Source organism: Primulina tabacum, chromosome 14 (assembly GCF_025594145.1).
Source record: "Primulina tabacum isolate GXHZ01 chromosome 14, ASM2559414v2, whole genome shotgun sequence".
NCBI lineage: Eukaryota > Viridiplantae > Streptophyta > Magnoliopsida > Lamiales > Gesneriaceae > Primulina > Primulina tabacum.
In genome coordinates, this window is record NC_134563.1 from 32,813,156 (window position 1) to 32,935,760 (window position 122,605).

General features: G+C 35.5%; 16 protein-coding genes and 1 pseudogene across 46 annotated transcripts; 11 read left to right on the forward strand and 6 right to left on the reverse strand.

Moving 5' to 3' along the window:
• The first annotated feature begins 7,490 nt into the window (after nt 1-7,490).
• On the forward strand, nt 7,491-11,779 carry LOC142524239 (protoporphyrinogen oxidase 1, chloroplastic). The gene is made up of 9 exons (XM_075628120.1): nt 7,491-7,985; nt 8,089-8,274; nt 8,359-8,443; nt 8,747-8,894; nt 8,977-9,057; nt 9,436-9,607; nt 10,044-10,203; nt 10,357-10,460; nt 10,763-11,779. Exons 1-9 carry the CDS (start codon nt 7,599-7,601, stop codon nt 11,060-11,062), a joined length of 1,623 nt encoding a protein of 540 aa, XP_075484235.1. The 5' UTR covers nt 7,491-7,598; the 3' UTR covers nt 11,063-11,779.
• On the reverse strand, nt 11,283-12,158 carry LOC142524240 (uncharacterized). The gene is made up of 2 exons (XM_075628121.1): nt 11,925-12,158; nt 11,283-11,582 (listed from the first exon to the last, which is right to left on the reverse strand). Exons 1-2 carry the CDS (start codon nt 12,088-12,090, stop codon nt 11,389-11,391), a joined length of 360 nt encoding a protein of 119 aa, XP_075484236.1. The 5' UTR covers nt 12,091-12,158; the 3' UTR covers nt 11,283-11,388.
• Nucleotides 12,159-18,036: 5,878 nt separating this feature from the next.
• On the forward strand, nt 18,037-24,594 carry LOC142524831 (uncharacterized). Of its 2 annotated transcripts, none has more exons than XM_075628947.1 (10): nt 18,037-18,798; nt 19,572-19,657; nt 19,749-20,218; nt 20,379-20,873; nt 20,971-21,649; nt 21,763-21,993; nt 22,078-22,202; nt 22,649-23,022; nt 23,324-23,770; nt 23,850-24,594. In XM_075628947.1, the coding sequence occupies exons 1-10, from the start codon at nt 18,037-18,039 to the stop codon at nt 24,336-24,338; spliced, it is 4,158 nt and encodes a 1,385-aa protein (XP_075485062.1). In that variant the 3' UTR covers nt 24,339-24,594. The 2 variants fall into 2 exon arrangements, with proteins under 2 accessions (XP_075485062.1, XP_075485064.1); XM_075628949.1 differs by having other exon boundaries at nt 19,749-20,194.
• A 707-nt stretch (nt 24,595-25,301) lies between these two features.
• Nucleotides 25,302-37,168, reverse strand: LOC142524389 (cinnamoyl-CoA reductase 1-like). The gene is made up of 4 exons (XM_075628349.1): nt 36,809-37,168; nt 27,197-27,354; nt 26,901-27,110; nt 25,302-25,905 (listed from the first exon to the last, which is right to left on the reverse strand). The coding sequence occupies exons 1-4, from the start codon at nt 36,951-36,953 to the stop codon at nt 25,450-25,452; spliced, it is 969 nt and encodes a 322-aa protein (XP_075484464.1). The 5' UTR covers nt 36,954-37,168; the 3' UTR covers nt 25,302-25,449.
• A 3,752-nt stretch (nt 37,169-40,920) lies between these two features.
• LOC142524427 (histone acetyltransferase MCC1-like) lies at nt 40,921-44,652 on the reverse strand. 6 transcript variants are annotated; one of them, XM_075628424.1, is made up of 6 exons: nt 44,343-44,647; nt 43,109-43,177; nt 42,472-42,682; nt 42,245-42,389; nt 41,385-41,821; nt 40,921-41,294 (listed from the first exon to the last, which is right to left on the reverse strand). In XM_075628424.1, the coding sequence occupies exons 3-6, from the start codon at nt 42,576-42,578 to the stop codon at nt 41,096-41,098; spliced, it is 888 nt and encodes a 295-aa protein (XP_075484539.1). In that variant the 5' UTR covers nt 42,579-42,682; nt 43,109-43,177; nt 44,343-44,647; the 3' UTR covers nt 40,921-41,095. The 6 variants fall into 6 exon arrangements, with proteins under 6 accessions (XP_075484539.1, XP_075484540.1, XP_075484536.1 ...); XM_075628425.1 differs by lacking the exon at nt 43,109-43,177 and having other exon boundaries at nt 41,385-41,609; nt 41,718-41,821; nt 44,343-44,643; XM_075628421.1 differs by lacking the exon at nt 43,109-43,177 and having other exon boundaries at nt 44,343-44,646.
• A 1,275-nt stretch (nt 44,653-45,927) lies between these two features.
• Nucleotides 45,928-47,052, forward strand: LOC142523960 (uncharacterized). Its single transcript, XM_075627691.1, has 3 exons — nt 45,928-46,029; nt 46,109-46,279; nt 46,360-47,052. The coding sequence occupies exons 1-3, from the start codon at nt 45,928-45,930 to the stop codon at nt 47,050-47,052; spliced, it is 966 nt and encodes a 321-aa protein (XP_075483806.1).
• A 2,795-nt stretch (nt 47,053-49,847) lies between these two features.
• Nucleotides 49,848-51,142, reverse strand: LOC142523961 (uncharacterized). Its single transcript, XM_075627692.1, has 2 exons — nt 50,667-51,142; nt 49,848-50,505 (listed from the first exon to the last, which is right to left on the reverse strand). Exons 1-2 carry the CDS (start codon nt 51,140-51,142, stop codon nt 49,848-49,850), a joined length of 1,134 nt encoding a protein of 377 aa, XP_075483807.1.
• A 4,325-nt stretch (nt 51,143-55,467) lies between these two features.
• LOC142524186 (uncharacterized) lies at nt 55,468-62,964 on the forward strand. Of its 5 annotated transcripts, none has more exons than XM_075628009.1 (18): nt 55,468-55,873; nt 56,318-56,376; nt 56,464-56,595; nt 56,851-56,991; nt 57,303-57,359; nt 58,350-58,444; nt 58,673-58,805; nt 58,906-59,064; nt 59,395-59,585; nt 59,696-59,762; nt 60,322-60,455; nt 60,541-60,607; nt 60,718-60,780; nt 60,867-61,111; nt 61,191-61,320; nt 61,632-61,724; nt 61,869-62,069; nt 62,250-62,964. In XM_075628009.1, exons 1-18 carry the CDS (start codon nt 55,552-55,554, stop codon nt 62,520-62,522), a joined length of 2,562 nt encoding a protein of 853 aa, XP_075484124.1. In that variant the 5' UTR covers nt 55,468-55,551; the 3' UTR covers nt 62,523-62,964. The 5 variants fall into 5 exon arrangements, with proteins under 5 accessions (XP_075484124.1, XP_075484125.1, XP_075484126.1 ...); XM_075628011.1 differs by having other exon boundaries at nt 55,639-55,877; XM_075628013.1 differs by having other exon boundaries at nt 55,735-55,873; nt 56,460-56,595.
• Nucleotides 62,965-63,914: 950 nt separating this feature from the next.
• LOC142524223 (uncharacterized protein At1g51745-like) lies at nt 63,915-68,645 on the forward strand. 3 transcript variants are annotated; one of them, XM_075628097.1, is made up of 4 exons: nt 63,915-64,245; nt 65,797-66,263; nt 66,508-66,771; nt 67,148-68,645. In XM_075628097.1, the coding sequence occupies exons 1-4, from the start codon at nt 64,001-64,003 to the stop codon at nt 68,272-68,274; spliced, it is 2,103 nt and encodes a 700-aa protein (XP_075484212.1). In that variant the 5' UTR covers nt 63,915-64,000; the 3' UTR covers nt 68,275-68,645. The 3 variants fall into 3 exon arrangements, with proteins under 3 accessions (XP_075484212.1, XP_075484214.1, XP_075484215.1); XM_075628099.1 differs by having other exon boundaries at nt 64,017-64,718; XM_075628100.1 differs by lacking the exon at nt 63,915-64,245 and adding an exon at nt 65,428-65,523.
• Nucleotides 68,646-69,231: 586 nt separating this feature from the next.
• On the forward strand, nt 69,232-72,675 carry LOC142525562 (pentatricopeptide repeat-containing protein At5g16860-like; annotated as a pseudogene).
• A 2,059-nt stretch (nt 72,676-74,734) lies between these two features.
• On the forward strand, nt 74,735-79,555 carry LOC142525561 (aluminum-activated malate transporter 4-like). 2 transcript variants are annotated; one of them, XM_075629874.1, is made up of 7 exons: nt 74,735-75,347; nt 76,286-76,423; nt 76,537-76,800; nt 76,913-77,049; nt 77,141-77,287; nt 78,338-79,067; nt 79,164-79,555. In XM_075629874.1, the coding sequence occupies exons 1-6, from the start codon at nt 74,975-74,977 to the stop codon at nt 79,043-79,045; spliced, it is 1,767 nt and encodes a 588-aa protein (XP_075485989.1). In that variant the 5' UTR covers nt 74,735-74,974; the 3' UTR covers nt 79,046-79,067; nt 79,164-79,555. The 2 variants fall into 2 exon arrangements, with proteins under 2 accessions (XP_075485989.1, XP_075485988.1); XM_075629873.1 differs by having other exon boundaries at nt 78,338-79,555.
• Nucleotides 79,556-80,061: 506 nt separating this feature from the next.
• Nucleotides 80,062-88,342, forward strand: LOC142525586 (uncharacterized). Of its 2 annotated transcripts, none has more exons than XM_075629901.1 (11): nt 80,062-80,366; nt 80,617-80,695; nt 80,789-80,883; nt 81,114-81,218; nt 81,304-81,383; nt 82,663-82,753; nt 82,925-83,032; nt 83,872-83,958; nt 84,138-84,206; nt 84,389-84,535; nt 87,915-88,342. In XM_075629901.1, exons 1-11 carry the CDS (start codon nt 80,163-80,165, stop codon nt 87,927-87,929), a joined length of 1,080 nt encoding a protein of 359 aa, XP_075486016.1. In that variant the 5' UTR covers nt 80,062-80,162; the 3' UTR covers nt 87,930-88,342. The 2 variants fall into 2 exon arrangements, with proteins under 2 accessions (XP_075486016.1, XP_075486017.1); XM_075629902.1 differs by lacking the exon at nt 87,915-88,342 and adding an exon at nt 84,891-84,914.
• A 798-nt stretch (nt 88,343-89,140) lies between these two features.
• LOC142525587 (U-box domain-containing protein 24-like) lies at nt 89,141-90,401 on the forward strand. 2 transcript variants are annotated; one of them, XM_075629903.1, is made up of 3 exons: nt 89,141-89,572; nt 89,700-90,003; nt 90,121-90,401. In XM_075629903.1, the coding sequence occupies exons 1-3, from the start codon at nt 89,336-89,338 to the stop codon at nt 90,261-90,263; spliced, it is 684 nt and encodes a 227-aa protein (XP_075486018.1). In that variant the 5' UTR covers nt 89,141-89,335; the 3' UTR covers nt 90,264-90,401. The 2 variants fall into 2 exon arrangements, with proteins under 2 accessions (XP_075486018.1, XP_075486019.1); XM_075629904.1 differs by having other exon boundaries at nt 89,700-89,832.
• Nucleotides 90,402-90,854: 453 nt separating this feature from the next.
• LOC142525588 (U-box domain-containing protein 44-like) lies at nt 90,855-91,821 on the forward strand. Its single transcript, XM_075629905.1, has one exon. The coding sequence runs from the start codon at nt 91,188-91,190 to the stop codon at nt 91,728-91,730; it is 543 nt and encodes a 180-aa protein (XP_075486020.1). The 5' UTR covers nt 90,855-91,187; the 3' UTR covers nt 91,731-91,821.
• A 3,958-nt stretch (nt 91,822-95,779) lies between these two features.
• LOC142524172 (uncharacterized) lies at nt 95,780-98,063 on the forward strand. The gene has a single exon (XM_075627986.1). It carries the CDS (start codon nt 95,823-95,825, stop codon nt 97,344-97,346), a length of 1,524 nt encoding a protein of 507 aa, XP_075484101.1. The 5' UTR covers nt 95,780-95,822; the 3' UTR covers nt 97,347-98,063.
• Nucleotides 98,064-103,876: 5,813 nt separating this feature from the next.
• On the reverse strand, nt 103,877-104,974 carry LOC142524173 (large ribosomal subunit protein P1-like). Of its 2 annotated transcripts, none has more exons than XM_075627988.1 (3): nt 104,751-104,974; nt 104,418-104,636; nt 103,877-104,117 (listed from the first exon to the last, which is right to left on the reverse strand). In XM_075627988.1, exons 1-3 carry the CDS (start codon nt 104,817-104,819, stop codon nt 104,067-104,069), a joined length of 339 nt encoding a protein of 112 aa, XP_075484103.1. In that variant the 5' UTR covers nt 104,820-104,974; the 3' UTR covers nt 103,877-104,066. The 2 variants fall into 2 exon arrangements, with proteins under 2 accessions (XP_075484103.1, XP_075484102.1); XM_075627987.1 differs by having other exon boundaries at nt 103,877-104,120.
• Nucleotides 104,975-106,371: 1,397 nt separating this feature from the next.
• On the reverse strand, nt 106,372-111,010 carry LOC142524293 (serine/arginine-rich splicing factor SR34A-like). 15 transcript variants are annotated; one of them, XM_075628216.1, is made up of 13 exons: nt 109,466-110,961; nt 109,201-109,324; nt 108,453-108,518; nt 108,262-108,336; nt 108,018-108,132; nt 107,866-107,912; nt 107,728-107,785; nt 107,493-107,542; nt 107,371-107,427; nt 107,030-107,109; nt 106,885-106,944; nt 106,704-106,752; nt 106,372-106,544 (listed from the first exon to the last, which is right to left on the reverse strand). In XM_075628216.1, exons 2-13 carry the CDS (start codon nt 109,285-109,287, stop codon nt 106,530-106,532), a joined length of 759 nt encoding a protein of 252 aa, XP_075484331.1. In that variant the 5' UTR covers nt 109,288-109,324; nt 109,466-110,961; the 3' UTR covers nt 106,372-106,529. The 15 variants fall into 15 exon arrangements, with proteins under 15 accessions (XP_075484331.1, XP_075484330.1, XP_075484329.1 ...); XM_075628215.1 differs by having other exon boundaries at nt 106,704-106,758; nt 109,466-110,960; XM_075628214.1 differs by having other exon boundaries at nt 106,704-106,764; nt 109,466-110,960.
• Between the last annotated feature and the right edge of the window lie 11,595 nt (nt 111,011-122,605).

Consider the following 122,605-nt stretch of genomic DNA (forward strand, 5'->3'; position numbering starts at 1 on the left):
GTCATAAACTACTGCCCAGGCGCGGAACCTTCTGCCCAACATTTTTCTTATTGAACTCTGGCGCTCGAGCGGTCATAAACTACCGCTCGGGCGCCATACGTTATGTCCAAAATCCAATATTTTGATGTATTGGCGCTCGGGCGGCCCTTTTCTACCGCTCGGGCGCCAACAGTTCTGTACAAATATTGATCTTGCATTACACCGACGCCCGGATTCTCCTTTCGAGCTCTTGCAACTTCAATTCTATCAATTAATCAACGTCTGATTACAGTAATTAAATCTCGGGCATTACATCGGACAATGGGCTCTATAAATAGAGTTCCCCCCTTCATTCTGAAATCATCCTTGTTCGAGTTTTCTCTCATCTTATAAGCATTTGAGTGCTTGGTTCTATAATATTTGTGAGGTATTTTGTTCTCCTGTATTAAGAGAGTGTGTGTTCTCTTTGGAAACACAGTGAGTGAGTTGTACACCACAAAATATTATAGTGGAATTCTTTTCATCTTGCCCGTGTTTTTTACCCTAATAATTTTTAGGGGTTTTCCACGTAAATCTCGGTGTCCAGTTTATTTTTTATTTTCGGGTTTTATTATCTCAAATTCCGCACGTGGGACCAACACCGGTGCATGGCACAGTGATCGGCTCCATGCAAAGTGAAGATTCGTCGAGTTTATGCAAGTGCACGCATGTGTTATAGGCAGCGGATAGATTCTCTGAAGAGCGGAGCGACCAGTATCATCATGCACCATAGGACCTTATGTATAGAAGTTAGGTTTTTGGTTCTCTTTATTTTACCTTCTTTTTTGTTCTTTGAATTGAAAGTTTGTTTCCCCATCAGTTTTAACACTAGAGTCTTCGTTTTCCTGTTGAGGGGTTGCAAGCTACTTAGGGAAGCTTGATTGTCTTTCAGGTGCGGCGGAGTGTAACGCCGTCTTACGCCATGGGTACAACGGCTAATATTGCTTGTTTATTGTTGAGCCATGCTTCTTAAATGGGAATAGTTCTTATAAGTTTGATGGAAGCTTATTATAGTTATGTAAAGTTGCGAGGAATTGTTATACATGTTCATGTTTGAAAGCTATGTTGGAGCATGTTAACTTGTTAGCGGTTGTTTTGTTGCTCAATAGATAATGGACTTTATAAATTATATGTATCGTTCTCTATAACATTCTTAATTAATGAATTATTGAATTGCAATTTCTTTGAACTTTTCATAATCGATATATATATATATATATATATATATATATGATAAATTTTTATTGGTGTTACACAAATTTTTAGACTTACGGAAGATTTTGTCTTATTTCAAACATGTTAATATGACCTTGGTTTAAGTAAACATGACGTGCAACATAATTTTGTCTCTAGCACATTAGATTATATATAGAGATATTTTATTGTTATTAAAAATGAGTATGTTTCTTGTGAGACAGTCTCACGAATCTTTATCTGTGAGACGGATCAACCTTACCGATATTCACAATAAAAAGTAATATTCACTTTTTTATGGATGACTCCAATAAGAGATCCGTCTCACAAAATACGACCCATGAGACCGTCTCACACAAGTTTTTATCATTAAAATTTGTTGTTAAAGAATTATTATGTCAGACAAATCTAAATATCATACTACAAACATATAAATAAATAAAAATAGCAATTTCAACGATGCAGTATTTTATTCTAACTCGTTTATCTCATCTATTATATAATGTCTCCTTTTATTTATTTTTAGGAAATTTTGTATATATTTTGTTAATTTTTATTAGAGATTTATAACTATCATATAATATAGTCTCTTCAAACAAAGTAGACATAGTTAAATTAATTTTTTTTTACTATAATGGTTGGACCTCCGCCCACACTATATATAAATTTAACCGATATTAGCTCATACTTTGTAATTATCTTATCTAATTATATGTTATTTGATAATAATTTCTCGATTTAAAATAATTAAACTAAATAATGAAATTGTGTTTTAAAATATGTATTAAAAATATCGGTTTATAGACGATATTAATTAAAATTTATTTTTGAATTTAATAGAACACGGGAGTTAAAATACATCAAACCGGGTCACTTTTACTATCAAACAACGGCTTTGATTTTTGGTCGTCGGAGTTGGCCATGATTTTCCGACCATTTATTGATTGATTTCGATAGTTTTGTGTTGTGGATTGCTTATAGTTGAGCTTAAAACTTTTTTCGCAACTAGTTAACTCGTTTTCCAACGAGTTCAGTCCCTATCGCCGCTCACAGCTGTTTTTCGACCGAACTCTGCCCCTGCACGACTGCGTGCTGCCGCTTGTTGCCGACTAGCTTAGTTTAAGCTCGATTCCAGCCAGTGTTGCTCATATTACATACGGCCTCGATGCGGATTGTTTCCTATGTGAATTTAATTCATTTTCGGTTCAAAGATTATATCATTATTGGACAAAGTATTGAGTTATTGTTGTAGTAGGTTCCGGAATTATGAGAGTTGGAGGTATAACTCGGCGAGCCAGTAATTTATCGTTGAAGTAATAATCGGTAGTTTGAGCATTTAATGATATATCGATGATTATGAAACTTTATTACCAATAATCTCGCTACTAAAATAATTAAATTCGAATATTGTGAATTTTTTTAGATAAAATGCAAAGTTTTGGAATTTAGGAAATTAATCGTTTAAATATTAATTTAGCGTCATTTAAAGCTAAAAAAAATATTTTCCGACAAATTAAAATAGAAATTATTGATTTTAGTTATTTCAATCGAATATTGGAATTTTAAGAATTTAAATACCTGAAACAGTTAAAGTTGAAAATTTAATTGAATTTAAATAGCTATAAGATTGGATATAATAATAAGATTGTTAATATTCAAGTGATTTGTCGGAGTTGATATTTCCAGAATTTTTTTGAGAATTTAAATTAGTGGTAAATTGGTTGAGATACATAGAGATCAGTTATTTTCACGATATCTGATAGAGGCATATAATGATTTTGTATATGATTTATTTGTTATTTATTGAACTATGTGATAATTTTTGTTGACTTGCATATTATCAGTGGGTAGTTGATGTACAAAACAAAATAAATATTTCTTTTATTCACACATGTTTTTATTTTAATTAGACACATCAACACTACTTAACATATGATATTGAGCATGTGAGAACCTGAAATTCCAGCGATAGCAGCAGCTAGCAAATTTCAGCAGAAGCTAACAATTCCAGCAGCAACTTAGATTTCAGAAGATGGTATTTTCCAGCATACAAAATCCAGCAGACAGAATCCAGCGGCAGAAAAGTTCAGTAGCGAGATTCCAGTAGATAGCTAATGATTTTGCTCAGGACTTGTAACTGAAGCATTTAACATGGAATAAAGGCTGTTAATGGCAGATTATGGTCATTAATTGGAAGGCTAACAGTCAGATTTTGGCCTATAAATAGCACCATCAATCTCTGAAAGTGATGTTACCAAAATCTTGAGTTATCGCTTGAAATTAGAGCTAAGAGAGTGCATTTTTCGAAGCTATAAAATCCAGTAGCGAGGCAAGCAGATTTCCAGACTTCAACCGAAATTCTTTAAGCAAATTTCTGTAAGTGGGCTATGTATAAATATCTTGAAATCGGTTTGATAATTCCTGTTTTAAGCATTTCTGATCTTTGATTTTTGAAGCACTGAAACTTAGTGGACTAATGGTAGGAATATATATTCTGAACATTACTGATTACTGATTACTGACCTCACCCCTTAGAGGAGAGAACATATAGGGGACTGATATCAGTTTAGCCATGAAATTCACGAACGTGCTCAGTGCTTACTTGTTTAATTTCTGATTACTGATTACTGTATACTGATGACTGATTACTGAATACTGAATACTGATTTTTGTTATGAAAATAAGAATTTCTGTATATTATTCATATTACTGTTTCTGTATGAAAATGATTTCGAAAACTGGGAGTTATTCCCGCCCCCGCTTACTGAGTGACAACCATATCACTCACCCACCAAATCCATCTCAGATAAAAGAGAGGAAAAATTGTTAGAAGAAGAAGAACAGCATCAGTTCTGGGGCTGGTGAAGAAGACTGTTATTTTTCTCAGTTCTGATTTATGTAATTAGATTCCGATGCATTTGTTAAGACAGTATTATGTTCGGTTTTACATTTCCGCTGTAAAACATTTGAGTTTGTATCAGATATTGAGATATTCAGTATTTATGAATAAAAAGACTGGTTTCTGAATTTTGTACTTCTGAGGCTTGTTGTTTTCGAATGTAAATTTGAGATCAACGCCGGTGTCAACCAATCCCCGTCCCGGGACGTGACAGAGCATGTCTGTTATTGAGATCTGGTTATATTTCAATTGAGATCCGTCATATATATGATATGATATTGTGTCATGGAGATGTTTGGCTGCCTTATTCAGTCCGGCTTAAGTAGTTGCTAGCTTCGAGGTTGGGTCATATTTCAGGCACGGTCCGCTGAGTTATGGACAAGTTCGAGTGTATTAAATATGATTGTTGATGTCGATCATTTGACTCCTAATATCTTGCATCTTTTCATGTATTGCATTCATGCATGGTATTATTGCATTTATATGTCATATATCGTGATTTCTTAATGTCTCGTACTGGGGTCAGAGGGAACCGTCGTGTCTTTTTTATTTGGATATGACAGGTGGTACACATGGTTCGGCCTCAGGTACTTAAGAGGAAGCACCAGGAAATATTAGAGCTCATTGAGAGTGTGCTCAGTTGTATTTAGGTACTACATAATGTTGTCATCTCCCCGGATATTATATGTATATATTTGGATGATTGTATTATGTTATTATCGAGCCTTGTCGGCTTTATGATATTTTTTGTTTGTATGTGTCATGACTTTGTCTAGATGACATTTATTTATGTTGAGTTTATTGAGGGCGTGTTGTTTATTTTGAGTAATTGATTTTCTTATATGTCTTATTTACGAGAAGGTTATGTCGAAATTTTTATATGCTCAAACTATAAGGACCGTGTATCTTATTATCGTAAATCTTAGGTGATTATCGATAATTTATGAAATTGTCATGTGATTATGTAATTGATGTATATCATGACAATGAAATTGAGAAAATGAATATTGAATATGAATTGACGTTGTAAGAACTCGAGTGAAGAAGCCGGACGTCAATATTTGTACAGAACATGTGGCGCACGGACGGTAGAAAATGACCGCCCGAGCACCAGGGTATGTGACATTTGTGTTCGGGCAGAACACTTCGCGCCCGAGCGGTAGTATTTGACCGCCCGAGCGCGATGTAAATGTTAGGCGGACAGAACACTCCGCGCTCGAGCAGTAATTTTTGATCGCCCGAGCGCGGTACAAGTGAAAGTCGGGGGCAGAATGTCTCGCGCTCGGGCGCGAGAATTCTACCACCCGAGCGCGAGAACGGTGGTGATAAGAACGAGACTTCTGCTTTATTCTTTCTTCATTTCCTTACCGTGGCTTCGAGAGAAAAGGAGGGAAACTCGATTTCTTTCGTCCAAATCGACTTCGAAACGCTGTCTAAACGCGAAACAAATTATATATTTGGAATCTTCGCGTCGAGAGCTTCTGACTAAGGTAAATTTCTTCTGGTTCCAACAGCTCTAAATATCAAAGTACTGGAATAGCATGTATTTGAAGTTGAAATTCCTATATGTGGTAGAATAACCGACAATAAACTCATATTCGAAGTCGGAATTGAATTATATTATGATTTAGATTTGATATGAATTTTTGAAGTTTCAAATGATATTTGAAACTCATATTAATGATTTTGGATTATGTTATTGATTGGAATGAGTATGTTATTGATGTAGATAAAGTATTATACCGATATCTTCAGGCTACATCAACGGGAAACGAAGAATTGAGGTATGTTACGACCGGGTAACATACGACAGGTATCTGTATTATATGATATATGTTGGATTGGTTTGATTGATTGGAATGAGAATACATGTCTATATGCCTTATTTGTTGAGTTTATGTGGCATACATGACATTGTGATTGGAATATCGATGTATAAAATAAATGTTTTGTTAACACACATCGTTTGATACATACATCGATACATGACATGCACGTTGAGCTATGATCCTTGGATACCCTGATATAATTTGATTGGATTCTGGGGTTTGTGAACACAATGCTATGTTTGGTATTACATGACCCTTAAAATATAGACATTTGTGGCCCCGACGATTGATATGAGATTTGGGATTTGATGGCATTTCGTCGACACTATCATACGAGTATCCCTTGTTGAGGCCGGTGTGCCAGCTCGAGCATTGATTTGATAGCGATTCGTTTGATTCTGACATGTGCTCAGTGGATGGGCATTTGACCTGATACCTCCACGACATACATGCATTGCATACCATATATCATTGTTTAGATACTTGTGGTATATATGATGGTTGTTTCATACGGAGCTTTGCTCACCCCCAAGGGGGGCTGTTGTTGTCTTTGTGTGTGGACAATGGCGGGTACTCCAGGATATCAGGAGACCGGAGAGGGTTCTTCTGGAGGGAGTCACAGTTTGAGTTGAGATTTATATTTTGTTCCCAGTATATATGTATATGTGTCTATATACCGGGGCATGTCCCGAGGATATGAGTTGTTTGTATATGATTGGTTTTGATTACGTGTGAGCATGTTTATGATGTGAGACTAAATACTATTTTTAGTATTTAAATTATAGAAGAAATATTTTGGGCTCATTGTAAAGAAATTTTAAACTCGTTTTCCGCTGTAATTAGTTAACCCTAATCAAAGTGCATTGTAATAACAATTAGGAGCTAAGGGCTCCACACAAACACAATTTTTTAACTCATTTTATCAATGTTTACTGATTATTCCATGTTAATGAATTGTGATTAAAATAATGTGGCTACTAAGTTCAAGACTTTAGAGTTGAAGCTTGTTTTTACTAAATAATAAACATAAAGTAATGCATACTAAGTATTCGTTAAAATAACATAAGTTTTTATCATTCCATAAAATATCAAATTATTGTGTTATATTATATTATAAACAAAATAAGATATATTTCAAAAAAAATATCAATATACTATTTAAAATTAATCATCGATCAAAAATTTTACATGATATGACTGTCTAGTATAATTTATTTATTTAAATAAAATTGTACATATGTTGATTTTAAAAAAATATATAAATAATCTAAATAGGAGATATATCTAATAAAATTAATGTGGAGATCGTCAAAAAAAAATTTTATGACAAATAAATTGGTGTTGATGGTTCTTTAATATATACTTAAAAATTCAGATATAAACAATAGTATAAATACTACTACCTCTATATGTGTTTATAAAAATAATTACCTTTTTTTCATTAAAAATATAATTTTGTAAAAATATTTGTATGTATCTATATATTTTTAAATTATAACAAATAAATAAAATTAAGTCACATCAAACGTGATACAAGTAAATGTAATAGGTCCAAGTCAGATGCATGCAGCGCGGGTAAAGGGATAAGATAACTTCCACTTCTGTTCTCTCCGGCATACTCCTCTATCCACCGGCGTTGGCTTTTTCAGTATAACTTTATGGGCAGCTTCACCTGCACTCACAATTACTTCTCCACCTTCAAGAAACTGCCGCAGCCTCCATTTTCTTCACCTCCGTCCACATTAACCCCTAGCGGCGGGCTCCGCAGAATTCAATGCTCGATTGCGGAGGGGCCCACCTCGGTTTCTTATTCTCCGTCGAGAGAGGACCAGAAATCGGTGTTGGATTGCGTCGTAGTCGGGGCTGGCATCAGTGGACTCTGCATCGCCCAGGCCTTGTCCACCAAGCACGGTAATTCTAATGTTGTCGTGACGGAGGCCAGAGATCGAGTGGGCGGGAACATCACCACCGTCGAGAGGGATGGCTATCTCTGGGAGGAAGGCCCCAACAGTTTTCAACCATCTGACCCAATGCTTACGATGGCGGTATGTTTTCTTGTTGATTGCTGTTAGTTTTAACTGAGCTAGGATTAATGGGCTCGGATTATTCAGTCATTTTTTAATTTCTAAGATCAGTGTATGAATGTAGGTGGATAGTGGGTTGAAGGATGACTTGGTATTAGGAGACCCAGATGCTCCTCGCTTTGTGCTATGGAATGGGAAGCTGAGGCCAGTGCCCTCGAAGCTTAATGACTTCCCTTTCTTTGACTTAATGAGCTTTCCTGGTAAAATTAGAGCAGGTCTGGGTGCTATCGGTCTTCGGCCACCGCCTCCAGTTTGTGCCCTTAATCCTTCCTCGTATTTCCAGTTTCCTGCGTACGAGTTTCTTCTCATATTCGAATATTTGTCAAGGTTACAGGGTCACGAGGAATCAATTGAAGAATTTGTCAGACGCAACCTAGGAGATGAAGTTTTTGAGCGTTTGATAGAACCATTTTGCTCTGGTACTCTTAAACTTCTTCCTTCATATATTTTTGTCTTTTCGGTAGTGTCTAAACTGTTTTATTCATTCATTCCTTTATCAACTCTTCCTGGTCTTCCAGTGATTATGTGCTCTGAATTCTGGTAAGATTGATCCATCAAATGCAATGGAAGATGGTAATATTGTGCTTCATGATCTGTTATGTTATAGTTGACCATTGTTTGTTGATTTCACAATTTTTTACATTATGTTTAGGATGCTAATTAGTATCCTGATATGATTTTTAGGGTGTAGAGAATAATATTTTATGTTTCATTTGATGCAGGTGTTTATGCTGGAGACCCCTCAAAACTGAGCATGAAAGCGGCATTTGGTAAAGTCTGGAAACTGGAGCAAAATGGTGGTAGCATCATAGGTGGAACCTTTAAAGCAATCCAGGAAAAATCTGGTAGCTCTAAGGCACCTCGAGATCCGTAAGGACATTCTTGTGTTTTGGACTTTGTGTTTGTATAATAAGCTTGCATGTTTGAATTTTTAAGTGGGTGTATGTAACAGGCGCTTGCCCAAGCCAAAAGGTCAAACAGTAGGATCGTTCAGAAAGGGCTTGTCAATGCTGCCTAATGCAATTTCATCGAGGTAATTTTTATTTTTCGATCTTTCAATTAAATAAAAATGTTGAATTTCTTCTTTCTTTTCTCAAAATGCGCGTACATGTATGATACTTTCGCTGCCCGAGTCCCGAACAGGTTTGACACCCTTGTCCCTTTTGCATATCACAAAAATTCAGAAGCCATTTTCTTGTCTTGTCTGCTATCTATTCTCAAGAGAATCTTTGGGCCGAAGGGTTTCAAACCTGTGAAGACTCGATTAAAATATTATTAAAATGGAGCAACGATAGTACCTATGCATGCGCAAGGAGATTGACTTGTGGAAACAAACCAATTTTAAGGACAGATGAATTGCTTACTAGTAGTTTAATCTTCATCGTGTGCGTTTGGTCTTCCTTATTTCTAGATTAGAAGGCAGGGTCAAACTGTTTTGGAAACTCACGAGTATCACTATGTCGGATAATGGAGTGTATAAATTGGCATATGAAACCCCTAGTGGAATGGTTTCACTCCAGAGCAAAACTGTCATCTTGACTGTTCCATCCTATGTTGCAAGCACGATACTGCGACCTCTTTCGGTACGTTTACTATGTAACATTATTGATTTATCCCATAGTCCCATTGTTGAAGAGAAGGAATTAAAGGATAGAAGGCTAGTGTTTTTGCTTCGATAACAAGTATTTAATTGGATTTTATAAAGGATAAAAATACCTTGTATATAATCTTCCCTTAATTGGTATGAGCTTTGTTGAGATTGCAACGAATCTGAAGACCATCTCTCTCTCTCTCGATTCTGAAATTTTTGCCTGGATAAGAGCCTTTAATTTTTTTAGAGCTCGACTCGTGTACCCCTAGTTTGTGCACTAGATTTTGTGGTAAAATTATGTGGCTTTGATTCTTCATTCTAATGTGCTTCGCGTTAATAATAATTGCTGAAGACACACACATGTTATTATGTGCTGCCTGTTGATTGATATTGGATAGCTACATAGCTTTCGTGTGAACTTGTTGTAGGGAGTTGCTGCTGATGCTTTATCAAAATTCTACTACCCACCTGTAGCTGCGGTGACTATTTCATATCCAAAAGAAGCCATTCGAGCTGATTGTTTGATAGATGGCGAACTTAAGGGTTTTGGGCAGTTGCACCCTCGTTCCCAAGGGGTGGAAACTTTAGGTGAATCTTACTCATAATTATAGATTTCCTTGTCACCTTTGTGGATATTTCTATTCTCTACTACAGTAAACAGAATGTTTTTTTTTTTTGATGCTGCATTAAAGATCTGTATATCGCTGCTAGAGCCCTACTTTGTTTCATTCCATCTTTCAGGAACCATATATAGCTCGTCACTTTTTCCTAACCGAGCGCCTCCGGGAAGAATTCTTCTTTTGAACTATATTGGAGGAGCAACCAATCCCGGCATTACATCAAAGGTACATATATATCTATGAACTGTATAACACGAGCGGGTAGCTTTGGCCTATGAGATGAAGTGTTGAAATCAACATCATATTAACCTTTCCCATAACATCAAATTCGTAAAAAAGAAAATTGAGTTACTTAAAACTGCCGTTTCTCCTATTATGAATGAAGTATCACTGTTTTTTTCCTAGTTTCGTTCATTTGTGTGCGCTGTAAGACTGTAATGTGGTTCACTTTAAGCATGTTTTAGTTTCTATGTTAATATATCACATGTACATAGTCGCATTTCCCATTTCCTGTACTTTTTTATCAGACAGAGAGCCAACTCGTGGAGACAGTGGATTGTGATCTAAGGAAGATGCTTATAAATTCGAGTGCACAAGATCCATTTGTGGTGGGAGTGCGCGTCTGGCCGCAAGCTATTCCACAGTTTATGATAGGTCACTTGGATGTGTTGGACTCGGCAAACACTGCTCTCAATAATGGTGGTTTTGGAGGTCTGTTTCTTGCGGGTAACTATGTGTCTGGCGTAGCCTTGGGCAAATGCGTTGAAGCTGCCTACGATGTTGCTACTGATGTGACCAAATATTTGTCGCAGTACCAGTATGTATAAGGTTGTGAGATAGTATCTGCTGTAAAATTATTGGATTACTAGCTGCAAAGCTTGTGTCGAATCTTTTCTTAAAACTAAAACCAGGATCGTATCTTAAAACATAGAATCCAAAGTTAACTGGTGCATTTCAACCTAAAACAAGGAGCTAGAAGATTATACTCGAGTTTATATAACTAGTTTAAAATGATGTAAACCAGAAACATGATGTAGCGCACAAGGATAAACTTGTTTTCAGCTAGAAATAAAATTCAACACTTGTACATACATCCACAACAAGGAGGGTAGAAGACAGCAACAAGCATCGATCCAAGGAGAACGACAGGGGTCTATACACGTCCATCCCACAAGCATTCAGAGTTAGCTTTACCCGCCGTTAAAAGCTGCCCGATCGTTTCTGGAGGGTTCAAGCCTAAGGCGTTAGCACGTTTCCAACGGTCCAGTCTGCTCATGCCTAAGCACGGGCCATACTCCATGTTCATATCAAATTGCCTAAGAACCTCCTCCTTGTCATCACATTCGTCTGCGGCTCATGTTAAAGTAGTCACCAAGCAAAAACCAAAAAATAAATACACAGAACAAAATCTTAACTAAAAAGTTACAAACCCGTGAAATTCAGTTGTCTTTTGAACATGTTAATTTGATTAAGAAATAGCGAAATAACTGTGTTACTAGTAGATCAGATGAGGTATTGGGTATTGGCAATCATAATTAAACGAAGGTTCAAACAGAGTGCCCAAATCACTTTCAAAAGGTGTTTCATTGGGAGGCATTCCGATACAAAGTCATGAAAATTCTTATTTTGCTGCATTGTACTTCAAATTTCCATTTAATCGAAAAGGAACAAGAGCGGAAGAGGTCAAACCCCAGAGATCGAAAGAGCCATGGGAAACAAGAGCAGGGGTTTGTACGACGCCGGATCCCAGGGAAGCAGAAGCTTTGGACCTTGGAGTTTTCTTTGACGGTGCTGGCTTTGTGATGCCCGATTTCTTCTTCTGTTGCCTAAAGAAACCCTCCACGCCAGAAGCCATTCTTTCAGTTTGGTTTTGAATTTTGAAACCAACCGACAGATTTCGACCGTATATATAAACCCCTGCCCCTTTTTTATTTTTATTTTTTGAACTTTTTAATATTAATAAATTTAAAAACAAATAATAAATAAATAAATAAAAAGCAGGGCCGCGGTTGCAATCCCCGGCCTCTTCTTCCGAACTTCTTGAATTAATCCGCAAGGATAAGTTTGGTTTAAAGTATAAAATAATGAAATGATTAAGAGAGAAATTATAAAAAGAATGATTGAAATAAATAATAATAAAATAATATTATGTTTGTTATGATGGTTAAGAATTAGATAAATAATAATCTTTTAATGAATTGACAAAATTGTCCTTCTAGTTTTGTGGCGGTGGCCGCGGTCGACGGTAGTCAGCCGGAGGCGGCGGCAACAACGACGGCGGTCCGGCGGTCGGCCGGCGGCGGCGCGATTGGTGGCCGTGGTCGGCGTCGGTGTCTGCGGTCGGCAACGGTCGTCGGCGGTCGGCGAGGGTCGGCGGCGGCGGGGGTGGTGGTCCGACGGTCGGTGGAGGGAAGTGATTGTGTGAGTTTGGATTTAGGAGAAGGGTAAAATTGAAAAACTTAATATAACCTAATCATTCATAGGATGGATTGCACTTGGTTAAATAAAAAACGTATCAAACATGTGATTAGGTGGGTTAAAAAAAAATAAACACATCTAATCATCTAACCAAACTCAGCCTAAATCTATTAATTAATGTAGCCATGCAACTTCAACTAAATCCATGCAAATATTAACAAAAAAAATAGAAAACTAACCTTCTAAAAAAGATGAAAACTTTTTCTTCGGCTTATATAAGTTTGTTCAAAAACCACTTTTTCAAAATTCAAAAATTACATAACACGCGCATCACGTATATTAAATAAAATTTGAACACGTGGTGTCAAAACTCGACCCTCTTTTTAAATCTTTAATTTAATTTAAGAAATTTTAAAAATATAAGACAAAGAAAAGGCTGGGTTTGATTTAGTTTGTTACATGTGATTTTCCGCTGACCTTATTTTTTATATTACTTGTTAGAAAAAATTTAAAATATTGATTTGAAGATTTTTGGATATAGAGATATGATGGAAAAAGATATTTGTTTGAATATGTTTTTAAAGATATGATGAAAATATTGGATAACATTATCTTGAAAAAATATGATGTAAGATTTGAAAAGATGGTGTTTATCATAAATGTGATGAAAACTTCTGTATAAAAGAGTCTTCGTTAATTTTGAATATTGTTGAGGGTGTTCACGTGTGGTCAAGGGAGGCTAGTGAGATTTTAGTGTCAAATATTTAAGAGTTGGGGTGCAAAGATTTTTGGAAGAGAATAATATTATTGTTGCATTATGTGTCCAGACAAATTATGAGACTAGATTCAATTAGTTCCACTTTATTAATTATTATTCGAGATTTCAACTTGGTGGATGGTAAACATATACTCAAAGACTTTTGTTCATTCTACGAGAGATTAAAGTGACGTTTTCGGGAGAGAACAATCCGTAATTTCGAAGGGAAGTTCGAGTTGATGGATATTGGAGACGAGTTATGCTCGCCAAGTGAAATATACTACATGTGTTCGTGCATAGAAGCATCATTACATTATTTGAATAAGTTCTTATAAGATTGTAACTGCTTATATTTAGTGGATTTTCTTGGTAGGTGAGTGTGGTTCCATGGATATAGATTAGTCAGACCGAACCACATTAAAATAGTGTTTTTTATTTTGCTTTCAGTTTGATTTTTTTTTATATCAATTGTGCTAATCATGAAAACTAAATAAAATAAGAGAAAACCAGATCAACGTAATTATCCATTTCAAATTTCATCGTAGACTCCGATATAAATTTTATTTTGGAGTAATCTGAAACTACTATCAATAAATATCATTTTTCTATCACTTATATATAACGGACGGCCAACTTTGGCGATTTTTTAGCCCGCAAGGCTATGTTTCTTTCTTCATCGCTTGAATGGTTCGATGTTGTGGCTAATATTTATTGTGACTCGAGATTATACGGTTTAATCTTAAGCAAGTTTATCTTGTAAAAAAATTATATAATAAAGTAGTAAAAGACCATATATGTTTCGTCTACGCGAATGGCGGAGACAAGGGTCCAAACTTGGGTGTAAAATTATATATTTGCAATTTTATTTTGTTTTTTTTTTTACACGAACTCGGCCAATGTCACTTCAAAACTAAGTTTGTGAGCGAAATAAATGTTTGCATACTTCAATTTGGCTAATTAATTGACTTAATTGCCAATTTATTATAATGTTTCGGGTACTATGATCTGTCACGTACAAGGATGGTAGGGTTGGCAAAAATTTGAAAAACACGACTTTCTATCAGATATCTCACTTCAATTATATATTATAAAATCTTTATTATTCGAAATGTATCCATCGCTTGGAATAACCGATCATTTATTCTTTACTATTCTTTCAAAATATTTAGTAATTTATGTGCAAAGAGTAAATTGCTCACTCAAATACTTCTCAAATTATATTTTTCATTATTTATAATCATTATATCTTTATCTTGAGTAGGTCTCCTGTGAGAAGATCTCACGAATCTTTATCTCTGAGATAGTCATTCCTACCGATATTCACAATAAAAAATAATATTCTTAGCATAAAAATTAATATAACACAAATTTTCAAAAATATATATTATTTTCCAAAATTATATCTTTACTTGATTATAATTTTTTTAGAAAAAGTAACAGATATTTGCAAAGGGCGTAAGTAAGAATTTAAAAAATATAGTTCTTAGCTTATTTTGTTGTAATTTATTATTAAATTTTTTAAGGGAGTTGTAATTAATTTTAAAAATATTTAAAAAATTAGTTTCATGTGTACACAAATAACTAAAAATATGTATTAAAATCTATACAAGTGTGTGTGTGTGTGTTGACATGTGTATATACATACATACGCTACGTATGTATACATACATACGTACGGCGAGGGAGTGTAGCGAGAGAAACAGGATGGAGGGGGGTGTCTTTTGAGTATCGTGTATCTGTTGCGAGAGAGTTCGAGACAAACGTGCGGAACGGGGAGAAGAGGAGAGATTCTAAAGCACACTTGCAATACGGCAAATCCCTCTCTTTTTTTCTTCATAATCAATCAATTATTTTCCGCGAATCTTTTTTCCGTGGGAACATCCGGCGTGAATTTCCAGATCTTCTGTTAATAATTATATTTATTTCTGACCGAATAATTATATCCGTTCAGTGCTTCGTAATTGGAATTCGATTCCTTTTTTTTTGTGTGTGTATTTGACTGATAATTAATCTGATGGAGATTGACGGAGGTCGGGATTAATGGGCATGTCGATTTGTGATTCGAAGATATTACTGTGGAAAAATTTGATGGTTGATCGATCGTCGGATGATTGCTCATGAGCAAGCGCGAGGGGCGAACTATCCAAGACGTCTGCGATGCCAATTCCAGTCTTTATGAGCACCAGGCATGTCAGTTAGGGTTCTTTTACTTGAATGGGTTTTAAAGCTTCAAGTTTTAGAGTTTATGTGATTTCTATTTGGATGAGTGGTGTTTAGCGTGTGTACAATTGGGAACTGTTTGTTGTTGCTCTCGTTCGTTTGCTTTTCTCTTTAAGGTCCTCTGAATTGTAAACGTGACTGATTTGGGGATTACTGATTATTTCCCCCACTTATCTGCTATCTTCTGCTGGCATGCACGAATAATGGATTTGTGGAAATGAAAAATTTTAGCTCGTGCTTCAGCCTTGCGCATTTTGTTGCCCTTATTTGTTCGGGGTGGTTCTGTTAGTTGACCCATTTTATACGCTTTTCAGATTACAGTCTTGAGAAGAAACTGTAGGATGCAACTTTCAGCTGATGAAGCAGGCCATATAGTTGCGGTAAGATAATTAACAGGTAAATCACAGCTGTTGTTTATTGTTGTTGTTATTATCATTATTATTATTATTATCTGTTATATCATTTTCCACAGCCCATTCCTAGCTCACTCTTTGTCATCAAACCGATATAAATTGTTTAAGAAGTTCTTCCCTATAGTTTGCTATCTTGTCTCCTTTGACCATTTTTGTTGTGAACTGAGGAATTACCTTGGGGTGATATCATCTTCACGCTTCCATCGGATTGTTTTCTGTACACAACCCACCCATACAACATACAGGAAGAATTTTATTATTGCTGAAACTTGCACTGCTTTAGTAATCGTCTTTAGTCTGTCAAAGGATTCTTACTGGTTGAAGGAACCTAACCACAAAACAACAATATTGCCCCCTCAGAGGTCCACAATAATGGTGGCCATCTGATCTAGAGCATGTATTAAGACTCTTTTTGTGTTTTCCTTTCATACGCCATTCTCATTGGAAATTCCAATGCAAATCACTCTTATTTTGTTATGGTAAATTAGGAGTGTAATCGAGCCTAATATGAAGAAAATTTTAAAGCTCGAATTATATATATCCGAGCTAGAGTTTGAGTCGAAGCTCAAAAAATTTATTATTTTTTGTTCAAATTTGGTTCAAATCAAAGCTTGATTTCCTGTCGGACTCGAAATATTCGAATATGTTCGTGTGCTACTCGAAAATAAAAACTTGAAATATATTTATTTAATATATAATTATATCATATTAATAAAATATTAATAGTCCCGAGCTCGTGAACTATCGAACAACATAATTTGGTCTCAATTTATGCTCGAAAGAAAGCTCGAACATGTTCGAGTTCAGCTCGAATTTGATAATTTTGAATACAAAAAAATATGCATGGTACCGACTCGCGAAAGCTCGCGAGCCGGTTCGATTTGTATGACGTTCAACCCCAAAAAAAAAAAAAAAACTAACTTAATGTTTCCTGCCACGCTTCTATATCAATAAGAGTGAAGAAAAATTATCGTGATAAAGACTTATTGTTTCGGCCGTGAATGCCTACATCCACTCATCAGTTTTTCATTAGGCAGTTAATATTTATAATTTCTGTTTTTTGAATTTTATGATAACTCCTTTGATGTTTGTAAAAAAGGTCTTGAGGAATTTTTGGTCATCCCTAACTAAATTAACCAGTCATTTGAAAAGTTTGTCGAAAGCTTAAGATTTACAGTTCAAATCTGATTCTAGAACATGATGTGTGAGTTAACAAGTCAATCATCATTGTGATAGTCTTTTGCCTAACACTTACTGGTTTTCTTATCATTTTACCTCGTCTGATTTGAAACAGCTGTCAAATAAGACAAAAGGGTATTCAAATATTTGGTGCTTCACCGCTTCCTGTTATGTAGGAAATTAGAATAAATTTTGGTTGTCTTAGAGTTTGTAGCGTCTCAATGTTTTTGATATTGAGTGATAACTTATGACTTATGAGTGCTCGGTGAGCATTGTCTAAGTTTGTTGAAATGAAATGGTTCTTTTTTATTCTTTTACCGGCAACTTTTAGTTGTGGATTGTGTGATCTTAACTGTCTAAATCGCCATGTCTCGTCATACATTTCTATCTATTTTTTTTTATCTGTCATCATACCTTTCTCTTGTCCATACCCATACCCATCCCCCATACTTCTCATTCTACGTTGTACCTCATTTTGAGCTGCGCCAAAAAAAATAAATGTTTTACCTTTTCTTCATCTGATGGCGGATTTATGTGTTTCACCAGTTAACAATATGGTATATTTAACTTGTTTTTTCTAATGGAATAGGTGATACCTCAAATTAAGAAAGGATTCAGTTGTTCTGCTAGAAGTCAAGAGGTTGGCTATAGAAGTAAGTCTGGAACGTGCAATATGTGCTCTGCTCCTTGCTCATCTTTCTATCATGACAATAAAGTTCTTATGAAATCATCCATTGAATCCACTGGAGAAACTTGATCAGAACATACAGTAGTTAACTGGGGCAAACGACGTGAAATTGAGCAGCTCAGTGCAATGAGCATTATAGAAACCATGAACTCAAGTGCTGATTCCTCTGAAATTGCTGTACGTAAAGCATTCTCAAGGACTTCTGATGCATCTGCATCCGATGATGCTGTGGTGCTCTCAAAGTTTGAGGCAGATAGAGTTCCAGAAGGCTATGATGATTGTTTGTCATGTGACACTAGAATTAATAATACCACCAAAATGCTAAACTTCGCCTCCAAGAATGTGCATAGGATGAATCCACTCCGCTCTTCCGTGTCTACCAGTTGCCCCATTGTTCAGGGGGGTGAACTGACCGCCAACGATCAGACTCTGTCACAGAACGAAAATAAAAAATCTGTTGTCAATAACAGTAGGATAAATTATAGTAGGCGAAGCAAAACAAGAGGAGAATTTTCTGACAAGTTTCCTTCTAGTGACTTGCCAATTGGATTATCTTCACGTGATCTGGGTTTGTCTGAAATTCCAGCTTCGAAAAGCACTGATGTTCCCACTAACTTGTTGATGGTACAAGATACATCCAGCGTGAATTCTCTGTTATGTGGCTCAAACTCAAGGGGCATAGATGTGGATAAGAGTTCTATTCCCCAGGTTGAATCATTGGAGGGCTCGAAGGAGCACTTGAATTTGTCAGTGGTTGGAACAGTGGTAACTGATGTTTCTCTGGATCTACCTGCTACTGCTCCTGTGTCCTCTGAAAACAATGATGATATGAAAGCAGAAATCCATCCCATGGACGAGGCCGAGGACAACGATATGGTGGAGCAGGATGTAAGATTTATACCTCCTTATTTAATACGAAACTTATGCTATCCTGTTTGATAGAACTTGACAAACCTGAACAACATTCTTTATTGTAGTGATTCTAATTTTTAATCACTCTTGAATGGTTAAAGATTTCTTTTATCATTATTTTGAAGTGTGTAAACAAATTGGATATAAATCCTAGTTCTTATAGTCGGACTCCCCTTTAATCATTGATAATCCATACAAGTGTCACCAAGTTTTGTTTGGATTCAGATATAGAGTATATGTCGAGGTTAAAATCTGTTACCGCAAATTTCACATCTTGTTCATGTTGGTTCTTTAAGTGGTGATGGATTTTTTCTTTACACTTTCTAGTTTGGTTGTGCTTTACTAAGAGTGCGAAGGAATTCTGTACCCTGAATACAAACTAATCATCTTTTTTTTTACGAATTCCATCATGAAAAGCAGAATTTACATGATATTCTGTTATTTTGTGGAAAAATTGTCACCTATTAAAACTTGATGAAGAGCACTTAAGCCCTGAAAGTGTGACTTTATTTGTGACTTATACTGCCTACAAGTGGTGCACATCCTACCAGCACATCGTATTAGAATGTTTCCTAGACCTAATGTTGTTTATAAATAATTGAACATGTGGAGAAATTCATCCCAAAACTTGGAAGATTTGAAGTTGTTTATGAGAGAGCTTCTTCATGGTCTTTTAATTTCTCACTTATAACTCAATCCTTGACCAGATCGGATGTTGATTGAAGTTGCTTTCTTTTTTCTGGTAATAGGTTAAAGTTTGTGATATCTGTGGAGATGCAGGTCGAGAGGATTTACTTGCTATCTGTTGTAGGTGTAGTGATGGGGCAGAACACACGTAAGTTTTTTTAAAAAATTATTCTTTGTGTGTGCCATATTTTTTAACGTTGTTATTTTCAAATATCAATTACCTACTCATCCTATCTCAGTTATTGCATGCGGGAAATGCTGGCGAAAGTCCCTGAAGGTGACTGGTTGTGTGAAGAATGCAAATCCAACGAGAAGGTGAGGTATGGGAGACGAGATAAATTTGAAAGGGTGGATGAAAATAAGAAAAATAATTCCAGTCAAACAAGCAGTGAACGTATGAATAGTTCTGATGTTGAGGGAAATAGAACAAGGGGTTGTACGAATATTCACACCAAAAGGCTCAGAGATGATGCTGATACCGAAGTTTCTTCTGTTGTGAAGAAGCCGGCCGTTGACTCAACAGTTGGGACGCCAAAGCTCTATAGCTCTGACAAAGCAGCAGCTCTTTCTCGTGAGAATTCCTTAAAGAACCTAGATAAGGGAAAAGTGTGGTCTTCATATGGGAGTCCAACCTCTGATGCTCGCACAGTTAACAATACCACAGAATTAGCGCGCCCTGATTCAGGTCAACGATCACCGAATTTCCGAGGTTCTCTCATGTTTATTTGCAATGTTTCATTGATCATTGGTATTCCTGGGGTTTCTCTCTTTAAAAGAAAGTTTGTGTGACACAGTGAATTTTGGTCTGACATGTGGATTATTGCCTCAATGTCACTGAATAATAAGAACTTTTTCTTCCGATTCTGCAGGTGCATTCTCAAAATCTAATTCGTTTACATTTCTTAATTCAAAACCGAAGGTCAAGCTTGTTGGTCAAGTTCTTCAGCGGCAGAAATCAGCCAGCGAACTTGCCTCTCGTCGTCTTAAAAATGGCACTATCAGATCAATTGGCAGATCAATGTCATTCAAATCTACAAATTCCATCATTTCCGAATCAAAAATAAAGATGCTATCACCTAGACTGTCAAACATCCAGGATATTAGGAATACAAAACGGCAGAGGTCATTTGAACGGCAGAGCTCTTTAAGATCAGAAGGCAGGCCAATTAATTCGATGATAGCTACTTCAATGAGTTCCTCCTCAAGAAGTAATAAAAACATAGCAACTAGGGCCGAACCTTGTTCACTTTTTGTATCTACTAATCACCGTGAAACAAAGCCAGTACAACCTGGTGGTAAATCTGTGGCATTATCAAGATCATCCAGTATTGCATCTCGGAGTGCAGATTTGGCTGGTTCTGTAGGTACAGTTTGATTCAAAGTTGTGAAATGGTACCTGATATACTTTTAAAATTTTTAGTTGTTTGTTTTGGTTGCTCCAAATAATCTTTGTGTGGGCAGGTGAATTTAAAAAACCATCAACATATGGCCTCAATACTCCTAGGGTATTGTCTACCAATGACATTAACAACTTTGATGAGAATTCCAACCACACTAGCCCCAATGAGGATTCTTCATCATGCTCAGGTGTCTTCGAAACACCACACTTTAATGATATTGAATGCCGACCTGATGGATTTGCTCGCCCTGGAGAACTAACAAATTTTGGTGAACCATCAAGGGAAGATGCTGGAAGCCATGTTCGGACGTCATATGGAAAGTCATTCAGAAATGAAAGCAATAATCTGAAAGCTGCTATTGAGGCTGCTGTGCTGAGAAAGCCAATAGGTTACATAAAGCATAGATATGATGATTCATCAGCGTCGAGCAAGGACTGTGATTTTTCTTCTAAAGATCGTTTATCAAGTTCAGCTGGAAGGAGAATTGAGATTTCTGCTGCAGTGGCAGCCGAGAGACATGCGGTATCCCAAAATTTGACCGCTGACTCTCGTGGAACTCTTTACACTGTTGACAAATTCTCATTCGTGGCTGTGGAGGCTCTTTCTTCTGGAGGAGATGAAGTCCCAAGTGTTCCATTGGATGTAAAGTCTTCCTCCAGGGACGTGTGCAGTGATGTTGCGGCACCTAGGCACTTCACTTTGAAATCCTTTGTGATCCCTGAGCATGAATACATATGGCAGTATGCATATTTTTCTTCAAACTTGTTTGATTTTATATTTGACTCAAGTTGTGGTGCAGTAGAGTTCTTTGGTGTTGAAACTATTGGTTCTCACATTTTCCCTTTAAATGCAGAGGAAGCTTTGAGATTTATCGAAATGGTAAAGTCTTCACTCTATTGGATGGAATCCAAGCCCATACGTCTACATGCGCATCAATTAAAGTTGTAGAATTTGTAAATAAGTTTAAAAGCAGAATTGTTCTAAATGAAGTGCCTCGCCTAAGCGCCTGGCCACTACAGTTTCAGGAACATGGGGTTGGAGAGGATAACATTGCTCTTTTCTTTTTTGCTAAAGATCTTGATAGGTAACTTATCAAGTTTTTCTCATTTCTTTTTATTCTTTTCTCTATCTATTTTCTTCTGTTTGAAAGTAACCATCTTGTATACAGCTATGCCAAAAGCTACAAAGTGTGTCTGGAGAATATGATGAAGAATGACCTTGCTCTCAAAGGGAGTCTTGATGGTGTTGAACTCCTGATATTTCCTTCCAATCAGCTTCCTGACAAATCCCACAGTAAGCCAAACAATCTAAATCTCTCTCTTTATTTGAGAAACAAGATCTCATTCACTTTTTCCTGATTTGGTAAATTGATTCTTGAAGATTGTCGTCGTTAGTAATGATCATTGAAGGGCACAGTTTTCATCATGTGGATTTGCATTTTATGAAACACCTACAATATAATAAGAAATGAAGTGTTTGATATTTTGTGTTGGGCACGTTTAAGCTGTTTAGGAAACCCATTGTCGAACACCTTTATATGATTGCCTGAAAATGATCGTGCTTGCGAGAATTGGGTGCAGCCACATTGGTTGGACCTTGACCATCAAATTGAATTTTTTCATATTCTTGTTTCAATGATCTGTTAGCGAAAAAAAGGTTTGAGAAGTTCTTATTTTCGTGCCTTTCTGTATTCCTCATAAGGTAAGATAGGATGAAATTTTCTTGATATTTACATGCAGGGTGGAATATGTTATTCTTCATTTGGGGTGTTTTCAGAGCTAAGAAAGGGAGTTGCTTGCGAAATATGCCGGACAACTTGAGGCAGTTTTCTGCTCCTCAAAATATTCCCCCATCTATAATGTCGGTACCTGGGAATAGGTGCATACTTAGACCAGTGACTAAGGATTTGCTTGCAAGCGATGATACATCCTCTGAGTCAAAAGTCCATGCCTCAGAAAACCTTTGTGATGCAATGTCGACTAAAGCTGTAAATGGAGATTGTGGTCCCAAAGTATCTTCTTTGGATTGGTTGGATGGTAGACAAAATTCCAGCTACTCGACTACAGTAAGAATTGCAAGAGCCACAGTTCAAAAACCAATGGATACTTGTCTGGTATTTACCTTTTTGTGCACATATGCTTAAAAAAAATTTATATTGGTTTTTTACTCTGGTGATTTTGTAATTAATTCAAGAATGATGAATGGATCTGATCTTCGCATAGTTTGTGTCGTTTGTCAATTGAAGTTACTGGCTTTTTTACCTTTCCGCATTGGCTAGTTTTACTTGGTGCATTGCGTAACCTTTTTTCCTTCAAAATTTGGGTCTTCTGGATTATTGATTTGTCTGGTGCCATGTTCGTTTTGTGGGAAAATCATTATGGCATTCTGATGTATTTCCATATTGTTGTCCGTAGGAAGGAGGAACCAATTCCATCCATAGACCTTTCCAGTCTACATTGACTTCCGTTATTCCCAAAAGTGAGCCTACGTTAATGCAATTGGATACTCTAGTTCATAGAGAACAGTCATCGCATCCTTCCTACAAGCCTTCAGATGGTAGCCTTGATATGCCTTCTGAGGGAGGCATCTGTGAGACACCTACTATCTTGGACAGAATGACCTGCAGTCAAGATCAAGTGAAGTTGAGAATGGTTGCTGAAGATTTGTCCACATTTGTCGAAGTTCCCATGGAGGAAGGCCGAGACACCAGAGGCGGCCTAAACACAGAAGTCAACAGATTGCTTTTGAACCACAACGAATATCTGCATCCTAAGTCTACATGCATGGAAACTCGAGCTCCTTATGCCTGCACTACCCAAGTTTTGCCTGAAAATGATGATATACATGGCCCACTTGTAAAAGTAAGTATAGACATGAAAGCTCACTGTTTTTTCTATGCATGTGATGATTTCTTCTTGTATTGATTGTTTTGCGCCACAGATGAACCGTGTGGTTTTGGAGAATCGAGAGTATGAAGCCTATGATGAGATTGTCATCCCTGGGCATTCAAAAAATGCAGAAAGACATTTCTTCCCCGTGGAATTACATCATGTGAGGGGCATAGAGCTGATTGGTGGATCAATGCCTCGAGAACCGAATCCATTGGAACAAAGCCAGCATCATGATAGGGCACCGAACCTTGAGCTTGCTTTAGGGGCCAAAAAAAAATCTTCGACTTTGGACATCCAACCATCAATCATCAGGAATGTGGAAAGAGAAGTAGCCAAGGAATGCATTCATGATGAGAGATCAATCAAAGCAGATGAAGATGATAATGAGGTATCGGCATCTCTTTCCCTCTCTCTTTCGTTCCCCTTTCCTAAGGAGGAAAGGACCACAAAACCTGCTCAAAAATCTGAGCAGCTTGCGTCTCGGAAAGATCATGTCACTACCTCATTACTACTCCTTCGCGATTTTGGAGACAAGTAGTGCTGCATGTCCAAAGTACATATTCAGCATTGTATAGCTGTAAGTAGGTACGGTATATGTATTGGGATCAAATTTTATGATCTTTGCCTGAAAAATATTGATAAAAGCCACATATTGAAATTTCAACTCTTTTAGATCACATCCTCTCCAGTACACCCTTGTATAGTTGGAAAGCGCGAAGCCCTGTGGCTGTCTGATTATTTGTAGATACAGTTTCAGGACTCTTTGTGCTATGAAATTTTTTGGCTCGTGATGATGATAAATTCCCAAATCATTATTAGGGTTATCCTCTAAATGCCGAAGAGATTCAAGATCTAACCCCTTCCAGGCTCATAATTTTTTTTTTTGAAAATCCGATGAATGATGTTCTATCAACTTCAGCGGTATGATGTCCACAGAGGGTCTCTGTTGATATAAATGATGTTTTATTTTTAATATAATTATGCTTCATTGCCTCATTGATAATTGCGAGAAGAAAAAGGGGATGGCAAGGAAATCGGAAAACAATTCGACAAAAATATAAGTGAGATATATTAGCGTTGACAAGCTAATTGATATAACTTGAAATTTTATGTTTTTAAGTTCTGTAAATTTTCATTTTTTTTAGTGAGAAAACTCGTCGAAAAATAAAATATGCGGTAGAAATTCATGCAATAACATAATTTAATATTTGGAGCACAATTTTTTACAATATTGCACGAAGATATTGACCATTTATTATAGTAGTCGTTGCTTTGGAGATTTTGTTACTTTGACTTGTGAAAACCGACTCCAATGGTTGAAAAATCAAGGATGAGTAAAGTTCTTATGGTTCTCTTTTTATTTTCTATAGACAAACTAATATCTATAGCTTTACACTGAACCAACAACATTAAGGGGTAGATGTTATATAAAAATGAACATCATTCTACTCTATTCGATTCCGGGACCGAGTGTCTGACATTTCCATTTGGAGTATTTGGGTCACACGCAATGAAAAATTGCATTTGATTTTGCCTAAGCATTGCATCTGATTATACAATGTCATCAATATCTATGAATTGTATGTATGACGAGCATAATAATTTTACAACAATGAATAACGGATCACGCTATTTGATCATTGTTGCGACTATATTGGTGCAGCAGCAGCATTATAATTACTATCAAAATGTAACATCAACTTGTTCAATTTGTGATTGCTAATCCTCTGCTGGTACACACTGCAGCTCTTCTTATCTTCTTCCAACCCTGAAGCATCATCATCAGAAGTCGGTGGTAAGAGCATTGTTGCGAGCTTAACTATGTCTTTACTTGAATTAATGATTCGGTTAAAGCAGAGGTATCTGCCGTAGGAACAAGGGTCCTCGAAAACACAGATATGAGCGTCCACCAAGAACTGCAAGTCCACAGTCACAAACACCCCATTTTTAAACATCTCCTCCGCTCCCAATAAGTAGGGATCTTTTATACTCAAATCGGGACGCATTAACAGGCCTCCATTGATCGACACCATGTTCACCCCTCTGTCCTTAGCCAATGCCCAAGCCGTCTTCTCCGCTACTGTCTTCCATACTCCATGCCATAACTATGTAAGAACATACAATACAACAATTTATAATCAGGCGTATTAGTAATCAATCAACTCTGCTAGTGCTACTTTACAGCATGTGGCAAGCAGGATAGGGACGACAATGGGTCGGGTTTGGGTAAAATTCCATATCATCCGTCTATATCCCCATTTATAATATTTATCTTTGTCTCCATTCTCATCAGGTATTCAATTTCATCTCCATCCACGTACTCGTAAAATGATTGAATATTCATACACAACCCAAATATCTAATTATTATCGATAATTGCATTTTCTCAAATTGAGTAAGCAGCGTATATTTAGTAAATTATTAAGAGAAAAAAATGAATATTAAAATTAACAAAGTAAACATCGCTGCAGAAATAACAAAATATTATAAACAATTTATCCGAGTGGAAGGGCTGTTGCTCATATCAACTCTATACTAATAATTTCAGGAAGGATATCGGATTCTCCTTTGGTTCGGAGGAAATTGTCATCCTTAAAGCAGGAGCAGTTGCCTCTTCTCCCTGTTAAGCCTTCCTCAGCATGTGTATTTTTCTACGTGTTAAACATGGGATAAAAAGGTGTTTTTGTCTACCCAAGTTTTAAGAATCTTCTAATGTATGTGTTTTTGTCTACCTAAGTTTTAAGAATTTTCTGAAGTTAAGTTCTGGGCCCTGCTTGACAATTCTCACTTTTTCACTTCTACCTTCAACATTCTGCTGTTGCATTAGGGTACCTTCATATTATTCGAAAGAATAAATTTTACAATCAAATTAAATATCATGAAGAAAATATTTCTCATTCACTACGTTTATTACAGTGTATTTTCACTGATGTTGCAATATAATCTAAGAACATCTATAGAGTTTAGGGGCGTCGTGTGGTGGAACAGGTGGATGAGGCTCTTTATGACCGATCCATGTAACTCGGATGTTATATAGCATTTTTTTTCACTTCAAAAATTCAAGTACGTATATATACAAAATGGGATTTTGTAAAAGTACCTTAACTTTTTTACAAAAGTTGATGTCACTCCAATTTCTTTCGTCAACACGAACATCGTCGTCCTCGACACCGTTAGAGCGGTGTTGGCTTTCCCTCCAGATGACAGCTGCCGCAGAGGAGGTAAAAACAACCTTGTCTATAGTGTGTGTCTGTGCACAAGCTTCCAGAACATTGTGTGCTGCTCTTACTTCCAATTCACCCACATATTCCTGTAATTGTGTGTACACACGACACCCTATGTTAATCAAGTGAATTCAATACTTATGATCACCACTTGGAAAAGAAGTGTACGTACATCATAAGTTGGGTGATCGGAAAGAGGCTCGAAGGAGTAAAACAAGGCACAACATCCCTTCAGTGCCTGCATAATGCTACCAAAATCCAATGGATCGGAATGGAATACAATCAACTTTTCACCATATGTACTCCATTGCCTCTCCTCATACCACTCATCTGAAATCAGTATCACATCATTAATATTATTTGCGACCACAAAATTCAACAATTTATCATAATGTTGGATCAAGAAAAGAAAATTTTGTTTGTATAAGATTTCGATTTTCCGTCTTTTTTTTTTCAATAAAAAAGTTTTAGAGGAAAATCAAAAATTTGGGTTAAAATTTTTTGCCAAAATTAACCTAGGGCGCGCCCAAAAATGTCCAAGATAGTCGTAGGGGCGTTCCCGCATGCCCAGGACGTTCTAGACAGTGGCAGGGGGAAATTTAGGGAAAAGGGAGTGGATCATGAAGTATTTAAAAAAAAGGATCCATAAGTCAATTTACTTAAATGTCCTTATGTTTCAAGTGTAAATATATTTTTAAATTTGATTACATAGTCTACCCACGCTTGATCTATCTAAAGTCCAAAATCGACCAAAGCTTGGATCGACCAAACAATGGTCAACCATTATTTGGTCGACCATTGATTTGGTCAAAGACCAAAGCTTTGGTGGTCGACCAAAACAATGGTCGACTATTGTTGATGGTCGACCAATGGCTGACAAAAATCTGATAATATTAACGTTTATTACTTCTGTTTCTTCGACTCACTTGAAGAAGAAAAGTCGACCTACAAACCGTAGACCAAAATTTTGATCTGCCCAACATTTTACTTGAGTCGACCAAAATTTGATCTTGGTCGATCAAAATGTTGGGTTGACCAAAGCTTGGTCGACCAAGCTTTGGACTTGGTCGATCAAGAGCTTGGGCTCTTGGTCGACCAACTCTTGGTCTTGCTTGACCAAGCTTTGGACTTGGTCGACCCAAACAAGGCTTGGTCGACCAAGCTTTGGTCTACCCAAAATGAGTAGACCAAAAGCTCTTGGTCGATCCAAGCAAGCTTTGGACTTGATCGACCAAATTTTGGTCTACTCATTTAATTTATGGTCTACCCAAAATGGATAGACCATAAAATTATGGTCTACAGACCAAAGCTCTTGGTCGACGAAGAGCTTTGGTCTCCCAAAATGGATAGACCATAATTGGTCGACCAAGAGCTTTGGTCTGTAGACCATAATTGGTCGACCAAGAGCTTTGGTGGGTAGACCATAATTTTATGGTCTACCCCCTACCCAAAATGGTAGACCAAAGCAAGCTTTTGGTCGACCAAGCTTTGGTCTACCCAAAATAAGTAGATCAAAGTTTGGTCGACCAAAATTTTTGTTTGGCAGCTTAGATTAATCCAGTGCTTGTTTTTGTATGGTGATTTTGGGTCGACCAGGTTATTTCTAGGGCGACCTTGTTGATATTTGAGTCGATCATGTTGATCTCTGGGTCGACCCACGTTGATTTTGGGTCGATCAAGGTTGCTTTTGGGTCGACCATTTTTCTAACATATGAATCCATATATTTGAAAAATAGGACCGATGATTACTTAATTTTGACGGATAATTACATAATTTTGACCAATGTTGCATGTTTTTAACATATGAATCACATAATTTCACAAGTATGTTCTATAATGTTACATGTTATGACATATGAGTCACAATTTCACAACTATGTACATGTGTTTTGACATATGAGCCACAATTTCACAATTATGTTATATGTTTTAACGTATGAATCACAATTTCATAACTATGTTACATGTTTTAACATACGAATCATAATTTCACAATTATGTTATATGTTTAATATATGAATCACAATTTCACAACTATGCTACATGTTTTAACATATGAATCACAATTTCACAACCAACTATGTTACATGTTGTTTTAACATATTAATCACAATTTCACAATTATGTTACATGTTTGAATATATAAATCACAATTACATAATCACAAGTATGTTCTATAATATTATATGTTTTAACTTATTATGTTACATGTTTTGACATATAAATCACATAATTTCACATGTATGTTTTATAATGTTACATGTTTTAACATATGAATCACAATTTCACAAGTATGTTACATGTTTTAACATATGAATCACAATTTCACAATTATGTTACATCTTTGAATATATAAATCACAATTACATGATCACAAGTATGTTCTATAATGTTATATGTTTTAACTTATTATGTTTTAGTTTTGACATATAAATCACATAATTTCACATGTATGTTTTATAATGTTACATGTTTTAACATATCATGTTACATGTTTTGACATATGAATCACAATTTCACAAGTATGTTACATGTTTTAACATATGAATCACAATTTCACAATTATGTCACATGTTTGAATATATAAATCACAATTACATAATCACAAGTATGTTCTATAATGTTATATGTTTTAACTTATTATGTTACATGTTTTGACATATAAATCACAATTTCACAACTATGTTACATGTTTTAACATATGAATCACAATTTCAATTGAATTACATGTTTTAACATAAAAATCACAATTATATTTTTTAACATATGGATCATAATTTCACAACTATATTACATGTTTTAACATATGAATCACAATTTCATTACATAATATTACATGATTTAACATATGAAATACATATTTAATTTGGGTCGACAAAGTAACATTTATGTATCAACTTGGGTCGACCCAAAGTTTCAGCCTTTAGAGTAGACCCAAAATTCCAGTCTTTTGGTCGACCCAAAATTTTATTGGTCGACCAAGAAGAATTCTTCTTGGTCAATCCAAAATTTTATTGGTCGACCAACAAGAAATTTCTTCTTGGTGGACCAACATTTTGGTGGACCAATATTTTGTTGGTCCACCAAGAAGAAATTTCACCACCAAAATGTTGGTCCACCAAGAAGAAATTTCTTCTTGGTCGACCAACACCAAGATGAAATTTCTTCTTGGTCGACCAAGAAATGTCTTCTTGGTCGACTAACTTAATTTTGATCGATCAATTTTTTTGTGAATTTTAATTGGAGAATACGTGTGTCGACCGAAAAGAAAAAGAAGAGGACAATTAATTGATTAAGTTAAAAGTTTAATTACGGCTAATATAATAATCAGGAGTCAACTCCTTGTTTCTTAAAAAAAAAAGTCAGAGTCTTTGTTTTTTAAATACTTTCTGTCTCACTCCTATTTTTTAAATTGGCCCGCCCCAGTGGCAGGTGCGCTGGGTGTGATTTCGGATTGCCCCACCGCATGCCGTATGGAATATTTTGGGGAATAAAAAGGTTTATTCGCTTTAAACTTATATATTCAATTATTCAAATAATGATAAGGTTATACATATTTTAAAATAGATTGATTAAAATAAAATGTCGTCAAAATAGCCTATTTTGTGGAAATTAATTTTATTTTTAAATACAAAAGTATTTTGGTAAATGTGATTTATATGGATATTGATCTGTTCAAAGAAAGGTTAATATTTAATATAATAACAAATGTCCTTGTGGTGGTCAACATGCAATAGTGGTTCCGTTTTTCGTGTGAATACAAGATTGTTATTTGACATAATAGTTACTATCAATGTTTGATTGTTGCGCCAAGATATTGCTTACAAGTTAATTTTTTGTCCAAATATAAAAAATTAATGAATCGATCAATATCATGTTATTGGGTTTACATTATTAGAATTTATTGATTATTTTATTTGGATATTTGGTTGAGCATGTATATTTGATTTTTTGTTCTCTATTCAGATTTGACTCCAGCAAAAATTCATTCCAATATTAATTCAATACCTATGCTAAATGGCTCGAATTTCAAATCGTGACAAGAGAATTTATTGTAGTTGTCGGTGTCATGGATTTGGATCTTGCAATAAGAGGTTGACTCTCCTCCCACAATTATGTATAAGAGTACCTCTGATTAAAAGAGGGAGTTTGAAAGGTGTGAGAGGTCGAATCGCATGTGTATGATGATTATGAAGATGGTCATTCGAGAAACATTCAGAGGCACAATGTCCAGTGACATTGCTACGACTAAGCCTTTCCTTCAGGACCTCGAAAAGAGGTTTGCTATAAGTGAAAAGTCTGAAATTGGTACACTTTGGACAAGCCTCATTTCAATGAGATACAGGTGCAAGGGCAACAAAAGGAAGTATATTATAGAAATGTCTCATCTTGCTTCAAAGTCGAAAGCACCGAAGCTTGACCTCTCTGAGGACTTGCTTGTGCATCTGGTTTTGATATCTCTTTCTCCTCAATTTAACCAGTTCAAGGTGAGCTATAACTGTCAGAAAGAGACTTGGTCTTTGAATGAGCTTATCTCGCAGTGTGTTCAGGAAGATGAAAGATTGCAAGATAAGACTGAAAGTGCTCATTATGCCTCTACCTTGAAAGACAAAGATAAGAAAATGAAGGATAAGAAAGATACGGATACACAGCCTCCCAAGAAACAACAGAAGAATCTTAGTGATTCTCAAAAGGCTGGTTATTTCTTCTGTGACAGTGATGGGCATATTAAGAAGCAATGCAAAAATTATCATGCTTAACGTGCTAAGAAAGGTATTCTTCTGAATAATGTTTGTTATGAAATTAATTTAACTCCATTGCCTAGACACACGTGAGGGATAGATTCTGGTGCAACAACTCACATCAGTGTGTCTATGCAAAATTGTCTGGATTACCGAAAACCTAGTTATGCTGAAAGATTCATCTATGTTGGTGACGGTAACAAAGTTGAAGTTGAGGCAATAGTAAAATTTAGAGTATTATTAAATTGGAATATATTTGGATCTTTATGAAATATTTGTTGTAAAGTCTTTTAAATGAAATTTGATTCCCATTTCTGGATTGAACAAATTCGGTTATTCTTGTTCATTTGGAAATGAAATATTAAGTTTTCTTGATTCAAAATTGGTTGGTTCTCGTTCTTTATTAGGATCGATAATCGTTATTCTTTGAATGTTATCGCTTCATCTCTGCAAACAAGTAAAGACACTAAAAGAAAATTACCAGCGAGAATTCAGCTGGGTTATGGCACAAAAGATTGAGTCATGTATCTGAAAAATGAATAATGAGACTTGTGTCGGACGAAATTCTCGAACCTTTAGATTACACAAATTTTAATAATTGTGTAAATTGTATAAAGGAAAAACAAACCAATAAAAAGATATTTGAAATCAACAGTTGTTCAGGTGTCTTAGAACTTATACATACTGAAATTTGTGGATCATTCCCTTCGACTTCTTGGAATTGTCAACAGTATTTTATATCGTTCATAGACGATTTTTCAAGATATGACTTCATTTATCTTATCCATGAAAAGACCGTCATTGGATGTGTTTAAAAGTTATAAACCTGAAGTTGAAAATCAATTTAGCTTAAATACTAAAAGCGTTAGATCTGACCATGCTGGTGAATACTATGGTAGATATGACGGTTCAGGTGAACAACGTCCATGACCTTTTGTTAGATTCCAAAAAAAATGCGGTATCATCTCACATGATACTATGCCGGGTTCACCCACTATGAATGGTGTTGATGAAAAAACGAAACAGAACACTTGATGACATGGTGAGGAGTATGATTAGTCACTTTACTTTACCAGAATCACTATGGGAGAGGCACTAAAGACCGCAACATATATCCTTATCAGAGTTCCAACTAAGGCAGCGACCAAAACCCCTTATGAACTTTGGACATGCAAAAAGCCTAGTCTTAAGCATCTGCACGTTTGGGAAAGTCCAGCTGAGGAAGGCCTTATAAGCTTAATGAAAAGAAATTGGACTCAATGACAGTCAGCTGTTATTTTATTGAATATTCTGAAAGATACAGGGGTACAAATTTTATGATCCCACAAGTAAGTCGATTTTTTAGCCAGAAAATACTCGGTTCTTTGAGGATGTTAAGTTTTTCGGGGAGATAAAGTAAGGGATATTTTCTTTGAAGAGGAATATGTAAATATTCTCACACGTGTCTTGGACATTGATCATGATCGCATTCCTCACTTATCCATGGAAAATTATAACTCTCAAAAGTCGAATGATTCCATGAATGAAGAGAAAGTTCATGAAGAAAAATGACGTATGAGATCTCATCTCATTGACTAAAGGTACGAAGCTCATTGCTTGCAAATAGATATTTAAAACCAAAAAGAATTCGAAAAGCAATGTGGAAAGACATAAAGCTCGCCTTGTAACTAAAGGCTTTACACAAAATGAAGGCATTGATTATAAAGAGACTTTCTTTCCGATTTCTTCGAATGACTTTTCAAGGATCATAATGGCTTTGTCGTACATTTTTATCTTGAGCTTCATCAGATGGATGTAAAGACTGCGTTTCTAAATGTGACATTGATGAAACAACTTATATTGTGCATACAGAAAATTGTGTCCAAAGACAAAAATAATATGGTTCGTAAATTAAAGAAATCAATTTATGGGCTAAAGCAGGCATCTCGACAGTGGTATTTCAAATTTCATCAAGCCATCATCTCATCTGGTTTTGAGATTAATTTGGTCGATGATTATATGTGCCCCAAGTTCAGTGGGAGTAAGCATATTTTTCTGGTTTTATATGTTGACGACATTCTGCTCGCTAGCAACGATATAGAGTTGTTGCATGACACCAAGAGATTTCTAGCTAAGAATTTTGAGATGAAAGATCTTGGTGATGCATCTTTTGTATTGGGTATTCAGATACATCGGGATCATTTCGAGGTATTCTTGGATTATCCCAGAAAAACTATATCGGGAAAGTACTCAAGCGATATGGGATGCAAGATTGTAAACCAACGGATACCCCTGTGGCTAAGGGAGACAAATTTAGTCTCAAACAATGCCCCAAGAATGATTTTGAAGAAAAGTAAATGCAGAAGATTTCTTATGCATATGCAGTGGGGAGTCTGATTTATGCTCAGGTTTGTACACATCCAGATATTGCATACGGGACAGGAACGTTGAGACGATATTTAAGTAATCCAGGAGTAGAGCCTTGAAAAGCAGGCACGATACCTACAAAGAACAAAATATTATATGCTCATATATCGGAGGTTGGTTTAGCTTGAGATCATTGGGTATATTGACTCCAATTTTGTTGGATGCTAAGATAGTGTAAATCTAAGTCGGGCTACATCTATCTCTTTGCTTGAGGTATCATTTCCTAGAAGAGTGTTAAACAATCTCTTCCACCATGATAGCTGAGTTTGTAGCGTATTATAAGACATCTAATCATGGAATATGACTACAAAAATTTGTCGATGGACTGCGCATTGTTGATGACATTGAAAGGACACTAAGGCTGCGTTTGGTTGCCTTGATTAGGTGTGTTTATTTTTTTTAACCCATCTAATCTCATGTTTAGTACGTTTTTTATTTAACCAAGTCAATCCCTCCTATGAATGATTAGGTTATATTAGATGGGTTAAAATAATCACTGCTCACCCCATAGGATTATTTATCTCACTCTTAATCCATCTTATTTTTCCAATTTTACCCTTCTCCTAAATCCAAACTCGCCACCAATGTAGCCTAAAAGTACATTGTGATAATAAATCAAAAGTTATACATTCCAATAGCGACAGAAGCTCAACGAAGTCAAACATATTGACATCAAGTTCCTAATTGTTAAAGAAAGAATTCAGAGTAAAAAGTTGTCTGTTAAACATATCGTTAAAAACTCCATGGTTGCGGATCCGCTTACTAAGAGACTACCACCCAAACAGTTTCATGAGCACACTGCTCGTATGAATGTTATGTTAATTGAAGAAATTCAGTTTTAGTGAGAGTTTGTTAATTTAAATGCTTTTAAGTTGTAGACATTTTCAGTTACAGTTATGTAACTTTATTTTCTGCATAAATAAATTTCAAGTTAAGTCACTCTCTGATTATGGTTGTATGAAATTTACATGCTACATATCCACTTAATAATTCATGTCATTCATTTGTGTTGGCATATGTGACCATTAATGAGTCTAGTTACCTTGAGTATAGAGAAGATTGTTTTGATCCTATGTTGATGTGATTGATGGACCGGACTGATTATAAATACATTTCAAAATTACAACATTATTTAGCTCATAAGGTTATTTTCACAAACATAATTATCAGGTTACAAATATAGCACAAACGGGAAATTGTTGGATCAATTTTATTTACATGGGTTTATATGTGAATATTTTATGTATTGTGAGTTGTCGGTTAAATTAAACCCAAAATAAAGTGATCAACTAATGTTTCGGGTCATTGGGCTTTAATGTATCTAATAAGTTGAGGACCTTTAATATGTAGAGACATAAGTGTAATTTCTGTTTTTATGATGAACTAAAACATAAATATCAGAAAATAATGATAGATATTATCTATATATATGGGACATGGTCTCAGCACGCAATCACGTTAGTTACTTTCTCCTCCGTTAAGAAAATAATTCAGAAGAGAAAACTAAATGATTTTTTTTAAAAGAAAAGAGGACGTAAAGATTTCAAGATAATGGCTTACAGTATGTTTCCTCTTAAGTTTTCAGTCAAATCCTTAATAATTTGACATAATGGAATTTAGGGGTGAGCATAGTTTGGTTAAAACCGAAATAACCGACCGAACCGAAAAATTCGGTTTAAATGGTTCGGTTTTATCGGTTTTTCGGCCGGTTACGGTTTCAAAATTAAAGAAATTCGGTTTTTCGGTTTGGTTTACGGTTTTGATTCTCAAAAAAACGAAATAACCGAACCGGCCATATTATATTTAACTATAGGACTTTTTGTATAATAGGCTAATAAATGAATGGGCCTTAGTCATGTGACAAGTCCAATATTGACAATTGGAATTTCAAATTGTTATTGAAGCTCATATTGTTAAATGTATTGAGATTTGAGATGCAAAATCTATGTGCATTTTGAAGTTGAAAATTGGAATTTAAATACTGTATATCCTTTTATTGAAGAGCTACTGTTTGAAATTGTATTTCAAATTGTTATTGAAACTTAGATTGTTAAGTCATAAGTGTATTGTAATCGTATATCTCTACTCATCTACTATCATTGTTTCTTTTATATGTGTTAAGCATCAAGCGATGCATAATTTTATTTCTTAACAAAATATTATAAAACCGACCATATAACCGAACCGTATTACAAAAAAATCGGACCGAACCGTAATAAAATGGTTTGGTTTTGGACCAGATATATTCAAAACCGAAAACCGGAAAACCGAACCGTTATAGAGAAAAATCAGACCGAACCGATCGACGCCCACCCCTTAAATGGATTATGTGATTGATGTGGATTTTCCCGACATGTAAGACTTTGAAATTGCCCGAACACAACCAAGAAATCAAGAACTCGAAGGTAAAAACAAAAACAAATGAAAATTGTAGAGAGGCGAACTAATTTCAACTCATAGCCAATGAGAAATTCACACATATCAACTCACGAATCATATGTAACGTACTTGTGTCTGATATTCACTTAAAAATCCACTTTATTTGAATAAATTCTTATATTCTAAACCAAAAATTAACACTCTCTCAACGGAAAACACATTGGATTATAATAATTAACTCAGCAGCAAGGACGTACCCCCGTGGTTGTGCACTGCAGCGTGAACCGTGTAGCCTCTCTGCAACAGACGGTGCACCAGAGCGGAGCCCAACTGCCCAGAAGTGTCCATCACGCACACGGGCCCCTTGGACGACTCGACCCAGAAAGCAGCCGCAGGTGCCATTACCCCAGCTGAGTACACGTGTATAAAGAGTCCGAAACAGAAATCGAATCTAAATCATGAAAAGCAAGTAGAAAAAGGGGAATTGAGATTTGAAAGAAGGAGTAGATGTACATATATAGTGTGGAATGGTAGTTGCGCGTGAGTTGGATGATTTCTTGGCATGGAAAGAGTACGGGGGAAGTTGGTAGTAGATAGTTGGGAAACTGGTGGTTAGCCTGCCTTGCCAAGCACTCGCAGTCTACATTAAACTTATCATTATCTATTTTGACAATTATATATATATATATATATATATATATCGATTTTCACTTGATTGTTGATTAAGATGTATTGTATGTAGAGTTTTTTGATTTTTTTAAATCAAATATTTATGTGAAGTTAATAGATTTATAATTACTCACGAAGTTTTAAAGATTTTCATAGTTTATTTATTTGCAAGACTTATAGATATTTATAACTTTTTTTTTAATAGAATCCTATGTTTTTTATTATTTACGAAGTATGAATAATTTTTATTTATTTAAAATATTTTTATCGATCAATATAAATAATTTTCACATATCGATTTGATTTACAAATTACCATAAATATTACTAAATTTATATATAGAATTCTTAAATACTATCTTTGCAATATATATTTTTTATATAGTTAATATTTAGAGTAGGTCTCTTGTGAGACGGTCTCACGGAACTTTATCTGCGAGACGGATCAACCTTACCGATATTCACAATAAAAAGTAATACTCTTAGCATAAAAATTAATATTTTTCATGGATGACACAAATAAGAGATCTGTCTCGTAAAATATGACACGTGAGATCGTCTCACACAAATTTTTGTCTAATATTTATATGGTTGAGAGCATCATAGTGTGACTCGATCCGATTCATGTATTCAACTTGATAATGTGTATCATTCCCTTTATTTGTACGGACTACATTTTTCTATTAATTATATTTTACACAAATCTATATCATATGATACTTTAAACTTGATATGCATGTAGCTTGCAAATTATAGATATATAGAATAATGCTGCCATTTATCCAAAAATTGATCATTTCCAATTGCATCATAAATGAACATTAATAACCCATCTTTACTTAGATAAAAAAATAAAATATTATCGTGTTGTTTTTCCCATATCTCTTGTACTTATTCAAAATTTGATTGATGCGATATATTCGTTATTTTTTTATTTTCTAAATTAAATTGAAATAGTAACAATTTATAGTTCATCTACACGTAAGTCTCAAATTTATGACAAAGTTTCGTATCTTTTACCGACTTAAAAAAACTTAAATTCAACTTTTTATATGTTATTTAAATTAACCTTAATTTCAACATCCGATTCTTTCACTTGGAACATAAAAGAAACATATACATAAATCTAGTTACTTAAAATATACGCAGTGCTGGCAATAACAGCTACCTTCGATTGGCACAGCAAAATCCAGATCAAACACAACCACCGCACAAATCAAGCCACATTCCACCAAGATTTTCAATACACGACGGCTGTGTTTCCTTTTTTTCTAGACTTCAATGTGGCACAATAACACATTATTATGGTATAAAGCCCACGAATTTCACAACCAACCCCACGATTTTTTTTTTTATATCTTGTGTTTCGAGTATTTTTCTTTTATGATGGTGTGAAATTTCAGTTATTAGATCATCAACAAAATATGTCAACTTCGATTAATATATGAATGGACTCATGATCTGATGTTTTTGGAATATAGAAATGACTACTCCGGTGGAACATAAACTAAAGAACAAGTTGCATCGAATGCATATGTATCTATACATATTATGCTTCATATCACAAGAAGTTGCATCAAATGCATGTATATCTTATACGTAATATATGAATTTCATATCATGCCACAATCTTTAAATCAACTGTCAAAATAAATAATAAATATATGTTAAAAAAATAAATAGTAAATTACATAATAAAAACCTAGTATCCCGAGATTTCACTTGATTAATTCACGTGGAGATACTTGAGCTATCACTTACGACGGGTGCTAATCTCAAAGAAAAGCAAAAGTTGGGTAAAATTATTAATTTATTGTGATCCGAGGAAAAAGTTTGGTGGGAAACATCCCGTTTGGTTTTACTTGCACCATACGTAGTTTGGTTGGGTTGAGAAAAAAACATCGTCGCTTGAGTAAAACTCATCCATACATTCCACTAAATAATATCATTCCATTGGCATAAAAGACTATTTTTATGTAAAATATTTTTCTACCACAAAACTTGTATTAGATCATCTCACGATTTAATTCTGTAAGACATATATCTTACATCACATGATCCATAAAAAAATATTAGTTTTTATGTCAAAATATTACGTGAGAACCGAGTTACTCGTCTCACAAATATAAATATGTGATATCATCTTATATAAGGACCTAATTTTTTTTACATTGTATTAAATTATGAAATACTTGTAATAAACCGTCTCTTACCTCTAAAATATAGCATTTTTTTAAACCCAAAATATCATTTCACTAGAATACACGTCAAGATTTGATTGGAAATATTAATCCAATTTACTACAAATAAAAATTAGATTTTATATTAAATTATAATACAAACTTGAGCATCGCATTCAAACATTTACTTATATTAAATAAATAATATCAATAATATAGATTAAACTATTATATGGGACAAAATTTTCAGAGACGTGTGGCGGTTTGCAAGTATTATTATTTATTTAATGGTGGGAGAACATAATTGCGAGGAGGACTAATTATAGGCATTAATGAGTTATGTATGAGTCAATTTCATTTTCCTATCGAAAAATAAATGAACATTAATAACTCGTCTATACTATAGATTAAGAAAGTCATTTTTCAACGTCTTCTTAGAAGGTTTATTCAATGCGATTTATTTAACTAATGTGATTTGCAAGTTACTGTATTTGATCGAGATTGGCTTAACGTGCATCCGGTTGACCTAATGTTCATCGTCACGAAAAAGAAGCTATTCCCGAGTGTCATGGATTTCATCACTTTGATGTGTCGTTAATTGAATTCAAGAAAATAGCATTTCCAGTTATTTAGATGGAATAAAAAGTTAATTTTATCGTTTTTACATTATAACTCAAATTTACTAAATTCCAACTTCCAATGTGTTTCAGGAACATATAATTTAAACTTGCATTCGAATTGATGGATTTGAAGTTAAACCATGATAACAAATCAATTGGTTTGTTACATACAAACATACAGACATACATATAGTCTTGTAACACGATCTAACGGAACTTTATTTATGTGACGGTTAACCCTACTCATATTTTTTTAATATGTATAATTAAATTGATTTCATTTTACTGATTTTTAATTGATTTGACAACGCCTCATTTAAAATTATAATTATATCTTAGTTATATAATTTTATTGATTAAACTTTTTTCTTTTCCTGCCTTTATCTATATTTTTAAAAAACATTATCTTGAAAATAACAAATTATTGTGTTTAGATATTTATTTCTGGTGCAAATAGACACTTGTAAATATTAAATAACATCCAATTTCTGCCTCAATTTTCCATTAAAAAGAAAATAGACACACACATTATTGATTCTTCAATAAAAACAGGTGCTTCCGATCCACAAAAATTAAACATGAGATACGAGTGCGGCTAGAAACAACGTATAAATAGCCCCAAACACCAGTTTTGGTTATATATATAACAACTCTTCAGTAGCACACAGGAACATAGGTGAATTGGTAAAATTTAGGAAGACGTGAGTTGATTTTCCTTAACGTCGCATGATCGATTTTAGTGTGAATCAAATACCACACTGAAATATTGTGGAGACATGCTCTTAAAGTCAATGTTTGATGTCCTCTCCCTCAAGTTCCTGCTTACTCATACATATTTCTCGATTTACTTTCTTGTCTGAGTCAAAAGATCTCTGACTCATATAAGAAGGTGTACCACCTATGAACCTTTTAAAAGGAAATAACAACTCTTTAGTAAATATTAGTAGTACAGTATTATTGTTCAAAGATTTGATGGTTTGACAAGTATTTAAGCCAAAATTTTTGCTAAGTTTCTGAAACACTCTTTCTTTTTAATTCTCTACCACATTTCGTACACTAAGCCAAGTGAATCAGCATTAAGAGATTCCGCATGCTGGGACAGATCGAGCGCTTTCGGAAGTAGCAATGCTCTTGTTCTGTACCGTGGGAAGAAGGCAACTAGACTCTTTAAATTTGGGCCACTTGAATTTCTTCTTCTCTTCATTCTTCCACAGCTTTGCAGCAATAGATTTAAAGCCTCCCTTTATATAAGAAACAAATAGCAAGACAAGTTCTCTGCGGATAGCAACGCCAACTCATCAGTTAAAATATCTTTACTTCGATTGCATAACAAATTCGCCCTTTTGAAGAGATGGTGTCACTTACAGAGGTGAGCAAGGAGATCGACCTCCATTCACATAGTAGACGAATAAATATGAATCGTAATGCTCACCATTGATATAATAAAAATTGTATAACCTCCGTAAGCACTGAAAGGACATTTTCTTGTACAGATGTATGGCTGGAATATTGTATGAGATCACATGAAGATAAACAGCACGACAAGTTGAAATACTAGAGGCGAACTTTACAACTTCATGCATCAGTGAACTGGCTGAAAATCCAGGATCAGAGAATACTCGGTTCAAGAACTGTATCTTCAACACACTGGATGAAAGTAATATCCAAAAAAGGACATCAAGAAAGAAAAGAAGAAACTTGCCTACTCCCATATTTCTATATGACTCTAAGACTCCCAGCGTTAAGATGTATACCAGTGTTTGGTCAGAGTTTGGCGAGTCAAAGCTGAGTAAATCCTCGACCTGGCAGGAATAATGTCCGTTTGATAAGAGAACGAAAAAACGTACAATAAACATTAGGAGTTTCATCATAGAGAGAGTGAATTCTTGAATGAAACACACACCCATAGACAGTAATGCTCACGAGTGAAGAGGAGGCCTTCACACGGTTAAGACCCAACTAATTCATGACCTGTATTTAAACCGGTGGTGAAACCATAGGTGAGCGGGTAAGTGCAGTTGCTCTCTCGTTCTTAAATTTTTCTAAAAACTCGTATATTTTATGTATCACGAACAAAAACTTATGATTTTGCTCCCATTAAGTTTTTCTCAAATTTTAAGCCAACCCTCCCCCGCCCCCCGCCCCCGCCCCAACCAACTTACCCACATACAAGCACAAAATTTCTGATGCTGTCGCAGATGACTACTAAGTCCATCGAGACTCACCTCACTCTCTTTCGCCAAAACAACTCTAGCAGTCACAAATCCAATAAGTTCATCGTTCTGTGGATTGGACCGGCTTTGGTCAACAGCTCCCCAGGACACAATATCACGGCCATTGACAATATTGTGGAAAAACTCAGATTCATACCTAATGAATCATAGAATAATTTTCAGCAATACATTTAAGCTATCTGAACCTTACGAACATGAAAGTAAAGGGACATTCCAACCTTACTGGAAACAGATCTCCATGAATTATTTCAAGAACTGCTAAGTCAGGTGGTTGTATTGGCCTAAAAGATATACTTGGATGGCAGGGAACTTTGAGATTTACCATTGAAGAATGTTGAGTCAATTCCCACAAAATATTTGATGTATTTAAAAAATAACTTCATCCTTCTATGCAAAATTATCCATGCTAGCCATTCAGCATCAGAAAGCCTAGTAAAGATGCATTGTCATTTATATATACTCGGAATTACAAACATTTAAACAGAAAAACAACAGAGAGAGAGAAGCTATATCTCATGGCAGTAAGCATAATTATTTCCTGAAATATTTAGCTCGAAAGGTTTATATTTCCACAATTGAACATTAGTTATCACATGTTAAAATCATCTACTGCCGCTTCAATGGAAACTGAGAAAGATGAGGTGGAGTTGACGATCAGTGGTGGCGGCCCAAGTAGGAGAACAAATTCTTTATGTCAAGGACAACAAAATAAATCAGTTAAAATGATTCATATTATAGTTTATGGTCATCTCATTTGGATTTAAAATCCATGATTCCATTATGAGCACATGAATTTGAGCGAAAGATATTGAAGATGTATCATATCCACCAACTGACAGGAAGGCAAACGCTTACCACCATAAAATAGCATGTATGACCTGCTTATTATAAGATGTAATCCATCATTTCATTTTTTCAATGTTCCTTCACAAAGTTTTGCAAGTCAACAAATCTTACAAGTGTAATAATGAATAGCTGACTTGATATCATTCAAAAAATATTTCAAGAAAACTGTACCAACAAACCAATACCAAGAAATGAAAGTTTGTGTATGAAAACTGCCTCATTAAGCTATTCAAACAACGGTTTGATGACCTAGAGTATTCTATATACTCATCGACCAAAATAAAAGAAGTAGGGGTTCATTCAAGAAAAAATAGACGCTATAATTGCTTGAAAAGAACTCGTAGGTGACCAGCAGACTGAAAACTTGCATTCTCAATTACTCATCCGAGTGTGTGTATGTCAATAAAAATAGGGCCAACATAACTCACATTTAGATACCTATGTTGTTTCATCTGTTCATAGTTGTTCATTCATATATATTTAATCCTAGGACCTCATTCACCTCTTTGACCTATCGAATTCCACACCTCAGCTACAATAACATTTTTCTTATTATTCAAAATAAGTTAATGATCAAAATATCTAGTCTTAGCCCCCAATAATTAGACATCCAACAATAAACAAGCCAAACAGAAAATCGATTGAGGATTGATTAAAGTAGGCAACGCCTGCAAAAGTGAGACAGAGATCAGTATGCTCCTAATCATATCACTTGAAAAAACTCCGTTTTGTTTCCAGAAAACAAGATTTTCATAAAATAATTTTTACATCATCATATTATAGAAGCAACCTTTCTTACAGATACCAAGACTCCTGAACAATGACTTAAGTGAAAAGAAAGCCAAATCGCCTTAAGCCACATACATAGTTTAAGATGATGGACCAAGCAAACAACTACTAAAAAATACATCTTTTGGCATAAAATCGTCCACCACGGTTGAAATAATCAATCTTGCATGGTGATAATAAAGGGTTTAACGGCACCTATAAAAAGCAAGCAAGTTCACGTAAACTTACAGGACCACGAAATCAATAACCATTATAATTTCTAATTCATTGTGGTCATCAATTACACAAGAAAACAAGTAAATCAAAACAACCCACACCAATATCAGACAAAAAAACAAGAATCTTGAGAAAATAAGCATTCCAAATTAATGGCAATTCAAAGAAGAAACCCAAACGGGATTTCCATTTCAATCAGAAAATAATGAAAACCAGACAGTAATTAGAAAGCTCGTACCTTTAACTCAATCGCGTTCATGGAAGCACATATCTGGCCTAACACAAACAGTAATTGACAATAATAAAAAAAAAGAGAGACGACCCGAAAAGGATTGTTTCCCTTTCCTTCGTGGAAAACCAAACATCTGCAGATTACAAGTTGAGGTTATAAATATTCAAAGTGCGCAGGGAATCGGTAGCTTTTTAGTTTTGTAATTCCATTTTATTCGATTCTTCTCGATGAGCTGGTTCAGTCTCTAACTCTTCGACCTCGTACTGAGATCGACCATTATCTTCTACTCTTCCACATTCAAAAGATAATTTAGAAGAGTAAGGAAAAAATGGGGAGAATCAGGTTAAAGGGAGTATGTTGTGTTTTAAAAAAAAAAAAAGATCCCTAATGAAAATTATTTTTATGTCTTTGTGTTTTAAGTTTAAAATATGTGAAACATACGATTAAACGCAATTTTTTTGCCAAAAACCAGCAGAGACCGTATTCCGAACCCTAAACCCTCTGTTCCCGGAAAAACGTCTCCGTCGAGTCTTCAAAATCTCAACCGAAGGAATGGCAGACGAAAATGTGGTAATTTTCGCGTTTATTTCGATATGTTTCTTCTGAATGTTAGTCGTATTTTTTAGTTATGTTTGCTGCGTGTGTGTGCGTAGTCGACCATGGTCCATACAAAATATACGTTGTTTGTGGTCGACCATAAAAAATAATGATTTTATGGTCGACCATGTTTTATTTGGTCGACTACGTTTTATGGTCGACCATAAGACGAAGTCGACCATAAAACATGGTCGACCTAAAGATTTTATGGTCGACCATGTTTTTTATTTGGCTGACTACGTTTTATGGTCGACCATAAGACGAAGTCGACCATAAAACATGGTCGACCTTATTTGTTTGTATGGTCGACCAAATGTGGTTTTATGGTCGACCACAAAATTTTTCCTAACCTTACTAATAATTTTTTTTTTTTGTCGCAGGTCTATTTGCCGAGAAAACTAGGCAGGGATGCCATTTTCCGATGTAAGTTGACAATTCAATCGAGATATAACGAGATTTCTGAGAAGATTCATTTTTATTTGAACAACGAGGAGAAAACCCATTTTTTCGAGCATTCGCCTTTTGGTAATTTAGTTAGGTATTATAGAGATTTTAAAATTTCCAGCCAAATTCTATGGTATTTAATGAGTAACCAGATACTTGATAGTAGTAGTGATAATTTGTGGATGGTGGTGCGCAAAAGGCCTGTTATATTTTTTTTGTTAGAGTGTTGTTTAATAACGGGTCTCGATTGCGCTATAGAGCCCGAAGATTTACCAGATAGAGGTGTATTTGGCACCACACACTTTCCCGGTAAGGCTGATATTGTTTTGGGTGATTTGGAGGGAAAGATTATTGTCCAAGAGCATAACGAGACTGGTCTAGACATGTAGAAGATAAAGATGGCTAGTCTATACTTTTGTTGTGCCGTATTCGGTGAGGCGACGAGGAAAAAGACGACGAAGATCGACCCTAAATACTTGAGGCTTGTAGATGATTTGGATAGGTTCAACCATTATCCCTGGGGTAGAGTAGCCTATCGGGATGCGGTCCGATGTCTGAAGAAGGATCTTTTTATAATTACCTCGCCGAGGCACAGGGCCGGAAAGAAGTTGAGGGCAGCTTCCTTGTCGGTGGTTTTGTTCTCCCTCTGCAGGTATATTATTTTTTGAATGTTATAGTGGATTTGTTATCTCTATTTGTACCAGTAACACTGTTTGAAATTTATGTTACAGATCTTCGATTATGAATGTTATCCGAGCGTGGCACAGAAGTTAGCAAGGAGAAGAGATGTGGACGGTTTGATGTTGCCCATGATGTTTCAGTGGGTGACTAAGACGTGGGCGTCAAACCGTGCCCCAACTGGTGTTGAAATCGCTGCAGCCTTCGGTGATTGTCCTATAGATGTAAGTAATATGAATTGATTTGGTAAAATAACCGTGGACATTAATTTTAATTAATTTGATCTTTTATTAATTATATGCAGGATTGTCTGGGATTTTTGACTCCTACTCCTGAGGAGCTAGTTGCACCGTATTATACGACCGGGCATTTTGTTGATTCTGCGCCTGATGCGGTGATCACTCGGGTACTCGAGCTCTGGAGGCAGGGTCAGACAGTCATATGTAGCGAGCACCATGTGGAGTCTCCCTCAGTCCAGCCCACGCATTCTGCACATTCACCTCCCTCTGACCAGCCCATGCATTTTGGACATTCACCTCCCTCTGTCCAGCACACGCCTCCTGCACATGTATCTCCTGACGTTTCCGGCATCCGTCCTGGTGATCTCGATAGATCCAGCTCTAGGACCAGTTCTCCTATGCGTACGGGTCCTAGAGTCTACTTTGGACTCAATCCCTCCCGCCGCCCATCACCCTTGGAGCATCGCTTCGAGCAGCGATTGACTGCGTTGGAGGATTCCGTTACGTCCATGCATGTGAAGATTGCAGCAGAATTTATTGAGACCAGAGCGTTTATGAGGAGTATAAATCAAGCTCTAGTTGACTTGAAATCGAGTTTGACTGAACAGATTAGAGCTGGTTTTGCTGAGATGAGGTCTAACATGCCAGTGCAGGAGGACATAGATTATAGCATAGTCTATAGCAGAGGACGGAAGAGGAAAGCATCTGAGGCAAATTTTGGTGAGTTAATTTTATTTATTATATTTATGTTTATGTAGTATAATGATTTAGTATAATTCTCATAATTATTTTAATTTGTTTGATGTGCGCTTTTAGGTGTGGATGATAATCTGTCTAGGGAAATTGCGAGTACTAGCCAAATACTAAATATATTTGAGCCTAACCTTCCGGTGATTATAGAGGAGTCCTCAGAAGGTGAGTTAATGCACTTTTTTGATTTGATATTTATGTATAGTATATTAAACAACAAAGTCTTTATTTTTAGATATTCAAGTGACTCCGGTTCCGCGTAAGTCAGGTGGTGAGGCGACCACGTCTAGAGGTTATTACAGTAAACCTTGTCTATTCATATTTGCATTAAAGTTGTTATTATTTTAATTTGTTGAATGTATGCTGTTAGGTGTGGCTGATATTTTGGGTAGGGAAATTGGCAGTGGTAGCCAATCCCAACAGATATTTGAGTCTAACCTTCAAGCCATTCCAGAGGAGTCCGCAGGAGGTGAGGTAATGCACATTTTTTATATTTATATTTATTTATAGTATATTAAACAATATATTTTATGTTTTTAGATATTCAAGTGACTCCACATGCGCGTATGTCAGGAGGCGGGGCGACCACGTCGAGATGTTATTAAACTATACCTTGTTTATTGTTCATATTTGCATTAAAGTTGTTACAATTGATCATTTTATAGATGCCGGTGTGAGGCCACTTGCGGAGACCGTGACACTGAAGGTAAACAACTCGCTTGCGCGAGTTAGGGCCTCGATGCTCGACCGTTCGCCCAGTAGGATTCGAGGTTTTTATGCCGAATATGAGAAGTCGTTCTACGGGCCCATGGCTATCGCAAACTCGTGTGTCACTTTCGTTGTAAGCTTTTAAATAAATCTTTTATAAAGTTTAAATTTGTAGAGAACTTCTTTTAAAACTTTGAAAACCTTTTGTTATGTTGAATTCAGCACATCGGCGAAGCTCTCCGTGGATTGCTTGAGATGCAGATCCGACATCCTGAAGTGATGTCGGCAGATTCGTTGATGGACAGAGATTTCTACTCTGCGATATCAGTTTTGGCCGAAGCTAAAGATATCGATTTCAACATAAATCTGGCACCGATTGTGAGCAAAGTCAAAGGTAGTGATCCAGAATGGCCGTGTCTCTCGTGAGAAAAGGCACGAAGAATTCTCATCCATGTCTACACAGATGAGCGCTGGTTTTGCTAAAACTCGTGACAGGGGTGAATAAGTGCATTATATATGACTTGCAGCGAAGGCACGATCCCAAATTCAAAGATCTGAATGAAGACATAGAGCCTATACTTATAAACGCTGCTCGTCTGCTATCCATTGTTGGGAACAACCCACACCCCGAGAGGCCATGGAATATAAAACTACATGATGAATTCCGTGCCAAGATTATACAGTACGTTGTCAACTTTATATTTAAAATATAATAACTTCATTATTCTTTTTTTTAATGTTAACAATAAATATTAACTTCTCATTTTTTTTTTCACAGCGAAGATTCAGGAGCGTTTGTGTTAGCTGTTGCCGGATACTCTTTGTCCAAGAGTGCGCAAGTAGTACTAACTTTAGATGATAGATTAGTATCTGAGTTTAGATACTTTTTAGCTTGTAATATGTTCCTTAATGATTGGTGATTATTGTGATGTATCGGACAATTTTATGTCATTATTGGAACATCGTTTTCTTATGTAATTTTTGGTGTTATTTTGTTGGTCGACCACTCTCGTTTTTGGTTGACCAAAAATTGTCTGGTCGACCACAAAATTCTGCTAGTCGACCATAAACGAGTTTGGTCGACCAACGAGTAATGGTCGACCTTTACCTTTTATGGTCGACCATTATATTGTGTTGGTCGACCACCACTGTTCTTTTGGTCGACCGTTGTTATTTAGTTTTAGGGTTTAGGGTTTCAAGGGTTTAGGGTTTTTTAGGGTTTAGGGTTTTTCATCCCAATCTCAGTATTTTGCCACGATCTAAAAAACAGGATTATGTTATATATTTCAAGTTAAATTTGAATCATGGAATCGAACAAATTTTTTTATATTTTTTAAAAAATATAAATCGTAATTTCAAGATTATGTTATATATTTTAATTTACATATGAATCAATTCATCACAATCTCAGTATTTTGCCACGCTCTAAAAAACAGGATTATGTTATATGTTTCAAGTTAAATTTGAATCATGGAATCGAACTAATTTTTTATATTTTTAAAAAATATAAATCGTAATTTCAAGATTATGTTATATATTTTAATTTACATATGAATCAATTCATCACAATCTCAGTATTTTGTCACGATCTAAAAAACAAGATTATGTTATATGTTTCAAGTTAAATTTGAATCATGGAATTGAACTATTTTTTTATATTTTTTAAAAAATATAAATCGTAATTTCAAGATTATGTTATATATTTTAATTTACATATGAATCAATTAATCACAATCTCAGTATTTTGCCACGATCTAAAAAACATGATTATGTTATATGTTTCAAGTTAAATTTGAATCATGGAATCGAACTATTTTTTTATATTTTTTAAAAAATATAAATCGTAATTTCAAGATTATGTTATATATTTTAATTTACATATGAATCAATTCATCACAATCTCATTATTTTGCCACGATCACAATTATGTTACATATTTTGGACAATTATTAATATATATTTAAAAAAAACAAAACTCACCATCAAGCTAATGGTCGACCATGAGATTGATGGTCGACCTAACAAAGCTAAGGATCGACCATCATCCTACCGATAGCTTGATGGTCGACCATCAAGCTAATGGTCGACCCTCAAGCTATCTCTTGCTGAATTCACCAATCGAAGGAAATCTGTTTTGTTTTCTTCTGCCAACTCTCTTCTCTAGCAAAGGAGGCAACACCAATGGAAAATTAATGTTGCGTGGCCATTCATTTTCTTTTGGAACGAGATACACAGTCTCTGAGTAAGCCATGCACCATGACATTGTAGAATAGTACTGTGAACACATATCATATAAATCAATATTCGCTAACCAACTAGCTGCGATGGCATGAGCACATGGGATTCTATCAATATCAAAAACTCGACATGTGCATCTTTTTGATTCGAGGTCCACTATGGCCGAATGTCCACGACTCCTAACATCAAACTGCATACGTCCTAATTCAAAAACTTGCATTCCTTGGGCATCTGTGAACCTGCTACGAAGAATCCCCTCGATCGTAGGGGTCAAGTTAGTGTTACTTGCAATTGATGTGTGGCGATAACAGGCAAACCAAGATGAGGCCAGTTTCTGTAAAGAATCTAAGAGTGCAATGATTGGCAGCTTCCTTTCTTCAAGTAGTCTAGCATTGATCGACTCAACCCCGTTTGTCGTCATAATATTGTAACGGGTCTTTGGACAATACGCTCGAGTCCATCTATCAAGTGAGTCTCTCTCGTCCAAATATTGCGCTGCCTCAGGATATCTATTCCTAAAATCATTGTATGCAATATCAAACTCGAAAGTTTTATAAATTTTTGCAATGTGCAAAAACATTTCGGTTGCACCCTTCTTTTTGCATCTAGTCTTCATGTTTTGGGATAAATGCCACGTACAATGACCATGATGTGCATTTCTATAGACAGTAGAAACCGCATTAATGATCCCTTATGCCTGTCAGAAATTATCACCAATTCATCCTCGTCTGGTACTACTTCTAACAACTTCGTTAAAAACCAACTCCACGAAGAAGTACACTCGACATCTACGATTCCCCACGCCAAAGGATATTGGTGATAATTTCCATCTTGTGCCGATGCCACTAGTAAAACACCATTATATTTGCCCTTCAACCACGTACCATCAATTGATACAACTTTTCGCATACTTCGATATCCTCTAACGCATGCACCAAAAGCAAGAAACATATACTTGAATCGATTTTCCTCGTCGACAAATATGTCTGTAATACTTCCTCGATTCATCCGCTCAACCATGTGCAAATAACAACTCAATTTATTAAAACTCTGCGTAGGATCACCTTTCATCATATTGTCTGCTAGTTCTTTCTCTTTCCAAGCCTTGTAGTATGATATATCAGCATTCATACTATTGCGCATCATCGCCATCACTGCTTTTGGTACAATTGGCACTGGATGACCTTGGAAATTATCCACTAACATATCACGAACAACAGCAGAACTTGCTCCACGGATTCTCTTTCGTCTCCCAGTCAAACTACATGTATGTGTATTACAATATGTTCGAATGGAGAATGCACGTGAATCATTCTTAATCAAAGAGGTCCAGATTCTCCACTTGCAATCAGACACTACACATTTTATGGCGTACACATTTTGGCTACTTTTAACCGTCTCAAATTCAAAGCAAGCTTCCAAACTTATTCTAATTAGCTCTTTTTTCACCGCTTCTCGATTTGGAAACTCTTGACCAACAAACAAGTTTGAACCATCCGTGAATGAAAATGAGTCACTGTCAATATCCACATCCGCATCCAAATTTGCATCATTGCTTTGAACCAAATTTGCCTCGACCTCAATTGCATCATTACATGCTTCATCATATAACTCGTCTGTGTTACTACGATCCACATGCATGACATCCACGTTATGCGCTTCGTCGAAAAAATCACTGCTATTATTACGATCCACAGAAACAATATTCAAGTGAAAATAATCATCAAAATGCCTCTGTTCGTTAATATTGCAATTGTTTTCATCAATACCATACCCGTGCACATTATCAAAAGAATCAACAGAAGCAACACATTCAATTTCTACTTGAAGCACCGGCCTATTTCTCGGACAACCAAGATACAAATATGCTTTCAAATCATGGTCATTCTCTATATAAGTTGGTTGAATGTTGCACGGCAAATCTAGAAGATAACTCAACCTCAAGTTGGCAGTGTCTTCTACTTTTCCAGCTCTATATAGTTCACTTTTTAAATTTTCAAAATAACAAATATCATCATCCACTGGAATAGCAACAAACTTTGCATTGGCCCCTGGATTCCATTTATAAACCAGCCCCTCCGTCACTTCCCATTTCCCATCAAAATGAACAACAATAACTGTTGGCATATCTACAAAGTGCACAAACAAATATGATAATTAGAATGAGCAAAATTATTTAATAACAAAATAAAAACAAAACCGCACATGGTCGACCAAAAATATGTTGGTCGACCAAGAAATTAAGTCGGTCGACCATGATCATCATGGTCGACCATTAAGAGTGTGGTCGACCATGAAAAAATTTTCATTGGTCGACCAGGAAGAACTTAATTTCTCGGTCGACCATTAAGAGTGTGGTCGACCATGAAAAATTTTTCATTGGTCGACCAGGAAGAATTTTTCTTGATCGACCAACTTAATTTTGGTTGGAAAAAATTCTTCATTTTAATTTTGTTCGACGAAGAAAACAATGAACGACACAAATTATTGATCTTCAATTTGGTCGATAGCTGCATGAAATGAAGAAAACAATGAACTGGTTTTCAGGAGCAAACTTACTTTATTTTTCTTCAAATAGAGACGAATTGGTCTTCAAATACAGAAGAATGGGGCCAACATATGTGGGAGTAGATTTAGATCTGAATCTGAGGAATGAGCGCAACAACACCTGAGCAACAATAGTGTCAATTTCGATTTAATGTGACGCGGAAGTGGTAGATGAGGAAGATGAGTTCTTTAAATTTGGGAAGCTTACAATTGGGGAATTTTGTGTGGATTTTGTGCGTCGAATGAGAAGAAAGAGAAGAGATTAATTAATTTAGGAAGTTACAAGTTTCATTAAGGTTTAACATACTAATCAAGAGTCAACTCCTTCTTTTTTAAAAAAAAAAAAGTCAGACTCCTTGTTTTTTAAATCCTTCGTGAGGGGATCTCATTTTTTTAATTGGCCCAAAATGTAAGAGTGATTTTCACCCATTTTCATTTTGACACAAATTTGTGTCATACGATCTCACGAATTGTATTTTGGGAGATAGATCTCTTATTTGTATCATACATGAAAAAATATTACTTTTTATGCTAAGAATATTACTTTTTATTGTATATATTGATAGGATTGATTCGTCTCACAGATAAAGATTCGTGAGACCGTCTCACAAAATATCTACTCTTTTATTTTATAAGACCGAAGTTTTTTTATAATTAATATAATTTATATTTAAATAAAAATATTATTATAATATTAAAAACCATAGAAGGTCATATAATTTTGAAATTATTATATTTAAATTAAGATTATACCATAATTATAGAAATTAATGAGAATTTAAATTACAATTTGGAATAATGAAATTAAAACCAAAACTATGACACCTTTTTTGTAGAGATTATTAATAATAAAAACAATTATTATTATTGAAATATTATTCTATAATATTTATTGATTAATCAAATAATTTAACTTATATTGCACCAAATATTTTAAAACTATATCTTACATCTAACAACATTTACTTTTCTTAAAAATATTACAAAACAAGGAAAATAATATAAATCATATTGCGTTATTTTAAATCATAGTATTACTTTTTATAAATAATTTTTTATTAAATATATTATAAACTTTTCTAAAATGAAATCTGATATTATTGTTTATTATTATAAAGTGTAAAGAGTATGCAATCGATAGGTAGCTTGCAAACTAATTAAACCATTTAAATCAAATTAAATTTGTATTTATTGAGTTAACCGATTATTGCACAAAAATCAAATTAAATTTGTATTTAGGTGTTTTGGCCACCTAAAATTTTTTAAATTTATTTTTGCCCTCTAACCTGTATTTTCTGGCTCAGTCCTTACTGATGGGTGTGATGTAGTGGTTCATTTTGAAAATGTCTATTTGATGCGAATATAAATATTGAAGCATGTGCTTTTTACGCGTTTCTAGAACTAATTGCTAACGTGTTAGCTTCTTTTTATTCTTCCTCTCCTACACCATTTAGTTGGGTGAACGGTGAGTTTTCAACTTGGTTGACTAAGCTTGTAAACTCGTAAATATTTCTCTCCTTTGATTTGAATAAATTACAAGCTCTTATCAAAAAAAAAAAAAAAACTAATTTTGACTTACTTTGTGTTTTGTTGGAACTTAAATGAAATTGTTAATGAGGTTGAAGTTGAAGATACTTCTGGAACCAATGTTTAAGCACATGGATATGTTGCTTGTATTTTTTAAACAATTTATTGAAAGTTATTTTTTTATGTTTGAGCATTTTTTTATTTTTATTGATCTCATAAATTTTTATCATGTAATATTTATTTTGTGAAACATAATTATCATATATTTAGATATTTTTTATTATTATATATTTAAATTAAAATATTTATTTTGTGTTTTGAATTTATATTTAATTATTTTGTTAAATAATAAAATAATAATGTTGCATAATACAAAATCACATATCTAAAAAAATTAAAATATTTTTTTAAAAAATAAAAAATTATATCGGGTTGGTCAAGTGAGTCGGGATAGTTGCATTGGTTCGTGTTTGAGTTCATATTTTTTGAGTTGGTTCGAGTTCGGATTGGGAAATTTTTTTGTAATTCTCATGCTTTAACCCAGCCCCAACTATCCGAATTGACACTCCTAAATTTTGATAATAACAAAACTTGTTATTGTGTTTCTAACATATTTACTGAAATATCTAAGTTGCTAGCTCAATTTGGAAGTTGGAACTCAAATTTAGCCAAGCTGAAAATCTGGTGAGTTGAAGTGTTTTGATGATATGTCATAGCTTGATGATGCAAATAACCAACAACCAAAATGACTTGAACAGAAAACTCAAATTGCTATAAGTCATATTTGTGTTCAGATAGGCTAATTCAGATGTTATCGGGGCAAATTGGTGTCGCAAGATCAAGTTGAATGTTCTCGAAGCAAAAATCGACACAAACAGTTCTCGTGCGTTACAAAACTAAGACGATATCTACATTCACAAGTCGAGGTTTGAATCAGAGCTTAAGCTGGAGAAAAATTACGTTGAACTTGTTGATTATATACAAAATGAAATCAACAAAGTAGAATTCACCAAATCTCATATCAGAAGACTTGATTCAATGTACCCAAATCAGCATAACTAAATTCAGCAAACCTAATTCAACAAAGCCAAATCACCGTGGCCGAATTAAGCAGACTAAATTAGTAGCGCTAAATTAGCAGATGTCAAAATTGATAGATGTCGAGAAAAATAACAAGTAACACGAATATGATCGTTTTAATGTAAAATTTTTTATAAAACTTCTCCGAGTCGTCATAATTCTTGTATCTAACGTTAATATCTCTCTTGAAATCTATAAATACGACATGTTAAAAAACAAACAAGAGTTTTTGATGGGTTGATTACATTATATATCACATTAGATTACACTATATAATATGTATTATATCACATTATTTTATATATATGAGTATCACATTTGTTGAATGAATTGCAAGCCAGATGAATTGCAAGCTAAGGGTGGGGTGATTTTTTTTATGCCACAACCACCACCGGTACAGGACACTCATGTCTTCTTGCCACACCTCTGCAATGTTAATTAACCCCAAAACTTCCACAATTTTCCGAGCTAATCGATTTTCCTTCGCTAAAAATCTCCGTGATTCTGGCAAATTCCGGTGTGTTGTGGATCAGATTGTTCACAGTTTCTCCGTCCCCTCGTCTTTGCTAACCTCCGGCAACCTTATTGCCGCCGCGGGTTCAGGTACCGCGCATGGAGCAGTGACGTCAGCTATTACGCAAGTTGCGGTCACTGCCGTTGCAATTGCTTCGGGGGCTTGCCTCTCCACCAAAGTTGATTTTTTGTGGCCTAAAGTCAATGAGCAACCCGGCAAGTTAAATCTCCTCGTATTTGTCCTTATGTTCTAAGCAACTCTGTTTTATCAAATTCGAAGCTTTCTGTAGAGAAGCACCACTTTCTCGAGGAAAAAGCTGAGTATATAATTGGTTAAGCACAATAGATTAATGAGTGAAATATAAAATGGAGTTCATAGATCGATTCAAGTGTAAAAGTGTCCGCATGTTTGCAGTCCCAGAAGGGGCTGGGAGCCTGGGACGGGTGGTCACACCCCTACGTTTAAAACTTATCGCGTGTGTGTGTATATACATGGATCGTTGCATAGCACGAGTCAGATAAAAGAAATTTACGAAGTTAGCAAAGCCATACTGCGATTGGCATGGCACCTCAGAGTACTGAAATTTATTGTAAATGACTGATAGGAATTTTACAGTATTTCTAATTTATTTGAGTGACAAAGCAGTATATCTGGTGCAGGAGCACTTGTATTGGATGGTGTAGATGTCACTGATTATCCTATATTCAAAGAAGGAAAGGTGCTTCATCTTTAATTGCATATGTTCATTTGAAGTCGAAATGCTCTACTGCTTTATTGCTACTAAACTCTGATTCTGTGAAGGCAGGTGCAGAAGGCAATAGCATTTGCAAGGAAAGCTCATCATGGCCAGATGAGGAAGACAGGGGACCCCTACTTATCCCACTGTATTCACACAGGAAAAATTTTAGCTGGTTTAATTCCATCGAATGGCAACAGAGTACTTAAATGCTACTTCCTGAAATTTAAATGCTACTTCCTGAAATTAAGTGCCGAAGTTTCTCCATAGATAAGAAACTGTTATGCACGATGTCTTTTTGCTGTCAAAGCATCATAAAAAAAATTTGCTTCTTTGACTGTAAATTGCATATTTGATAACTTAGAGTTTCCTGTCTTGTTTTTATTTGAGTGCCTCTATTGTTCATTAATGAAGCTATCTGTATATATTTTGAAGTAGCAAAATGCTTTTATGAAGGCAATCGATACAGTTGTTGCTGGAATCCTACATGATGTGGCTGATGACACTTGTGAAAGTTTGGACAGCATAAAGCGGGCGTTCGATGCAGATGTTGCGAAACTGGTGGGTGGAGTTTCCAGACTAAGTTATGTCAATCAGGTATAGACGTTTAACATATCAATATAATTTTGAACTCTAAAATTTTCAGTGTTCACATTTGAAATGCCAAGGTGTTAATCCATTATAGGAGAAACAATTCAACTTCTCGTGGGAGGAGTTTGGGGTTATCCAACCATATTGTTGTCAGTTCCAAACTTCCAGTGTTTGATTTGTCAGGACTTAAGCAAGGAATTTTGACTCTTTTGCTATGTGCACTCCTTCTCATTCTATCGCACTTTAATGTCTACTCCCCCTTCTAAGATGGTCAGCATTTCCATTGTTTTGGCACTCATCATATGCTTTTTCTCCAGTTATTACGTAGGCACCGCAGGATGAATGAGAGTCAAGCCACCATTAGCCATGAAGAGGTATACACAATGTTGCTATCATGTAAACAATTAGCTAAAGAGACATCTTTAGATGTTGGACTCATTGTTGTCAAAGGCAAGGGCCTCTCGCCGCCACCATGGGGTCATCGATTCACTAAGGCGAGCCCAGGCGCACGCCTGGACTAGCCTTGGAAGTTCACTCATGCGGGCTTAGTGAATTTTTTTAATTACATGTTTAAAACAAATAACCTAAACCATATCAAACCAACGCTCCAACGATGGAATCAAAAGAAGAGACCGTTGAGCAGAAGAACGAGGTGAGGACATCTACATCTAAAACAACTTGTGCGCCTTGTGCCTCAGTCTCCATGGTCCTTGTGCACCTCGGTGCGCCTTGCGCCCGGTTGGACCGCTTAATAGCTCTTGAAATGATCCAATAAACTCGCTTTTTTATAAGTTGCAATCTTAATGTCATGCCGAAGACATTTTTATTTATTTATTTCAAGATGTTGCTGAATCAGTGCCCTATGTTAAGAGAAATCGAGTTTCAGAATCAATAGCTGGCTGAGTTCTTGTAATTAAACTAGAAAGAATCACAGAGGCCAATGCTGTTCAATATAGCCAGGAATCCGACGTCATGATGATAAAGGATGACTATAATTTTTATATGTTCTAACATTTTTCACGGCCATGTTCTTAGAAGTATGAGATGTTGGCTTTATATCTTTCTTGTTCACACTTTACTTAAATTTCATGCGGGAATTAGGTGTTCGAGGCTTCAAAACACTTATACAAGTGTCGTGATATCAGTGCAGTAGTCAGTACAATTATATTCTCATCCAACTGCGTTGATTGATATTTTTAATCATAACATTATTGAGCAACATAATTTCTCAGCTAGTACCGAGGAAAAAATATCTTGTTGCAGTCATTTAAATATGATGATGTTGATGGAATCAGTGTTATACGGTTGTTTGTGATATAACTTTGTTGAAATTGAATATTAATGCCTAGAAATCTGTCTTATAGGCAAATAATTTACGAGTGATGCTGCTGGGAATGATTGATGATCCACGAGTAGTTCTCATAAAGCTTGCTGATCGTCTTCATAACATGAGAACAATGTACTTATACTATGCTTCCTCTGTTTTTCTTTCCATGTATCCGCCAGAGATTATATCTATAGGCATGTAAATGACAAATTCATATGTTATTACTACTTAAGTTTGGTCTGCCTTTTTTCACTTGTAAGTTCCACATTCTCTGTTTCACCGGAAGGACTTACATTAGCTATTCAACTGTCTTCTTCAAACAACATATCCGTCACTTGGTGTGGTTATGGGTTTTCGCAGATACGCTCTTCCTCCAACAAAAGCTCAAGCTGTTGCACAGGAGACATTAGCTATTTGGTGCTCACTTGCTTCCAGATTAGGCTTGTGGGCTCTAAAAGCTGAACTAGAAGACCTTTGCTTCGCTGTCCTCCAGGTTTATTGCTAACTATTTTTTAAATGTGTTCTTATAAAAATAGAAAAACATGACATCGATGTTAGGAAACATTACCCATTGGTACTGCCTAAATGTGCAGCCCAAAATATTTCGCCAACTACGAGCTGACTTGGCTTCAATGTGGAGTTCCAACAAGGCCGGAAATCAAAGAAAAATATCTGCAAAGTCCAGCACTTTAATTCAATTCCCTGAATGTGGAGAACCTGGAGACTGGGAAGAGGAAAATGCAAGCATGAAGGTAATCATTTTGAATGTGTCTTGATGTGAACCTAGAGCAGCATGTGCTTATTTCTATCCTTGATGAATATGCATAATTGTGTTGTAACTTCCAGTCATGTGAATGTTAGACATCTTAACTGCTTGTTTAGACGTGATTATCAGTGAATATATGTACTGCCTGTTTGGTTTTCTTCTAATAGTTACTAGGTATCCACCAATTCCTCTGTGTAGAGATGTTGGCGTAGTTTTTGTTGTCTCTGTATACTTGAGATAGTCTTTGTTTTGTCTTTATACATAACTTCGACCGCTCTGTATGGATCTTCTTATCCTTTTTGTTCTTAATCTGCAGGTTCTTTTGCAAGCTGTTCTACCTTTTGATCTCATGCTGGATAGGAAGAAACGTGTTCATTTTTTGAAAATTCAAGCAACCTACAAGGATACACATAAAAAACCTAAGGTTGTGAGGGATGCCGGCGCTGCTTTGGCATCTCTGGTTCTTTGTGAGGAAGCACTGGAGCGGGAATTATTTATCTCAACATCGTAGGTTATATCCATTTATACATAATGTATAAACCTAGTAATATTGCTGCTTTTCAAAGAGCATGATAGAAACCCACATTTTAACTTCGTTATATACATAATGTTTGCAGATATGTTCCAGGAATGGAAGTAACTTTATCCGGACGCCTTAAAAGCTTGTATAGCATCTACAGTAAGGTATGGATTTATTTCTTGGTCGAGTGAGCAATAATTTGAGGTAATACCCATGATATATTTGATATACTGATTATAAAAACTAATGCAGTTTGGGACTTTTTAAGATCTTCAGAGTTTAATATTTTGTACTGTTTTGGTGGAATAAATGAATCTTTTATTAAGATGTAATATTTGACTGGGCTGAGTTGAAAATTGAATGTGGCGCAAACATTAAGCATGTCAAAAAATGAGGATAAGTTGCACAGCGTGTGCCTAGGAATTGCCTCAAGGATGACAGCATAGTCTTTTCTGTCAAGACTTAACTCCTAATACATTTTTTAGCTTGCTTTATTTGTTTCATTAAATCCCTGGTTTGGTTTTGAATGCTCGTGCACTTGACATCGTGAATTCTTTAATATATATTTAATATGTAATACTTTTGAGAATTGTTTCTGTGACGATCGTCGTGATCAGTTTAACCATTCCTACTGTAAATATTGATACGTCAAGTGTTCATTTTATCGATTCGGTTGTGACACGAGCTTTTAACCAGTGCTCATTTTGATTTCACCTCTCATAGATGAAGAGAAAAGATGTGGGCATTGACAAAGTATATGATGCCCGAGCTTTGAGGGTCATTGTTGGGGACAAGAATGGGACTTTACATGGACAGGCAGTTCAATGTTGTTACAATCTCCTTAACATAATCCACAAGTATATGTCAACAATCACTTCTCATCCAAACAAGTCAGTTTTGTGGTGAAAAGAGTTATCAAATTTATGTTGTTCCTGCATTCAGGTTTTGGACCCCAATTGATGGTGAATTTGATGATTATGTTGTCAACCCAAAACCAAGTGGCTACCAGGTCAAAATTCTATTTTAATGACTGCATCTACCTTTGTTCTAATGTTTTGCGAGAGTACATCTTGTGCTGTAATTCTGACTCCTCTCTTTGACGTATTTCCCCATTCTTAGTCACTGCACACTGCAGTACAAGGTCCAGACAACTCTCCTTTGGAAGTTCAAATACGAACACAGGTATATGATTCTTCAAATTTTGTACAGGAACTGACAGTGGCAACAATTCAATTTTGTTGATGCTCGATGATGATTCTTTAATTTAGAGGATGCATGAATATGCTGAACATGGTCTTGCTGCACATTGGCTTTATAAGGAGACTGAGATTTTATTGCCCGCCAAGAGCATTGTAACTGAGCCTAAAGTAGGTGCCTCGTCAAATTTCTCGAAGGAAATGGAAGATCAGGGTTCCCTTGAGGATGTTTCTGTCTTAAAATACAGTGCACTTAAAGTGGGACATCCGGTTCTCAGAGTGGAAGCAGGCCAATTACTTGCTGCTATTATTCTTAGGTAACTTGCTACTGATTTGTCAGCTTTGACCCATGCATTTAACTTATCTTACTTGTGCATGAAACATTTATTTGTCCAGAGTTGATAACCACGGAAGAGATTTGCTTGTTGCTGTAAGCTTTGGACAAGCAGCTTCAGAAGCTGTGGCCGAAAGAAGATCTTCTTACCAAATAAAAAGATGGGAAACTTACGCAAATCTGTACAAAAAGGTGCGATTTTTATCAGTTATAGGCTATCTAATATGGTAAAAAGAACTCTGTGTGAGAGGCTAAAAGCTTGTAGTGAATTTTTTCATCACTTGTAAGAATTTAATATCTTTCAAAAATATTTTGTGCTTCAGATTATGTGGCATTTTTGCATTGTTTTAAACATGTATTCTTCCTGGAGCCTGAAGCAAAATGTTTCCAGTCATAAACCTTTAAAATATTTTGTATGACCACAAAAGTGTGTAAGTTATCTGAATTAGTTGAGCAACAAAATTTAAAGGGGTTACCTGTTTTTTATTTGTTGTAATTTTAAGGTGTCCGATGAATGGTGGTTTGAACCCGGTCATGGGGATTGGTGCACCTGCTTGGAAAAATACACTCTTTGCAGAGATGGGATATACCACAAGGTACCTACGGAATGCATTTCTTGTTTCTTCTTTTCCATGTGCTGATATAATTTATGTTCCTTCTTTTTCTTGCTTTGGAAATATTTTTCGTTGTTGTTTATTGCTCAATAGCAGCACATTCTAAATTACCATATAAATCTGCAGAAAGATCAATTTCAGCGGCTGCTGCCAACCTTTATCCAAGTCATCGAATTGACAGAGTGGGAAGAAGCGGAATATTGGGGTGTCGTTTCAGATGTTTTTGAGGGGAAATCCATTGATTCCACTGATGCTAACTCAATCATTGAGGAGAGGCCTAGCTTTACCTCTAAATCGTCGTTGCTGGACACTGGCATCAACAACAAGGTATATCCTCTGCGGCCATCAGATTATATGAAGTTCATGAAAAATTAACTAGTGGTTTCTTGTATTAAAATTGATGCATCCATCACGGCTTTTCCAAATCAATCACCTGGAAATTGAGGTGATTATTCAGTTTATTAATCATAATTATTAATCCACGTGTTAGTTTTCATTAAATAACAGGTACAACTCTTGAGGACAATGCTTCAGTGGGAGGAACAACTGCGCTCACAAGCTGGGTTACAGCAACTTACCTTTAGGAACTCGGTATCTCTTGGTGAAGTAGCAATTGTATGTTGGCCACATGGTGAGATAATGAGATTGAGTACTGGCAGCACAGCTGCTGATGCTGCTAGAAGAATTGGGTTAGATGGGAAGCTGGTTTCAGTAAATGGGCACTTAGTATTACCCAGTACAAAGTTAAAAGATGGTGATGTAGTTGAAGTCAGAATGTAAAGTAGCTGGAGTCAGAATGTAAATAATTTCCAGAGAAAATTCTTTGCAAGTGGTGATCTAGTTGACGCAGAATGTAAATAATTTAACAGTGAAAATTCTTTGCAAGTGGTGATCTTGATCCTTAAATAGGTAAGAGATTGAAGATCATACACGAGAGCAGGGTAGAATGATGCTGAAGCAGCATCTGTTTATGTGTTCAACTGCAAATTGTGCAAGGCTCTGCTGCTGTAAATAGGGTGCTGCACTGTTGTTTATGACTATTTATTCATCGTCAGCACTGGTTTAAAATGGTTAAATTCAACAGTTTTCCAAACCCAATTATCTCTGTCTAGCTGAACCACTTTTTATGTTATTTTCTCTTATTTTTTTAAATTGTTGAAGTGAAGAAATCAAGAAATGTTTTCGATTAATGGAAGATGTAAAAATGCGACAGTTTGTGCAATGGTCATTACTTATATTTCATCACAAATGCCCCCCTATATTACCATTTTATAAAAAGTTAATCAGGAATTGTCAGCTTGTGTTTGAATGTATGTCTATTCAATCATCTGCAGATCTAGAAAAACATACAATTGAAATTCATAATAAGTGCTTGCAACTTACATAAAAAAAAATTGATTCTTAGATTTTTCTTTTTCATTTCAAAGAAAATTCCTAAAACTTTATTTTTTTCAGATGTTGTAAATTTGAAAGACTTTTAATTAAACTCAGCTTTAAAAACTACTTTTAGTTTTTTTAAAAATGAAACGGTTTTAATGTATAAGAGTCTGTTTGGTTGGAGAAAATAATAAGCTAAAAGTACTTTTTGAAATTTTTGTTTTTTTTTTAAAATAGAATGTTTGGTTGCAAAATCTGTTTCGAGCTAAAATTTCAAACTTTTTTTTCGGCTCCTACTTTTGTTTAAAAATAAAAATAAAAACACTTGTTCATATTTATCCAAAATTAAAACGATTTTTTCAAAAAAAACACTTAAAAAAGTGTGATTGTTTTATTTAAATAGAAACAGAAACAAAAGTAAAAAATTATGACTTCTAAAAATGCTCTTGTCAAAATGTTATTTTACTAATTTTTGTAATAAAACAATATATTTTTTTAAAAAAAACAGAGCTATTAATCCATTAGCTTCTCTAACCAAACACGTTCTTAAAAATTGGATGTCCCAAAAAAGTTCTTCGACATTCGTTTGTCAAAGCACATCTCAGCTGTTTACAGAAATTTTTCATGAAACTAATCCTCGTCCAACTGGCACGTGGCAGCACAATTTGAACGAAATTGGGAGTTTTGTTTAGCACGTGCTTTGGGGACAAACTTATATTTGGGTTAAACCGCGATTTCATATTTAGAAGGGGTTAATCTATAATTTTCGCTTTTTTTTTTATGGGTTAGGTTGCATTCGGTTTCTGGTGGCCCAGATAACCCACGTAGGTCGCGCACCAGACTCACATACTTCCAGGCTTGAATCCCAAAGTCCGCATCGCATGAAATTGGTTCATACCGAACACTTTAAATCCACTGTTTACCTGAATCCAACCGCCAAGCAGTCCCCGTGGTTTCAATTGAATGCCCCCAATTGTGAAGTTCCCCAACATTTTGAAGAAAACCCTAACCCTACCCCCTTTTTCTTAATTACAATATTCAGATCGTTGAAAAGCTGTCTCTTCCTAATCCGTATAAAATTGCTGTTTACCTGTGTTCATTATGGGTGGCTTACCGATAGGAGTCGGTACGGTACTTTTGTTCTGTCGATCAAAAAGCAAAGCGTGTTTCTCTTTAGTACTATACGTGATTCCTTTTCATTATTTTGTTGGCAGTGGTGAAAAATAATGTGTCTCGAGGACTCGGTCTTAATTATTGTTGGTTAAATAAAAAGATGAGAAAGTGAGCTGGGTAAATCGATAAGGTGTGTAGAGGGTGGGAGGGAATAGGACTTGTTTTGTCTATACTCTTGTTTATGTGCCTGTTTCTACCTTAAGACTTATAGCATATATTTATATAGATAAAAAGTAGAGAGATGGGTAGTTCAGAATCTGGGGAAGTGGCTGATGGTTGTGTGGGGAGTATAGTGTGGGTTCGAAGGCGTAATGGGTCTTGGTGGCCTGGAAAAATACTTGGTCAGGAAGAGCTATCTTTGTCTCATATAACATCTCCGCGATCTGGAACTCCTGTGAAGCTTCTTGGGAGGGAAGATGCTAGCGTGTGAGTTTACACATGATCTTAAAAATTTCATTCCTGTGAAGCTTTATATGCAATATTTGTGATGGTGTGCTGCTATGCATGTCATTTTGGTGGATGCGTATGGTGATGGTTTTATGTTGATTGCTGCCTCTTTACTTTTCGTGATTCCGATGGATTAACGTTTTTTGATACCGATGGATTAACGTTTTTTGTGAATGACTTACTTTTTTGCTGCAGTGAGCTCAAATATGTAGACTTGTCAAAGGTAGAAGGATTTGTCATTGATGTTACTCAGATGCAACCTAGATTTACAGCATGGCCTTAATTTTGCTAGTGTCTATGATTGACCACGTTCTTAAGTATCTTTTCTGTTTATTCACTACCATGATATTTTGGGTCGTCCGAGCTCGTTGGCAGCATAAATTGTTATCAGAAGAGTAAAAAACTAATAAAAATGAAATCTAGCATGTATGAGAGGAATAAATGTACACTAGACATCGTGTCTCTCCGTGGTTTTTTAGGCTTTAATTCATTATTTTCAACTGAAAATAGTGTACAAAATCTCATTGCAGTGATACAATTCTACAGAAAGAAATGCAATTACTCTCTCCAAATTTCAAATGGTTATTGGTTTATGACCCATGTTGTCAAGGTCCATTCATGAACCACATGGACAACCATTTGGGTAAAAAGGCGATACTCAGAAGGGTTTAATTGCTTTGTACAGGACGAAAATTGTCATGAGTCCTAATGTTTAATGGCAGCAGTGAAGTTCCTGTTCCCCTGGAGTTTTTCTGTCAAATCTGTATGGAGAACTGAATATATGGTTTGTTGAATGTAATTTGGCCGCTTATTCAATATAATATAAGAAAATGTTTCTCTTTAATACAAACTATTTCACATGCATTAGTTTATGTGGCATTTGATTAGTTTTTTGCAAATTTATTATAGATCACAAAAGTAAATACTTCCTGTGAGACTTGAACTGTTTCCAAATCCTTCAGCCAGTTGTGCAGTTTGACTTCAAAATGAATGTCATTTTGCTAGTCTTCCCCAAGTTACTATTGTTTATGAATATTTTTGCTATGTGTGCCACCAGGGACTGGTACAATTTGGAGAAGTCAAAACGGGTAAAGGCATTCCGATGTGGTGAGTTCGATGACTGTATAGAAAGGGCTGAAGCCTCTCAGGGTATGCCTCCAAAGAAAAGAGAGAAATATGCTCGTCGGGAAGATGCAATACTACATGCTCTTGAACTAGAGAGGCAATTATTGGAGAATAAGTATGGGAAATTGGAAAATTCTTCTAATCATAGGAGCAAATCGTCACCAGATGCTGCAACATCTTCAGAGTATTTGGGAGATGGAGGCAAAAATAAAAATGAATCCAGATCAGATCAAATATCTGAAAGGCTTGGTTTGTCTCCTGTTGAGAAGAATGCAGAGGTCTGTCTGTATGAAGTGATTGCTAGAGAGGAAAGTCAATTGAGTGGAGATGATGATGGTGCCAGTGTGCTGCCTCGGACGCGAGGATTACAGGACTTTGGTCTCCGCGCTGCACCAATTAGTAAGCTTTCTACTTTAGTAGCTTCAATTTTTTTTTTTTTTGAACTTCTTGTTTGTCTTCTTACCTTATTATTTACCTTTTTAATTGTTGCCCTTAAATTAGAATGATAAACTATGTCCAGCATCAAAAGCTTGTCTGAGAATTTTCTGATTAAGAGATATCATAGAAGCCACTCTCTTGTTATACTGCTAAATTATCTGTTGTTTGAGTCTTACCCTACAGATGGTTCTGTTTCTGCCTACAGGAGAGGAGCTGTCCGGAGTTACATTTCGTGCAAAGAGGAGCAGATGTGCTTACCTGTCGAATGATTCTGGAGATTATTTGAATGATGGACGATTGCAATCCTCGCTGGCAGAAATGCCAGTTTCCAAGCTTGAAGAAAAAGACTTGCCCTATTCGGATTTGGGTGAAGAGCGTATTTCTGAGTCCACAGAGGATACAGAAACAGATTGCTCTGAGACAGATTCTATGGAATCAGATTCAGATGATGATTTGACTGCACTTTCTGGTTAGCATGATGAATCCTTTCATGAAACTAAGCAACTATCACATTTTCCTATGTTCCATGTGCTCATCATTTTTTGAAAAAACTATGTTCTGCTTCTAAAGCCTCACAGTTAATTTTTGTATTTGGCAATTTATTATTTTCTTCACCAAAATAGTATTTAATGGAACAACTTATCTGTGCCATGAGCAAGGATGATTTATTTGCAAAATGATGATTGACTCGGCCACTGTTTTAGGAATTACTGTTTTATCTGATCTATTAATTGATTCTTGGTGGTTGCTGTTCCTAACGTCCATGGCCAATTGATTTTACATAATCTTTTGACTGGGAAAAATAGTCTGGTTTCATAGGCTCATTTTTTTGCCTGGTTATACAGATGGTTCTGCCTCTATAGAATTGCATCCTAAATATCCGAGAATTGAAGCCAATGAAGGGCATGGAAGTATTAACAGTGATGACCCCGATGAATTGACATTTCCTGATGATTTGTCCAACCCAAACGAACATGCATCAACTAAATCAGGTGTATCTAAATGGCAGCTGAAAAGGAAAAGAAATAACCGTGGTCTCGGAAAGCGGTCAATTGACAGAACTGATTCAGAGGTATTCAGACGAAATACGAATGGAAGAAGTTCCCATTGGACCAGTGGTGGTACCAAGGCTGATTCAGGCCATAAAAGTTGTAGGACCCATGCGGCCAAATATAAATCAACAGGTCTAAGTCGTTCTAGTCACAATATCCTAGATTCAGATGTGATGACATGGGATAATTACTCTGCAAAAAGAGGATTTTGGGAGGATAGTCGTGAGTATCCAGACGCTATGTTCGCTGATAGGCATCATTTTGGTGGTAGGATCATGTTGGTGGATGTGGATTTAGAAGTTCAGGCCAGCAACTACCGAAGGGACGTTCCTATGATTTCAATGCTGAGTATGCTAAATGGACATGCTATAGTTGGTCATCCCATCCAAATGGAAGTGCTCGAGAGTGGGTCATCAGAAAACCTTCTTGCTGCAGCTGATAATATTTTCCCTGAGTCGTTGGAGAGTCCTAACAGGCTTCCCCCCTCATGGAGGACTGGCCGTAGGACAGCAAATTCTCGTGTTCCACGTCCACATTTATACTCATCAATTGAAAATGATTGTAAGCATCAAACTCGATCGGCCTATCAAGGTAGAAAGCTCCCATTTGGCTCCAGTCAAGGTCAGAAAGCAAATATGTCCATACCAATCATTTCCAATTATTCTGCCGATAAGATATTCTCCAAAAATTCACCGAGGAAAATTAGCCCATCTACTAGTCAGAAGATTAGAACATTGTCTTCAATTGCCTCTGAGCCGAAAAATCGTCGTAACGATATGAGAAGTGGTGGCAGCAGCAGCGGTGACTACCATGTGGATGGGCTGATAAAAACCGAAGCTCCACCCACAGTCGTTGCTTGTATACCTGTAAGCCTGGTATTCAGTAGGCTACATGAGGAGTTACTCGGGTGCCATCAGTAGCAACTGCTATTATGGTTACTACTAGCTGCATGTACATTTTAGAAGAGCAATAATAACGACAAGATCCAGCATCCTACTTCGCCGATTCCCCAATCTTGTTCACCTTTGGCAAGAAAAATCATTAGGGCCGACAGAATATCACGCGGAAGTGTCAAAGATTTGAAGTCACATTTATGTTATGTGGACATGAAAAGAAGAGGATGGTGGAATCTATCTGCAGCCTGCACGAGATAGGAATACATATTGCAGATTTATTTATATGGTTGAATGAATATGTACATTTTATTTTGACTCGTCAAATTTTTCTTTCCCTGGAGCAAGACGATAAGATTAATTCCCTGATAAGTTGAATGAGACAGGTGTTTACTTCTGTGTATGAAGTATATTATCAATAATTTGTTTTGTGATTATGTTCCCACAATCTATATTAGGCCTTGGTGCCGAAATATCTTAATTTGGATAATTTTGGTCAGAAAGGTAGAATATTTTGGAGGATAGGCATTCGCATGCGCATATCTATGTGGTTTACGAAAAATTCTAATTTGAAATTTCTAGTTCGAAATTTCTAATCTAAAAAAGTACAAATTACAATTGTTATTTAAAAGCCTAAGACAAGCAAAAGTTAGAGTCGAAAGCTACCTGTGATTAAATTTAAAAAAATTCATTTAATCACCCTTATGAATATATAAAAAATTATAATTTTTAGCTAAAAATATATTCACTGGTTGACAAGTATGTAAATTAATTATATTTTCGAGTAATTAACAAATTTATGGGCAACATAACGAGAAACAATATAATTACTATTATCTTTGATCAATTTTCATCTATTTTAGGAAAAAAATTCCAATTATTATATCATAAAATAATAAATTTACAAAAAAAAAAAAACCATATATCCAGCAAATATTTCCGAATCAACTATAAAAGCGCATTGCAGCGATATCACCGCAAAGTAAGCTTTGACAATTTCTCAAATGCTCTTTTCCTCGTCATTCCCGCCGAAGGCCAAACGTTATTCTGCCGCCGCCTACCGTTGTCTCCTAAGATTCTCTTCATCTACACAACAACAACGCGATTCTGTTACTGAAGGGAAGCTAATTCACCAGCAGCATAATTCGGGGTCTCCCTCTCCGCTCAAACCCGGATGTCACCTTCTGAATACTTTCCAATTACCTATCCCACTATGCCCATTCAGATGTTCTCACTATCCTACGTCATTTCTCACCTTCCTGTTCCGAAGTTTTCTTTAGGAATAGCCTAATCAAAAGGAAAGTTTCTTGGAGAGATCACACGAATGCCCTCAGCATGTTTGGTGAAATGTGGATTCTTGGTTGGGTTCCTTATGGATACACTTTCACCTACGTTCTCAAGGCATGTGGGGAACTTTCTTTGCTGGATACTGGGTCGGTTGTACATGCGCTTGCGTTTGTTACAGGTTAGGTTTTCTCCAATGTGTTTGTGGGCAATGCTGTTGTAGCTATTTTTGGGCGATGTGGGGCAAGTGATGAGGCGCACAAACTTTTTGATGAAATGCTTGTGAGAGGGATGTGTGATGTGATATCCTGGAATTCCATTATGGGTTTTTACGTTCATATTGGGGAGTGTACAAGTGCTTTGCTGATGCTGGGAGATATGGTTAAGAATGATGATTTTAATGTAGATGCAGTTAGTTTGGTAAATGTGATCCCAGCCTGTGTTTCTGTTAAAGCATGGAGGAGTGGAACAGAAATTCATGGATATTCGATCAGGAGAGATTTGTTTGAGGATGTGTATGTGGGGAACGCAATTGTTGATATGTATGCAAAGCGTGGATTAATGGATCAGGCAAAGAATGTATTTGATAGGCTGGAGGTGAAGGACGTGGTGTCTTGGTATGCACTAGTTACAAGCTACTCTCAGATTGAGAGGTTTGATCACGTTTTGGAATTGTTTGAGAGAATGAGGTAGAAAGAGATTGAGTTGAATGTGGTGACATGGAGTGCTATAATTTCAGGGTATGCACAAAGAGGACTTGGCTATGAGCTACTTGATATGTTTAGGGAGATGATATTTTCTGAATCGCAACCAAATGAAGTTACATTGGTGTCAATTTTATCTGGTTGTGCTGCAGTCGGCACATTGATGCAGGGAAAGGAAATACACTGTTATGTTTTGAAAAAAAATTTAAAATTGGAAGTTCAGAATCATGGGGACATGATGGTGATCAATGGCATCATAGATCTGCATGCAAAGTGCAAGAACTTCGGAGCAACACAGAAACTATTCAGTTTGATTGATTGTGAAAACAGAAATGTGGTTATTTGGACAGTCATGATTGGTGGTTATGCACAACATGGAGACGCCAATGATGCCTTGCAACTTTTTTCTGAAATGCTAAAGGACAAATGTGGCATTATGCCAAACCTGTTCACCATATCAAGTGCATTGGTGGCTTGTGTACGTCTGGGTGCCCATAGACTTGGCCAAGAAGTCCATGCTTATATACTGAGGAATTGCTATAAAGAGGGTATGTTTTTTGTGTCAAATTGCCTTATTGACATGTATGCCAAATCTGGAAATGTAGATGCCGCTCGAGCTGTTTTTGATGGAATTATTGGTAAGAATGTAGTCTCTTGGACATCTATAATGACTGGATACGTGATGCATGTTCGTGGAGAGGAGGCTCTCCAAGTTTTCAGTGGGATGAGGAAGGCCGGTCTCCTTGTTGATGGGGTTATTTTGTGGTTGTGCTATATGCTTGTAGTCACTCTGGAATGGTGGAGAAGGGAATAAGATAGAGGAATTTCAGGTGGTTACAGAAGTGGAACACTGTGCTTGTGTCGTTGATCATTTGGGTCGTACTGGACGCTTACATGAAGCTTTGAAGCTTATAGAGGACATGCCGATGGAACCCAGTCCAATAGTTAGGGTGACACTGCTTAGTGTTTGCAGGGTTCATGGGAATGTGGAACTTGCAGAGCATGCAGTTAATAAGTTGTTAGAGTTAAACTTTGAGAATGATGGCTTGTATACACTACTCTTCAACATATATGCCTGTGCTAGGCAGTGGAAAGATGTTGCCAGAATCCGATTGCTAATGAAACGTGGTGGAATCAAGAAGAGGCCTGGCTGCAGTTGGGTACAAGGGAAGAAAGGGACATCAATCTTTCTTGTCGGGGACAAATTCCATCGAATGACTAAAGAGATTTATAATCTACTTGGTGAACTGATAGCTCGCATCAAAATCTTGGGCTATGTTCCCGAAACTAGTTTTGCTCTCCATGATGTAGATAATGAGGAGAAATGAGATCTTTTACTTGAACATAGCGAGAAATTGACCCTTGCTTATGGGCTATGCCATTCTTACAACAGGTCCTGGCATGCCTATTAGGATTACCAAAAACTTGCGTGTATGCGGTGATTGTCATACAACTTTTAATTACATTTGTAGGATCATTGAACATGAAACCATTTTGAGGGACTCAAGTCGTTTCCACCATTTCAAAAATGATCATGCTCCTGCAAAGGATATCGATGAGGAGGAAATAGTTTCCAACCGAATGATTTGTAGAATGTGTCGGAAATATTGCTTCAGCCGCAAGAGAGGCAAAAAACACAATCTTGCAGTTCATTTTCGGAAATAGTGTACCACCAGTTTCACAGTGACATGTATTTGCTCCTCTTTTGATGGATAGGGCATGGAAGAACTGATGTTACGAAGTCCATTTTAATGGAACTAAACTTAAATGTTCCAACATAGTGTAGTTTCCTCACGCTATAGTTGCCATCCTTGCTCTCGAGGTAGCAAGACGATGTCAAGATACTATTAATGGTGGGCTAGCGAGACTCATAACCAAGGAAGCAACTGATATGAATCTGATCGAGCGTGGCTTGCTAATGGCTGGTGATGAAGATTCGAGGGCAAATCCTTTTCGCGAAAGGTGTGTGATGCATGAGAGTGAGTATGGGAGCCATATGATCATTGTTCAAGTGTTAAATGATGAGGGAGACCAGAAGCATCCGCGCCCGAGCGCCACACTTACTGCCAAGAAGACGAATTCCAGAACCTTCCGCGCCTGAGCGGTCAAATCCTACCGCTCGAGCGTTACACTTACTGTACAAGAGATGATTTCCAGAACACTCGGTGCTCGAGCGGTCAAATCTTACCACCCGAGCATGCCGCCTTGCGGAAATTTAGACTTTAACCTAATTTAGAATCCTAGATTATTTGCTAACCTATTTTGAGTATCTTTTTATATGTAAACAACATATAGACGAATATGAAACACAATTATCAATTATTTTGAGTTTATACAAAAGTTTTAGAGTTTTTCTCTCAAACATTCAAAGCTCTGCTTTTTTCTTCAAAAATCAAATTTATCAAAGTTTTTACTTTGTGTCGTTTGTCGACTGATCTTATACGGATAAGCTCTTTGAAGGTTTGTATGATTCTGAATTGTTTCAGTCGTAAATATTTTTTGCTAAGTTTTCATTGCTTAGAGGTGAATATCACAAAATTGTTGCTTGTTTCAAAAGATCGGGACAACACAACGTTCTTTGTTTCATCGAATCGAAGACGTGACTCCGTTTTCGAGTGCGTTTGCTTGGACACTGTTACTGTTGTTGATGCTATTTGTTTGGACTCCGTTTGATATCCGTGATTCCATTGTTACCATTCATGCATAGCATAACATTGCATTTTACTTGGTAGTGTTACGTGTCATTTATTTACGTCATAATTTTACTGGTTTGTCGTACTGAGGTCCGACCCTTGTTTTCTTTTTACGTTGTGGTTGTTTTTTAATATCATAACAGTTTATTCAAGGGGATTTGATGCATCTGATAGAGCGTCAGCGAGTGATACCCGGTAGTTGCGTCGGTCTGTGTCAGAGTCCCCTGATATTTATATATATTATACTAGTTTGATAATTTTGCCAGGGAGATACCTTGTGTAGTTGTATTATGAAGTTTTTATGTTGTTTTGGATTTGTTTGTGGTATGTGTGTCTAGTACTGGTCAGTGAGGCTGTATGATATTGGTTTGGTTGATCGTGAACTTGATGTTATTTTCAAGCGTATATTATTGTGTGTTTTTGAAATTTTTGAGATGTCGTATTTACGAAAATGTCAAACTAAAATTTCAGTGGGCTCAAATGAACGTTTTTTAAAACTCAATTTAGTTATTTACACTAATTAATTTTTGTTATTTGATAATTAAATATTAATTAGAATCGGTGACCTCAGCTTTTGTCACCGCCCTTTTTTACAATACTAAATCAGCCCTTAGATATGATTGCTCAATCATTTAATACTCTACCTTGGTCGTTCTCCAAAAAAATAAAAAAATAAAAAAAATAAAATTCTACCAAAATGTTTTGTCGTGAATTTGGCCTTCTTCATTCTTCAATGGATACTTTATTTTTATTTTGATAGAAAAACAATGACTATATATTTACTTTCTTTTTTGTTTTTTTTTCCCTTCTAAACACTATTCTTTCTAAAATATTTTGTAAAAAATAAGCACAATAATGTAGTTTATATTTTGTATTTTGAAATAGATATTTGTTTTTCAATCATAAATATCTTTGAAATACAATAATTTTGTGGGGCTAATAATATCACATGATAGACACGTATTTTTCATGTACTTTTATTTTGATTGATTGAAAAACAATGACTATATATTATTTCTAAAATATTTTCTAAAAAATAAGTACAATAATGTAGTTTATATTTGGTTTTGTATTTTCAAAGAGATATTTGTTTTTTAAAACCATAAATGTCTTTAAAATACAATAATTTGTGGGGTCTAATAATACCACATCAGACACAGATTTTTTCAAATGTTATATAATATGTTTTTAAACATTAAATTGTAGCTCCACTGCTTTTTTTTTTAGCTCCACTGCTTTTTTTTTTTAAGTAGCTCTCTTGTGAGACGGTCTCACGAATCTTTATTTGTGAAACAGATCAATTTTACCGATATTTACAATAAAAAGTAATATTTTTCATTGATAACCCAAATAAGATATCTGTCTCACAAAATACGACATGTGAGACTGTCTCACATAAGTTTTTGCCATTTTTTTAAACCAATCTCTGTATATACTGTGTGGTGAAATTATTGAAGTTTATAATAATAAATTTTCTAAAATTATAAATAATTTTTTAATAATTATAAATCTTATAAAAGCATATTAATTAAACATTTTAGAAAAAATAAAAATCAATTCATTTGTTCGTATCCACCTTCTTTAAATTGGTTATGTTGACTGAGAAAACAGTATACTAGGTGAAAATATGATATAATATAAAATATTTGAAATCAAAAGTAATAATAATTTTACTAAAAATGAGTGATATTTAATTTTGGTGAAAAAAGTAAAGATTAATTTAATATATTATAAATCTATTATTAAATTAAATTAAATATAAAAAAAATATCCAAGAATAATTGAGGAAGGGGTGGGGGCCACCTAACATGTTACCGGCCTATCACGTGTACCGATCCCGCGCATCCCCTCCGCGAGCCTAATCGTCAACTACCCTTCCATTGTCGATGACACGGGGATTATAGGATTACCCACCATTTTCAGACTATAATTCTAAACTATATTCAAATTTCCTGCCATGAATTTGTGCTCTTATCCCATGTCCCGCGAAATTGGAATTCTGGTACTTCTTTTTATTTCTGTGAAATCTGGATTCAGAAACTAACAATGATGGCCGCAAATCTCGGATCTTTTAGGCAGAGTTTTGTGGAGAGAGGCCAAGAGAGATTGCTTTCGAGGAGGTTTTGTTCTGACGAGGGTTTAGATTCTTATTACTTTCGCCATGAGGGCTGTTTACATCGGCTTTATCGGATCACGTTGGAAAGGTTTTCCAAATGGTGGAATGATGCCAAGGGAATTGCGGTTAGGGCATATGAAATGGGCCGTTCTGATCCTAGGAAGGCGGTGTTTGCGGCTAAGATGGGCTCTGCTTTATCTCTGGTTTCGGTTCTTATTTTTTTCAAAGAGCCATTAAGTTATGTAAGCCAATACTCCATCTGGGCTATCCTCACTGTCGTCGTCGTGTTTGAATTTAGCATTGGTAAGTTTGTCTATGTACTTTAAATGATTCTGAATCACTAAACAGAGTGTATTTTGTCTTTTTCGACGTTCACTATTTGCTGATTGCCTGATTATCATCATAAACCATGATAACGAATGTTGTGGTGGATAGGGGTACTACATAGGAAGTCCGATTTGCGTCCATCAGCTCTACATTTCCTTAAATTGTATGAAGGGTTTGGCGTTAGTAATTGTTTGCATGGAGAATAATCAATAACTATGTGTTTAGTCCGTAAGAATTTTTCCGTAAACCTAATCATCAGATCAAACTCTTTGTTCTGTATTTTCTATGTTCATTCTCATTCCTATGGTGGCCAAGTAGCAATGGGACCCGTGGCAATAATATGATAGGGGGAGAATGCAGGTATAGTTCTCAATCAGAGGGCACAAAAATTAGGCTGTGTATGGAAACAAAATCTACAAGTGGGAGACTAAAATTTGACTTTTTTCTTTCCTTAAATAAATAAATTTGAATGGAATCAGTCTAACATCCCACCTTTTGGTACTTTGTTTTATGAAGAAGGAAGACCACTTGTGATTGTGTGTATATATATATATATCATATGGGGAATGTAATGCCTTTGCCAATCCTTTAGCTACTGAAGTTTGTTGGAACAGATGGGTTCAATACACACGCTAGAGAGCTCTCCAAGATGGATAAAATCAGCTTACCTTATTTTATTTCTCATAAATAAGCTTGTTTAGTTGTTTTTGTAATGTTCATTACCTTCTTAGCTTAATTTTTGTATTTTAGGTGGCTCTTGTATTTCTCAGTTATATCGGCCTAGCCCCCCCTCTCTTGAATGTTTTTATTGCTTTAGCCAACATTTACCCCCAAAAAAAAACTTATTTAGCGTTCATAACTGGTATGCAAGCAAATATAACCACTTGATGATGGGGTGTATCACGCATGTGAAGGGGCGACACTAAACAAAGGGTTCAACCGCGCATTAGGGACCTTTTCTGCTGGAGCACTATCGCTGGGCATTGCAGAATTATCTAAGATGGCCGGTCGATTCCAAGAAGTAGTGGTTGTTGTCAGCATTTTCATTGCTGGTATATCTTCCCGCCTTGCATTTAAATTGTTGATCCAATTCAGTTTATGATTTGATTTTCTTGGAGCGTCTGAATCACAATTGATTGGTATTTTGCATTTTTCTGAGTATTAGGCTCGTTGGCTAGTTATTTGAAGTTGCACCCTGCCATGAAACAGTACGAATATGGATTCCGGGTGTTCTTGCTGACATTTTGCATTGTGCTGGTATCGGGATCTTCACATTTTGTTCGAACAGCTGTTTCTAGGTTGCTGTTTATTGCAGTTGGTGCCGGTGTTTGTTTGATCATAAATGTTTGTATTTACCCCATTTGGGCTGGCGAGGATTTGCATAAATTGGTCACAAAAAATTTCAAGGGGGTCGCTAGTTCTTTGGAAGGTGAATATCTGATTCCTTTTCTGTTGTTAAATTGCTGCTTACTTTTGTGCATATTATATTAAATTCTGTTGACCAAATGTATTCTAAATCTAAAACTGGAGTCCTCGTTCAGGATGTATCAGTATGTACTTGCAGTGTGTTGAATACACTAGAATACCTTCAAAGATTCTTCTCTACCAGGCTTCTGATGATCCCCTGTACAAAGGATATAGAGCTGCAGTTGAGTCCACAAGCCAGGAGGAGTCCCTGGTAATCAAGACTTTTTAATGCTTTATACTTAGCGAAGAATACCTTGCAAACAAATGTAAACATTAGTTTCATTTTAACTTTCTTTCTGCAGCTAGCTTTTGCTGTATGGGAACCACCTCATGGTCGTTATAGAATGCTCAATTATCCTTGGAATGAATATGTTAAAGTTAGTGGTGCTCTAAGGCATTGTGCATTCATGGTTATGGCAATGCATGGGTGCATACTTTCAGAAATACAGGTTTTCCTGAAATATTTCATTCTATGCAGCATTAGCATTAGTATTAGCATTAGCATTTAGCATTCTCACTCCTGGCATGCTTAAAGGATAGATGTTGCATTTGACCCATTTGCCATATATATGCATGGGATTTGCCCAGAGTCTCCCTGTCCATATATAAGACAGAATTTTAACTTCAGCAGATGCAAGTCATTAACCTGACCTTGGAAAATTAAACTAAAAGTGAAAATTACTTAAAGTAATTAGAATAAAAATATCATCAAGAGTATCTGTCCAGCTGAGCTGGTTCGTCTGTCTGTCGAGCTAACTCTACAGGAGCTCAACTTATGCTATTCAAACGCTATGCACCTAATTTCCAGGCTTAAAATTATGTTTGAAATACTTGTACATTTTAAAATCAAAATAAACTTATAAATACGCATATATATTGTTATATAAAAATTTTAGTTGTTGATTTTACATTGAAAATTGATTAACAAGTCAATAAGTGAGGACTTGCCTGTCGAACTTGTGGCATAGCTTGTGAACATAACTTGAGCCCAAGCTCCTTTGTGAGCCAGCTCGCAACTCGTGTTTGAACTTGAGATTCTTTACTTTGAGATTGAGGAGCTGAAGCTTTAGCAGGACCTGATTGCTTTTTAATCCAGCTAGCAAATCATGAATTTTTAGAAGCTTGACTTGTTTATATTCCTAATACATTCCTCAAATGGACTAGATATTTTGTGATTTGAGGCTCTTGAACCCGATTTATCTATTTAACATCCTGAAGCTAGTGAATGAAAGTTTTTATTGCTCAATATCATGTCTAACCAAGTGGTTGCCGTGACCTAACAGTATATTCCTGTTTGTAACAAAGAAATGCGCTTTATGCATCTCTTTGGTTGCCATCAAAAGTTATACTATAATACGTTGGTGGGCTTCATACATGATTCATCATTAAAAAAAATTTAATGTATCATGACCTGCCCAGTTCTATGAAACTTGAAACTCCAAAAAGAATACCATCCATTTCTTGTTACGTATTGTAACCAATTATGTTACCTTTTGTAGGCATCATTGGAGTTGAGGCAGGTTTTTAAGAATGAGATTCATAGAGTTGGGACTGAAGGAGCTAAAGTGTTACGATTGCTTGGTGAAAAAGTAGAGAAGATGGAAAAACTAAATCCGGGAGACCTGCTCCAGGAAATTCATGATGCCGCAGAGGATTTGCAGATGATGATTGACCAAAAATCGTATCATTTGGTTAATGCAGAGAGTTGGGAAACTAAGAACCGTCCTAAGAAATTTGCCGATCCTGAACAACTACAAGATCTCAAAGATAATGAAAACAAGCGAGCGCCCGTGATAAATTCGCTTAGTGAATCAATGACCAATCTAAAAGCACCTCTACAATTACCAAACTATGATCCGCAGAATCCAAACGCGGCTGTCAACATCTCTGCGTCACAATGGGGTTCTGCTGAAGATATGCTAAGACAGCAGACAATGTGGCCTTCTCGGGTCTCCCTCATTGGTGATACCCCTTTCCCTTTGAATGAGCGTGAAATAAAGACGTACGAAAGTGCTAGTGCATTGTCGCTTGCAACATTTACTTCTCTGTTGATCGAGTTTGTTGCGAGGCTTCAGAATCTCGTGAACTCATTTGAAGGACTAAGCGAGAAGGCAAAATTCAAGGATCCGGTCAAGTCAACAGAACAGAAAGCGGCTGCTGGTTTCTGGAGTCGGCTGCTCAAGTGCATGTGCTGCAATGACAATTAATGAAACGGACTTTACGGCACTGGTAACTGTTAAAATCTTTCATTCCTGGATTTGTATTTATCTTATTTACTGCAGGATGATGCATTGAAGTAGTCTGTTATTTTCGGGGATTACACAGAGGAGCAGGAAACATGAAGCATTAGCGAATGTATGGTTGGAAGCTAAGCTCCAAAGAACACTTCCAATATAGTATACACATGATAAGAAAAGACCCATTTGGAGGTATTTAGAGAATCTAACTACCCCAGTACATATATGCTAATTGCCGAAGTATCACTTTGGGAGGAATTCAATGATAATTTCATTTTTGTCGCCGCTTAGACGAGAAACGTGAAAGCATGTGTAATCATCAAATACTCTCTTGTTCGTATTTAGTTATGCTTCGTGTACTTGAGTTTATATATATATATATATATATATATATATATATGTTCAAAAATGCAAAACATGAAATGAAACTTCAGTTCAGTGTTGAATGAATGCCAGTTCAAGTTTCATTATATGCTTAAATATTTGCAAATTCAGCACGACATTTATTTATTTGTTTTTCTTTAAGAATAGTAATTATATAGAGATTTCACCTCACAAAAATTGAATTGAGCGACATACCATTTTATAGGATCAACCCTTACCAAGAAAAATACTTTTTTAATTTAAATACGTTTATAAAAGGAACCACTAATAATTAATATATTAAAAGTTTTGGCAAAAATTTGTGTGAGACGGTCTCACGGGTTGTATTTTGTGAGACGGATATCTTATTTGAGTCATCTATGAAAAAATATTAATTTGTTAAGAGTATTATTTTTTATTATAAATATTAATAAGATTGATCTGTCTTACTCACAAATAAAGATAAGTGATATTGTCTCACGGCATAACTTTTCAAAAGTGTTTGAGTAAACCATCAAATTCGAATTAATTTTGTTTTATGGGGATTCCTCTTATATTTATTTAATTTTAATTTAAATTTAAATAATTAGAAGCGGTACACACAATCAAATCAATCATATGCGTGGATCATCTTCCCTCAAATTTCATTTTAATTTAATGTTTTTCTGACTTCTGAATCCATCCATTTCCTCGATTCCCAGTAACACCCAATTCCCGAGCACCGATGGGAGAATGGCCGGCTGATCGAGATGTCGGGGGCCAGGTTTCCAGGCTGCTTGAAGAAGCCAAGGAGTTGCAGGACTTAGCGGCATCCCTCATAGCCCGCACCTCTCGCGAAGAAGACGCGCTCCGCCAGCGCGTTGCGTCACTCGACTCCCATATCGGTTCCCTGCGTTCCTCTCTTCGGAGCTCCAAACAAGCCGAAAAAGTGTGTGCTCAGCTTAAAACTTGACTATCTCTGCGCATGCACGCGATACAGATGTTATGTTATCAATATGTTTTTAGTGGAAATTTTTTTTCCCTTTTGATCCCTAGTAATGTTGAAAAGGGGAGAACTATTTAATTTGTTCATTTACCCTGCAAAATTATCGAGATGGGTACTTTACCCACCAAATGGATCGTGTTTGACTGTTTGTATATTCCTGCTTTCCGTTGATTTTTTCATTATTTTTCTCAAGTTGGAAGATGAATTGGTTAGAGCAAGATATGTCCTGAGCGAAGGAGACGCAGCTGCATTTCTCCCGACCAAATCTCATGGTGGGATTCTATTAATTTCTTCGTTGGTAGAGAGTTGATTCTGCACGTGATAATCAATTGTCATGGTATTTATTTGTCATTCATGGATATTAGGGAGATTTTTGAGGATGTTTCTTGGTCCAATTAATGTGCGGGCGAACAGAAAGGATGTGCAACTGAAAGTGAAAGAGGAATACAATAAGTTCAGAGTATGATTCATCTTTAAATATTTCAAGCCAACTAACTTTTAATTTTCCTCATTGATTTCTGCTAAACTTTTTGTTAATTAGTTTTAATTTTGTTCATTTCACTAAGGGAATTATTTATATAGCTTGAGGTGGTTGATTGTCTTGAGCTTTATAAATCTTCTTGGGCATTTGATGGAGAAACAATTTTACCTTTCTGGTTCATATTTTGCATGACTCATATCTCATGACAGGATAGAACAGCATTCTTGTTCCTTTTTTTGCCATCACTGCTGCTGACGTTAAGGTCATGGATTTGGGATGGATGTTTGCCTGCATTGCCAGTTCAACTTTACCAGGTATATCATGTGTAATTTTTTTCTTTTAGGTATCATTTATGTGGAGGTTACTTAAAATGTAACCTACTCAATTTCTGCCATCCAGGCATGGTTGCTGTATCTCTACACAGGTTTGACTTTGAGAGAGAATATTTTGAGAGTTAATGGAAGCGGCATACGCCCATGGTAATTAACATGGTTCATACATTTTCAGTCTTGATATAGGTTCCAAAATCTTGTTTGGCCTTTTGCTCCTTTACAGTGTAATGTTTTCTTTCCACCTCTCTCTGTCTATGTCAACACTTTCTGTGAGCTTAAGTTTTCCCTTAGAATCAGAAAACCTTTGTTTGTAGTGTTCTTTTTTTTGTTTATCACCGTGGCAGATTTTGATGTGGAAGTTTATGTGGTTGAATCAAATGTTTAATTCTCTGATGTAAGAGTGAGCTTGATGATAATATGGAAGCGAAATCTACGTCAATTTTTGCTTACTTCAAGAGCATCATAATTTTCAAGAAAAGGGATATATTGCTCACCCAACTTTTTTCGTTTGTTTAGAGATTATGTTATTCCAGTTCTGACTCATAAGTTTATCCACATTAATTTGAAACGCCGATTGAAACTGAATGAATTAAAAAAGTCTGCATCTAATCACGTATGTATGGTGGAGTATCCTTTGAGCTAGTAGTGAAAGCAAACGTGCACCACTGTACTTTTCCATCAGTTTGTAAGCAGATAAATTTTGTAATGAGGATATCAGTCTTCGTCAAGTAAATTGTGACTGCTGAAGGTCTCATCAAATATCAGGTTGCATCCTTGAAGAAAATTTCTTTATCTCAAATCCAATTACTAATTGTCTGTGTGACTCATGAACAAGTGTGTAAATTGTCTTTCTTGTAAAAATTTTGTTTTGATCAACTATGTGTAGAATTTATTGCACTCAGGAATAGGTTTCAATGAAAGGAAACTGTTATTTTGCTACCATTTTCGTTTTTCTATTCATTTGATGGTCAAAGCTGGATATTCGGCATGGCGGAACAGTCTTTTCTTATACTCTTTTTTGTGCTCTTTATAAAATAAACCAGGAAATGAAGTTTTATTATATTGAATTCCATTTGTATGTCTTTCCATTGGAGCCATTACTGGACAATTGGGACGATAATCCAATTTAAAACAAAAATAAAAGTAAGTCTTTTATTCGAGTTGTCTAACTTCTATAAGCTTGAACTTGTTCAACTTTCGTAATTAAGATACTTTATGACTATCTGGCTGATCTTTCGCCAAAATTTCTGGAATAAACTTTCAACTGGGTGTTGCTGTCTCAGCTTTATGTAGAATCTTTTTCAGTTATATTTTCAAAGCTGAGATTCTTGGATAGTCACAGTAATGTATACTTTTATGAGTGATGATTTTGGATATTCACAGTATTATATACTTTCATTCATAAGTGATGAATTTACTTGTGCAGGTGGATTAAGCATCACTATTATGCTATGGCTATGGCTCTCATAAGTCTTACATGGGAGATAGAGAGAGGACCTGATTGTTCCCAAAAACAGGTATTTATGCATTTTCCAACATTTCCCTGCCTGGCAAAAACACGGGTACTAATACATTAACTCAATAATCGATATTAACGTGTGTACCTGGCTTAGTATCATTAGCTGTTTGCTTCCCTTTTTCCCCTTTTATGCGATTAAAAGCTATTGAAATGTAAATGCTTATTGTAGAGAGGTGTACAGCTGTTTTTGAAATGGGCGATTATGCAAGGAGTCTCCATGATTCTTCAGAATAGATATCAAAGGCAGAGACTGTACACACGTATTGCACTTGGCAAGGTAAGTTTTACATTTTTTGTTTTTCAACACGTAGTTTTTGTGCTCTACTTATCAATTCTCTCGTTTCTCATCTCTTGGAGTTTCAGTTGAAATTTTATACAGCTTTTTAGTTCCCATATGCACTAGCAGGGGCAGATATGGGAGACCAGTATGGATGGTCACCTGTGGCCCTGCTATTCCTCACATGCATGCAGACACACTCAAGCATACCTTTTGAAATGCACAACTGCTAAATGGTTTCTCTCTACTCCAAGTTCAAAATTTTCTTGCAATGGCTGTACAAGATTCCAATCAAGTTTATGGTCAAAAATTATTGCAATGACACACAAGTTATCGATGAATTTTATGGTTGTAACTTTGAAATATTATTTAGGTTTTGATGTGTTAAAAAACTGAGATTTTTGAAGATGGAGCTGAGAATTATTTTTGTTAAATGATGGTATTTGTTAATAATAATGACTAATCATTATGCGAGTGATGGAGCTGAGAATTATTTTTGTTAATGATGGTATTTGTTAATAATAATGACTAATCATTATGCGAGTGTGCTGGGTTTCAAATGCTTGCAAGTTGATTGAGAGGGAAGGAATTTGATCGTGGGAATTTATTTCTTTTTCCATTTAAGTGAGGTTAATTTTCAGTCATTGTCTGCAATCTACATCCTGATAAAATGTTCCAACCGGTTCATCTTATGTTAATACTTGAATTTATGCCAAAGCTATTGCAACACGTACAGTCATATGAAAAACTAGGCTGATTGACTTGGACTCGTCCCTTGAACCAATTTTAGCGATCTTTCAATTTCTCTGTACATTTTTTGGTGGTATTTTACCTTGCAGGCCAGGAGAATGGATGTTGTTTGGGGAGAAACTGCCGGAGTGGAGGGTCAGTTGTTGTTGCTATGTCCTATCCTCTTTACTTTGCAGGTATCCCATGTTTAAGTTCTGTTGATCATAAAAGCTTGAATATTGCATAATGTACTTGAATAAACTCCTCCTTTGGAAAATGTGTTTTTTCTAAAGAGCACGTCCTTTGCTGTGACTCCTGACTACTGACTACCACCAAAAAGCTGATCTGAGTGAGTGCCATTATGTAATGTTTTCAGGGTTTTGAGGCCTATGTGGGGGTCTTATTGCTTAAAACTGCACTTGGTGGTTTTACTTCCGAGTGGCAGGTAAAGTTACGGGGTTTATTTTTACCTGCGATTTGCTGCTTGCTTATTTGCTCATGTTATTTTTTTTTTAAAAAGGGTGACAAAAACTATTATACCATATTTCAATGATTTATTTACTGCTACTTAAATGTATGTGATCAACTTTGCCTAGTTAGGTACTAAAAATGGCCCATCTATCTCAGGTAATTACCAGTGGGATTCTTCTCATAATCATGGCTGCTGGGAATTTTGCAAACACAGTGCAGACCCTAATTACAAAATCTCGCGTGAAGGCAAAAATGAAGAGAGGAAAAAGCAGGCAAGACTTGAATCAGGGATTTGATGACGAGGTTAGTGATTAAGTAGATTGCTCTTATATCAATAAGTGGGATGTATCGGATGAGTGATTGACGACGTAATTTGACAACATAACCTTTACAGTAGCCAGTAGGATGTTGATAGATTTCCTGATATGAATATTGAGACTTAAGTTATAGTAAAGAACATCTCACCCTTCCGCCAAAATGGGATAATATCCATCTATGATCTATCATGTTCTGATTTTCATGCCATTGGTATGATGCTACAGTTCGATAAACTTGCCGTGGTCTATAAAATAGACCACTTGTTTGCATACATAGAGCGATTTGAGTTGGTGATCTCATAGCTTTGGTTATGCAAAATGGTTTCTTGGCTTGTACGTAGGTGTGGTGACTATTCTTTTAATATTCACTTCTGTGTCGATTTTGTGGCTTGTGGTTTACCCGTAAATGTTGGTTCTTGTCTTTGAGAAAAGAATTAGTAAAAGATATGTGTTGAAACATTATTTTGACATTTAGAAATGTGCTTCCATAGAGAAGTTTTCAAGTTGAAAAAAACCTTGTTTTTTTCTAACATAAAGCTTTTTTCAAAAGAAGTGTTGGAAATGTTATGATTCATTTTTTCTACTTATTTTTTCATTATCATAAATTAAACCAAATATTTAAGCAATTGTTGTCACTCTTTTCCCTCAGAACTCAATTCAATTTCCTTTGATATAGTTTATAAAACAAATATTTAGTAATCTTAGTATTTCAGGAAAAAAAATTAGCAATTTCAAAAAATTTATTATTTATAAACATGACATATATTATTAAACTATTTTTAAAAAATTATATTAACAATATTAATATCAATTTTAAATTTTAGTTCGAGGTTTTTCATATAATCTATTACTATTAGTTAGTCTGAGCATATAGAGAGAAATAATTTGGTATCATGATATATTTTTTACTTTTTAATTCATAGTTTATTCTCACATTAATTTTCCAATGATTTCATTTAAATACAAACAATTTAAACTATTTTTAAAAAATTACAATATGATTATTTATTAATATTTATAATTATGATATTAAGTTTATTTGAATATAATTCAATTTAATTATAAAAAAAGCAAAAACTTGTGTGAGACGGTCTCACTGGTCATATTTTGTGAGACGGTCTCACTGGTCATATTTTGTGAGACGGACTCTTATTTGGGTTAGCTATGAAAAAGTATTACTTTTTTTATGCTAAGAGTATTATTTTTTATTGTGAATATCGGTAGGGTTGACATGTCTCACAAATAAAGATTCGAGAGATCGTCTCACAAAAGATTTATTTAAAAAAAAAATTTGTATAAACACGAGGACGTAGCTAATGGTCCCTGATATTATATTATCAAAACATATCCAACGTGGTTTGGCATTATGTGGATTTGGTCGTAGAAACCGAAGGTTCAAGTCTTTTGCACGAGTTCATCCAGCTGTCTCGTTTCGTTTGACAAGTCTTCCGGTGTCGCTGTTTCTTTTATGGTCTATAAATAATTGCTGGTCGTCAAGGAAATATGTATTGTATACAATTTATTTGATTATTTTTATATTTTGGTAAAATAAATAATCTAAAAAGAAAAGGTTCAAGAGAGCAGACAAACAAATCAAGTCGGTGCAAGAAAGAAAAGAGGGGCATTAGGAAAAAAAATATTGAGATTATTTTGAGTAAAAGTTGAATTATATTTTTTCAAAAAAAATCTTAAAAAATCAGAAGGTTATTTTCAAATAGTATAATAGTTTACTCAAAAATATTGTGTACGTGCATCAGAGCCACTGAAGAAATAAAAACATGAATGAATTTGAGTAACAAATTATTACAAATTGAATTAAGATTTGTATGCACTTACCCCTTTTGGGTCCATTCTTAATAAATAATCTGGTTTTCCCAGGAAACCCGACTGGAGGCGATCAAAGTCAGCATCAAATTTGTATGTAATAATATATTTATTGATTGATTAATATATAGTCCTTGATAAATAATACTATTAAAATTTAATTAATTATTAATATAATAAAATAGTAATTTAACATTTTATCTCAAATTTAATTAATAAAACAAAACAAAATGGTAATTTAACAATCAAGCCAAATACTTTGTTAATTATCATTTTTCATATTATTTATCTCTTCATTTTTATTTTATCTTTAACCTCATGATGTTTAAGTAAAAATTCAATCCCCGACGATATAGAACATTCAATCCCCGAGGATATAGAACATTCAATCCCCGAGGATATAGAACTTCTAGCTAGCTGACGGTAGAGCCATAATTTAAGCAAAAACTTATGTGAAATGATCTCAAATGTCGTATTTTGTGAGACAGATCTCTTATTTGGGTCATCTATGAAAAAATGTTATTTTTTATGCTAATAGTATTACTTTTTATTGTGAATATTGATAGGGATTGACCCGTTTCACAGATAAAGATTCGTGAGATCGTCTCACAAGAGACCTACTCCATAATTTAATATTATACGGGCTATTTTTTTTTAAATAAAAATAATATATGTCTTTATTAAATTTAACCAAATTTTTAAAAATAAAAAATTATCGTAGTAATGGTTAAGTTATTGTTGACTTCTTAGAATTCTAAACTTAAACATCTTACTCCATATATATATATATATTGGAAGAACATTTATTGTTCATTATTCTTCAATAACAATAAATTATTTTCAAATAAATATCAAATTGCTAATGTTAATATATTTATATTGATTTTATTGGTTGCGAAGACGACTATAGATAGGGTGTTTTCAATCATGTGAGTGAAAATTGAATAAACGATAACTCATTGTCTAAGTAAAAAAAACAATATTTTAAATAATTGATAATGAAGTTAATATACAAAAATTTCAAATAAGAAAAATTAAATAAAATCAATTATAAGATAATTATTTTACAGTACTTAATAATTATTTAATTAGAAAATTTATATATATATATATATATATATTATTTATTTATTAATTAATTATAATATATTGGTATCTGCACTCACGAATCATGCTTGCTATGATGGGCTGCTTTGCATGTAATTGATCCAATTGGGTATGTATCTTTTTAATGAATATCCAAGTTCTTAACAAGATCTTGGTGTTTCTGAATAGAAAGTAAAGAAGACTTTTTCCATTTGATGCATTTATAGTCTTCCTGATTCCAGTCTTCTTGCTGTTGATGTCTATCATTTTCGGTTGACAGCTTTCTTAGGGAAGGATTAGTGTCTTCCGGTCAGCTTTCTTGTTTACTAAGACTTGAGATTTAATGAATTAACGCTGACTATTATGACCATATCATTTGTGGAAAAAAGGTGTAATTAAGAAAGTTCAGCTTGTCTTCTTGTTGTGATTAAAGTTTATTGTTGGATTATTTGCAGTTTTGTGTGGGATAATTTGTTGAAACTCTGCTTGATCGAGAAAATTTTGGGAAGCTTTAAAGTCAAGTGAGACTCGGGTGTTCTGAATTGTTTCTTCTGTTGACATTTTTTAGAAGTTATATTTTCTTCTGAGTTTAGCTTCTGAAAAATTGTTGCCTTCAATAAGAAACAGGTTCAGGCCGTGATAGAATTTAGTGTTTGCCTGTTTCCTTTTTCTTATCACACTTTCTTTATCGTTGCTGCTTTTATGAATTAAAGAAGGAAGTTCTGTATGGTTATTGTTACGGGTATTCTTGAATGTGGGAGTTTGAGGCACTGTAAAGAGATTTGTGCCCGTTTTTCGCTTGGAGACAATGAGAGTTATATGTCGAGTGAAGTTCCTCAAACGGGACTAGACTGAAACTCACTGTGAAATTTAGTTCTTGAAAAACGGTCATGGATGCGGTAGCTAACTTGCCAATTGATACAATCATGGAAGTCGTTTCTCAGGTAATAGAAGTCATCATTGAGCTAGGAGTAGCCTCTAAAAATGTGATCATTGAAAAGAAGAGTTTTGCCCAACTATCATCATATTTGCATAAACTCGTTCCTCTGTTGAGCGACTTGGGTAGGAAGGATTTGTGTGATTCTGATAGCTTGAGAAATGTTGTGGAGACTCTAAACCATCAAACGAAGGTGGCGAAGCAACTAATCAGGGATTGTAGTGACAGAAACAGGTTTTATCTCTTTGTAAATTCTAGGTCTATTACTAAGCGTATAAGGGATATTACCCAAGAGATTAGCCGTGTGATGAGTTGCTTATCTCTCGCTTCTCTAGATATTTCCTCGAGTACTAGAGATGACATACACCAGCTGGTTAATAAAATGAAGAATGCTGAATTTAAGGCTGCCGTTGCTGAAGAAGAAATTTTGGAAAAAATAGAATTTGGAATACACCAAAGGAATGTAGATCGTACTTTTGCCAATAACTTGTTAGTCTCTATTGCAAAGGCTGTTGGAGTTTCGACCGATCGTACAGCATTAAAAAGGGAGTTTGAGGAATTCAAGAATGAAATAGAAAATTTAAGGTTGCAAAAAAGTCACGCCGAAGCCATGCAGATGGATCAGATAATAGCTTTGCTAGAAAGGGCAGATATAGCTTTGTCGTTTGAAGATAGAGAAAATAAATACTTAATTGAGAGAAAATCTTTAGGTATGCAGCCGCTCGAACCTCTAATGACGTTCAATTGCCCGATCACTAAAGAGGTTATGGTTGATCCTGTGGAAACTCCTTTGGGGTATACTTTTGAGAGGAGCTCCATCGAGAAGTGGTTAGCAGATCACACCACGTGTCCTCGGACCTCAACTCCATTGGATTCTTCAATGCTTAGGCCTAACAAAACCCTTAGGCAATCTATTGAAGAATGGCATGAAGAAATACCATGATTGTTCTTGCTTCTCTTAAATCAAGACTCTCATCAGGGGGGCAGGATGAAGTTCGTGTTTGTCTGAAACAGTTACTGGATCTCTGCGAGCAAAGGGAAACACACCTAAAATGGTTGATATTGGAGGATTACATACCTACTCTTATCGAGCTTCTCTGTGTTAAAGATCCGAGTATCAGGAACCAGACCCTTCAGATACTTTGTTTGCTGGCAAAGTATAATGATGATGCTAAGGTACTAATTTAGTCTCAGTTATGTTTTCTCCTATACTGATTTCTGTTCACTAATATTAAGTAACGTCATTTTAAGTTTTGCATATCTTGCTTTGTGCAATTTTTTTCTGATATAATATATTTTGCAGGAAATAATTGCTAAAGTTGAGAATGCAATTAAATACATTGTTCGGTCTCTTGGAAAGCAAATTGGGGAAGGGAAATTGGCCGTGGCATTACTGCTGGAACTGTCGAAATGTGAATCAGTGCGTGACTACGTTGGTGATGCTCAAGGCTGCATACTTCTTCTTGTAACTATGTTAACCAGTGATGACCATCAAGCTGCCACAGATGCAAATAATGTTTTGGATAACCTTGCATTCTCGGATGACAATGTTGTTCTTATGGCTAATAATAACTATTTTAAATATCTTCTGCGACGTCTCTCCACTGGTAATTATCTTGAAAACTAGTTTTAACCTAACAGCTATCGAGTATGTTTGTATCTTTTCTGTTATCTATGTGTTAGTTCTTGATACAAAACTATCCCATGATTATTTTTGTTGACAGGGCCCGATCATGTCCAGATGGCAATGGCAAAAACTTTGTGGGAGATGGAATTGACGAATCATAACAAATCATCTCTAGTAGAAGATGGTGTCTTGGATTTACTTCTTCTCTTGGTCTCCCATGATGATGTTGAGATGAAATAGTTGCTGTTAGAGCTCTTCTGAATCTGTCGACATTAAAAAAGAACGGGCAAGAGGCGATAAAGAAGAATGCTGTCAGACCATTGTTGGACATTCTCCATCATCAAACATTGTCACAAAGATTGCGCGAGCTTGTGTCTGCAATTATTGCAAATCTAGCATTATCGACTATACAAGAAGATTCAGCTGCAATTCCAGTTCCATTGTTGGAATCTGACGAGGATATTATTGGATTGTATTCGCTGATTAATTTTACGGGACCTGGTGTGCAGCAAAACATTCTCAGGGTATTTCATGCAATGTGCCTTTCACCCTCTTCTGTTATTATCAAGTCAAAATTAAGACAGGTAAAAGAATATATTCTCCGTATAGTAGACTTATCATTGTAGTTGGTTAATTATTAAATATGCTACTATTGAAAATTCACCTCCGAATTTATGGCTTGGCTGGTTGATCGCCTTTCACAGTGCTCTGCCGTGCCGATGTTGTTGAGATTGTGTGAGGTTGATGATTCCACTTTACGTGCAAATGCTGTCAAGCTATTATGTTGCTTAACCAAAGATGATGACAAGGACCAAATCTGGGAACACATAACACAATCTTCAGTCGGAAGTCTTGCTCGTGATCATCAGGATTTCCGAGGACGAGGAAGAAATTTCCTCAGCATTGGGCACAATTGCTAACCTTCCCGAATCTGCACAAATCTCCGAGTGGCTTTTGGAATCCCACAATCTCACAAGTTGTCTCACTTCTCTTTTCCACAGTAAGAATATTAGAAGTAGAAAAAACCAGTTCACAGAGAGCGTTGTTGGAGCTATATGCCGTTTAACAATTGAGGCAAACGTGGAATTGCAAAAGAAAGTAGTGGAAATAGGCATCATAGACAAACTACTACTGCTGCTAGAGACGGGAAGCAGTTTAACGAGAATGAAAGTAGGTGTTTCTTTGACTCAGCTCTCTCTGAGTTCCCCTGCGCTGAGCCTGCAAATCAATAGGCGTCCGCTTTTTTGGTGCTTTTCTTCTTTACCCGAATCCTGCCCAGTTCACCGAGGTATTTGTACAGTTCTATCCTCGTTTTGCCTATTGGAAGCAGGTGCAGTAAAGTCTCTTGTTCAGGTTCTGAGGGAAGAACCGAATCCGGAAGCCTGCGAGGCAGCTTTAGACGCCCTTTTAACTTTGATAGATGGTGAAAGTTTGCAAAATGGTTGCAAGGTATTTGAGGAAGCAAATGCAATAGCAGAGATCATTAAACTAATCAGTCACCCAAGCCCATGTACCAGGTTACAGGAGAAGATATTGAGCACTTTAGAGAGGATATTTCGGATTTCCGAATATAAACAGAAATATGGACAATTAACTCATGGGTATTTGGTGGATTTGACTCAAATAGGAAACAGCAACTTGAAATCATTAGCTGCCAGAATACTTGCTCGGCTGAATGTTCTTCATGATCAGTCAACTTTTTTCTGAAAGAATCCAATACCTGCCCACGCTTGGTGGTTCTCAATTCTTTATAGTTGGTTAATTGGTTTTACAAGTACTCAGGTTGGTTTGTTTTTTCACGGATGAAGAATATCATTTTTGAAACAAATTTCTTAACTTATTCTTATTTAACTCATTCAAGAAATAGTTGTACTATCTTTCCAAAACATCGTCAACATGGATATGTTGGTAAAATAAAAAAAAGAAAAATTAATATGAAATATAAAAACTTGACTATATATTTGAGATTAAAGGTACAGACAACTCGAGTCGACTCAATTTAAATTTTATAAATTTGAGCTTGATAGAGTATTCATTTTTCAAACTTAAGTTCGACTAGTGAAAATATCGAGTTATTCAAACTCGAAAAGCTCGATAGTGTTTGTAACATAATTTAAGATTTAAATTTGTATTTATATATATACAAGAAAAATGCACGTGCGCTGTACGTGAGAATCTAAACTGCTGAAAATATATGTCCGAAATTTTGATCATATTTAAATGAATTAAAACATGGCTAATAGCATTTATCAATTGAAACAAATTAAAACATAAAAAATAAAGAAATCATGATCACCATAGACGTTATATGAATCAGAGAAGTTGTCTTATCCACTTGACACACTTTTCAATATGCTTCTTGGTTGATTTTGACCACTCAATAACTATTTGTCGCAGTTTGTTATAATATGCATATAACCATTTTGGTATACTCAACAAGTATCTTATCGTTTTTAACATCTATTATGTTATTTACAATCATCATCTGGGATCTGACATGCTCGTAGCTTGATTCCTTATCACGACATTTTTTCGGTTTCTACATTGTTTTTATTTGATAATCTTGTTTTTTCGACTATTTGTTTTGTTGTTAAATGATTTTTCAGTTTTTGACAATCATCAACTATAACTCTTAAGAAAAAATGCTTGTAGTCGTGATAGATTTTTACTTGTTACTAAAAGTATGCATAACATATATATTATTCAACAACATAACCAATGAATGGTATTGTACCTTCTTCAAACATCATGATATTTGTGATATCGTTTTTATATATTTAGTATTAATATTATCAACATATAGATATAAAGTTAAAAAAGATTTAACAACTATTTCTCAATCACTGTGATAAAAAAAATACTTGAAAATCTCTTCAAATGACTATATCTTAGAATTGTGTCATCGTTTAATTTGACGCAATTCAGGAAAGTCATCGTGTTCGTCATTTTTTTGAAAGTTTTGGAACAATGATTGCGTGCATCATGTCATGAGGACGATATAGTTTTAATCTCATTTGTTGTGTCTAGAACATAATATTATATTATTCATTGAAACAAAACAAATTTTTTTCTATAGAGTTTACATTTTGTTTTTAAATATTTTATATCTTGTGGAACAACATACAAAATTAATTATGGTATTTTAAAAATCTTGAGAAAATACACGAATAACGTAATTAAAAAAGGCATATGAGATATCATTCAAATATATGTCAAAGTATTTGTCTTATTCAATATCTCATATAATAATACAACTGTTTATATTTCATAAGTATTTTATGATAGTCAAAATTAATTTTATGAAATATTTTAGAATTTATTTGAATTTCAATATTTGGCTAAGTGAATTTATTTGGCGAGAAGTTTTCTACGCTAACATCATATATCTTATGAATTAGTTGGTTAGGCACTTTGATTAAAAAAAGAGACAAAAACAACCTTTAGCCACCTCGAAATATATAGAGATAATATTGGAGGAAATAAAGTGAAACTGGAAGTCTCAATAAAATGCACCAAAAATTGATCTATTGTGTCCACGAAGCTTTAGAATTATTTTCATGTCATTTATAAATAGAATGAGAAGAGTATTCAACTCAAGCAAACTATTTATTATTTTAATTTTAATTGGATCTTTAATTTGTCTATCCTTTCTGAAGCAAAAAACGTTCAAAAACCCTACAAGCGTGAATTCCACAAAGGAGGATCAACCGACTAATCATGATGATTAATATAATATAAAATTAAAATTTAAAATAATAATTAGTTTAGTTGAGTTAAGTATACTATTGATGATCCTATTAAATTAACATAAAAAATATTTAAATAACAGCATGAACATTACAAATTGTAAAACAAAAAAATGGTAAAATAGTAAGTTTACAAATGAAAGTCATATATTTAATAGATTAATAGATAATATATTATTTAGTAATATTTATTTAGCATCATATATCGAAAATTGACTAAGTAGTAAGTAGCTTAAATGTTTGCATTGAAATCACTTACATACAAAAATTTTCTCTCAATCACGTATCTCTTTTGATACATAAGTACTCTAAAAATATCTATATTCTAAATGGGAAAAAAAATGTTTTATATGACATCAATATTTATTAATAATTTAATTTTATTCAATCACACTCATCTCCAATCGTTTTCTCATTATTACCTTAATGTTCGTAATATTAACAATTTATTTAAATTTATAACATTACGATAGTGATTTTCTATGAATTTAATGTCAATGTAAATATTAAATAATTAATTTTAAATTTAAAAGTAAAATTAAAATAATAAATAGCTCAATTAAGCTAAGTTTATGATAGTGATTTTCTATGAATTTTATCTCAATATATAAATTAAAATTAAAATAATAAATAGTATATGTTAGATGATAAAATAGTAAGTTACGAATAAAAGAAATATCTTTATAATAATTTATTTGTAATAGTAATTTATATTAGTAATATTAACAATTTTTTTAAATGTTTAACATTATGATAATGATTTTCCATGAATTTGAAATGTATAAAATTAAGTAGTTAAATTAAGTTTGAAAGTAAAATCAAAATAATAACTATCTTGTTTGAGTTAGTATAATGTTAAGTAACATATTTATAATATTTATTTATTTATTTATAATAGTAATATTTAAATGTATAATATTATGATAAAGATTTTCCATGAATTTGAAATGTATAAAATTAAGTAATTAAATTAAATATGAAAGTAAAATCAAAATAATAACTATATTTATAATATTTATTTATAATAGTAATATATATTAGTAATATTAGTAATTTTTCTAAATGTATAACATTATGATAAGGATTTTCCATGAATTTGAAATGTATAAAATTAAGTAATTAAATTAAATTTAAAGTAAAATCAAAATAGTAACTATTTTGTTTGACTTAAGTACACTATTAATGATTATATTAAACTAACATAAAAAATGACCTAAATAACATTATGAACATTACAAATTATAAAACAAATAAAAGGATAAAATAGTAAATTCACAAACTATTTTGTTTGACTTAAGTACACTATTAATGATTATATTAAACCAACATTAATGATTATATTAAACCAACATAAAAAATGACCTAAATAACCTTATGAACATTACAAATTATAAAACAAATAAAAGGATAAAATAATAAATTCATAAATGAAAGTCATATATTTATAATATTAATAATTAATAATTAATAATAGATCAATAGATAATAGATAATAGATATAAATAATTTTTAAATTAAAATTAATAAACATAATAATATATAGCTATTAGAGTAGTTCGTGAACTACTTGGGTAGACATAATTAAAATTCGACTCGAGAGAAGGGTTTGAGCTACTCGAATTTAATCAAATCGAACTCGAGTCAACTTTTAACAGAGTTACTCACAAATAACTTGACTCGCTTGCACTCTTATTTGGGATAACCAAAACATAAAATGCACCATATATGTTTGGGGAAAAAAAGGAGATAATAGATTAAAAATGGAGAGTAACTGTCTCAATTTCATAATTTTACATGACATTTAAATTTTTTTAATAATTGTGCAAATCAAGTTTGTTTGAGTAAAGTGTTGTACAAATTTGAATACCAAAATCTGTAAAATAAAATTCATGAACATCGTGAATTTTAGAAATATTCAAAATAATATTATATTTAAATAATTGTTTTAACTAATTATCACAAAAAAATTAAATATTATAAAAATATATATTTTGAATTTAGCTGTGCACGTCGAATGCATCACACATAACCAAAGTTTCTGGTGTTCCGCATCATGTTGGGTCGGCGGCAAATTCACCTGCGCCGCCTCTTCACCGCCGCTAACAGCTCGGTCTTCCTTTCAACCACTGCCAGCAGCTGCCACCAAGACCTGTCCGCCATTAAATCCAAATCCCAGTTGCTCAAATCCTACACTGTCACACCCCCGATCAAACCCTGGCCCCAGAAACTCTTCCCCAAACGACTCTGCTCCATAATATTACGCCAGCAGAATACTGATCTTGCTCTTCAAATTTTCCATTACGCCGGTAATTACCATCCCAATTTCCTTCATAATTACGACACTTACCACTCCATCATCCACAAGCTCTCACGCGCCCGCGCGTTCGAACCCATACCTTCCCTTTTGGATGAGTTGCGGAATTCTCAAATCAAAAGCGGCGAGAATTTATTCATATCTCTGATTAGGAACTACGGCATTGCTAGCAAACCTAAAGAAGCTCTTAAAATATTCTTACAAATTAACGACTTCCGTGTACAGAGGTCAGTTCGGTCGTTCAACACTTTGCTCAATGCGTTGGTTCAGAATAAAATGTATGATTCGGTCTACATTATGTTCAAGAATTGTCAGAAAAAGTTTGGCATTGTGCCCAATGTGTTCACTGGTAACATACTGCTGAAAGCTTTGTGCAAGAAGGGAGACGTTGAGAGTGCGGTTAAGGTGTTGGATGAAATGCCTGGATTAGGAATGGTTCCAAATGTAGTGAGTTATACCACGATAATGGGAGGATATATTGATCGTAGAGATATGATTGCAGCAAAGAAAATGTTTGATGAGATTCTCGATAGAGGTTGGTTTCCGGATGCCACAACATACACTGTTTTGATGGATGGGTTCTGTAAGTTGGGCCGGTTTGTCGAGGCCACTAAAGTGATGGATGAGATGGAGGAGAACGGAGTTGAACCAAATGAAGTAACATATGGTGTAATGATCGAGGCTTTGTGCAAAGAAAAGAAATCTGGGGAAGCAGTAAATATCGTTAGTGAGATGCTTGACAAGAAGTACATACCGACCTCGGCGATGTGTTGTAGGCTGATAGATGTCTTGTGCGAGGAAGGAAAGGTTGAGGAAGCATGTGAGTTGTGGAGGACACTGCTGATAAAAAACTGTACTCCGGATAACACTATATCAAGCACGCTGATTTATTGGCTATGCAAGGAAGGGAAAGTTTGGGAAGCAAGGAAATTGTTCGACGAGTTCGAAAGGGGATCAATTCCTAGTGTTTTGACCTATAACACTCTTATTGCAGGAATGTGCGAAAGGGGGGAGTTGTGTGAGGCTGGGAGGCTGTGGGACGACATGGTGGAAAAGGGTTGCTCTCCTAACTCTTTTACTTATAACATGCTGATCAAAGGATTTCACAAAGTGGGTATTGCAAATGAAGGGATCAGGGTCTTGGAGGAGATGCTAACTAATGGGTTCTTACCAAATGAAACAACCTACTCCATCTTAGTTGAAGATCTTTGTGGTTCTCAATGTCAAGTTAGTATAACCAAGGTGTTGGATATCGGAAATTAATTCTTCTTAGCCATGCATGTGGGCGGAATGATTTGATTTGAAGAAGAATTTGGAGAACCAGTTCAAATATCTGAAAGATCATCTCTAATGTATTTCAAATCCATCAAAATTATCTTCCAACAAATACTTTAATCCAAATACAATCTTAGAGTTTGAGTTGCTACTGGTGGTGACAGGGATGTCGATTTGGATAAAATTGTCAAGAAGACCACTCAGAATTGTAGCTTGGGATCTGTATTGTATTTCGTGTGTATATTTTATACACAAGTGTGATCAAACGACATCACTTTTATCTTTACCATAATCTCTTGATATAATTGAGTCTCATTTTCTATAAGGTTTGTTTCCTTGTCTTTTATTATGTATGTTCTCTTGTTGTATTCTGTTCTACCAAATTTATCTTATTTTAAGATTTTATAATTCACTGTATCTCCGTAATAACATACAAGTCTGGTTTAGTTCAATTTCAAAATAATTACGCGTTTCAAACTTGCATTTGATTACAAAACATAACGGGAACTGTCAACCACATCATCTTTTCTCCCAAATTTCAGGAAAATCAATCAATTCCGATGGAACAAAAAGAATAAAGTCTTTCACCAAACTGAAAGACGGATGAATTAACAGCAAACGAAGTACAAGAAAAAATCCTATAAAAGAATAAAGTATAGATTTCTTTCTCTATTCACATCTCAGTTTTTTTTTTCCGAATAAAAAGAGAGAGAAAATCAATAAGGGAGTACAGTTTCGAAACAATGGACCCCGTCGAACTCCGGCGCAAACCTCGGCCTCTGGGAAACTTTCGGCTTATTCGGCATTTGCGGCGATGGATTCGCCTCTTTAACACTCTTCCAATCATCAATCTTGGCAGACGATTTCTGTATATTAGATGCGCTCACTTTCTGGCCAAAAGATTCGGCGCAGAACACATCGAATGGACTGAAAATGGAGGTCAACATGATGACTTCTTCGTATTCTTCACACAAAAGAACTTTGGATTCTTACTTTTCTTGAATTGGTTTTGGTTGATATGGGGATGTGAATCGAGGAGAGGTTTTTATAGAATTGGGAAAATGCGTGTGAGTTGGACTGGGAAACTTCTCTCAAACATACCAGAGAGGCAGAGAACATCACCACGTGTATAGTTTTAACAACGATGATGTGCTGTCTTGTTTGACCTTTCTACCCTACCAAATTTCAGTATTTGAATTATTAATTTGTAGGTCTCTTTTGAGATGGTCTCACGAATTTTTAACTGTGAGACGAGTTAATCTTACCGATATTCACAATAAAAAGTAATACTCTTAACCTAAAAAGTAATATTCTTTCATGGATGACCCAAATAAGATATTCGTCTCACAAAATACGATATGTTAGATCGTCTCACACAAGTTTTTGCTTTTTCACATGTGTCCATGTGCCAAATATAGGTGTAATATATTTAACCCTGAACATTTGGTCAATGGAAGTTGAAGACTTTGGTTATTTAATTTTGATAGTTGCTTTGTATTAGTTTTCACACTGATATAGATCAGATCGTATACATAGTAAGGGCTCGAGGGAAGAAATGAGTGGATATTATTTTTAGACAATTTCTTTGCTTGTAAGATGTATAAGAATGGAGAATGTAATAAAGAAAACTTTTGGAGAAAAGTAAAAAGATCACTCTCCTTCTAATTCTTTATTCTTCGTTGTCATCCTAAAATTCTTCTTATCAAGTTTCTTCATAAAATTAAAGCAAATCGAAAGTGACCTATTTTTCTCTTTGACCAACAAACATGCTCTACGAGTCAAAGATGGAGGATGATCCAAGTTTGAATAGGTCGAAAATAATTCCAAGTCATGTCAAGTATGAATTTCGAGTGAATATGTATTGTTCACATTTAGAAGCATTTGGTTATTAAATGATTAATAAATAAATAAATAAATAAAAATTATAATATTAATATTTTATATGATTACAAAGTAATCCACTTTATGCCTAAAATATCTTTTGACTAAGACTGCATTTCTGAAATAAAATGGATATGTTTTATTTTTTAAATAGAGCTTGTTAATACAAGAGAGTGTATTGGCATGTCCATGTACTGATACTGATTATGGATAGTAGATTAGTCCAACATAGATCCGTAGCCCATGTACCGTCACTCATCAAATATTTCACCCCTCAACACTTCAACTCGAGACCTTCAAGCTTAGTATAACGTCTCACAAAATTTTAAAAATGCGAAAATAATTTTTTTTTATAAATAAAAGCTCGCATTTTCTAAATAACATTTAAAATAATCGTAATTATCTTACCGTAAAAATAGCGCATTTTAAAATAACTCAACTCGTCCAAAATCATACGTGAACATAAACGAGTAAAAATCTTAAAACCATCGACTCATCTCTCTAAAGCTCATAATTCGTAATGCGGAAAACATGTGGTCCTCGGGTCGTGTCACCGCACCAGGTCTGCCTACTCAGAGTTCCGCACCTCAACCCCCTCATCATTAAGCTCACCTGCATCACACACGCCTAGTGAGTCTAAAGACTCAACACACATGTACCATGAATAACAAGTACATATACATAGCACACAACAGTGAAAAATATCATACTCAACATATCTTTCATGAACTTAAAAGCATAACGTAAACGTGTTGTGTAAAATCATATCGTATTAAAGCATGTCATGTCATCATATACGTAAACGTGTCGTGTAAAATCATAATGCCAACATACCTTTCATGAACTTTAAAACACGAACATTAACATGTCGTATAAAATCATGTCGTGTCAAATCATGTCATCTCATATCATGTCATCTCATATCATCATATACGTGTCAAAACATGTCATCTCATGTTATCATATACGTAAACATTTTCTTTTTAATTGAATTCAGTTCATTAGCTGTGACTTTCGTATCATCATGTCAGTCGATGGATCCATCTACGTGTAACCACAGTACTGGGCGGCGGGGACACCAGCGACACTCTCACCCGTCAACTGGGCCTTGGCCTATCATATCATCATATCATGTCAATAGAAATACGATCGTCGGGCTCCCTCTGGGGCCTTCTCCCGTAAACGGGCTCCCTCTGGGGCCTTTTCCCTCATGATATCTCCAATCATATCATCATGTCATCGTGTTAGTCACAACTAAATCACTTCCTTCAAAACGTGTCATCATATTCATCACTTAATAAAATCATGAATATACGTAATTTTTCCTTTAAACCAAGCATGCAAATTATTTATCGTAATTACATAAAAATCCTGAACGTGATGCATGAACATTTAAATCATGATAAAATGTGCTCAAGGTGCTTGTCAGGACCAAAATCCCACCCGGGTGCAAAATGACCATTTTGCCCCTGGAAACCCAAAAATTACCGTTTTGCCCCTAGACGTAAAATTTCACCTTTTTGACATTTTCTTAATTCCATTGACTCTAACATGTCCCAAATAATTATTTAAGTCTACACGAATTTTCCCATATTTTTATTTGGCTTACATCGATGACTTTTAAATTTATTTTTAACTATAACATATTAATGCATTTTAATCCCTAATTAAACCAATTCTTAGCATAAAATTCTCAATTTAAAAACTTAGACTTCTAATAATTATTTGAGCTTAAATATAATTTCCCATAATTTTATTAAGCTTAAATCTAGACGTTTCAATTAATTCTTTAATTAACGTTTCGTGCGGTGACTAAATCCCGGATAATTCCAAAACTCATTATTTTGATCCGAAGCTTACCAAACTCCTAAAAATATCCCAAAACATATTTATAAGTATTCCTAAACTTAAACTCGAGCTCATTTCATAACTTAACCAAATTGTTTTAAAACTTGAACCGTAGTCCCGATTTTAAACCGAATGGAACCGAAATTTAACCAAAACTTTCCCAACTTTTTACCACACCTTATAAACTCTTAAAAGAACTTAATTTCCCCAAAACCAGCCCCTTAGCCCTTCGAACAAACCATGGACAGCAGCTGAAAAAAATCCAGCAGCCATCACTCAACCTTTGCCGAGACCCAAGCACGCAATTACCATCCCTACACCATAGCCGATGGTTCCAGCCACCAACCAACCTTTCTTAGACCATCCTAGGACTTTCCCAAACCTACTGAACCCACGAAAATCAGCCCATGCATACTGGAACTCACCGCTTCTCGCTAGACTCCAAGGAAACCCAATTCACGAATAATTTCCTACTCTCTCGATCAGCTGCGCTTGAGTCCTTTTACTGCTCGTGCTGAACCCTTCCAATGCAACAAGGTCACGACTCCAGCTTAAAACCTTTCTTTTTCTGTGCTAACAGCCCCTCATCACACATTACGGCAGTCCCCTTGCAACATTTCAGAGAAAACATGAGTAGTGAACAAAAACCGAGGGATCTCCATGATATGCTTTGGATCGTGAATTCCACAAACAAATAAACATAATACAGCATGTATATAACGTGTATGATGCAGCAATAAAAGTACATGGCGTGCCTTTGATGATTGAAGCGCAAGAACAAGACGAGAGAACCCGGTAGAATTTTTCCTTTGCAAAGATAAGAGAAAGCGGAAACCTTGCTGGAGAAATGATGCTTAAAACGAGAGGAGCTGATGGGTGATAGGGTGCGTCGGCTGTTGGGGGGAAGGGTATTAAGTTTAGTGGAGCCTAGGATATTATTAGTTAATTAAATAATAACATAATGGGTCCTAAATTCTCTTTTAAAAATTTAAGAGAATTTTAAGTCCAATAAATTTAAAAGTAGACCCATTAAATCCAAATATACTCCCGAAAAATATTTCGTATTGAAAAGATTTTAAAAATATTAGCCTAACCCTTAAAAATTTACCCGATACGATAAAATATGTGCACCGTTAAAATTTAAAATCATGCGAGTAAAATACCCCAAAAATCTTATTTCTTGAAAAATACATTTAAAACATCTTATATTAATTAATAAAAATGAATCATGTAATTAAAATAATTTTCCTGAAAATTTCCCGGTCTCCGCTCCTCGTTCGTGGGTAAAATGAAACTTAAAAATCATAATGCATGAACTTTTAAAATTTCATGAATTAAATCATATCATGCAATAATAATGCATAAAATACATAAAAATAATTAAACACAATTTAATAAAATAAACATACATTTTATGCTTTAAAAGAATTTAATAAAATACCAAAGAATTTAATAATTTGCATGCATGTGGTTCACGTGGACTTTTCGATTTTCGGGACGTTACAATTAGGTACCTAGATTCTTAAAGTGTTGGTATCAATTGAACTAGAAGATCATGACCTTAAGTTGGCCCAACATGAAACTCAACTCATGTCTATGCATCATTACTGTTCATAGACCGTATGTTGTCCAGCATGGACAGTAGTTCATGTCTATGCACAATTACTCATATAATGTAACCCATGCTGGACCAACTTATAGCACATGACACAGACATGAATTGAGACTCGTGATGAGTGAAAAAAAAAAAACAAATGAGGTTTAACTTCAAAGCCATCCTCCAATTCCATTTTATCCCTGCCAAACACAACATTATATAGCTAGAGAGCTGTTTTTTTCATAATTGTCACAAAAATCTGTATGACTTTTTATATTTATTTGTGTATATAAAATAGATGCATTATTCGCTGTCGTATTCTAGTTTCTTTTCAAAAAAAAAAAACAAATGGCATACATATTTAACAACAATATGATATCATATATCCGAATCAGTATAAATAGGCCTAAGTTTATTCAACTTATTTGAGAATTATATTTCCTAATGTTAATCCATTAGTCGATATAGTAGAGAAATCCATGTCAACAAAACCACCTCCCAATCCCAACAAAGAGTAGTATTAGGTCCACAAAGCATGAGGCAAGCCCAAAACATGAAAAAAGAAAAATGCATGCACACATAATTTGTTCAACAGGCTGGCATTATATACTGAGAATTGTTTTTACAATACCATTCTAGCATGGTATCAAACAGATTACATTTTTTCAACTCCCCATCGGACTGATTCAACAATATCCATTATCCAAAGGCAATATAATTCAAATTGAAGTAAATAAATAAAAAAACTATACCTCTAAATAAAGATCTAAACTCAAATATATTAAAGTGGAACGAGCGAATCGGTACACACCAGCAAGAACAAACAATTCAGAACATCACAAAAAAGCCAAAAAAAATCTTCAAAATCAAGTAAAAGATCAATGAAGAGAAGAATCCCGAATAATTATGGTTGAATAATACATCACAAATTTGCGTCTTCACTCGTGAAGTTGGGATCCAACAAAGAAAGCGAACAAATAATGAGATAATGAGAATAGACAAGAAAAGAAGGCAGCTTTGAACATCAAGGCATATTAACAGCAGAAATCAAAATATTTCATGAGACTGGCATTCTAGAATCAAAGCCAAATGATATGAGGCAACAACAAAATCTTAATGACCACCTAACCATAACTAAGATTAGGCTGCTTAACAATCTGAGAATGAGCAAGCCATATTCGTAACATCAAAGTTAAACATGAAAACAGAAATCAAACATTTCAAATAACTCTGATATGTTGAATTCATGGTCTGTCAAAAATGGAGGACACACCAGATTATTGTAGCAACGTTAATAACAATTCTTCCAAAAGTATAATAAAAACTCAAAACTAATCGTAACTCCCCTGTTTGAAAATCAAATCACTAGGTTGTAACAGCTTCTAGTCGAACAAGCTGAATCCCATGTCATCATCACTCTCCTCTTTCGGTTCCTCCTGGAAATCAAATTATCAAGCACAAAATCAATATGATATCAAATGACGATAACAAAAACTTTATGCAACTGATATCATTAAATTCAAGTTCTAGCTGGTTATAGGAAATAAATAATCAAAGGAAAAGGAACTAAGAAGTAGACTACATCCTTTATGAGCCATCAGTAATCTATAATAGATTCATGACTTTTTAAGATCCGGCATCTCAAGAATTGCAAGGACATCACAACACTCGAATAACATACCCAAATCCAAACAAAATACCGCACGTGAAAATTAGAAACCAAACAAAATTACCTTCTCCTCCTCGGCAACCGGGGCAGCCGCGGCAGCGGAACCAGCAGCAGTACCCCCTGCAGGAGCGGAAACTGCAACGGCAGCACTGCCACCTCCGGAGCCGACGTTCATGACAAGATCTTCAATGTTCCTCTTCTCACAAAGTTTAGCAAATAGACTCGGCCAATACGATTCCACCGTCAACCCACCCGCCTTCACCAGAGCTGCAATTTTCTCCGCCTGAAAAAAAAATAAAATTAAAAAGAAAAAAAAAAAACTTTTTATCAAAGGGCAAACACATCACAACCCGATGCATACATCCACACATGTATTCAGATATGTTTCTATTCTTACAGTGACAGCGATTCCGTCGTCGTGAAGGATCAAGGCCGCATAGGAGCAGGCAAGCTCTGCAACCGACATTGTTATCTTCGATGTACTGCTTCCGCGGGTGAATTCAGGGTTAGCGTCAGGGTTTTGGCAAGTGAACTATTTTGTTGGGTTTTAGGAAGGGCCCTTTTTAAGTTTGAGGGCGGCCCAAACTTGGCCCTGATTCAAAAAATTTGAACTATAATTTTGTTCATCTTTCCTGAATCTTCGTGTAGACTAGTTACTTGCACACCCGATACGTATGTGTACAATTTTTTTTATCATTATCGATGAATTAAAATAAAATTTGACAAATTATAGAGAGACTAAATTGTTATTTGAATTATTGAAATAAAAAAAAATAAAAATAAAACTGTGTGTTGAAATTTAAACAAAAAACAAAATTGTAATATTAGTATCATATAAGGGTAAAGTTGGAAGAAAAAGTTGGTTACTATCATGTCGTCAATTTTATTAAAATACAATAGATATAAAAAGTTATCTATTGTATTTCTACCAAACAATAGAGATATCACTTTCGGAACATAAAGCGACGCATATTGAGTAGATTTTGAAGTGGTAATTGTGGGAAGGCCTTTCTTTTTGGGCTCATTCCTACACTTCTCAAGATTGGATTTTGGAAACCAATTCGCACCCCTGGGAACCTGAAGATCCTACTCTACACATCACAGCCAGAACTATTATCCGATGTACTCCTCGTTCAGCCAACTATGTACACATAGTTTTGTTTGGGAAGAAGCAATGCTGTCTCTTTTATGTCTTTGTACATACTGAGAGAAAATGTTGATGGGTAATGTAAAGTTTATTTCTTAAAAACATATACATGCTAGCATTAATTGAGCAACATTTTTTGTAGGAATATACTTGATAAACTGAGCATTTCAAATTGATCGAAGGCAAAAACTTGTGTGAAACTGATCTCACGGATCGTATTTTGTGAGACATATATCTTATTTAATACATCCATGAAAAAGTATTATTTTTTATGTTAAGCGTATTACTTTTTATCGTGAATATTGATAAAATTGACCCGTCTCACAGATAAAAATTCGTGAAACCGTCTCACAAAAGATCTACTCTTGATTGAATCATTTAACCCATTTAAATGAAAATTAGTTTGCTTCATGTTTGGACAACTACGCACCATGGTTATCAATTTTACATTTTCATTATTTATGTATGATAACGAGGGTGCTCGTATGATTTTGAGCTAAAAAAAGTTGGCAACATATTTTCTCGTGAGAGACTGAATTTAAGATTAGCTTTATCGTGTCTTACTTGTTTACGCATTCAGTGATACAAGATATAATAGATTTCAAATATCATGATTATTGAATGAACTAGAAATTCAACTTTATTAACAAGAAATACGACATAAACATGCAAAATGTGAATTTGGTCTTACTTCACTGAATAACCAAAATACATTTGAAATAAATGGAAACCCATTTATCCCAAACTGACATCCACTTTGCTATAAACTGTGTTGAATAATTTATAAACATGCTCCAAACAGGGTTTTATATTCAACTGGAATCCACTTACCTTCGCAAAATACTAGTACTTGGTGAATAACACAACCATATCCAAATAAGTTTTAAGCAATTAATGGATGGAAGTCAGGTTACACAAAATTAGATCCACGCAGCTTCAAATAAACATACGCAACATAAATCATTCAGACAAAAAAAGACGTTTCAATCTGGCGTGTTCTTCCAGGCGGATCGATAATATTCTAGGAACCTACACCACACCATCCTGAAGCCACAAGAAGTTTGAAATTCAAGTCAGAATTAAACCGAAATTCAAGTCAGACAAGAAAAATAATGCAAGGCACATCATGCAGTTGTCAGGGACGCGCTGCATGTTTAAAGGTCTTTTCTATTCGGTTATTCTAGAGTTCAAATTTGTACTTACCTGTTTTGGTGAAGCAGAAGTAGACCTAGACTTTGACCTTGACCTTGACCTGGATCTGGACCTGAGTCCACACAAATAAGCAAAGAATTAAAAAGTATTCACGGAGATGCTGATTTTAAAACGAGTGGAAGAACGTAATAAAATGTGGACTAGACGCTAAGAAGCAATTGAAAACCATTACCTAGAAGGTTTAGCAGGAGATGCAGATGGTGATTTGGAAGCAGATCGATCCGATGATTTGCTGCCCAACAAAATAATTCATTTAATGGTTTACTATTTGGTTCAACCAAAATACAAATAATTCAGGATATCGCACGTAACTTTACCTTCTTTTCCTCTTTGGACTTCGGCTTCTGCTGCGACTCCTACTCCGGCTTCTTAATGGACTGCCTTTGTGTTTTTTCACCTAAACCCAATAGTGTGAGCACACATACATTAAAAAGAAGAAAACACTGAAAGACGACTATTAATCAAAATTACTGTAATTAATAACAAAATGCAAAAGCTCAAGGAAACTATAGCAACAAATAAGCGGTGGAATTTATCGATAATTTTCAGAATCAAAACAAGAATTGCAACAAGAGGTGTGAGAACTGTTTGTTGACTAGAAGGTTTTGAAGGTATATGAATAAAAAATAAGTTGAAAGGGAAAAGGAGAGGATGATACCCGGATATAAGTTCTGGTCCAGGGATTTTTGAACTCAGTATCATCAAGTTTCCGTATCTGATTTATTAAAAAAATTGTCACGACTGGATTACATCAAATAATAAACACATGAGTAAACTTACAGCATATTTCATGTCCTCGTAATTGGTATAATCAACAAGGCCATAGGCTCCTGCATTCGAACACAAATCTTAGCAATTGTTCAGATATTATAAGCATAACTTGATATGAACTATCACTCCTGACAACAAATGAGGTGAATTTTTCAAACTTCAAAATTTATGTGGGTACAATAAGATCTAGAAAATCACGAAACCAACACCAGAAACAAAAATTAAACAATCATGGATGTAATGCCTTCACTGTCACGATAAACTTCAGCAAAACAAACATCCCCAGCTTTCCGCATATGATCCTGAAACATTTCCAGACAAGGTAAACATGGGGCCGCCGGAAAGGAATGAATTGTTTGCAAATAAAATATCCCACACCCACCTTCAAATCTTGCCAAGAAGCAGAAGAAGGAAGCCCACGAACAACAACTATTTGCCCACCAAGACAACCACATGTAAAAAAATCACATCATCATGTAACATGAAGAAAGTATAGTCATAAAGCCACATAACACGAGGTAATTTGGAAAGTACCTCGATGTTCCGAATGGCGAGAAATGCCATAGCGCCCACCATCTGCAACCCGGCTATGACCACTACGGCGCTCATTAGATGATGAGGGTCCTCTACCACCATGTGCAAGCTCAACCTTAATTGAGTAGCAGAAGATATCAAGAAATAATAGAAAAGGGAGAAATATCACCAATAGATTGAGGGAAACAAAAAGACTTAAAAGAAGAAAGTAAACCTCATGTTTATTTTAATTCAATAAACTCACCCTCAGTCGACAACCATCAAAGTCATAGCCATCTCTACCCCTGATAGCATCTTCAGCATCCCGAGCATTCTCAAACTATATATAGATTCAGACCACTCACCGCTGACTATTTTCTTAGCTTAAAAGGTATAAAATACCTTTATTCTATAAATATTTTTAAGCATATATAAGAAAACATAGTTGAAAAATACCTCCACAAAGCAATAACATGGAGGACGTGGAGGAATCTTCAGTTCAATATCCAATATGCGACCATACTGCACAAGAAAACAGTTATTTATTATGCAATAAATTTTTGGAAAACAACAGTTAAGCAGAAGTTGTATAAATGATTGAAACAGAACCTAAATAAGTTGGAAAATTTCAGAAAAATCAAGTAAGTGCTTTCTTACATAATAGAACATGTGACATCTCTGAAAAAATTTAACAAACAAAATAATGATACCCACGCTGCAAACACGCGGATCTTAAATGACCATTAGCAAGCATGTAATCAATAGATAAAATGTTTTGCCTCATCTGTAACAAGGAACCAACAATTTAGCTATTGGGGGAGCACTAAGTTTTACCAGACTAAGATTCTCACGTCCCCTAAGGAATATGTAAATGGAAACACAAAATTAATGGAAAATTGCAAACACATGTCCCCTTCCATAAGATTACTGACAAAAATATGTATATCCTCTGCAAATGGACCACCCTCCATAAAATTTACGACAAGATCGATCTGATATGATAAGAAGTCGGAATGTTTCAGAGGGGAAGTTTGCAGATGGAAGAGTACAAATATAAAAAAGTAGAAAAAAAGAAAGAAAGAGATTTTCATTATGATGATGATTTAATAGTTCCACAATAAGGTATTTATGTAGGCAGGACACAAATTTTAAGCACTCCCAATTAAACAAATGAAAGATGAAATGTCAAATATTCAACTCAAACCTTGTAAAACAGGTCTTCAACTTCCGATTCTCTTATATCAGCCGGAAGATTCCCAACGTAAACTAAGCGAGAGAAACGACCACTCATTTTCAGACCCTTAAGAAGATGTCAAGAACAACAGATGCTGCAAAAAGAAAATACTTTAGGAATGGAGAACCACAACCTGGAGGAAAAAAGTCAGCTTATGATAAAAGAATTTTTTGTGACACGATCTAGATGATCTGACAACAAGAACTCAAAACAAAATAAAACTTATGAAGCAAACCAAGAGAGCAATCCTTGAGGTGAGCAGTGCTCCACAAGCTCCATTGCTCATGTACTCCAAGATGCTCCCAAGCTACTATTTATTTGAACTAAAATATTGATTCCCATCCTCTCTAAATTTTTTGCAGATGATAGCTCTTCAGAGAGTGAGCAAGAACTTCCAAATATATATAAATCACAAAAAATCCACCCAGATTTCTCTAACTCCCATTTTACATCCCTATGTATCATTGCAAAGCTCATATTTGTCCAAGCTCTTGATATCTATCATAAACAAAGCATCCGTCACAAGAGTAGGTAATATTGCCATATACTTGTTCAGTTACCTTAATTAGATTTCTTTTAACCATGAGGGATATAATGATCCCGGAAAACATGCAAAAAGTGGTCCATCGTTGATGGCCTTCTCAGTATAAGATATACACATAAATTTTGAATGATATAAGTGTGCTAGTTCAATTTAATCAAAGGTAAATGCTGCTAGAGAAAAACATAGAATGGAATGTGCATCGGTTAGTTAAATGACAACTAAAGTAACAAAATCACAATTCTTTGCACCTCATTATTTGTAAGGAAACAGTTGCAACAAAAGAATAAGATGCATGAAGAAAATTCAACCAACTGAGGCCACGAGGATTCGAGGAAGCACATCACAAGAAACAAAAAGTGCCAAATGCCACTATGGAAGGACTTAGTAAAACCACCACAGCTTTTTATCCTCAAATACAATGTGCCCCCCCAAAAAATGAAAACAATGTGATAAGCACCCCAGAAAGGATATACAGAGAACAGTCACACAGCACAAAATCGGGGTTCTTCGTTTTATGGCATAGGACACTGGCCTAAGAACTCAATTTGCAGAATATTACTCAAGACTGGTTAACATATAGTCCCAGTATGAAGTCAAAAATCATATCACGCGCAATCCATTCATGTAGACCAACTTTTGAGTTCTTTTTAATCCATAGAGAAATTTCTCAAACTTCACCAAGTCCTCTCCCAAGAGAAGCTAGCAAAATACCTGTATATAATGGCGTCGTTTATACACAACTGTTCTTTTTACGAACTTCAATGAGAGAGAGTTTAGGAATTGAAAATGACAAGTGTTGACCTAATTTAATTCCTTCTCATTTCAGATTAAAAATCGAGAAAAAAACAAAAAACAAAACCAACTCCCTCATCACCGGATAGTAAGCCCTTTTCAATTAAATCACGCATATCTAAAATCACTTAATAAAACCCCTTACTGGCAAAAATGACACAGCTGAACTACATACCAAGAAGATAACTAGATCAGCATCGAAATTCAGCCCTCTGCAAGTAGTGAATACAATACACTTGCCAAAAAACGAGATCTTTTAGAAACTAATTACACAACGAAGAAAAATTTGGTAGGTACCTCGGTCTCCGGTATGTTTTGAACCTTCGCTTCGAGATATCGTGCTAATCGCCAAGTTTAGGGCTTTGCTCAGTTGTTGGAATTGACGAGTAAAATTACATCTATCTCAGTTTTAGCTTAGGGTACTGAGGTTTCTCAAATACGAATTTCTCCCCAAATGTTTGCAAATTTAGTTAATGGTCCCTACTTTTTTATTTTTTTAAAAATATATTCACGTCCATTAACAAAACGGTTGTGCAAAAAATGGCGCATATACTGTATTAGGAAAATATATGATGTTGGATATATTTTAAAAATATCATAATTATATTTATATTTATTGAATGTATTTTAAATATATATATTTATATTTAACTCAAATTATGGATTTGAAATTCAATAAATATAATTTCATTCAAACAATCAAGAGATATTTTCCTATGAAAATGTCTCACGGATCTATATTTATTAGACATATTGACCTGATCTATAACTACAATGAAAACTAATTTTTTTTTTTTTATAAGTCGGGTCGGGTTAGAGAATTATATAACAAAATTGATCCGTAAAATTATCTCATACAAAATTTTCTAAACAATTAAATGGATATTAAACTCATGTTTTCATCACTTATATCAAAAAATGAATTGTCGTGGGATACAAATTATACTGTCGACAAAATATATGTAGCTTAATTTTAGGGGGAAAAGGCTATGCAATTATGAATCTAAATAGATCAGTTTAATTTATTATATTATTTCGTAGATTTGAAGGAAACTATTAATTGTCACAATTTTATTAATTTTATATTTCTTAAGAACTTTAAATTTATTCGTTTAATTTTAAATTTTTTGCAATTTGGTTATTGTTTGACTTAAAATAATTAAAATTATAGTACAAGTTGAAAATTTTTTATTACGCTTAAGCTCTTAATAATCTTTTAAACTTGAAACTTGACATTCATGTATCATATCAAATCATTAATTTTATCAACAATTCACTCAAACTAAATTAAGTAAGAGCAAGTAAGACAAATAAGTTAAACACAAAAGCAAAATTCATTTGTGCTTATTAATTGTAAACAAGACTAAATCGAGCATTCTCAGTTATGCATTGATATCACGTTATGTTACTCGATCAATCATATGTTACTATGACACAGATACATGTCGTATGTTACTCGATCACAACATACCTCAATTTTTTGTCATTAGTTTACTGTAGCTCTATTCAATATTAGGATTTCAATACAGAAAATCAATCTATATAATCAAAATATTCATTTCAGACAATGAATTTATTTAAATGCAACTCTAATAGCATATTTGAATGTATCAATTCGTTCTACACTATTCAGTTTAACCTTTACATTTTTAAGATAATTATATCGCATTATAAATCCTAATAACTCTTTGTTATACAATCGTTAATATACATATATTCATTTACAATAAAAATTTCAAGTTCCAAAATTGTTTTGAAACTTTAAAAATTCATATAAATTGAAATCATAATATAATTCAATTCCGACTTTAAAAATTAATTTATCTTCGATTATTCAATCACATATATTTATTTTGAATGCATATACATGTTATTCCAGCAATTCAATAAATAAAAATGCTGAACCCAAGAGAAAATTAACTCAAAAGAACGCTCTCAACACGAGAATTCAGAATATATAATTTTTAAAATTTTGACAATGTTTCGATGTAGATTCGAATTATAGAACTTGAATTCCTACTTTTCTTCGTAGATTGAGAAAAGAAGGAAGGAGATAAATGCCTCAAAAACGTTCTTATTAATCTTAAAACTCGTGCAGGAAAGGCGGTGGGCGTGAGTGCACGAGTTCTGACGCGGCCGCGCGCCTGTTGTTGTCCGGAAGAAGTTTTTCATAGTTTAGTGCGCGGGTGCGCGTTTTGTTCTATCCAAAACACTATTTTTCACTTCGACTTACCAAAAATTGTAGATCTATATCTTGACTTTCATTTTCAATTAGCCTCACTCAATTTGAACAGCGGACACGAAAGTTATACTCATTCTTCGAAAATGTGTCAGTGCATGAACTTCAATGCACACGACACATTTTGGGATGATTTTACTCCATAATTCAAAATATATTTGGACAAAACTCAAAACATAAAAAATTTAGTGCTACGTATTAAATTTATAATGAAATTGGTTTAATATAATTTGAAATAATACTTATATTATTCTGTCTGAAACTATAACATGTATATCTTCTCCATTGCGGTTTATCATATTTTCAAACATAAATCAATTACTAATACAATCATTCATTATCACAACATATTTTCTCACTTTCATTATCAATTATATTTTCATATACTCAATAATATGACTAATATCATGAATTATCGATAATCAAAATACGATTTAGATAATATGATGTGATATCCTTGCAAAACAAACATGCAAAAATATTGTCTGAATATTTTGAATAATCATTCAATCTCATTAGGTGTATCACCATGCTATTGTTACATCTGTAAATGGAAACAAGCTGTGAAGACCTTGAGATTTTAGCCAGTAGTTAAGAATTTAAATTCGGTAGCCTAGAAATTAAGCTGGGAATTGAATATACATTGGTTAAATAAGTTATATATAGAAATAGGTTAAAAACAGCATAGCAGAGCAAAGTTTTCCATTTAGAGAGGTCATACGTACTAGCCAATAATGTAACACATTTTCCATTGTTCTCCACGCAAAGATAATGGCAAGAGGAGGAGGGAGGAGGAGGGAGGAGCAGCAGCAGCAGGGAAAAAAAATGAGGTAGAAGAAGAAGATAAGGTAAATGTATTGCCTTCTAAACTCAAAATAACAGGTTAACGGCAACTTTGGCATGCAACCCATCTCAAAAAAATATGTAATAAATATTCGATAGTAAAAATTAATAATTATTTAGTTTACCCATCTAATGTGATAATATATGTTTTTTTATGGATTTACAGAGAAGAGGTGGATTTTTCTAAAATCAATTTGTCAAGAAACGACTATACAACATTGATGATGCCTGGATAGATTGGGTGAGCTTGGGTGAGCAATCTACCGAGCAGAGAAGAGTACTTTCCCTGTAAAGATTTTGACATGATGGAATGAGTATAACCTGGCCTGATGGGATGATCTCGGGTGCTCTGTTCTAGTCTCCCGGGTGCTCTGTCCTGGTCTGTCCGGGTGATCTGTCCTGATCGGCCCGAGTGCTCTGGTCTTGTATTCCCGCCTTGTGGGATGACCTTGGGTGGTATGACCTATCCTGGTGGAATGATCCCGGGTGGTCTGTACTGGTCTCCCGGGTGCTATGGCCTGGTATGTCCGTCTTGGTGGGATTACCTCGGGTGATATGACCTGTCCTGGTGGGATGATCCAGGGCCAGACAATCTGGACACACTCAACAAGATAATGTCAGTGGGGTGTCGGAAGGGTTTCCGGCGTAGCCACTCCGACGTTCAAATTAGTACAAGGTTCGCCAAGTAAAGAGAGAATTTATTGAATGCAGTAGATTGTCATGTCTCTCAAATGAGGAAACCTGGGTATTTGTAAGGGAGAAGATGTAACGCCCCAGATTCGACGACTGTCCTCACTGCCAAAATTTCTCCAAGTCAAGCACGCTTAATTTTGGAGTTCTTATGTGATGAGCTACCGAAAAGAATATGCACCTTCGTGATATGAGTAGTACTAATCAAATCTTTTAAGCCATCTTCAACTGTACAGTCCATTACACTGAACAGTCTCGGAATCCCTCTTATTCCGGTGTGAGATCGGTTCATTCATGTTCCCTCCACCTAGAAGCCTGCCAGGAGCCGCTTATTGTCCGTGCAATCTCATGGCACCGGCGATCACCCCCCACCCTTCTTCGGCCCCGGGCCTCACAGAAGATTACCTCGATTACAGTGCATGTACAACATTCTTGATTAGACATATGCTCATGCCGTGTCTTCTGACAACTGTCCATGCGCTGTCATCTGTCAGTAGACATGGCGACCCATACTCTTCGGGTCTTGTTATGACCACTAATTATCATGCTAATGATGTATGGTGACCCATACTGGTCGGGTGACCTAAACCCTGTCCGGGCGAGAGGACCCTGGTCGGCTGAGTTGACCCTTGTCGGCTGGAGGACCTTGGTCGGGCTAAAGTATCCTGGTCGGGTGAGAGTACCATAGTCTAAATTTTACCCAATCTTTAATCTTTGCAGGAAATTGGAATTTGACTCATTTAAGTTTTCTCTTTTCGTCCAAGTCCTAAGAATGACCGGAGCCCTTTCCAGGGTATCATCACTCCCTCCTTAAATAGTCGGGCTAGAGTCATACTCGTTGTCCCGATTAGTCATGCTTGGACTCCACCAAAAAGATAATTAATTCTTGCTCAGATAAAAGTGTCGGGGCATCATGTCTCTCGGGCTTACAAGAAAGTGTCGGGGCCTCATGTCTCCCAGACTTAATATAAGTTACCGGGGCCTCATATCTCCCGGACTTACAAGAAGATGTCGGGGCCTCATGTCTCTCAGGCTTAAGATAAGGTGTTGGGGCCTCATATCTCCCGGGCTTAAGATAAGGTGCCGGGGCCTCATGCCTCCCGGACTTAACATAAGTTGTCGAGGCCTCATGCCTCTCGGGCTTACAAGAAGGTGTCGGGACCTCATGCCTCTCGAACTTACAAGAAGGTGTCGGTGCCACATGTCTCCCGGGTTTAAGATAAATTGCTAGGGCCTCATGCCTCCCGAGCTTAAGATAAGGGGCCGAGGCCTAATGTCTCCCGGGCTTTAGATAAGGTGCCGGGGCCTCATGCCTCCCGGACTTAACATAAGTTGCCGAGACCTCATGTCTCCCGGGCTTACAAGAAGGTACCGGGGCCTCATGTCTCTCGAGCTTGAGATAAGGTACCGGGGCCTCATGCCTCCCGGACTTACAAGAAGGTGTCGAGGCCACATGTTTCCCGAGCTTTAGATAAGGTGTCTGGGCCTTATGCCTCCCCAACTTAACATAAAATATCGGGGCCTCATGCCTCCCGGACTTACGAGAAGGTGTCGGGGCCTCATATCTCCAGAACTTAACATAATTTGTCGGGGCCTCATGTCTCTCGGGCTTACAAGAAGGTATCGGAGCCTCATATCTCCCGGGCTTACAAGAAGGTGTCGGAGCCTCATGTCTCCTGGGCTTAAGATAAGATGTCGGTGCATCATGCTTCCCGGACTTACAAGAAGGTGTCGGGGCCTCATGCCTCTCGGGCTTTAGATAAGGTTCTGGGGCCTTATGCCTCCCGAATTTAATATAAGGTGTCGGGGTCTCATGCCTCCCAGACTTACAAGAAGGTGTCAGGGCCTCATGTCTCCCGGGCTTTAGATAAAGTGTCGAGGCCTCATGCCTCCCGGACTTAACATAATTTGTCAGGGCCTCATGCCTCCCGGACTTACAAGAAGGTGTCGGGGCCTCATGCCTCCCGGACTTACAAGAAGGTGCCGGGGCTTCATGCCTCCCGGACTTTTAACTTCTCTACTTCTCCTGCTATATTAGTTTTTACTAACCTGAAAATATTGAATCTGAATTCATTTACGTTAGAGTGAAACTTCTTAGTTGAGCCAAATTAAGTGACTAATATAGCTGTATGGTACTTAGTGCATAGCAAATGCTCTTCCACGCAAATCTGGAATAGCTGCCTAACTTCGAGCCCATATGAAATCCAAATAAAATCTTAGTGCCGAGCTGGTCGGGCTTATTTTTGAATGAAAATCATATCTACGTCTATAGATCTGATTTCCCACAGACGGCGCTAATGATGATGCCATGGTAGATTGGTTGATCTTGGGTGGGCAATCTACAGAGCAGATAAGAGTATTTTCACTCTAAAGATTTTGACATGATGGGATAAGTATGACGACATCATGGGATGATCCCGGGCGGTCTGTCCTGGTCTCCAGGGTGCTCTGTCCTGGTCTGGGTGATCTGTCTTTATCTGCCCAGGTGCTCTGGCATGGTCTTCCTGTCTTAGTAGGATGATCTCGGGTGGTATGACCTGTACTGGTGGGATGATCTCGGGTGATCTGTCTTGGTCTCCAGAGTGCTCTGTCATGGTCTGCCCGGGTACTCTGGTCTGGTCTGCCCGCCTTGGTGGGATGACCTCGGGTGGTATGACATGTCCTGGTGGGATGATCCCGGGTCAGACAATCTGCACACACTCAAAAAGATAATGTCAGTGGGGCGTCGGAAAGGTTTCCGACGTAATCACTCTGACGCTCAAGTGAATACAAGGTTTACCAAGTAGAGAGAGAATTTATTAAATGCAATAGATTGTCATGTTTCTCAAATGAGCAAACCTGAGTATTTATAAGGGCAGAAGATGACATCGATTACAATGCATGTACAAAGTTCTTGATTAGACATATGCACATGCCATGTCATCTGACAACTGCCCATGCCCTGTCATCTATCAGTAGGCATGGCGACTCATACTGTTCGGGTCTTGTCATGGGCACTGATTATCATGCTAATGATGCATGGTGACCCATACTGATCGGGTGACCTGAACCCTGTCCGTGCGAGAGGAACCTGGTCTAGTAGGAGGACCCTGGCCGGGCTGGAGAACCCTGGTCGGGCTAAAGTACCCTGGTCGGACGAAAGTACCCACGAGAGTACCCTGTCTAAATTTTACTCATGCTCTAATCTTTGCAGCAAATTGGAATTTGACTCGTTTAAGTTTTCTCTTTCCACCCGAGTTCAAGAATGCTCGAACCCTTTCCAGGGTATCAAACATAAAGTTTAGAATTTACAATATCTCCGATTCAAAATGTCGAAAATTCCGCCAAAAAACAAGCATTTGAGAGCCGAGTACACGATCAAAGGCATGCAATTGCTGTGGCCATGGCGACTACTGCTGCTGAGGCAATAGTGGCAACATGACAAGCCATTGTAGAGATTATTAGGCCCACAAAACCGGCATTTCTCTTGGCTTATACTAGAGAACAATGTGCTGCTGCTCTTATTATTCAAACAACCTTCAGAGGTTATCTGGTAATTTTTTGTTTTCATATTCAGGCCAGCTTCTTTGATTCTCTTCAAGTTCTTGGACATCTATCGGTTGTATGAGTGAGACCCATTTGAATTTTACAAAGGAACCGGTTTCTTGGTCTTTTGAGTCGGTAATTCCAAATGATGGTTAATTAATATTGAGAACATTGGCTAGTTAGTTTCGATTTCGATCACTTTTTGTCAGGAAACGGATTGAGCTAAATTGTTTTATATGCATATTTCGATTCAGCCACCGATTTCGTCGATTTGGTTAGTTTGATCTTGATAGAAAAATATATTTAATAGGTCATTTTGTCAAATTTTCTGTTGATTAAAAAAAATAGTTCAATTACTTTGATTGAATGCCACATGTACTTACTATCGGCAGAACAAGTTGGCAAACACAATTAATGAAAGTTGAAACACAATCAATGAAAGTTGATGATTGGTTGTGAGAAACTGTTGGAAACGCGTATAATTAATGCAAAACCCATGAAAGAATTATATAAATAGAGCTCTCTCTCCTCATTATGAAATCATCCATTTTTCGAGTTTTTTCACATCTTATAGCATTTGAATGCTTAGTCTATAATATTTGTGAGGTTTTTTGTTCTCATGTATAAAGAGTGTGTTCTATTTGTAAACATAGTGAGTAGGTTGTACACCATAAAATATTATAGTGGAAATCTTTTCATCTTGCCCGTAGCTTTTACCATAATAATTTTTAGGGATTTTTCACGTAAATTGCAGGTGTCCAATTTATTCTTTATTTTCATATTTATTATCTAAAATTACTGCGCGTGGGACCAAAAAATGGTATTAGAGCCTTGGTTTGAAATTTCTTAAAATTCTGAGTATGCTATTTGATTGCAGCTTAGACTGATCGTCCACATCAGAAAAGTTTTTTTGAGATTTTTTTATTAAGATGTGATTATTTTGTCCAATCTACTAAATTGTTGTAGACATAATGACGGGCAGGTACGAGATAACAAAGTTCAATTGAAGCAATTTTATGTTGTGAAAAATAAAGATACAAGAAATTTTAAGAAAGGAGAATTGTTTGGCTGCTATTGGAGATAGAGCAGTGGAAATTACGGACAGTGAAAAGTAGAATGAAATGAATAATAATGTTGTTGGCAATTTACACTTGGCTATATCAGATGAAGTATTGTCAATTATCTCTGAGATAAAAACATCAAAATTTATCTGGGATACTCTGACAAAGATGTACGAGATCAAGTCGCTACACAACATGATTTTCCTAAAGAGAAGGCTTTATACTCTTCGGATGTTGAAATACTCATCGATGACCGATCATATCAATATACTTAATACTCTATTTGCCCAACTCACTTCCATGGGGCATAAAATATGAGAAAATGAACGTGCAGAACTTCTACTTCAAAGTCTACCAGATTCATATGATCAACTTATCATCAACATAACTAACAATATTCTTATGAGCTTTCTAAAATTTGACGATGTCTTAACTGCGGTTCTCGATGAAGAAAGACGACGCAAAAATAAGGAAGATAGGATGGTAAAAAGAGTGGGAATTTATATTTATAGGAACTTCTTAGAAAAGCAGCAAAGACGGGACCTCTTTTTGCCAGGCTCGGCCAGTTGCCTTTAACTATTTCTTCGGCAATGGCTCCCAATCGAGGGTACACCGCCAAGCTGCTTAGAAGCAGACAGAGGTTTTACCGATGCTAAGAGGAAGATTTATGGACCGTGACTCCAGTGGGAGCCAAAGGATAGATAGATCAAAGTCGAGAAGTAATAAGAAAAATATTTACTGCTTTAAATATAGTGGTAAATGGCACTTCAAGAAAAGATTGTACGAGTATCGAGAAAAATTCTCAAGGAAATGTGGCAGTACTTCAGGCGGTGATGAAATATTACTCAGTGAAGCAATAACAGTTGCAGAAATCAGACACAAATTTGTGATATATTGATTATGGATTCAGGAGCGATGTGGCACATGACGTCTCGGAGAACATGGTTTGATCATTATGAACCAATCTCAGGAGGATCGGTATTCATGGGAAATGATTATTCCTTGGAAATAGCAGGGGTCGGTACTATCAAAATTAAAATGTTTGATGACATCATTCGCACTATACATGAGGTACGACATGTGAAAGGACCGACGAAGAATCTTTTGTCATTGAGGCAATTGGATGACATTGGATGCAAAACCCATATCGACAATGGGATAATGAAAATTGTGAAGGATGCGCTTGTGGTTATGAAGGCGGAAAAAATTGTTGCAAATCTATATGTACTTTTGGGAGAAACACACAAAGAAGCGGAACTAGTTGTTGCATCAGTTGGTTTAGGAGAAGAATTAACAGTGTTATGACATAGAAAACTCGCACATATGTCAGAACGTGGGTTGAAAATTCTCTCATAATAGAAGCTGCTACCGGGACTTACAAAAGTGTCACTACCCTTTTGTGAGCATTGTGTTATCAGTAAACAACACAAATTAAAGTTTGGCACTTCTACTGCCAAAAGCAAAAGCATATTGGAGCTTATTCATTCATATATTTGTCAAGCACCGGTTGTATCCCTAGGAGGAGCGAGATACTTTGTCTCGTTCATTGATGATTTTTCTAGGAGATGTAGGGTGTATCCAATCAAGAAGAAATCTGACGCTTTCTAGATCTTCAAAGATTTCAAAGCGCGGGTTGAACTTGATTTTGAAAATAAAATCAAGTGTCCGAGGACTGACAATAGAGGAGAATATACTAGTGACGAATTTGATGCATATTTTCAACATGAGGGCATCAAAAGATAGTTTACGACGGCTTACACACCTCAACAGAATGGAGTGGCAGAGCGGATGAACAGAACCTTGTTGGATAGAACAAGAGTTATGTTGAGGACTGCGGGTCTAGACAAGTCATTTTGGGCAGAAGCAGTCAAAACCGCTTGTTATATTATCAATCGTTCTCCTTCAGTGGCGATTGATCTGAACACTCCGATGGAGATGTGGACCGAAAAGTCGGCAGATTATTCTCATTTGCATACATTTGGAAGTCCTGCGTACGTTCTGTACAATGAGCAAAAAAGATCGAAGTTGGATTCGAAATCTAGAAAATATATCTTCTTGGGTTATGCTGATGGAGTTAAGGGGTTCCGCTTATGGGATCCTACTGTCCACAAGCTTGTTATAAGTAGATATGTTACCTTCGAGGAAGATAAAGTAAAGGGAGACAAAGACACACTGAATTCAGAAACTATTATATTTCAGGTGGAAAATTGGACGGACGAAAGTCAATTTCTTATGAAGCAGTACCGGAGCACGAAGAACAAAAATAAGTTGAGTCTGAGGTTTCCAATGTGAGGCAGTCAACTCGAGGCAGAAGACCACCAGGCTGGCTTTCAGATTATGTCACTGAAAGCAATACGCATATTGTCTATTATCAGAAGATGGTGAGCTATCGAGTTTCCACGAGGCTACTCAAAGCGCCGATGTATCCTTGTGGATGATAGCAATGCAAGAAAAGTTGGAGACATTAGACAGAAATAAAACTTGGGATCTTGTTACATTACCACGAGGGAGGAAAGTCATTGGAAACAGATGGGTCTATATGATCAAGTGTGATAGCAATAACCAAGTGGAACAGTATCGTGCTAGATTGGTGGTAAAAGGATATCCTCAGAATGAAGGCATTGACTTCAATAAGTTATTTTCTCATGTAGTTCGGCTTACAACAATCAGAGTAGTGTTGAAATCGTGTTCAGTATTTGACCTACATCTAGAACAGTTAGATGTGAAAACAACATTTCTTCATGAAGATCTTGAAAAACGAATCTATAGTCTCCAGCCAGAAGGTTTAGTAGAAAAAGGCCAAGAGAATTGGTTTGCAGGTTGAACAAATATCTGTACGGTCTCAAACATGCGCCAAGGTGTTGGTACAAGAGATTTGATTTCTATATCATGAGTCTTGGATACAACAGATTGAGTATAGACCCGTGTACGTATTTCAAGAAGTCTGATGATGATTATATCATTTTGTTGTTGCATGTGTACGACATGTTGGTAGCAGGCCCTAACAAAGATCATGTATAAGGATTGAAGGCATAGTTGGCTAGGGAATTTGATATGAATGACTTGGGACCAGCAAACAATATTCTGTGCAAGTTCACCGAGATAGAAGTAACAGAAAGATTTGGCTTTCCTAGAAAAATTATTTGAAGAAAGTCTTGCAACGCTTCAACATACAAAATAGCAAGCCAATATCGACCCCTCTTCCTGTTAACTTCAAGTTATCCTCTGAGATGTGTCCTAGCAGTGAAGCAGAGAGAATGGAGATGTCCCAAGTACCATATGCATCAGCAGTTGGAAGTTTGATGTTCGCTATGATCTGTACAATAGCAGACATTGCTTAAGCAGTGAGAGCAGTTAGTCGGTATATGGCGAATCTTGGATGAGAGCATTGGAACACTGTCAAGAGGATCCTTAGTTACATTAAGGGTACCTCAAATGTTGCATTATGTTATGGAGGATCGGATTTTACACTCAGGGGCTATGTCGATTCAGATTATGCAGGTGATCTTGATAAGAGAAAATTTACTACTGGTTATGTGTTTACACTTGCATGGAGAGCACTAACCTGAGTTTCAAAACTGCAAACAGTTGTGACATTATCTACAACGGAGACATAATACGTGGCAGCTACTCAAGCTTGCAAGAAGGCAATATGAATTAAAATGTTATTGGAAGAGATCG

Bases quoted from the DNA above. Each gene is read 5' to 3' on its own strand.
- LOC142524239 (XM_075628120.1), top strand. From the start codon at position 7,599: ATGGGCAGCTTCACCTGCACTCACAATTACTTCTCCACCTTCAAGAAA. The intron at 8,275-8,358 runs GTTTGTGCCCTT...TCAAGGTTACAG, and splicing joins GTCTTCGGCCACCGCCTCCA to GGTCACGAGGAATCAATTGA. The intron at 10,461-10,762 runs GTACATATATAT...CTTTTTTATCAG, and splicing joins ATCCCGGCATTACATCAAAG to ACAGAGAGCCAACTCGTGGA.
- LOC142524172 (XM_075627986.1), top strand. From the start codon at position 95,823: ATGTTGGGTCGGCGGCAAATTCACCTGCGCCGCCTCTTCACCGCCGCT.
- LOC142524223 (XM_075628097.1), top strand. From the start codon at position 64,001: ATGAAATTGGTTCATACCGAACACTTTAAATCCACTGTTTACCTGAAT. The intron at 64,246-65,796 runs GTACGGTACTTT...GTGTGCCACCAG, and splicing joins TGGCTTACCGATAGGAGTCG to GGACTGGTACAATTTGGAGA. The intron at 66,772-67,147 runs GTTAGCATGATG...CTGGTTATACAG, and splicing joins TGATTTGACTGCACTTTCTG to ATGGTTCTGCCTCTATAGAA.
- LOC142524389 (XM_075628349.1), bottom strand. From the start codon at position 36,953: ATGGCACCTGCGGCTGCTTTCTGGGTCGAGTCGTCCAAGGGGCCCGTG. The intron at 27,355-36,808 runs GTACGTCCTTGC...TACTGATTTCAG, and splicing joins TGCAGTGCACAACCACGGGG to ATGAGTGGTATGAGGAGAGG. The intron at 25,906-26,900 runs GTACTTTTACAA...GTTCTTACATAG, and splicing joins ACTTTTGTAAAAAAGTTAAG to TTATGGCATGGAGTATGGAA.
- LOC142525588 (XM_075629905.1), top strand. From the start codon at position 91,188: ATGAAAGTAGGTGTTTCTTTGACTCAGCTCTCTCTGAGTTCCCCTGCG.
- LOC142524427 (XM_075628424.1), bottom strand. From the start codon at position 42,578: ATGGTAAATCTCAAAGTTCCCTGCCATCCAAGTATATCTTTTAGGCCA. The intron at 42,390-42,471 runs GTTGGAATGTCC...ATGATTCATTAG, and splicing joins GGAGATCTGTTTCCAGTAAG to GTATGAATCTGAGTTTTTCC. The intron at 41,822-42,244 runs GTGAGTCTCGAT...TATTCCTGCCAG, and splicing joins TTTTGGCGAAAGAGAGTGAG to GTCGAGGATTTACTCAGCTT.
- LOC142525586 (XM_075629901.1), top strand. From the start codon at position 80,163: ATGGGAGAATGGCCGGCTGATCGAGATGTCGGGGGCCAGGTTTCCAGG. The intron at 81,384-82,662 runs GTAATTAACATG...TTACTTGTGCAG, and splicing joins GGAAGCGGCATACGCCCATG to GTGGATTAAGCATCACTATT. The intron at 82,754-82,924 runs GTATTTATGCAT...TGCTTATTGTAG, and splicing joins CTGATTGTTCCCAAAAACAG to AGAGGTGTACAGCTGTTTTT.
- LOC142525587 (XM_075629903.1), top strand. From the start codon at position 89,336: ATGATTGTTCTTGCTTCTCTTAAATCAAGACTCTCATCAGGGGGGCAG. The intron at 89,573-89,699 runs GTACTAATTTAG...TATATTTTGCAG, and splicing joins AGTATAATGATGATGCTAAG to GAAATAATTGCTAAAGTTGA. The intron at 90,004-90,120 runs GTAATTATCTTG...TTTTGTTGACAG, and splicing joins TCTGCGACGTCTCTCCACTG to GGCCCGATCATGTCCAGATG.
- LOC142524186 (XM_075628009.1), top strand. From the start codon at position 55,552: ATGTCTTCTTGCCACACCTCTGCAATGTTAATTAACCCCAAAACTTCC. The intron at 61,321-61,631 runs GTGCGATTTTTA...TGTAATTTTAAG, and splicing joins ACGCAAATCTGTACAAAAAG to GTGTCCGATGAATGGTGGTT. The intron at 62,070-62,249 runs GTATATCCTCTG...ATTAAATAACAG, and splicing joins ACACTGGCATCAACAACAAG to GTACAACTCTTGAGGACAAT.
- LOC142524240 (XM_075628121.1), bottom strand. From the start codon at position 12,090: ATGGCTTCTGGCGTGGAGGGTTTCTTTAGGCAACAGAAGAAGAAATCG. The intron at 11,583-11,924 runs GTTTGACCTCTT...CATGAGCCGCAG, and splicing joins TGGCTCTTTCGATCTCTGGG to ACGAATGTGATGACAAGGAG.
- LOC142524831 (XM_075628947.1), top strand. From the start codon at position 18,037: ATGAGCATTATAGAAACCATGAACTCAAGTGCTGATTCCTCTGAAATT. The intron at 18,799-19,571 runs GTAAGATTTATA...TTCTGGTAATAG, and splicing joins ACGATATGGTGGAGCAGGAT to GTTAAAGTTTGTGATATCTG. The intron at 22,203-22,648 runs GTAAGCCAAACA...ATTTACATGCAG, and splicing joins GCTTCCTGACAAATCCCACA to GGTGGAATATGTTATTCTTC.
- LOC142524173 (XM_075627987.1), bottom strand. From the start codon at position 104,819: ATGTCGGTTGCAGAGCTTGCCTGCTCCTATGCGGCCTTGATCCTTCAC. The intron at 104,637-104,750 runs GTAAGAATAGAA...TTTTTTTTTCAG, and splicing joins ACGACGGAATCGCTGTCACT to GCGGAGAAAATTGCAGCTCT. The intron at 104,121-104,417 runs GTAATTTTGTTT...TTTGATTTCCAG, and splicing joins CGGTTGCCGAGGAGGAGAAG to GAGGAACCGAAAGAGGAGAG.
- LOC142523961 (XM_075627692.1), bottom strand. From the start codon at position 51,142: ATGGCGATGATGCGCAATAGTATGAATGCTGATATATCATACTACAAG. The intron at 50,506-50,666 runs GTTTCTACTGTC...CAATGATTTTAG, and splicing joins CATAAGGGATCATTAATGCG to GAATAGATATCCTGAGGCAG.
- LOC142525561 (XM_075629873.1), top strand. From the start codon at position 74,975: ATGATGGCCGCAAATCTCGGATCTTTTAGGCAGAGTTTTGTGGAGAGA. The intron at 76,424-76,536 runs GTATATCTTCCC...TCTGAGTATTAG, and splicing joins TGTCAGCATTTTCATTGCTG to GCTCGTTGGCTAGTTATTTG. The intron at 77,288-78,337 runs GTTTTCCTGAAA...TACCTTTTGTAG, and splicing joins GCATACTTTCAGAAATACAG to GCATCATTGGAGTTGAGGCA.
- LOC142524293 (XM_075628207.1), bottom strand. From the start codon at position 109,287: ATGAGTGGTCGTTTCTCTCGCTTAGTTTACGTTGGGAATCTTCCGGCT. The intron at 107,913-108,017 runs GTACTTTCCAAA...GTGGGCAAATAG, and splicing joins TCGCCATTCGGAACATCGAG to TTGTTGTTCGTGGGCTTCCT. The intron at 107,110-107,370 runs GTATCATCCTCT...TATTGGGTTTAG, and splicing joins GGACCAGAACTTATATCCGG to GTGAAAAAACACAAAGGCAG.
- LOC142523960 (XM_075627691.1), top strand. From the start codon at position 45,928: ATGTCTGAAGAAGGATCTTTTTATAATTACCTCGCCGAGGCACAGGGC. The intron at 46,030-46,108 runs GTATATTATTTT...TTTATGTTACAG, and splicing joins GTTTTGTTCTCCCTCTGCAG to ATCTTCGATTATGAATGTTA. The intron at 46,280-46,359 runs GTAAGTAATATG...AATTATATGCAG, and splicing joins TCGGTGATTGTCCTATAGAT to GATTGTCTGGGATTTTTGAC.